This window comes from Macaca mulatta, chromosome 19 (genome assembly GCF_049350105.2).
Source record: "Macaca mulatta isolate MMU2019108-1 chromosome 19, T2T-MMU8v2.0, whole genome shotgun sequence".
Classification (NCBI taxonomy): Eukaryota; Metazoa; Chordata; class Mammalia; order Primates; family Cercopithecidae; genus Macaca; species Macaca mulatta.
This window is the reverse complement of record NC_133424.1, coordinates 25752280-25896458: the sequence shown is the minus strand read 5'-3', so window position 1 is coordinate 25896458 and position 144179 is coordinate 25752280. Positions and strand designations below refer to the sequence as shown.

At 39.6% G+C, this 144179-nt stretch overlaps 1 pseudogene; it reads left to right on the top strand.

The window, feature by feature from the left end:
- Positions 1-34799: 34799 nt before the first annotated feature.
- On the top strand, positions 34800-136252 carry LOC144337083 (uncharacterized; annotated as a pseudogene).
- Positions 136253-144179: the final 7927 nt, after the last annotated feature.

Genomic DNA, 144179 nt, shown 5'->3' with positions numbered 1-144179 from the left:
CACAAGAACTATCTTAGTGAAAGGCTTCCTGAGGAGAATGCTGTAACTCTGTGAGATGATTTCACAGAACACAAAGAAGTTTCTCAGAAAGCTTCTTTCTCTTTGTTATCGGAGGATATTTCCTTTGGCCCTACAGTCTTCAAAGGGGTCCGAAATATCTGTTCTCAGATTCCACAGAAATAAGGCTAGCAAAGAGATCCACGAAATACAGATGTAACTCTGTGAGTGGAAGTCACACATCACAGAGCAGTTTCTCAGAAACCTTCTTTCCAGATTTCATCTGAGGATATTTCCTTTTTCACCATAGCCCTATAGGGGCTTCCAAATATCACTTTGCCAATTCCACAAGGACTGTCTTAGCGAAAGGCTTCTTGAAGGGAAAGCTATAACTCTGTGAGATGATTTCAGAGAACACAAGAAGTTTCTCAGAAAGCTTCTTTCCCTTTGTTATCGGAGGATATTTCCTTTGGCCCTATAGTCTTCAAAGGGATCCGAAATATCTGTTCTCAGATTCCACAGAAATAAGGCTAGCAAAGTGATCCACGAAATACAGATGTAACTCTGTGAGTGGAAGTCACACATCACAGAGCAGTTTCTCAGAAAGCTCCTTTCCAGATTTCATCTGAGGATATTTCCTTATTCACGATAGCCCCCTATGGGCTTCCAAATATCCCTTTGCCAATTCCACAAGAACTGTCTTAGCGAAGGCTTCTTGAGGGGAAAGCTGTAACTCTGTGAGGTGTTTTCACAGAACAAAAAGGAGTTTCTCAGAAAGCTTCTTTCTCCTTGTTATCAGAGGTTATTTCCTTTGGCCCTATAGTCTTCAAAGGGATCCGAAATATCTGTTCTCAGATTCCACAGAAATAAGGCTAGCAAAGAGATCCAGGAAATACAGATGTAACTCTGTGAGTGTAAGTCACACATCACAGAGCAGTTTCTCAGAAAGCTTCTTTCACATTTCATCTCAGCATATTTCCTTTTTCACCATAGACCTCCATGGGCTGCCAAATATCACTTTGCCAATTCTACAAGAACTGTCTTAGCGAAAGGCTTATTGAGGGGAAAGCTGTAAATCTGTGAGATGATTTCACACAACACAAAGAAGTTTCCCAGAAAGCTTCTTTCTCTTTGTTATCGGAGGATATTTCCTTTGGCCCTATTGTCTTCAAAGGGATCCGAAATATCTGTTCTCAGATTCCACAGAAATAAGGCTAACAAAGAGATCCAAGAAATACAGATGTAACTCTGTGAGATGAATTAACAGAACACTAAGCAGTTTCTCAGAAAGCTTCTTTCCAGATTTTATCTGAGGATATTTCCTTTTTCACCATAGCCCTCTATGGGCTTCCAAATATCACTTGGCCAATTCCACAAGAACTGTTTTAGCGAAAGGCTTCTTGAGGGGAAAGCTTTAACTCTGTGAAATGATTTCACAGAACACAAAGAAGTTTCTCAGAAAGATTCTTTCTCTTTGGTATCGGAGGCTGTTTCCTTTGGCCCTATAATCTTCAAATGGATCCGAAATATCTGTTCTCAGATTCCACAGAAATAAGGCTAGCGAAGGGATCCACGAAATACAGATGTAACTCTGTGAGTGGAAGTCACACATCACAGAGCAGTTTCTCAGAAAGCTTCTTTCCACATTTCATCTGAGGATATTTCCTTTTTCACCATAGCCCTCTAAGGGCTCCCAAATATCACTTTGACAATTCCACAAGAACTGTCTTAGCAAAAGGCTTCTTGAGGGGAAAGGTGTAACTCTCTGAGATGATTTCACAGAACACAAAGTAGTTTCTCAGAAAGCTTCTTTCTCTTTGTTATCGGAGGATATTTCCTTTGGCCTTATAGTCTTCAAAGGGTTCCGAAATATCTGTTCTCAGATTCCACAGAAATAAGGCTAGCAAAGACATCCAGGAAATACAAATGTAACTCTGTGAGATGAATTAACAGAACACTAAGCAGTTTCTCAGAAAATTTCTTTTCAGATTTCATCTGAGAATATTTCCTTTTTCACCGTAGCCCTCTATGGGCTTCCAAATATCACATTGCCAAATCCACAAGAACTGTCTTAGCGAAAGGCTTCTTGAAGGGAAAGCTGTAACTCTGTGATATGATTTCACAGAACACAAAGAAGTTTCTCAGAAAGCTTCTTTCCCTTTGTTATCGGAGGATATTTCCTTTGGCCCTATAGTCTTCAAAGGGATCCGAAATATCTGTTCTCAGATTCCACAGAAATAAGGCTAGCAAAGAGATCCACGAAATACAGATGTAACTCTGTGAGTGGAAGTCACACATCACAGAGCAGTTATCAGAAAGCTTCTTTCCAGATTTCATCTGAGGATATTTTCTTTTTCACCATAGCCCTCTATGGGCTTCCAAATATCACTTTGCCAATTCCACAAGAACTATCTTAGCGAAAGCCTTGTTGAGGGGAAAGCTGTAACTCTGTAAGATGATTTCACAGAACACAAAGAAGTTTCTCAGAAAGCTTCTTTCTTTTTGTTATCGGAGGATATGTCCTTTGGCCCTATTGTCTACAAAGGGATCTGAAATATCTGTTCTCAGATTCCACAGAAATAAGGCTAGCAAAGAGATCCACGAAATACAGATGTAACTCTGTGAGTGGAAGTCACACATCACAGAGCAGTTTCTCAGAAAGCTTCTTTCCAGATTTCATCTGAGGATATTTCCTTTTTCACCATAGCCATATAGGGGCTTCCAAATATCACTTTGCCAATTCCACAAGGACTGTCTTAGCGAAAGGCTTCTTGAAGAGAAAGCTGTAACTCTGTGAGATGATTTCAGAGAACACAAAGAAGTTTCTCAGAAAGCTTCTTTCCCTTTGTTATCGGAGGATATTTCCTTTGGCCCTATAGTCTTCAAAGGGATCCGAAATATCTGTTCTCAGATTCCACAGAAATAAGGCTGGCAAAGAGATCCACGAAATTCAGATGTAACTCTGTGAGTGGAAGTCACACATCACAGAGCAGTTCTCAGAAAGCTTCTTTCCAGATTTCATCTGAGGATATTTTCTTTTTCACCATAGCCCTCTATGGGCTTCCAAATATCACTTTGCCAATTCCACAAGAACTGTCTCAGCAAAAGGCTTCTTGAAGGGAAAGCTGTAACTCTGTGAGATGATTTCACAAAACACAAAGAAGTTTCTCAGAAAGCTTCTTTCCCTTTGTTATCGGAGGATATTTCCTTTGGCCCTATTGTCTACAAAGGGATCCGAAATATCTGTTCTCATATTCCACAGAAATAAGGCTAGCAAAGAGATTCAAGAAATACAGATGTATCTCTCTGAGATGAATTAACAGAACACTAAGCAGTTTCTCAGAAAGCTTCTTTCCAGATTTCATCTGAGGATAATTCCTTTTTCACCATAGCCCTCTATGGGCTTCCAAATATCACTTTGCCAATTCCACAAGAACTATCTTAGCGAAAGGCTTCCTGAGGGGAAAGCTGTAACTCTGTGAGATGATTTCACAGAACACAAAGAAGTTTCTCAGAAAGCTTCTTTCTCTTTGTTTTCGGAGGATATTTCCTTTGGCCCTACAGTCTTCAAAGGGGTCCGAAATATCTGTTCTCAGATTCCACAGAAATAAGGCTAGCAAAGAGATCCACGAAATACAGATGTAACTCTGTTAGTGGAATTCACACATCACAGAGCAGTTTCTCAGAAACCTTCTTTCCAGATTTCATCTGAGGATATTTCCTTTTTCACCACAGCCCTATAGGGGCTTCCAAATATCACTTTGCCAATTCCACAAGAACTGTCTTAGCGAAAGGCTTCTTGAAGGGAAAGCTGTAACTCTGTGAGATGATTTAACAGAACACAAAGAAGTTTCTCAGAATGCTTCTTTCTCTTTGTTATCGGAGGATATTTCCTGTGGCCCTAGAGTCTTCAAAGGGATCCAAGATATCTATTCTCAGATTCCACATAAATAAGGCTAGCAAAGAGATCCACGAAATACAGATGTAACACTGTAAGATGAATAAACAGAAAACTAAGCAGTTTCTCAGAATGCTTCTTTCCAGATTTCATCTCAGGATATTTACTTATTCACCATAGCCCCCTATGGGCTTCCAAATATCACTTTGCCAATTCCACAAGAACTGTCTTAGCTAAAGGCTTCTTGAGGGGAAAGCTGTAACTCTGTGAGATGTTTTCACAGAACACAAAGAAGTTTCTCAGAAAGCTTCTTTCTCTTTGTTATCGGAGGATATTTCCTTTGGCCCTACAGTCTTCAAAGGGGTCCGAAATATCTGTTCTCAGATTCCACAGAAATAAGGCTAGCAAAGAGATCCAGGAAATACAGATGTAACTCTGTGAGTGGAAGTCACACATCACAGAGCAGTTTCTCAGAAACCTTCTTTCCAGATTTCATCTGAGGATATTTCCTTTTTCACCATAGCCCTCTATGGGCTTCAAATATCACGTTGCCAATTCCACAAGAACTGTCTTAGCGAAAGGCTTCTTGAGGGGAAAGCTGTAACTCTGTGAGATGATTTCACAGAACACAAACAAGTTTCTCAGAGAGCTTCTTTCCCTTTGTTATCGGAGGATATTTCCTTTGGCCCTATAGTCTTCAAAGGGATCCGAAATATCTGTTCTCAGATTCCAAAGAAATAAGGCTAGCAAAGAGATCCACGAAATACAGATGTAACTCTGTGAGTGGAAGTCACACATCACAGAGCAGTTTCTCAGAAAGCTTCTTTCCAGATTTCATCTGAGGATATTTCCTTTTTCACCATAGCCCTCTATGGGCTTTCAAATATCACTATGCCAATTCCACAAGAACTGTCTTAGCAAAAGGCTTCTTGAGGGGATAGCTGTAACTCTGTGAGATGATTTCACAGAACACAAAGAAGTTTCTCAGAAAGCTTCTTTCCCTTTGTTATCGGAGGATATTTCCTTTGGCCCTATAGTCTTCTAAGGGATCCGAAATATCTGTTCTCAGATTCCACAGAAATAAGGCTAGCAAAGAGATCCACGAAATACAGATGTAACTCTGTGAGTGGAAGTCACACATCTCAGAGCAGTTTCTCAGAAAGCTTCTTTCCAGATTTCATGTGAGGATATTTCCGTTTTCACCACAGCCCTATAGGGGCTTCCAAATATCACTTTGCCAATTCCACAAGAACTGTCTTAGCGAAAGGCTTCTTGAAGGGAAAGCTGTAACTCTGTGAGATGATTTAACAGAACACAAAGAAGTTTCTCAGAAAGCTTCTTTCTCTTTGTTATCGGAGGATATTTCCTGTGGCCCTAGAGTCTTCAAAGGGATCCAAGATATCTATTCTCAGATTCCACATAAATAAGGCTAGCGAAGAGATCCACGAAATACAGATGTAACACTGTAAGATGAATAAACAGAAAACTAAGCAGTTTCTCAGAATGCTTCTTTCCAGATTTCATCTCAGGATATTTACTTATTCACCATAGCCCCCTATGGGCTTCCAAATATCACTTTGCCAATTCCACAAGAACTGTCTTAGCTAAAGGCTTCTTGAGGGGAAAGCTGTAACTCTGTGAGATGTTTTCACAGAACACAAAGAAGTTTCTCAGAAAGCTTCTTTCTCTTTGTTATCGGAGGATATTTCCTTTGGCTCTACAGTCTTCAAAGGAGTCCGAAATATCTGTTCTCAGATTCCACAGAAATAAGGCTAGCAAAGAGATCCAGGAAATACAGATGTAACTCTGTGAGTGGAAGTCACACATCACAGAGCAGTTTCTCAGAAACCTTCTTTCCAGATTTCATCTGAGGATATTTCCTTTTTCACCATAGCCCTCTATGGGCTTCAAATATCACGTTGCCAATTCCACAAGAACTGTCTTAGCGAAAGGCTTCTTGAGGGGAAAGCTGTAACTCTGTGAGATGATTTCAGAGAACACAAAGAAGTTTCTCAGAAAGCTTCTTTCCCTTTGTTATCGGAGGATATTTCCTTTGGCCCTATAGTCTTCAAAGGGATCCGAAATATCTGTTCTCAGATTCCACAGAAATAAGGCTAGCAAAGAGATCCACGAAATTCAGATGTAACTCTGTGAGTGGAAGTCACACATCACAGAGCAGTTCTCAGAAAGCTTCTTTCCAGATTTCATCTGAGGATATTTTCTTTTTCACCATAGCCCTCTATGGGCTTCCAAATATCACTTTGCCAATTCCACAAGAACTGTCTTAGCAAAAGGCTTCTTGAAGGGAAAGCTGTAACTCTGTGAGATGATTTCAAAAAACACAAAGAAGTTTCTCAGAAAGCTTCTTTCCCTTTGTTATCGGAGGATATTTCCTTTGGCCCTATTGTCTACAATGGGATCCGAAATATCTGTTCTCAGATTCCACAGAAATAAGGCTAGCAAAGAGATCCACGAAATACAGATGTAACTCTGTGAGATGAATTAACAGAACACTAAGCAGTTTCTCAGAAAGCTTCTTTCCAGATTTCATCTGAGGATATTTCCTTTTTCACCGTAGCCCTCTATGGGCTTCCAAATATCACTTTGCCAATTCCAGAAGAACTGTCTTAGAGAAAGGCTTCTTGAGGGGAATGCTGTAACTCTGTGAGATGATTTCACAGAACACAAAGAAGTTTCCCAGAAAGCTTCGTTTTCTTTGTTATCGGAGGATATTTCCCTTGGCCCTATAGTTTTCAAAGGGATCCGAAATATCTGTTCTCATATTCCACAGAAATAAGGCTAGCAAAGAGATTCAAGAAATACAGATGTATCTCTCTGAGATGAATTAACAGAACACTAAGCAGTTTCTCAGAAAGCTTCTTTCCAGATTTCATCTGAGGATAATTCCTTTTTCACCATAGCCCTCTATGGGCTTCCAAATATCACTTTGCCAATTCCACAAGAACTATCTTAGCGAAAGGCTTCCTGAGGGGAAAGCTGTAACTCTGTGAGATGATTTCACAGAACACAAAGAATTTTCTCAGAAAGCTTCTTTCTCTTTGTTATCGGAGGATATTTCCTTTGGCCCTACAGTCTTCAAAGGAGTCCGAAATATCTGTTCTCAGATTCCATAGAAATAAGGCTAGCAAAGAGATCCACGAAATACAGATGTAACTCTGTTAGTAGAAGTCACACATCACAGAGCAGTTTCCCAGAAACCTTCTTTCCAGATTTCATCTGAGGATATTTCCTTTTTCACCATAGCCCTATAGGGGCTTCCAAATATCACTTTGCCAATTCCACAAGAACTGTATTAGCGAAAGGCTTCTTGAAGGGAAAGCTGTAACTCTGTGAGATGATTTAACAGAACACAAAGAAGTTTCTCAGAAAGCTTCTTTCTCTTTGTTATCGGAGGATATTTCCTTTGGCTCTAGAGTCTTCAAAGGCATCCAAAATATCTGTTCTCAGATTCCACAGAAATAAGGCTAGCAAAGAGATCCACGAAATACAGATGTAACTCTGTGAGATGAATTAACAGAACACTCAGCAGTTTCTCAGAAAGCTTCTTTCCAGATTTCATCTGAGGATATTTCCTTTTTCACCATAGCCCTCTATGGGCTTCCAAATATCACTTTGCCAATTCCACAAGAACTGTCTTAGCGAAAGGCTTCTTGATGGGAAAGCTGTAAGTCTGTGAGATGATTTCACAGAACACAAAGAAGTTTCTCAGAAAGCTTCTTTCCCTTTGTTATCGGAGGATATTTCCTTTGGCCCTATAGTCTTCTAAGGGATCCGAAATATCTGTTCTCAGATTCCACAGAAATAAGGCTAGCAAAGAGATCCACGAAATACAGATGTAACTCTGTGAGTGGAAGTCACACATCTCAGAGCAGTTTCTCAGAAAGCTTCTTTCCAGATTTCATGTGAGGATATTTCCGTTTTCACCACAGCCCTATAGGGGCTTCCAAATATCACTTTGCCAATTCCACAAGAACTGTCTTAGCGAAAGGCTTCTTGAAGGGAAAGCTGTAACTCTGTGAGATGATTTAACAGAACACAAAGAAGTTTCTCAGAAAGCTTCTTTCTCTTTGTTATCGGAGGATATTTCCTGTGGCCCTAGAGTCTTCAAAGGGATCCAAGATATCTATTCTCAGATTCCACATAAATAAGGCTAGCAAAGAGATCCACGAAATACAGATGTAACACTGTAAGATGAATAAACAGAAAACTAAGCAGTTTCTCAGAATGCTTCTTTCCAGATTTCATCTCAGGATATTTACTTATTCACCATAGCCCCCTATGGGCTTCCAAATATCACTTTGCCAATTCCACAAGAACTGTCTTAGCTAAAGGCTTCTTGAGGGGAAAGCTGTAACTCTGTGAGATGTTTTCACAGAACACAAAGAAGTTTCTCAGAAAGCTTCTTTCTCTTTGTTATCGGAGGATATTTCCTTTGGCTCTACAGTCTTCAAAGGAGTCCGAAATATCTGTTCTCAGATTCCACAGAAATAAGGCTAGCAAAGAGATCCACGAAATACAGATGTAACTCTGTGAGTGGAAGTCACACATCACAGAGCAGTTTCTCAGAAACCTTCTTTCCAGATTTCATCTGAGGATATTTCCTTTTTCACCATAGCCCTCTATGGGCTTCCAAATATCACTTTGCCAATTCCACAAGAACTGTCTTAGCGAAAGGCTTCTTGATGGGAAAGCTGTAAGTCTGTGAGATGATTTCACAGAACACAAAGAAGTTTCTCAGAAAGCTTCTTTCTCTTTGTTATCGGAGGATATTTCCTTTGGCCCTATAGTCTTCAAAGGGATCCGAAATATCTGTTCTCAGATTCCACGGAAATAAGGCTAGCAAAGAGATCCACGAAATACAGATGTAGCTCTGTGAGTGGAAGTCACACATCACAGAGCAGTTTCTCAGAAAGCTTCTTTCCAGATATTATCTGAGGATATTTCCTTTTTCACCGTAGCCCTCTTAGGGCTTCCAAATATCACTTTGCAAATTACACAAGAACTGTCTTAGCGAAAGGCTTCTTGAGGGGAAAGCTGTAACTCTCTGAGATTATTTCACAGAAAAGAAAGAAGTTTCTCAGAATGCTTCTATCTCTTTGTTATCGGAGGATATTTCCTTTGGCCCTAGAGTCTTCAAAGGGATCCAAGATATCTATTCTCAGATTCCACAGAAATAAGGCTAGCAAAGAGATCCACGAAATACAGATGTAACTCTGTGAGATGAATAAACAGAAAACTAAGCAGTTTCTCAGAAAGCTTCTTTACAGATTTCATCTGAGGATATTTCCTTATTCACCATAGCCCCCTATGGGCTTCCAAATATCACTTTGCCAATTCCACAAGAACTGTCTTGGCTAAAGGCTTCTTGAGGGGAAAGCTGTAACTCTGTGAGATGTATTCACAGAACACAAAGAAGTTTCTCAGAAAGCTTCTTTCTCTTTGTTATCGGATGTTATTTCCTTTGGCCCTATAGTCTTCAAAGGGATCCGAAATATCTGTTCTCAGATTCCACAGAAATAAGGCTAGCAAAGAGACACAGGAAATACAGATGTAACCCTGTGAGTGTAAGTCACACATCACAGAGCAGTTTCTCAGAAAGCTTCTTTCACATTTCATCTGAGCATATTTCCTTTTTCACCATAGACCTCCTTGGGCTGCCAAATATCACTTTGCCAATTCTACAAGAACTGTCTTAGCGAAAGGCTTCTTGAGGGGAAACCTGTAACTCTGTGAGATGATTTCACAGAACACAAAGAAGTTTCCCAGAAAGCTTCTTTCTCTTTGTTATCGGAGGATATTTCCTTTGGCCCTATTGTCTTCATAGGGATCCGAAATATCTGTTCTCAGATTCCACAGAAATAAGGCTAGCAAAGAGATCCACGAAATACAGATGTAACTTTGTGAGATGAATTAAGAGAACACTAAGCAGTTTCTCAGAAAGCTTCTTTCCAGATTTCATCTGAGGATATTTCCTTTTTCACCATAGCCCTCTATGGGCTTCCAAATATCACTTTGCCAATTCCAGAAGAACTGTCTTAGAGAAAGGCTTCTTGAGGGGAATGCTGTAACTCTGTGAGATGATTTCACAGAACACAAAGAAGTTTCCCAGAAAGCTTCGTTTTCTTTGTTATCGGAGGACATTTCCCTTGGCCCTATAGTTATCAAAGGGATCCGAAATATCTGTTCTCATATTCCACAGAAATAAGGCTAGCAAAGAGATTCAAGAAATACAGATGTATCTCTCTGAGATGAATTAACAGAACACTAAGCAGTTTCTCAGAAAGCTTCTTTCCAGATTTCATCTGAGGATAATTCCTTTTTCACCATAGCCCTCTATGGGCTTCCAAATATCACTTTGCCAATTCCACAAGAACTATCTTAGCGAAAGGCTTCCTGAGGGGAAAGCTGTAACTCTGTGAGATGATTTCACAGAACACAAAGAAGTTTCTCAGAAAGCTTCTTTCTCTTTGTTATCGGAGGATATTTCCTTTGGCCCTACAGTCTGCAAAGGGGTCCGAAATATCTGTTCTCAGATTCCACAGAAATAAGGCTAGCAAAGAGATCCACGAAAAACAGATACAACTCGGTGGGATGCATTAACAGAATACTAAGCAGTTTCTCAAAAACCTTCATTCCAGATTTCATCTGACGATATTTACTTTTTCACTATAGCCCTCAAGGGGCTCCAAATATCACTTTTCCAATTCCACAAGAACTGTCTTAGCGAAAGGCTCCTTGAGGGGAAAGCTGTAACTCTGTGAGATGATTTCACAGAACACAAAGAAGTTTCTCAGAAAGCTTCTTTCTCTTTGTTATCGGAGGATATTTCCTTTGGCCCTATAGTCTTCAAAGGGATCCGAAATATCTGTTCTCAGATTCCATAGAAATAAGGCTAGCAAAGAGATCCACGAAACAGAGATGTAACTCTGTGAGATGAATTAACAGAACACTAAGCAGTTTCTCGTAAAGCTTCTTTCCAGATTTCATCTGAGGATATTTCCTTTTTCACCATAGCCTTCTATGGGCTTCGAAGTATCCTTTGCCAATTCCACAAGAACTGTCTTAGCGAAAGGCTTCTTGAGGGGAAAGCTGTAACTCTTTGAGATGATTTCACAGATCATAAAGAAGTTTCTCAGAAAGCTTCATTCTCTTTGTTATCGGAGGTTATTTCCTTTGGCCCTATAGTCTTCAAAGGGATCCGTAATGTCTATTCTGAGATTCCACAGAAATAAGGCTAGCAAAGAGATCCACGAAATACAGATGTAACTCTGTGAGTGGAAGTCACACATCACAGAGAAGTTTTTCAGAAAGCTTGTTTCCAGATTTCATCTGAGGATATTTCGTTTTTCACCATAGCCCTCTATGTAATTCCAAATATCACTTTGCCAATTCCACAAGAACTGTCTTAGCGAAAGGCTTCTAGAGGGGAGAGCTGTAACTCTGTGACATGATTTCACAGAACACAAAGAAGTTTCTCAGAAAGCTTCTTTCTCTTTGTTATCGGAGGATATTTCCTTTTGCCTTAGAGTTTTCAAAGGGATCCGAAAGATCTGTTCTCAGATTCCAAAGAAATAAGGCTAGCAAAGAGATCCACGAAATACAGATGTAACTCTGTGAGAAGAATTAACAGAACACTAAGCAGTTCCTCAAAAAGATTCTTTCCGGATTTCTTCTGAGGATATTTCCCTTTTCACCCTAGCCATCTATGTTCTTCCAAATATCACTTTGCCAATAACACTAGAACTGTCTTAGCGAAAGGCTTCTTGAGGGGAAAGCTTTAACTCTGTGAGATGATTTCACAGAACACAAATAAGTTTCCCAGAAAGCTTCGTTTTCTTTGTTATCGGAGGATATTTCCTTTGGCCCTGTAGTTTCAAAGGGATCCGAAATATCTGTTCTCAGATTCCACAGAAATAAGGCTAGCAAAGAGATTCAAGAAATATAGATGTATATCTCTGAGATGAATTAACAGAACACTAAGCAGTTTCTCAGAAAGCTTCTTTCCAGATTTCATCTGAGCATATTTCCTTTTTCACCATAGCCCTCTATGGGCTTCCAAATATCACTTTGCCAATTCCACAAGAACTATCTTAGCGAAAGGCTTCCTGAGGAGAAAGCTGTAACTCTGTGAGATGATTTCACGGAACACAAAGAAGTTTCTCAGAAAGCTTCTTTCTCTTTGTTATCGGAGGATATTTCCTTTGGCCCTACAGTCTTCAAAGGGGTCCGAAATATCTGTTCTCAGATTCCACAGAAATAAGGCTAGCATAGAGATCCACGAAATACAGATGTAACTCTGTGAGTGGAAGTCACACATCACAGAGCAGTTTCTCAGAAACCTTCTTTCCAGATTTCATCTGAGGATATTTCCTCTTTCACCATAGCCCTATAGGGGCTTCCAAATATCACTTTGCCAATTCCACAAGGACTGTCTTAGCGAAAGGCTTCTTGAAGGGAAAGCTATAACTCTGTGAGATGATTTCAGAGAACACAAAGAAGTTTCTCAGAAAGCTTCTTTCCCTTTGTTATCGGAGGATATTTCCTTTGGCCCTATAGTCTTCAAAGGGATCCGAAATATCTGTTCTCAGATTCCACAGAAATAAGGCTAGCAAAGTGATCCACGAAATACAGATGTAACTCTGTGAGTGGAAGTCACACATCACAGAGCAGTTTCTCAGAAAGCTCCTTTCCAGATTTCATCTGAGGATATTTGCTTTTTCACCATGGCCCTCTAAGGGCTTCCAAATATCACTTGGCCAATTCCACAAAAACTGTCTTAGCGAAAGGCTTCTTGAGGGGAAAGCTCTAACTCTCTGAGATGATTTCACAGAACACAAAGAAGTTTCTCACAAAGCCTCTTTTTCTTTGTTATCGGAGGATATTTCCTTTGGCCCTAGAGTCTTCAAAGGGATCCAAGATATCTATTCTCAGATTCCACAGAAATAAGGCTGGCAAAGAGATCTACGAAATACAGATATAACTCTGTGAGATGAATAAACAGAAAACTAAGCAGTTTCTCAGAATGCCTCTTTCCAGATTTCATCTGAGGATATTTCCTTATTCACGATAGCCCCCTATGGGCTTCCAAATATCCCTTTGCCAATTCCACAAGAACTGTCTTAGCGAAGGCTTCTTGAGGGAAAAGCTGTAACTCTGTGAGATGTTTTCACAGAACACAAACTAGTTTCTCAGAAAGCTTCTTTCTCCTTGTTATCAGAGGTTATTTCCTTTGGCCCTATAGTCTTCAAAGGGATCCGAAATATCTGTTCTCAGATTCCACAGAAATAAGGCTAGCAAAGAGATCCAGGAAATACAGGTGTAACTCTGTGAGTGTAAGTCACACATCACAGAGCAGTTTCTCAGAAAGCTTCTTTCACATTTCATCTCAGCATATTTCCTTTTTCACCATAGACCTCCATGGGCTGCCAAATATCACTTTGCCAATTCTACAAGAACTGTCTTAGCGAAAGGCTTATTGAGGGGAAAGCTGTAAATCTGTGAGATGATTTCACACAACACAAAGAAGTTTCCCAGAAAGCTTCTTTCTCTTTGTTATCGGAGGATATTTCCTTTGGCCCTATTGTCTTCAAAGGGATCCGAAATATCTGTTCTCAGAATCCACAGACATAAGGTAGCAAAGAGATCCACGAAATACAGATGTAACTCTCTGACATGAATTAACAGAACACTAAGCAGTTTCTCAGAAAGCTTCTTTCCAGATTTCATCTGAGGATATTTCCTTTTTCACCATAGCCCTCTTTTGGCTTCCAAATATCACTTTGCCAATTCCAGAAGAACTGTCTTAGCGAAAGGCTTCTTGAGGGGAAAGCTGTAACTCTGTGAGATGATTTCACAGAACACAAAGAAGTTTCTCAGAAAGCTTCTTTCTCTTTGTTATCGGAGGATATTTCCTTTGGCCCTATAATCTTCAAAGGGATCCGAAATATCCGTTCTCAGATTCAACAGAAATAAGGCTAGCAAAGAGATCCAAGAAATACAGATGTAACTCTGTGAGTGGAAGTCACACATCACAGAGCAGTTTCTCAGAAAGCTTCTTTCCAGATTTCATCTGAGGATATTTCCTTTTTCACCATAGCCCTCTATGTGCTTCCAAATATCACTTTGCCAATTCCACAAGAACGGTCTTAGCGAAAGGCTTCTTGAGGGGAAAGCTGTAACTCTGTGAGGTGATTTCACAGAACACAAAGAGGTTTCTCAGAAAGCTTCTTTCTCTTTGTTATCGGAGGATATTTCCTTTGACCCTATAGTCTTCACAGGGATCCGAATGGCTATTCTCAGATTCCACAGAAATAAGGCTAGCTAAGAGATCCACGAAATACAGATGTAACTCTGTGAGATGAATTAACAGAACACTAAGCAGTTTCTCAGAAAGCTTCTTTCCAGATTTCATCTGAGGAGATTTCCTTTTTCACCATAGCCCTCTATGGGCTTCCAAATATCACTTTGCCAATTCCACAAGAACTGTCTTAGCGAAAGGCTTCTTGAGGGGTAAGCTGTAACTCTGTGAGATGATTTCACAGAACACAAAGAAGATTCTCAGAAAGCTTCTTTCTCTTTGTTATCGGAGGATATTTCCTTTGGCCCTATAATCTTCAGAGGGATCCGAAATATCTGTTCTCAGATTCCACAGAAATAAGGCTCGCAAAGAGATCCACGAAATACAGTTGTAACTCTGTGAGTGGAAGTCCCACATCACAGAGCAGTTTCTCAGAAAGCTTCTTTCCAGATTTCATCTGAGGAATATCCTTTTTCGCCGTAGCCCTCTAAGGGCTTCTACATATCACTTTGCCAATTCCACAAGAATTGTCTTAGCGAAAGGCTTCTTGAGGGGAAAGCTGTAACTCTGTCAGATGATTTCATAGGACGAAAAGAAGTTTCTCAGAAAGCTTCTTTCTCTTTGATATCGGAGGATATTTCCCTTGGCACTATAGTCTTCAAAGGGATCCGAAATATCTGTTCTCAGAATCCACAGAAATAAGGTAGCAAAGAGATCCACGAAATACAGATGTAACTCTCTGACATGAATTAACAGAACACTAAGCAGTTTCTCAGAAAGCTTCTTTCCAGATTTCATCTGAGGATATTTCCTTTTACACAATAGCCCTCTGTGGGCTTCCAACTATCACTTTGCCAATTCCAAAAGAAGTGTCTTAGCGAAAGGCTTCCTGAGGGGAAAGCTGTAACTCTGTGAGGTGATTTCACAGACCACAAAGAAGTTTCTCAGAAAGCTTCTTTCTCTTTGTTATCGTAGGATATTTCCTTTGGCCCTATAGTCTTCAAAGGGATCCGAAATATCTGTTCTCAGATTCCACAGAAATAAGGCTAGCAAAGAGATCCACGAAATACAGATGTAACTTTGTGAGATGAATTAAGAGAACACTAAGCAGTTTCTCAGAAAGCTTTTTTCCAGATTTCATCTGAGGATATTTCCTTTTTCACCATAGCCCTCTATAGGCTTCCAACTATCACTTTGCCAATTCCACAAGAACTGTCTTAGCGAAAGGCTTCTTGAGGGGTAAGCTGTAACTCTGTGAGATGATTTCACAGAACACAAAGAAGATTCTCAGAAAGCTTCTTTCTCTTTGTTATCGGAGGATATTTCCTTTGGCCCTTTAATCTTCAAAGGGATCCGAAATATCTGTTCTCAGATTCCACAGAAATAAGGCTAGCAAAGAGAACCACGAAATACAGATGTAACTCTGTGAGTGGAAGTCACACATCACAGAGCAGTTTCTAAGAAAGCTTCTTTCCAGATTTCATGTGAGGATATTTCCTTTTTCACCATAGCCCTCTATGGGCTTCCAAATATCACTTTGCCAATTCCACAAGAACTGTCTTAGCGAAAGGCTTCTTGAGGGGAAAGCTGTAACTCTGTGAGATGATTTCACAGAACACAAAGAAGTTTCTCAGAAAGCTTCTTTCTCTTTGTTATCGGAGGATATTTCCTTTGGCCCTGTATTCTTCAAAGGGATCCGAAATATTTGTTCTCAGATTCCACAAAAATGAGGCTAGCAAAGAGATCCACGAAATACAGATGTAACTCTGTGAGTGGAAGTCAGACATCACAGAGCAGTTTCTCAGAAAGCTTCTTTCCAGATTTCTTCTGAGGATATTTCCTTTTTCAGCATAGCCCTCTAAGGGCTTCCAAATATCACTTTGCCAATTCCACAAGAACTGTCTTAGCAAAAGGCTTCTTGAGAGGAAAGCTGTAACTCTCTGAGATGATTTCACAGAACAACAAGTAGTTTCTCAGAAAGCTTCCTTCTCTTTGTTATCAGAGGATATTTCCTTTGGCCTTATAGTCTTCAAAGGGTTCCGAAATATCTGCTCTCACATTCCACAGAAATAAGGCTAGCAAAGACATCCAGGAAATACAGATGTAACTCTGTGAGATGAATTAACAGAACCCTAAGCAGTTTCTCAGAAAACTTCTTTTCAGATTTCATCTGAGAATATTTCCTTTTTCACCATAGCCCTCTATGGGCTTCCAAATATCACTTTGCCAAATCCACAAGAACTGTCTTGGCGAAAGGCTTCTTGAAGGGAAAGCTGTAACTCTGTGAGATGATTTCACAGAACACAAAGAAGTTTCTCAGAGAGCTTCTTTCCCTTTGTTATCGGAGGATATTTCCTTTGGCCCTATAGTCTTCAAAGGGATCCGAAATATCTGTTCTCAGATTCCACAGAAACGAGGCTAGCAAAGAGATCCACGAAATACAGATGTAACTCTGTGAGTGGAAGTCAGACATCACAGAGCAGTTTCTCAGAAAGGTTTTTCCAGATTTCATCTGAGGATATTTCCTTTTTCACCATAGCCCTCTATGGGATTCCAAATATCACTTTGCCAATTCTACAACAACTGTCTTAGCGAACGGCTTCTTGAGGGGAAAGCTGTAACTCTGTGAGATGATTTCACAGAACACAAGAAGTTTCTCAGAAAGCTTCTTTCTCTTTGGTATCGGAGGATATTTCCTTTGGCCCATTTGTCTTCAAAGGGATCCGAAATATCTGTTCTCAGATTCCACAGAAATAAGGCTAGCAAAGAGATCCACGAAATACAGATGTAACTCTTTAAGTGCAAGTTACACATCACAGAGCAGTTTCTCAGAAAGCTTCTTTCCAGATTTCATCTGAGGATATTTCCTTTTTCACCATAGACCTCTATGGGCTTCCAAATATCACTTTGCCAATTCCAGAAGAACTGTCTTAGCGAAAGGCTTCTTGAGGGGAAAGCTGTAACTCTGTGAGATGATTTCACAGAACACAAAGAAGTTTCTCAGAAAGCTTCTTTCTCTTTGTTATCGGAGGATATTTCCTTTGGCCCTATAGTCTTCAAAGGGATCCGAAATATCTGTTCTCAGATTCCACAGAAATAAGGCTAGCAAAGAGATCCACGAAATACAGATGTAACTCTGTGAGATGAATTAACAGAACCCTAAGCAGTTTCTCAGAAAACTTCTTTTCAGATTTCATCTGAGAATATTTCCTTTTTCACCATAGCCCTCTATGGGCTTCCAAATATCACTTTGCCAAATCCACAAGAACTGTCTTGGCGAAAGGCTTCTTGAAGGGAAAGCTGTAACACTGTGAGATGATTTCACAGAACACAAAGAAGTTTCTCCGAGAGCTTCTTTCCCTTTGTTATCGGAGGATATTTCCTTTGGCCCTATAGTCTTCAAAGGGATCCGAAATATCTGTTCTCAGATTCCACAGAAATAAGGCTAGGAAAGAGATCCACGAAATACAGATGTAACTCTGTGAGTGGAAGTCACACATCACAGAGCAGTTTCTCAGAAAGCTTCTTTCCAGATTTCATCTGAGGATATTTCCTTTTTCACCATAGACCTCTATGGGCTTCCAAATATCACTTTGCCAATTCCAGAAGAACTGTCTTAGCGAAAGGCTTCTTGAGGGGAAAGCTGTAACTCTGTGAGATGATTTCACAGAACACAAAGAAGTTTCTCAGAAAGCTTCTTTCTCTTTGTTATCGGAGGATATTTCCTTTGGCCCTATAATCTTCAAAGGGATCCGAAATATCTGTTCTCAGATTCAACAGAAATAAGGCTAGCAAACAGATCCACGAAATACAGATGTAACTCTGTGAGTGGAAGTCACACATCACAGAGCAGTTTCTCAGAGAGCTTCTTTCCAGATTTCATCTGAGGATATTTCCTTTTTCGCCGTAGCCCTCTATGGGCTTCTAAATATCACTTTGCCAATTCCACAAGAACTGTCTTAGCGAAAGGCTTCTTGAGGGGAAAGCTGTAACTCTGTGGGATGATTTCATAGAACAAAAAGAAGTTTCTCAGAAAGCTTCTTTCTCTTTGATATCGGAGGATATTTCCCTTGGCCCTATAGTCTTCAAAGGGATCCGAAATATCTGTTCTGAGAATCCACAGAAATAAGGTAGCAAAGAGATCCACGAAATACAGATGTAACTCTCTGACATGAATTAACAGAACACTAAGCAGTTTCTCAGAAAGCTTCTTTCCAGATTTCATCTGAGGATATTTCCTTTTACACAATAGCCCTCTGTGGGCTTCCAACTATCACTTTGCCAATTCCACAAGAACTGTCTTAGCGAAAGGCTTCTTGAGGGGTAAGCTGTAACTCTGTGAGATGATTTCACAGAACACAAAGAAGATTCTCAGAAAGCTTCTTTCTCTTTGTTATCGGAGGATATTTCCTTTGGCCCTATAGTCTTCAAAGGGATCCGAAATATCTGTTCTGAGAATCCACAGAAATAAGGTAGCAAACAGATCCACGAAATACAGATGTAACTCTCTGACATGAATTAACAGAACACTAAGCAGTTTCTCAGAAAGCTTCTTTCCAGATTTCATCTGAGGATATTTCCTTTTACACAATAGCCCTCTGTGGGCTTCCAACTATCACTTTGCCAATTCCACAAGAACTGTCTTAGCGAAAGGCTTCTTGAGGGGGAAGCTGTAACTCTGTGAGGTGATTTCACAGAACACAAAGAAGATTCTCAGAAAGCTTCTTTCTCTTTGTTATCGGAGGATATTTCCTTTGGCCCTATAGTCTTCAAAGGGATCGGAAATATCTGTTCTCAGATTCCACAGAAATAAGGCTAGCAAAGAGATCCACGAAATACAGATGTAGCTCTGTGAGTGGAAGTCACACATCACAGAGCAGTTTCTCAGAAAGCCTCTTTCCAGATTTAATCTGAGGATATTTCCTTTTTCACCCTAGCCATCTATGTTCTTCCAAATATCACTTTGCCAATAACACTAGAACTGTCTTAGCGAAAGGCTACTTGAGAGGAAAGCTATAACTCTGTGACATGATTTCACAGAACACAAAGAAGTTTCTCAGAAAGCTTCTTTCTCTTTGTTATCGGAGGATATTTCCTTTGGCCCTATAATCTTCAAAGGGATCCGAAATATCCGTTCTCAGATTCAACAGAAATAAGGCTAGCAAAGAGATCCACGAAATACAGATGTAACTCTGTGAGTGGAAGTCACACATCACAGAGCAGTTTCTCAGAAAGCTTCTTTCCAGATTTCATCTGAGGATATTTCCTTTTTCACCATAGCCCTCTATGTGCTTCCAAATATCACTTTGCCAATTCCGCAAGAACGGTCTTAGCGAAAGGCTTCTTGAGGGGAAAGCTGTAACTCCGTGAGGTGATTTCACAGAACACAAAGAAGTTTCTCAGAAAGCTTCTTTCTCTTTGTTATCGGAGGATATTTCCTTTGACCCTATAGTCTTCACAGGTATCCGAATGGCTGTTCTCAGATTCCACAGAAATAAGGCTAGCAAAGAGATCCACGAAATACAGATGTAACTCTGTGAGATGAATTAACAGAACACTAAGCAGTTTCTCAGAAAGCTTCTTTCCAGATTTCATGTGAGGATATTTCCTTTTTCACCATAGCCCTCTATGGGCTTCCAAATATGACTTTGCCAATTCCACAGGAACTGTCTTAGCGAAAGGCTTCTTGAGGGGAAAGCTGTAACTCTGTGAGATGATTTCACAGAACACAAAGAAGTTTCTCAGAGAGCTTCTTTCCCTTTGTTATCGGAGGATATTTCCTTTGGCCCTATAGTCTTCAAAGGGATCCGAAATATCTGTTCTCAGATTCCACAGAAATAAGGCTAGGAAAGAGATCCACGAAATACAGATGTAACTCTGTGAGTGGAAGTCACACATCACAGAGCAGTTTCTCAGAAAGCTTCTTTCCAGATTTCATCTGAGGATATTTCCTTTTTCACCATAGCCCTCTATGGGCTTCCAAATATCACTTTGCCAATTCCACAAGAACTGTCTTAGCGAAAGGCTTCTTGAGGGGAAAGCTGTAACTCTTTGAGATGATTTCACAGAACACAAAGAAGTTTCTCAGAAAGCTTCTTTCTCTTTGTTATCGGAGGATATATCCTTTGGCCCTATAATCTTCAAAGGGATCCGAAATATCTGTTCTCAGATTCAACAGAAATAAGGCTAGCAAAGAGATCCACGAAATACAGATGTAACTCTGTGAGTGGAAGTCACACATCACAGAGCAGTTTCTCAGAGAGCTTCTTTCCAGATTTCATCTGAGGATATTTCCTTTTTCGCCGTAGCCCTCTATGGGCTTCTAAATATCACTTTGCTAATTCCACAAGAACTGTCTTAGCGAAAGGCTTCTTGAGGGGAAAGCTGTAACTCTGTGAGATGATTTCATAGAACAAAAAGAAGTTTCTCAGAAAGCTTCTTTCTCTTTGATATCGGAGGATATTTCCCTTGGCCCTATAGTCTTCAAAGGGATCCGAAATATCTGTTCTGAGAATCCACAGAAATAAGGTAGCAAAGAGATCCACGAAATACAGATGTAACTCTCTGACATGAATTAACAGAACACTAAGCAGTTTCTCAGAAAGCTTCTTTCCAGATTTCATCTGAGGATATTTCCTTTTACACAATAGCCCTCTGTGGGCTTCCAACTATCACTTTGCCAATTCCACAAGAACTGTCTTAGCGAAAGGCTTCTTGAGGGGAAAGCTGTAATCTGTGAGGTGATTTCACAGACCACAAAGAAGTTTCTCAGAAAGCTTCTTTCTCTTTGTTATCGTAGGATATTTCCTTTGGCCCTATAGTCTTCAAAGGGATCCGAAATATCTGTTCTCAGATTCCACAGAAATAAGGCTAGCAAAGAGATCCACGAAATACAGATGTAACTTTGTGAGATGAATTAAGAGAACACTAAGCAGTTTCTCAGAAAGCTTTTTTCCAGATTTCATCTGAGGATATTTCCTTTTTCACCATAGCCCTATATAGGCTTCCAAATATCACTTTGCCTATTCCACAAGAACTGTCTTAGCAAAAGGCTTCTTGAGGGGTAAGCTGTAACTCTGTGAGATGATTTCACAGAACACAAAGAAGATTCTCAGAAAGCTTCTTTCTCTTTGTTATCGGAGGATATTTCCTTTGGCCCTATAGTCTTCAAAGGGATCCGAAATATCTGTTCTCAGATTCCACAGAAATAAGGCTAGCAAAGAGATCCACGAAATACAGATGTAACTCTGTGAGTGGAAGTCCCACATCACACAGCAGTTTCTCAGAAAGCTTCTTTCCAGATTTCATCTGAGGATATTTCCTTTTTCACCCTAGCCCTCTATGGGCTTCCAAATATCACTTTGCCAATTCTACAACAACTGTCTTAGCGAACGGCTTCTTGAAGGGAAAGCTGTAACTCTGTGAGTTGATTTCACAGAACACAAGAAGTTTCTCAGAAAGCTTCTTTCTCTTTGTTATCGGAGGATATTTCCTTTGGCCCTATAGTATTCAAAGGGATCCGAAATATCTGTTCTCAGATTCCACAGAAATAAGGCTAGCAAAGAGATCCCGGAAATACAGATGTAACTCTGTGAGATGAATTAACAGAACCCTAAGCAGTTTCTCAGAAAACTTCTTTTCAGATTTCATCTGAGAATATTTCCTTTTTCACCATAGCCCTCTAAGGGCTTCCAAATATCACTTTGCCAAATCCACAAGAACTGTCTTGGCGAAAGGCTTCTTGAAGGGAAAGCTGTAACTCTGTGAGATGATTTCACAGAACACAAAGAAGTTTCTCAGAGAGCTTCTTTCCCTTTGTTATCGGAGGATATTTCCTTTGGCCCTATAGTCTTCAAAGGGATCCGAAATATCTGTTCTCAGATTCCACAGAAATAAGGCTAGGAAAGAGATCCACGAAATACAGATGTAACTCTGTGAGTGGAAGTCACACATCACAGAGCAGTTTCTCAGAAAGCTTCTTTCCAGATTTCATCTGAGGATATTTCCTTTTTCACCATAGCCCTCTATGGGCTTCCAAATATCACTTTGCCAATTCCACAAGAACTGTCTTAGCGAAAGGCTTCTTGAGGGGAAATCTGTAACTCTTTGAGATGATTTCACAGAACACAAAGAAGTTTCTCAGAAAGCTTCTTTCTCTTTGTTATCGGAGGATATATCCTTTGGCCCTATAATCTTCAAAGGGATCCGAAATATCTGTTCTCAGATTCAACAGAAATAAGGCTAGGAAACAGATCGACGAAATACAGATGTAACTCTGTGAGTGGAAGTCACACATCACAGAGCAGTTTCTCAGAGAGCTTCTTTCCAGATTTCATCTGAGGATATTTCCTTTTTCGCCGTAGCCCTCTATGGGCTTCTAAATATCACTTTGCCAATTCCACAAGAACTGTCTTAGCGAAAGGCTTCTTGAGGGGAAAGCTGTAACTCTGTGAGATGATTTCATAGAACAAAAAGAAGTTTCTCAGAAAGCTTCTTTCTCTTTGATATCGGAGGATATTTCCCTTGGCCCTATAGTCTTCAAAGGGATCCGAAATATCTGTTCTGAGAATCCACAGAAATAAGGTAGCAAAGAGATCCACGAAATACAGATGTAACTCTCTGACATGAATTAACAGAACACTAAGCAGTTTCTCAGAAAGCTTCGTTCCAGATTTCATCTGAGGATATTTCCTTTTACACAATAGCCCTCTGTGGGCTTCCAACTATCACTTTGCCAATTCCACAAGAACTGTCTTAGCGAAAGGCTTCTTGAGGGGAAAGCTGTAACTCTGTGAGGTGATTTCACAGACCACAAAGAAGTTTCTCAGAAAGCTTCTTTCTCTTTGTTATCGTAGGATATTTCCTTTGGCCCTATAGTCTTCAAAGGGATCCGAAATATCTGTTCTCAGATTCCACAGAAATAAGGCTAGCAAAGAGATCCACGAAATACAGATGTAACTTTGTGAGATGAATTAAGAGAACACTAAGCAGTTTCTCAGAAAGCTTTTTTCCAGATTTCATCTGAGGATATTTCCTTTTTCACCCTAGCCCTCTATAGGATTCCAAATATCACTTTGCCAATTCCACAAGAACTGTCTTAGCGAAAGGCTTCTTGAGGGGTAAGCTGTAACTCTGTGAGATGATTTCACAGAACACAAAGAAGATTCTCAGAAAGCTTCTTTCTCTTTGTTATCGGAGGGTATTTCCTTTGGCCCTTTAATCTTCAAAGGGATCCGAAATATCTGTTCTCAGATTCCACAGAAATAAGGCTAGCGAAGAGATCCACGAAATACAGATGTAACTCTGTGAGTGGAAGTCCCACATCACAGAGCAGTTTCTCAGAAAGCTTCTTTCCAGATTTCATCTGAGGATATTTCCTTTTTCACCCTAGCCCTCTATGGGCTTCCAAATATCACTTTGCCAATTCTACAACAACTGTCTTAGCGAACGGCTTCTTGAAGGGAAAGCTGTAACTCTGTGAGTTGATTTCACAGAACACAAGAAGTTTCTCAGAAAGCTTCTTTCTCTTTGGTATGAGAGGATATTTCCTTTGGCCCATTTGTCTTCAAAGGGATCCGAAATATCTGTTCTCAGATTCCACAGAAATAAGGCTAGCAAAGAGATCCACGAAATACAGATGTAACTCTGTGAGATGAATTAACAGAACCCTAAGCAGTTTCTCAGAAAACTTCTTTTCAGATTTCATCTGAGTATATTTCCTTTTTCACCATAGCCCTCTATGGGCTTCCAAATATCACTTTGCCAAATCCACAAGAACTGTCTTGGCGAAAGGCTTCTTGAAGGGAAAGCTGTAACTCTGTGAGATGATTTCACAGAACACAAAGAAGTTTCTCAGAGAGCTTCTTTCCCTTTGTTATCGGAGGATATTTCCTTTGGCCCTATAGTCTTCAAAGGGATCCGAAATATCTGTTCTCAGATTCCACAGAAATAAGGCTAGGAAAGAGATCCACGAAATACAGATGTAACTCTGTGAGTGGAAGTCACACATCACAGAGCAGTTTCTCAGAAAGCTTCTTTCCAGATTTCATCTGAGGATATTTCCTTTTTCACCATAGACCTCTATGGGCTTCCAAATATCACTTTGCCAATTCCAGAAGAACTGTCTTAGCGAATGGCTTCTTGAGGGGAAAGCTGTAACTCTGTGAGATGATTTCACAGAACACAAAGAAGTTTCTCAGAAAGCTTCTTTCTCTTTGTTATCGGAGGATATTTCCTTTGGCCCTATAATCTTCAAAGGGATCCGAAATATCTGTTCTCAGATTCAACAGAAATAAGGCTAGCAAAGAGATCCACGAAATACAGATGTAACTCTGTGAGTGGAAGTCACACATCACAGAGCAGTTTCTCAGAGAGCTTCTTTCCAGATGTCATCTGAGGATATTTCCTTTTTCGCCGTAGCCCTCTATGGGCTTCTAAATATCACTTTGCCAATTCCACAAGAACTGTCTTAGCGAAAGGCTTCTTGAGGGGAAAGCTGTAACTCTGTGAGATGATTTCATAGAACAAAAAGAAGTTTCTCAGAAAGCTTCTTTCTCTTTGATATCGGAGGATATTTCCCTTGGCCCTATAGTCTTCAAAGGGATCCGAAATATCTGTTCTGAGAATCCACAGAAATAAGGTAGCAAAGAGATCCACGAAATACAGATGTAACTCTCTGACATGAATTAACAGAACACTAAGCAGTTTCTCAGAAAGCTTCTTTCCAGATTTCATCTGAGGATATTTCCTTTTACACAATAGCCCTCTGTGGGCTTCCAACTATCACTTTGCCAATTCCACAAGAACTGTCTTAGCGAAAGGCTTCTTGAGGGGTAAGCTGTAACTCTGTGAGATGATTTCACAGAACACAAAGAAGATTCTCAGAAAGCTTCTTTCTCTTTGTTATCGGAGGATATTTCCTTTGGCCCTATAGTCTTCAAAGGGATCCGAAATATCTGTTCTGAGAATCCACAGAAATAAGGTAGCAAACAGATCCACGAAATACAGATGTAACTCTCTGACATGAATTAACAGAACACTAAGCAGTTTCTCAGAAAGCTTCTTTCCAGATTTCATCTGAGGATATTTCCTTTTACACAATAGCCCTCTGTGGGCTTCCAACTATCACTTTGCCAATTCCACAAGAACTGTCTTAGCGAAAGGCTTCTTGAGGGGAAAGCTGTAACTCTGTGAGGTGATTTCACAGACCACAAAGAAGTTTCTCAGAAAGCTTCTTTCTCTTTGTTATCGTAGGATATTTCCTTTGGCCCTATAGTCTTCAAAGGGATCCGAAATATCTGTTCTCAGATTCCACAGAAATAAGGCTAGCAAAGAGATCCACGAAATACAGATGTAACTTTGTGAGATGAATTAAGAGAACACTAAGCAGTTTCTCAGAAAGCTTTTTTCCAGATTTCATCTGAGGATATTTCCTTTTTCACCATAGCCCTCTATAGGCTTCCAAATATCACTTTGCCAATTCCACAAGAACTGTCTTAGCGAAAGGCTTCTTGAGGGGTTAGCTGTAACTCTGTGAGATGATTTCACAGAACACAAAGAAGATTCTCAGAAAGCTTCTTTCTCTTTGTTATCGGAGGATATTTCCTTTGGCCCTATAGTCTTCAAAGGGATCGGAAATATCTGTTCTCAGATTCCACAGAAATAAGGCTAGCAAAGAGATCCACGAAATACAGATGTAGCTCTGTGAGTGGAAGTCACACATCACAGAGCAGTTTCTCAGAAAGCCTCTTTCCAGATTTAATCTGAGGATATTTCCTTTTTCACCCTAGCCATCTATGTTCTTCCAAATATCACTTTGCCAATAACACTAGAACTGTCTTAGCGAAAGGCTACTTGAGGGGAAAGCTTTAACTCTGTGAGATGATTTCACAGAACACAAAGAAGTTTCTCAGAAAGCTTCTTTCTCTTTGTTATCGGAGGATATTTCCTTTGGCCCTATAATCTCAAAGGGATCCGAAATATCCGTTCTCAGATTCAACAGAAATAAGGCTAGCAAAGAGATCCACGAAATACAGATGTAACTCTGTGAGTGGAAGTCACACATCACAGAGCAGTTTCTCAGAAAGCTTCTTTCCAGATTTCATCTGAGGATATTTCCTTTTTCACCATAGCACTCTATGTGCTTCCAAATATCACTTTGCCAATTCCACAAGAACGGTCTTAGCGAAAGGCTTCTTGAGGGGAAAGCTGTAACTCTGTGAGGTGATTTAACAGAACACAAAGAAGTTTCTCAGAAAGCTTCTTTCTCTTTGTTATCGGAGGATATTTCCCTTGACCCTATAGTCTTCACAGGGATCCGAATGGCTGTTCTCAGATTCCACAGAAATAAGGCTAGCAAAGAGATCCACGAAATACAGATGTAACTATGTGAGATGAATTAACAGAACACTAAGCAGTTTCTCAGAAAGCTTCTTTCCAGATTTCATCTGAGGATATTTCCTTTTTCACCATAGCCCTCTATGGGCTTCCAAATATCACTTTGCCAATTCCACAGGAACTGTCTTAGCGAAAGGCTTCTTGAGGGGAAAGCTGTAACTCTGTGAGATGATTTCGCAGAACACAAAGAAGATTCTCAGAAAGCTTCTTTCTCTTTGTTATCGGAGGATATTTCCTTTGGCCCTATAATCTTCAGAGGGATCCGAAATATCTGTTCTCAGATTCCACAGAAATAAGGCTCGCAAAGAGATCCACGAAATACAGTTGTAACTCTGTGAGTGGAAGTCCCACATCACAGAGCAGTTTCTCAGAAAGCTTCTTTCCAGATTTCATCTGAGGAATATCCTTTTTCTCCGTAGCCCTCTAAGGGCTTCTACATATCACTTTGCCAATTCCACAAGAATTGTCTTAGCGAAAGGCTTCTTGAGGGGAAAGCTGTAACTCTGTGAGATGATTTCATAGAACAAAAAGAAGTTTCTCAGAAAGCTTCTTTCTCTTTGATATCGGAGGATATTTCCCTTGGCACTATAGTCTTCAAAGGGATCCGAAATATCTGTTCTCAGAATCCACAGAAATAAGGTAGCAAAGAGATCCACGAAATACAGATGTAACTCTCTGACATGAATTAACAGAACACTAAGCAGTTTCTCAGAAAGCTTCTTTCCAGATTTCATCTGAGGATATTTCCTTTTACACAATAGCCCTCTGTGGGCTTCCAACTATCACTTTGCCAATTCCAAAAGAACTGTCTTAGCGAAAGGCTTCTTGAGGGGAAAGCTGTAACTCTGTGAGGTGATTTCACAGACCACAAAGAAGTTTCTCAGAAAGCTTCTTTCTCTTTGTTATCGTAGGATATTTCCTTTGGCCCTATAGTCTTCAAAGGGATCCGAAATATCTGTTCTCAGATTCCACAGAAATAAGACTAGCAAAGAGATCCACGAAATACAGATGTAACTTTGTGAGACGAATTAAGAGAACACTAAGCAGTTTCTCAGAAAGCTTTTTTCCAGATTTCATCTGAGGATATTTCCTTTTTTACCATAGCCCTCTATAGGCTTCCAAATATCACTTTGCCAATTCCACAAGAACTGTCTTAGCGAAAGGCTTCTTGAGGGGTAAGCTGTAACTCTGTGAGATGATTTCACAGAACACAAAGAAGATTCTCAGAAAGCTTCTTTCTCTTTGTTATCGGAGGATATTTCCTTTGGCCCTTTAATCTTCAAAGGGATCCGAAATATCTGTTCTCAGATTCCACAGAAATAAGGCTAGCAAAGAGATCCACGAAATACAGATGTGACTCTGTGAGTGGAAGTCACACATCACAGAGCAGTTTCTAAGAAAGCTTCTTTCCAGATTTCATGTGTGGATATTTCCTTTTTCACCATAGCCCTCTATGGGCTTCCAAATATCACTTTGCCAATTCCACAAGAACTGTCTTAGCGAAAGGCTTCTTGAGGGGAAAGCTGTAACTCTGTGAGATGATTTCACAGAACACAAAGAAGTTTCTCAGAAAGCTTCTTTCTCTTTGTTATCGGAGGATATTTCCTTTGGCCCTATAGTCTTCAAAGGGATCCGAAATATCTGTTCTCAGATTCCACAGAAATGAGGCTAGCAAAGAGATCCACGAAATACAGATGTAACTCTGTGAGTGGAAGTCAGACATCACAGAGCAGTTTCTCAGAAAGCTTCTTTCCAGATTTCATCTGAGGATATTTCCTTTTTCACCATAGCCCTCTATGGGCTTCCAAATATCACTTTGCCAATTCTACAACAACTGTCTTAGCGAACGGCTTCTTCAGGGGAAAGCTGTAACTCTGTGAGATGATTTCACAGAACACAAAGAAGTTTCTCAGAAAGATTCTTTCTTTTTGGTATCGGAGGCTGTTTCCTTTGGCCCTATAATCTTCAAATGGATCCGAAATATCTGTTCTCAGATTCCACAGAAATAAGGCTAGCAAAGGGATCCACGAAATACAGTTGTAACTCTGTGAGTGGAAGTCACACATCACAGAGCAGTTTCTCAGAAAGCTTCTTTCCAGATTTCTTCTGAGGATATTTCCTTTTTCACCATAGCCCTCTAAGGGCTTCCAAATATCACTTTGCCAATTCCACAAGAACTGTCTTAGCAAAAGGCTTCTTGAGAGGAAAGCTGTAACTCTCTGAGATGATTTCACAGAACAACAAGTAGTTTCTCAGAAAGCTTCTTTCTCTTTGTTATCAGAGGATATTTCCTTTGGCCTTATAGTCTTCAAAGGGTTCCGAAATATCTGTTCTCAGATTCCACAGAAATAAGGCTAGCAAAGACATCCAGGAAATACAGATGAAACTCTGTGAGAAGAATTAACAGAACCCTAAGCAGTTTCTCAGAAAACTTCTTTTCAGATTTCATCTGAGAATATTTCCTTTTCCACCATAGCCCTCTATGGGCTTCCAAATATCACTTTGCCAAATCCACAAGAACTGTCTTGGCGAAAGGCTTCTTGAAGGGAAAGCTGTAACTCTGTGAGATGATTTCACAGAACACAAAGAAGTTTCTCAGAAAGCTTCTTTCCCTTTGTTTTCGGAGGATATTTCCTTTGGCCCTATAGTCTTCAAAGGGATCCGAAATATCTGTTCTCAGATTCCACAGAAATAAGGCTAGCAAAGAGATCCACGAAATACAGATGTAACTCTGTGAGTGGAAGTCACACATCACAGAGCAGTTTCTCAGAGAGCTTCTTTCCAGATTTCATCTGAGGATATTTCCTTTTTCACCATAGCCCTCTATGGGCTTCCAAATATCACTTTGCCAATTCCACAAGAACTGTCTTAGCGAAAGGCTTCTTGAGGGGAAAGCTGTAACTCTGTGAGATGATTTCATAGAACAAAATGAAGTTTCTCAGAAAGCTTCTTTCTCTTTGATATCGGAGGATATTTCCCTTGGCCCTATAGTCTTCAAAGGGATCCGAAATATCTGTTCTGAGAATCCACAGAAATAAGGTAGCAAAGAGATCCACGAAATACAGATGTAACTCTCTGACATGAATTAACAGAACACTAAGCAGTTTCTCAGAAAGCTTCTTTCCAGATTTCATTTGAGGATATTTCCTTTTACACAATAGCCCTCTGTGGGCTTCCAACTATCACTTTGCCAATTCCACAAGAACTGTCTTAGCGAAAGGCTTCTTTAGGGGAAAGCTGTAACTCTGTGAGGTGATTTCACAGACCACAAAGAAGTTTCTCAGAAAGCTTCTTTCTCTTTGTTATCATAGGATATTTCCTTTGGCCCTATACTCTTCAAAGGGATCCGAAATATCTGTTCTCAGATTCCACAGAAATAAGGCTAGCAAAGAGATCCCCGAAATACAGATGTAACTTTGTGAGATGAATTAAGAGAACACTAAGCAGTTTCTCAGAAAGCTTTTTTCCAGATTTCATCTGAGGATACTTCCTTTTTCACCATAGCCCTCTATAGGCTTCCAAATATCACTTTGCCAATTCCACAAGAACTGTCTTAGCGAAAGGCTTCTTGAGGGGTAAGCTGTAACTCTGTGAGATGATTTCACAGAACACAAAGAAGATTCTCAGAAAGCTTCTTTCTCTTTGTTATCGGAGGATATTTCCTTTGGCCCTTTAATCTTCAAAGGGATCCGAAATATCTGTTCTCAGATTCCACAGAAATAAGGCTAGCAAAGAGATCCACGAAATACAGATGTAACTCTGTGAGTGGAAGTCCCACATCACAGAGCAGTTTCTCAGAAAGCTTCTTTCCAGATTTCATCTGAGGATATTTCCTTTTTCACCCTAGCCCTCTATGGGCTTCCAAATATCACTTTGCCAATTCTACAACAACTGTCTTAGCGAACTGCTTCTTGAGGGGAAAGCTGTAACTCTGTGAGTTGATTTCACAGAACACAAGAAGTTTCTCAGAAAGCTTCTTTCTCTTTGGTATGGGAGGATATTTCCTTTGGCCCATTTGTCTTCAAAGGGATCCGAAATATCTGTTCTCAGATTCCACAGAAATAAGGCTAGCAAAGAGATCCACGAAATACAGATGTAACTCTGTGAGATGAATTAACAGAACCCTAAGCAGTTTCTCAGAAAACTTCTTTTCAGATTTCATCTGAGAATATTTCCTTTTTCACCATAGCCCTCTATGGGCTTCCAAATATCACTTTGCCAAATCCGCAAGAACTGTCTAGGCGAAAGGCTTCTTGAAGGGAAAGCTGTAACTCTGTGAGATGATTTCACAGAACACAAAGAAGTTTCTCAGAGAGCTTCTTTCCCTTTGTTATCGGAGGATATTTCCTTTGGCCCTATAGTCTTCAAAGGGATCCGAAATATCTGTTCTCAGATTCCACAGAAATAAGGCTAGGAAAGAGATCCACGAAATACAGATGTAACTCTGTGAGTGGAAGTCACACATCACAGAGCAGTTTCTCAGAAAGCTTCTTTCCAGATTTCATCTGAGGATATTTCCTTTTTCACCATAGACCTCTATGGGCTTCCAAATATCACTTTGCCAATTCCAGAAGAACTGTCATAGCGAAAGGCTTCTTGAGGGGAAAGCTGTAACTCTGTGAGATGATTTCACAGAACACAAAGAAGTTTCTCAGAAAGCTTCTTTCTCTTTGTTATCGGAGGATATTTCCTTTGGCCCTATAATCTTCAAAGGGATCCGAAATATCTGTTCTCAGATTCAACAGAAATAAGGCTAGCAAAGAGATCCACGAAATACAGATGTAACTCTGTGAGTGGAAGTCACACATCACAGAGCAGTTTCTCAGAGAGCTTCTTTCCAGATTTCATCTGAGGATATTTCCTTTTCGCCGTAGCCCTCTATGGGCTTCTAAATATCACTTTGCCAATTCCACAAGAACTGTCTTAGCGAAAGGCTTCTTGAGGGGAAAGCTTTAACTCTGTGAGATGATTTCATAGAACAAAAAGAAGTTTCTCAGAAAGTTTCTTTCTCTTTGATATCGGAGGATATTTCCCTTGGCCCTATAGTCTTCAAAGGGATCCGAAATATCTGTTCTGAGAATCCACAGAAATAAGGTAGCAAAGAGATCCACGAAATACAGATGTAACTCTCTGACATGAATTAACAGAACACTAAGCAGTTTCTCAAAAAGCTTCTTTCCAGATTTCATCTGAGGATATTTCCTTTTACACAATAGCCCTCTGTGGGCTTCCAACTATCACTTTGCCAATTCCACAAGAACTGTCCTAGCGAAAGGCTTCTTGAGGGGTAAGCTGTAACTCTGTGAGGTGATTTCACAGACCACAAAGAAGTTTCTCAGAAAGCTTCTTTCTCATTGTTATCGTAGGATATTTCCTTTGGCCCTATAGTCTTCAAAGGGATCCGAAATATCTGTTCTCAGATTCCACAGAAATAAGGCTAGCAAAGAGATCCACGAAATACAGATGTAACTTTGTGAGATGAATTAAGAGAACACTAAGCAGTTTCTCAGAAAGCTTTTTTCCAGATTTCATCTGAGAATATTTCCTTTTTCACCATAGCCCTCTATAGGCTTCCAAATATCACTTTGCCAATTCCACAAGAACTGTCTTAGCGAAAGGCTTCTTGAGGGGTAAGCTGTAACTCTGTGAGATGATTTCACAGAACACAAAGAAGATTCTCAGAAAGCTTCTTTCTCTTTGTTATCGGAGGATATTTCCTTTGTCCCTTTAATCTTCAAAGGGATCCGAAATATCTGTTCTCAGATTCCACAGAAATAAGGCTAGCAAAGAGATCCACGAAATACAGATGTAACTCTTTTAGTGCAAGTTACACATCACAGAGCAGTTTCTCAGAAAGCTTCTTTCCAGATTTCATCTGAGGATATTTCCTTTTTCACAATAGCCCTCTATGGGCTTCCAAATATCACTTTGCCACTTCCACAAGAACTGTCCTAGCGAAAGGCTTCTTGAGGGGAAAGCTGTAACTCTGTGAGATGATTTCACAGAACACAAAGAAGTTTCTAAGAAAGCTTCTTTCTCTTTTTATCGGAGGATATTTCATTTGGTCGTATAGTCTTCTAAGGGATCCGAAATATCTGTTCTCAGATTCCACAGAAATAAGGCTAGCAAAGAGATCCATGAAATACAGATGTAGCTCTGTGAGTGGAAGTCACATATCACAGAGCAGTTTCTCAGAAAGCCTCTTTCCAGATTTCATATGAGGATATTTCCTTTTTCACCCTAGCCCTCTATGGGCTTCCAAATATCGCTTTGGCAATTCCACAAGAACTGTCTTAGCGAAAGGATTCTTGAGGGGAAAGCTGTAACTCTGTGAGGTGATTTCACAGACCACAAAGAAGTTTCTCAGAAAGCTTCTTTCTCTTTGTTATCGTAGGATATTTCCTTTGGCCCTATAGTCTTCAAAGGGATCCGAAATATCTGTTCTCAGATTCCACAGAAATAAGGCTAGCAAAGAGATCCACGAAATACAGATGTAACTTTGTGAGATGAATTAAGAGAACACTAAGCAGTTTCTCAGAAAGCTTTTTTCCAGATTTCATCTGAGGATATTTCCTTTTTCACCATAGCCCTCTATAGGCTTCCAAATATCACTTTGCCAATTCCACAAGAACTGTCTTAGCGAAAGGCTTCTTGAGGGGTAAGCTGTAACTCTGTGAGATGATTTCACAAAACACAAAGAAGATTCTCAGAAAGCTTCTTTCTCTTTGTTATCGGAGGATATTTCCTTTGGCCCTTTAATCTTCAAAGGGATCCGAAATATCTGTTCTCAGATTCCACTGAAATAAGGCTAGCAAAGAGATCCACGAAATACAGATGTAACTCTGTGAGTGGAAGTCCCACATCACAGAGCAGTTTCTCAGAAAGCTTCTTTCCAGATTTCATCTGAGGATATTTCCTTTTTCACCATAGCCCTCTATGGGCTTCCAAATATCACTTTGCCACTTCCACAAGAACTGTCCTAGCGAAAGGCTTCTTGAGGGGAAAGCTGTAACTCTGTGAGATGATTTCACAGAACACAAAGAAGTTTCTAAGAAAGCTTCTTTCTCTTTGTTATCGGAGGATATTTCATTTGGCCCTATAGTCTTCTAAGGGATCCGAAATATCTGTTCTCAGATTCCACAGAAATAAGGCTAGCAAAGAGATCCATGAAATACAGATGTAGCTCTGTGAGTGGAAGTCACATATCACAGAGCAGTTTCTCAGAAAGCCTCTTTCCAGATTTCATCTGAGGATATTTCCTTTTTCACCGTTGCCCTCTATGGGCTTCCGAATATCACTTTGCCAATTCCACTAGAACTGTCATAGCGAAAGGCTTCTTGAGGGGAAAGCTTTAACTCTGTGAGATGATTTCACAGAACACAAAGAAGTTTCTCAGAAAGCTTGTTTCTCTTTGTTACCGGAGGCTATTTCCATTGGCCCATTTGTCTTCAAAGGGATCCGAAATATCTGTTCTCAGATTCCACAAAAATAAGGCTAGCAAAGAGATCCACGATATACAGTTGTAACTCTGTTAGTGGAAGTCACACATCACAGAGTTGTTTCTCAGAAGGCTTCTTTCCAGATTTCATCTGAGGATATTTCCTTTTTCACGAGAGCCCTCTATGGGCTTCCAAATACCACTTTGCCAATTCCACAAGAACTGTCTTAGCGAAAGGCTTCTTGAGGGGAAAGCTGTAACTCTGTGAGATGATTTCACAGAACACAAAGAAGTTTCTCAGAAAGCTTCTTTCTCTTTGTTATCGGAGGATATTTCCATTGGCCCTCTTGTCTTCAACGGGATCCGAAATATCTGTTCTCATATTCCACAGAAATAAGGCTTGCAAAGAGATCCAGGAAACACAGATGTAACTCTGTGAGATGAATTAACAGAACACTAAGCAGTTTCTTAGAAAGCTTCTTTCCAGATTTCAACTGAGGTTATTTCCTTTTTCACCATAGCTCTCTAGGGGTTCCAAATATCACTTTGCCAATTCCACAAAAACTGTCTTAGCGAAAGGCTTCTTGAGGGGAAAGCTGTAACTCTGTGAGATGATTTCACAGAACACAAAGAAGTCTCTCAGAAAGCTTCTTTCTCTTTGTTATCGGAGGATATTTCCTTTGGCCCTGTAGTCTTCAAAAGGATCCGAAATATCTGTTCTCAGATTCCACAGAAAGAAGGCTTGCAAAGAGATGCAGGAAATACAGATGTAACTCTGTGAGTGTAACTCACACATCACAGAGCATTTTCTCAAAAAGCTTCTTTCCAGATTTCAGCTGAAGATATTTCCTTTTTCACCATAGCCCTCTATGGGCTTCCAAATATCACTTTGCCAATTCCACAAGAAGTGTCTTAGCGAAAGGCTTCTTGAGGGGAAAGCTGTAACTCTGTGAGGTGATTTCACAGAACACAAAGAAGTTTCTTAGAAAGCTTCTTTCTCTTTGTTGTCGGAGGATATTTCCTTTGGCCCTATAGTCTTCAAAGGGATCCGAAATATCTGTTCTCAGATTCCACAGAAATAAGGCTAGCAAAGAGATCCACGAAATACAGATGTAACTCTTTGAGTTGAATTAATAGAACACTATAACTCTCACTGAGTTATGGTGAAAACGGAAATATCCTCACATGAAATCTGGAAAGAAGCTTTCTGAGAAACTGATCTGTGATGTGTGACTTCCACTCACAGAGTGACATCTGTATTTCGGGGATCTCTTTGCTAGCCTTATTTCTGTGGAATATGAGAACAGATATTTCGGATCCCTTTGAAGACTATAGGGCCAAAGGAAATAACCTCCGATGACAAAGAGAAAGAAGCTTTCTAAGAAACTTCTTTGTGTTCTGTGAAATCATCTCACAGAGTTACACCTTTCCCTCAAGAAGCCTTTCGCTAAGACAGTTCTTGTGGAATTGGCAAAGTGATATTTGGAAGCCCATAGAGGGCTACGGTGAAAAAGGAAATATCCTCAGATGAAATCTGGAAAGAAGCTTTCTGAGAAACTGCTCTGTGATGTGTGACTTCCCTAACAGAGTTACATCTGTATTTCGTGGATCTCTTTGCTAGCCTTATTTCTGTGGAATCTGAGAACAGATATTTCGGATCCCTTTGAAGGCTATAGGGCCAAAGGAAATAGCCTCCGATTCGAAAGAGAAAGAAGTTTTCTGAGAAACTTCTTTGTGTTCTGTGAAATCATCTCACAGAGTTACAGCTTTCCCCTCAGGAAGCCTTTCGCTAAGACAGTTCTTGTGGAATTTGCAAAGGGATATATAGAAGCCGATAGAGGGCTATGGTGAAAAGGAAATAGCCTCAGATGAAATCTGGAAAGAAGCTTTCTGAGAAACTGCTTAGTGTTCTGTTAATTCATCTCACAGAGTTTCAGATTTCCCCTCTAGAGGCCGCTCGCAAAGCCTGTTCCTGTGGAAGTCGCAAAGTGATATTTGGAAGCCCATAGAGGTCTACGGTGAAAGAGAAAATATCCTCAGAAGAAAACTGGAAAGAAGCTTTCTGAGAAACTGCTTTGTGATGTGTGACTTCCACTCACAGATTTACATCTGTATTTCGTGGATCTCTTTGCTAGCCTTATTTCTGTGGAATTTGAAAACAGATATTTCGGATACCTTTGCAGACTATAGGGCCAAAGGAAATATCCACCGATAACAAAGAGAAAGAAGCTTTCTGAGAAACTTCTTTGTGTTCTGTGAAATCATCTCACAAAGTTACAACTTTCCCCTCAAGAAGCCTTTCGCTGAGACTGTTCTTGTGGAATTGGCAAAGTGATATTTGGAACCCCATAGAGGGCTATGGTGAAAAAGGAAATATCCTCAGATGAAATCTGGAAAGAAGCTTTCTGAGAAACTGCTTAGTGTTTTGCTGATTCATCTCACAGAGTTACATCTGTATTTCGTGTATCTCTTTGCTAGCCTTCTTTCTGTGGAATCTGAGTACAGATATTTCGGATCCTTTTGAGGACTATACGGCCAAAGGAAATATCCTCCGATAACAAAGAGAAGGAAGCTTTCTGAGAAACTTCTTTGTGTTCTGTGAAATCATCCCACAGAGTTACAGCTTTCCCCTAAAGAAGCCATTCGCTAAGACAGTTCCTGTGGAATTGGCCAAGTGATATTTGGTAGCCCATGGAGGGATATGGTTAAAAATGAAATATCCTCAGATGAAATCTGGAAAAGGCTTTCTGAGAAACTGCTCTGTTATGTGTGACTTCCACTCAAAGAGTTACATCTGTGTTTCGTGGATCTCTTTGCTAGCCTTATTTCTGTGGAATCTGAGAACAGATATTTCGGATCCCTTTGAAGACTATAGGGCCAAAGGAAATATCCTACGATAACAAAGAGAAAGAAGCTTTCTGAGAAACTTCTTTGTGGTCTGTGAAATCACCTCACAGAGTTACAGCTTTCCCCTCAAGAAGCCTTTCGCTAAGACAGTTCTTGTGGAATTGGCAAAGTGATCGTTGGAAGCCCACAGAGGGCTATTGTGTAAAAGGAAATATCCTCAGATGAAATCTGGAAAGAAGCTTTCTTAGAAACTGCTTAGTGTTCTGTTAATTCATGTCAGAGATTTACATCTGTATTTCGTGGATCTCTTTGCTACCTTATGTCTGTGGATTCTGAGAACAGATATTTCGGATCCCTGTGAAGACTATAGGGTCAAAGGAAATATCCTCCGATAACAAAGAGAAAGAAGCTTTCTGAGAAACTTCTTTGTGTTCTGTGAAATCACCTCACAGAGTTACAGCTTTCCCCTCAAGAAGCCTTTCGCTAAGACAGTTCTTGTGGAATTGGCAAAGTGATATTTGGAAGCACATAGAGGGCTATGGTGAAAAAGGAAATATCCTCAGATGAAATCTGGAAAGAAGCTTTCTGAGAAACTGCTCTGTGATGTGTGACTTCCACTCACAGAGTTATATCTGTATTTCGTGGATCTCTTTGCTAGCCTTATTTCTGTTGAATCTGAGAACAGATATTTCGGATCCCTTTGAAGATTATAGGGCCAAAGGAAATATCCTCCAATAACAAAGAGAAAGAAGCTTTCTGAGAAACTTCTTTGTGTTCTGTGAAATCATCTCACAGAGTTACAGCTTTCCCCTCAAGAAGCCTTTCGCTAAGACAGTTCTTCTGGAATTGGCAAAGTGATATTTGGAAGCCCATAGAGGGCTATGGTGAAAAAGGAAATATCCTCAGATGAAATCTGGAAAGAAGCTTTCTGAGAAACTGCTTAGTGTTCTGTTATTTCATCTCACAGTGTTACATCTTTATTTCGTGGATATCTTAGCTGACCATATTTTTGTGGAAACTGAGAACAGATATTTCGGATCCCTTTGAAGACTACTGGGCCTAAGGAAATATCCTCCGATAAAAAAGAGAAAGAAACTTTCTGAGAAACTTCTTTGTGTTCTGTGAAATCATCTCACAGAGTTACAGCTTTCGCCCCAGAAGCCTTTCGCTAAGACAGTTTTTGTGGAATTGGCCAAGTGATATTTGGAAGCCCATAGAGGGCTATGGTGAAAAAGGAAATATCCCCAGATGAAATCTGGAAAGCAGCTTTCTGAGAAACTGCTCTGTGATGTGTGACTTCCACTCACAGAGTTACATCTGTATTTCCTGGATCTCTTTGCTAGCCTTATTTCTGTGGAATCTGAGAACAGATATTTCGGATCCCTTTGAAGACTATACGGCCAAAGGAAATATCCTCCGATAACAAAGGGAAAGAAGCTTTCTCAGAAACTTCTTTGTGTTCTCTGAAATCATCTCACAGAGTTACAGCTTTCCCTTCAAGAAGCCTTTCGCTAAGACAGTTCTTGTGGAATTGGCAAAGTGATATTTGGAAGCCCCTAGAAGGCTATGGAGAAAAAGGAAATATCCTCAGATGAAATCTGGAAAGAAGGTTTCTGAGAAACTGCTCTGTGATGTGTGACTTCCACTAACAGAGTTACATCTGTATTTCGTGGATCTCTTTGCTAGCCTTATTTCTGTGGAATCTGAGAACAGATATTTCGGACCCCTTTGAAGACTATAGGGCCAAAGGAAATATCCTCCGATAAAAAAGAGAAAGAAGCTTTCTGAGAAACTTCTTTGTGTTCTGTGAAATCATCTCACAGAGTTACATCTTTCCCCTCAGGAAGCCTTTCGCTAAGATAGTTCTTGTGGAATTGGCAAAGTGATATTTGGAAGCCCATAGAGGCCTATGGTGAAAAAGGAATTATCTTCAGATGAAATCTGGAAAGAAGCTTTCTGAGAAACTGCTTAGTGTTCTGTTAATTCATCTCAGAGAGATACATCTGTATTTCTTGTATATCTTTGCTAGCCTTATTTCTGTGTAATATGAGAACAGATATTTCGGATCCCTGTGAAAACTATAGGGCCATGGGAAATATCCTCCGATAACAAAGAGAAAGAAGCTTTCTGGGAAACTTCTTTGTGTTCTGTGAAATCATCTCATCGAGTAACAGCATTCCCCTCAAGAAGCCTTTCGCTAAGACAGTTCTTCTGTAATTGGCAAAGTGATATTTGGAAGCCCATAGAGGGCTATGGTGAAAAAGGAAATATCCTCAGATGAAATCTGGAAAGAAGCTTTCTGAGAAACTGCTTAGTGTTCTGTTAATTCATCTCACAGAGTTACATCTGTATTTCGTGGATCTCTTTGCAAGCCTTATTTCTGTGGAATCTGAGAACAGGTATTTCGGATCCCTTTGAAGACAATAGGGCCAAAGGAAATATCCTCCGATAACAAGGAGAAAGAAGCTTTCTGAGAAACTTCTTTGTGTTCTGTGAAATCATCTCACAGAGTTACAGCTTTCCCCTCAAGAAGCCTTTCGCTAAGACAGTTCTTGTGGAATTGGCAAAGTGATATTTGGAAGTCCATAGAGGGCTATGGTGAAAAAGGAAATATCCTCAGATGAAATCTGGAAAGAAGCTTTCTGAGAAACTGCTCTGTGATGTGTGACTTCCACTCACAGAGTTACATCTGTATTTCGTGGATCTCTTTGCTAGCCTTATTTCTGTGGAATCTGAGAACAGATATTTCGGATCCCTTTGAAGACTATTGGGTCAAAGGAAATATACTCTGATAATAAAGGGAAAAATCTTTCTGAGAAACTTCTTTGTGTTCCGTGAAATCATCTCACAGAGTTACAGCTTTCCCTTCAAGAAACCTTTCGCTGAGACAGTTCTTGTGGAATTGGCAAAGTGATATTTGGAAGCCCATAGAGGGCTATGGTGAAAAAGGAAATATCCTCAGATGAAATCTGGAAAGAAGTTTTCTGAGAAACTGCTTAGTGTTCTGTTAATTCATCTCACAGAGTTACATCTGTATTTCGTGGATCTCCTTGCTAGCCTTATTTCTGTGGAATATGAGAACAGATATTTCGGATCCCTTTGAAGACTATAGGGTCAAAGGAAATAACCTCCGATGACAAAGAGAAAGAAGCTTTCTAAGAAACTTCTTTGTGTTCTGTGAAATCATCTCACAGAGTTACACCTTTCCCCTCAAGAAGCCTTTCGCTAAGACAGTTCTTGTGGAATTGGCAAAGTGATATTTGGAAGCCCATAGAGGGCTACGGTGAAAAAGGAAATATCCCCAGATGAAATCTGGGAAGAAGGTTTCTGAGAAACTGCTCTGTGATGTGTGACTTCCCTAACAGAGTTACATCTGAATTTCGTGGATCTCTTTGCTAGCCTTATTTCTGTGGAATCTGAGAACAGATATTTCGGATCCCTTTGAAGGCTATAGGGCCAAAGGAAATAGCCTCCGATTCGAAAGAGAAAGAAGGTTTCTGAGAAACTTCTTTGTGTTCTGTGAAATCATCTCACAGAGTTACAGCTTTCCCCTCAAGAAGCCTTTCGCTAAGACAGTTCTTGTGTAATTCGCAAAGTGATATTTGGAAGCCCATAGAGGGCTATGGTGAAAAAGGAAATATCCTCAGATGAAATCTGGAAAGAAACTCTCTGAGAAACTGCTTAGTGTTCTGTTAATTCATCTCACAGAGTTACAGCTTTCCCCTCAAGAAGCCTTTCCCTAAGACAGTTCTTGTGGAATATGCAAAGTGATATTTGGAAGCCCGTAGAGGGCTATGGTGAAAAAGGAAGTATCCTCAGATGAAATCTGGAAAGAACCTTTCTGAGAATCTGCTTAATGTTCTGTTAATTCATCTCACAGTGTTACAGCTTTCCCCTCAGGAGGCCGCTCGCTAAGCCTGTTCTTGTGGACGTCGCAAAGTGACACTTCGAAGCCCATAGAGGGTTATGGTGAAAAAGAAAATATCCTCAGAGAAAAACTGAAAAGAAGCTTTCTGAGAAACTGCTTTGCGATGTGCGACTTCCACTAACAGAGTTACATCTGTATTTCGTGGATCTCTTTGCTAGCCTTATTTCTGTGGAATCTGAGAACAGATATTTCGGATCCCTTTGCAGACTATAGGGACAAAGGAAATATCTTCCGATAACAAAGAGAAAGAAGCTTTCTGAGAAACTTCTTTGTCTTCTCTGAAATCATCTCACAGAGTTACAGCTTTCCCCTCAAGGAGCCTTTCGCTAAGACAGTTCTTGTGGAATTTGCAAAGTGATATATGGAAGCCGATAGAGGGCTATGGTGAAAAAGGAAATAGCCGCACATGAAATCTGGAAAGAAGATTTCTGAGAAACTGCTCAGTGTTCTGTTAATTCATCTCACAGATTTTCAGCTTTCCCCTCTAGAGGCCGCTCGCTAAGCCTGTTCCTGTGGAAGTCGCAAAGTTATATTTGGAAGCCCATAGAGGGCTACGGTGAAAGAGAAAATATCGTCGGAATAAAACTGGAAAGAAGCTTTCTGAGAAACTGCTTTGTGAGGTGTGACTTCCACTCACAGATTTACACCTGTATGTCGGGGATATCTTTGCGAGCCTTATTTCTGTGGAATCTGAGAACAGATATTTCGGATCCCTTTGCAGACTATAGGGCCAAAGGAAATATCCTCCGATAACAAAGAGAAAGAAGCTTTCTGAGAAACTTTTTTGTGTTCTGTGAAATCATCTCACAAAGTTACAGCTCTCCTCTCAAGAAGCCTTTCCCTAGGACAGTTCTTGTGGAATTTGCAAAGTGATATAGGGAAGCCATTAGAGGGCTATGATGATAAAGGAAATATCCTCAGATGAAATCTGGAAAGAAGCTTTCTGAGAAACTGCTTAGTGTTCTGTTATTTCATCTCACAGAGTTACAGCTTTCCCCTCAAGAGGCCGCACGCTAAGCCTGTTCTTGTGGACGTCGCAAAGTGATATTTGGAAGCCCATAGGGGGCTATGATGAAATAGAAAATATCCTCAGATAAAAACTGGAACGAACCTTTCTGAGAAACTGCTTTGTGATGTGTGACTTCCACTGACAGATTTACATATGTATTTCGTGGATCTCTTTGCTAGCCCTATTTCTCTGGAATCTGAGAACAGATATTTCGGATCCCTTTGCAGTCTACAGGGAAAAAGGAAATATCCTTCGATAATAAAGAGAAGGAAGCTTTCTGAGAATCTTCTTTGTGTTCTGTGAAATCATCTCACAGATTTACAGCTTTCCCCTCAAGAAGACTTTCGCTAAGACAGTTCTTTTGGAATTGGCAAAGTGATATTTGGAACCCCTTAGAGGGCTATGGTGAAAAAGGAAATATCCTCAGATGAAATCTAGAAAGGAGATTTCTGAGAAACTGCTTAGTCTTCTCTTAATTCATCTCACAGAGTTACATCTGTATTTCGTGGATCTCTTTGCTAGCCTTATTTCTGTGGAATCTGAGAACAGATATTTCGGATCCCTTTGAAGACTATAGGGCCAAAGGAAATATCCTCCCATAACAAGGAGAAAGAAGCTTTCTGAGAAACTTCTTTGTGTTCTGTGAAATCATCTCACAGAGTTACAGCTTTTCCCTCAAAAAGCCTTTCGCTAAGACAGTCTTGCGGAATTGGCAAAGTGATATTTGGAAGCCCATAGAGGGCTATGGTGAAAAAGGAAATATCCTCAGATGAAATCTGGAAAGAAGCTTTCTGAGAAACTGCTTAGTGTTCTGTTAATTCATCTCACAGAGTTACATCTGTATTTTGTGGATCTCTTTGCTAGCCTTATTTCTGTGGAATCTGAGAACAGATATTTCGGATCCCTTTGAAGACTATAGGGCCAAAGGAAATATCCTCTGATAACAAAGAGAAAGAAGCTTTCTGAGAAACTTCTTTGTGTTCTGTGAAATCATCTCACAGAGTTACAGCTTTCCACTCAAGAAGCCTTTCGCTAAGACAGTTCTTGTGGAATTGGTAAAGTTATATTTGGAAGCCCATAGAGGGAATGGTGAAAAAGAAATTATCCTCAGATGAAATCTGGAAAGAAGCTTTCTAAGAAACTGCTGAGTGTTCTTTTAATTCATCTCAAAGAGTTACATCTGTATTTCGTGTATCTCTTTGCTAGCTTTATTTCTGTGGAATCTGAGAAGAGATATTTCGGATCCCGTTGAAGACTATAGAGTCAAAGGAAATATCCTCTGATAACAAAGAGAAAGAAGCTTTCTGAGAAACTTCTTTGTTTTCTGTGAAATCATCTCACAGAGGTACAGCTTTCCCCTGAAGAATCCTTTCCCTGAGACAGTTCTTGTGGAATATGCAAAGTGATATTTGGAAGCCCGTAGAGGGCTATGATGAAAAAGGAAGTATCCTCAGATGAAATCTGGAAAGAAGCCTTCTGAGAAACTGCTTAGTGTTCTGTTAATTCATCTCACAGAGGTACAGCTTTCCCCTCAAGAGGCCGCTCTCTAAGCCTGTTCTCGTGGAAGTCACAAAGTGATATTTGGAACCCCTTAGAGGGCTACGGTGAAAAAGAAAATATCCTCAGAGAAAAACTGGAAAGAAGCTTTCTGAGAAACTCCTTTGCGATGTGTGACTTCCACTCAAAGAGTTACATCTCTATTTCTTGGATCTCTTTGCTAGCCTTACTTCTGTGGAATCTGAGAACAGATATTTCGGATCCCTTTGAAGACTATAGGGCCAAAGGAAATATCCTCCGATAACAAAGAGAAAGATGCTTTCTGAGAATCTTCTTTGTGTTCTGGGAAATCATCTCACAAACGTACAGCTTTCCCTTCAAGAAGCCTCTCCCTAGGACAGTTCTTGTGGAATTTGCAAAGTGATATAGGGAAGCCCATAGAAGACTATGATGATGAAGGAAATATCCTCAGATGAAATCTGGAAAGAAGCTTTCTGAGAAACTGCTTAGTGTTCTGTTAATTCATCTCATGGAGTTACAGCTTTCCCGTCAAGAGGCCGTTCGCTAAGCCTGTTCTTGTGGACGTCGCATAGTGATATTTGGAAGCCCTTAGAGGGTTATGGTGAAAAAGAAAATATTCTCAGAGAAAAACTGGAAAGAAGCTTTCTGAGAAACTGCTTTTGTGATGTGCAACTTGCACTCACAGAGTTACATCTGTTTTTCTTGGATCTCTTTGCTAGCCTTACTTCTGTGGAATCTGAGAACAGATATTTCGGATCCCTTTGCAGACTATAGGGAAAAAGGAAATATCCTCCGATAACAAAGAAAAAGAAGCTTTGTGAGAAACATCTTTGTGTTCTGTGAAATCATCTCACAGAGTTAAAGCTTTCCCCTCAAGAAGCCTTTCGCTAAGACAGTTCTTGTGGTATTTGCAAAGTGATATATGGAAGCCGATAGAGGGCTATGGTGAAAAAGGAAATAGCCTCACATGAAATCTGGAGAGAAGCTTTCTGAGAAACTGCTTAGTGTTCTGTTAATTCATCTCACAGAGATTCAGCTTTCCCCTCTAGAGGCCGCTCGCTATGCCTGTTCCTGTGGAAGTCGCAAAGTTACATTTGGAAGCCCATAGAGGGCTATGGTGAAAGAGAAAATATCCTCAGAATAAAACTGGAAAGAAGCTTTCTGAGAAACTGCTTTGTGAGGTGTGACTTCCACTCACAGATTTACACCTGTATTTCGGGGATCCCTTGGCTAGCCTTATTTCTGTGGAATCTGAGAACAGATATTTCGGATCCCTTTGCAGACTATAGGGCCAAAGGAAATATCCTCCGATGACAAAGAGAAAGAAGCTTTCTGAGAAACTTCTTTGTGTTCTGTGAAATCATCTCACAGAGTTAGAGCTTTCCCCTCAAGAAGCCTTTCGCTAAGACAGTTCTTGTTGAATTGGTAAAGTGATATTGGGAACCACATAGAGGGCTACGGTGAAACAGGAAATATCCTCAGATGAAATCTGGAAAGAGCTTTCTGAGAAACTTCTTAGTGTTCTATTAATTCATCTCACAGAGTTACATCTGTATTTCCTGGATTTCTTTGCTAGCCTTATTTCTGTGGAATCTGATAACAGATATTTCAGATCCCTTTGAAGATTTTAGGGCCAAAGGTAATATCCTCTGATAACAAAGAGAAAGAAGCTTTCTGAGAAACTTCTTTGTGTTCTGGGAATCATCTCAAAGAGTTACAGCTTTCCCCTCAAGAAGCCTTTCGCTAAGACAGTTCCTGTGGAATTGGCAAGGTGATATTTGGAAGCCCATAGAGGGCTATGATGAAAAAGGAAATATCCCCAGATGAAAACTGGAAAGAAGCTTTCTGAGAGACTGCTCTGTGATGTGTGACTTCCACTCTCAGAGTTACATCTCTATTTCTTGGATCTCTTTGCTAGCCTTATTTCTGTGGATCTGAGAACAGATATTTCAGATGCCTTTGAAGACTATAGGGCCAAAGGAAATATCCTCCGATAACAAAGAGAAAGAAGCTTTCTGAGAAACTTCTTTGTGTTCTGTGAAATCATCTCACAGAGTTACAGCTTTCCCCTCAAGAAGCCTTTCGCTAAGACAGTTCTTGTGGAATTGGCAAAGTGATATTTGGAACCCCTTAGAGGGCTATGGTGAAAAAGGAAATATCCTCAGATGAAATCTGGAAAGAAGATTTCTGAGAAACTACTGAGTGTTCTGCTAATTCATCTCACAGAGTTACATCTGTATTTCGTGGATCTCTTTGCTAGCCTTATTTCTGTGGCATCTGAGAACAGATATTTCGGATCCCTTTGAAGACTCTAGGGCCAAAAGAAATATCCTCCGATAACAAAGAGAAAGAAGCTTTCTGAGAAACTTCTTTGTGTTCTGTGAAATCATCTCACACAGTTACAGCTTTCCAGTAAAGAAGCCTTTCGCTAAGACAGTTCTTGTGGAATTGGCAAAGTGATATTTGGAAGCCGATAGAGGGCTATGGTGAAAAAGGAAATATCCTCAGATGAAATCCGGAAAGAAGCATTCTGAGAAACTGCTCCGTGATGTGTGACTTCCACTCACAGAGTTACATCTCTATTTCCTGAAACTCTTTGCTCGACTTATTTCTGTGGAATCTGAGAACAGATGTTTCGGATCCCTTTGAAGATTATAGGGCCAAAGGAAATATCCTCCGATAACAAAGAGAAAGAAGCTTTCTGAGAAACTTCTTTGTGTTCTGTAAAATTATCTCACAGAGTTACAGCTTTCCCCTCAAGAAGCCTTTCGCTAAGACAGTTCTTGTGGAATTGGTAAAGTGATATTTGGAAGGCCATAGATGGCAATGGTGAAAAAAGAAATATCCTCAGATGGAATCTGGAAAGAAGCTTTCTGAGAAACTGCTTAGTGTTCTGCTAATTCATCTCACAGAGTTACATCTGTATTTCGTGGATCTCTTTGCTAGCCTTATTTCTGTGGAATCTGAGAACAGATATTTCGGATCCCTTTGAAGACTCTAGGGCCAAATGAAATATCCTCCGATAACAAAGAGAAAGAAGCTTTCTGAGAAACTTCTTTGTGTTCTGTGAAATCATCTCACACAGTTACAGCTTTCCAGTCAAGAAGCCTTTCGCTAAGACAGTTCTTGTGGAATTCGCAAAGTGATATTTGGAAGCCCATAGAGGGATACGGTGAAAAAGGAAATATCCTCAGATGAAATCTGGAAGGAAGCTTTCTGAGAAACTGCTTAGTGTTCTGTTAATTCATCTCACAGAGTTACATCTGTATTTCGTGGATCTCTTTGCTAGCCTTATTTCTGTGCAATATGAGAACAGATATTTCAGATCCCTTTGAAGACTATAGGGCCAATGGAAATATCCTCCGATAACAAAGAGAAAGAAGCTTTCTGAGAAATGTCTTTGTGTTCTGTGAAATCATCAAAGAGTTACAGCTTTCCCCTCCAGAAGCCTTTCGCTAAGACAGTTCTTGTGGAATTGGCAAAGTGATATTTGGAAGCCCATAGAGGGCTATGGTGATAAAGGAAGTATCCTCAGATGTAATCTGGAAAGAAGTTTTATGAGAAACCGCTTAGTGTTCTGTTAATTCATCTCACAGAGTTACATCTGTATTTCGTGGATCTCTTTTCTAGTCTTATTTCTGTGGAATCTGAGAACAGATATTTCGGTTCCCTTTGAAGACTATAGGGCCAAAGGAAATATCCTCCCATAACAAAGAGGAAGAAGCTTTCTGAGAAACTTCTTTGTGTTCTGTGAAATCATCTCACAGAGTTACAGCTTTCCCCTCAAGAAGCCTTTCGCTAAGACAGTTCTTGAGGAATTGGACAAGTGATATTTGAAGCCCATAGAGGGCTACGGTGAAAAAGGAAATATCCTCATATGAAATCTGCAAAGAAGATTTCTGACAAACTGCTGTGTGATGTGTGACCTCCACTCACAGAGTTACATCTGTATTTCGTGGATCTATTTGCTCGCCTTATTTCTGTGGAATCTGAGAACAGATATTTCGGTACCCTATGAAGACTATAGGGCCAAAGGAAATATCCTCCCATAACAAAGAGAAAGAAGCTTTCTGAGAGACTTCTTTGTGTTCTGTGAAATCATCTCACGGAGTTACAGCTTTACCCTCAAGACGCTTTTAGTAAGACAGTTCTTGTGGAATTGGCATAGTGATATTTGGAAGCCCATAGAGGGCTATGGTGAAAAAGGAAATATCCTCAGATGAAATCTGGAAAGAAGTTTTCTGAGAAACTGCTTAGTGTTCTGTTAATTCATCTCACAGAGTTACATCTGTATTTCGTGGATCTCTTTGCTAGCCTTATTTCTGTGGAATATGAGAACAGATATTTCGGATCCCTTTGAAGACTATAGGGTCAAAGGAAATAACCTCCGATGACAAGAGAAAGAAGCTTTCTAAGAAACTTCTTTGTGTTCTGTGAAATCATCTCACAGAGTTACACCTTTCCCCTCAAGAAGCCTTTCGCTAAGACAGTTCTTGTGGAATTGGCAAAGTGATATTTGGAAGCCCATAGAGGGCTACGGTGAAAAAGGAAATGTCCTCAGATGAAATCTGGAAAGAAGCTTTCTGAGAAACTGCTCTGTGATGTGTGACTTCCCTAACAGAGTTACATCTGAATTTCGTGGATCTCTTTGCTAGCCTTATTTCTGTGGAATCTGAGAACAGATATTTCGGATCCCTTTGAAGGCTATAGGGCCAAAGGAAATAGCCTCCGATTCGAAAGAGAAAGAAGGTTTCTGAGAAACTTCTTTGTGTTCTGTGAAATCATCTCACAGAGTTACAGCTTTCCCCTCAAGAAGCCTTTCGCTAAGACAGTTCTTGTGTAATTCGCAAAGTGATATTTGGAAGCCCATAGAGGGCTATGGTGAAAAAGGAAATATCCTCAGATGAAATCTGGAAAGAAACTCTCTGAGAAACTGCTTAGCGTTCTGTTAATTCATCTCACAGAGTTACAGCTTTCCCCTCAAGAAGCCTTTCCCTAAGACAGTTCTTGTGGAATATGCAAAGTGATATTTGGAAGCCCGTAGAGGGCTATGGTGAAAAAGGAAGTATCCTCAGATGAAATCCGGAGAGAACCTTTCTGAGAAACTGCTTAATGTTCTGTTAATTGATCTCACAGTGTTACAGCTTTCCCCTCACGAGGCCGCTCGCTAAGCCTGTTCTTGTGGACGTCGCAAAGTGACACTTCGAAGCCCATAGAGGGTTATGGTGAAAAAGAAAATATCCTCAGAGAAAAACTGAAAAGAAGCTTTCTGAGAAATTGCTTTGCGATGTGCGACTTCCACTAACAGAGTTACATCTGTATTTCGTGGATCTCTTTGCTAGCCTTATTTCTGTGGAATCTGAGAACAGATATTTCGGATCCCTTTGCAGACTATAGGGACAAAGGAAATATCTTCCGATAACAAAGAGAAAGAAGCTTTCTGAGAAACTTCTTTGTCTTCTCTGAAATCATCTCACAGAGTTACAGCTTTCCCCTCAAGAAGCCTTTCGCTAAGACAGTTCTTGTGGAATTTGCAAAGTGATATATGGAAGCCGATAGAGGGCTATGGTGAAAAAGGAAATAGCCGCACATGAAATCTGGAAAGAAGATTTCTGAGAAACTGCTCAGTGTTCTGTTAATTCATCTCACAGATTTTCAGCTTTCCCCTCTAGAGGCCGCTCGCTAAGCCTGTTCCTGTGGAAGTCGCAAAGTTATATTTGGAAGCCCATAGAGGGCTACGGTGAATGAGAAAATATGGTCGGAATAAAACTGGAAAGAAGCTTTCTGAGAAACTGCTTTGTGAGGTGTGACTTCCACTCACAGATTTACACCTGTATGTCGGGGATATCTTTGCTAGCCTTATTTCTGTGGAATCTGAGAACAGATATTTCGGATCCCTTTGCAGACTATAGGGCCAAAGGAAATATCCTCCGATAACAAAGAGAAAGAAGCTTTCTGAGAAACTTTTTTGTGTTCTGTGAAATCATCTCACAAAGTTACAGCTCTCCTCTCAAGAAGCCTTTCCCTAGGACAGTTCTTGTGGAATTTGCAAAGTGATATAGGGAAGCCATTAGAGGGCTATGATGATAAAGGAAATATCCTCAGATGAAATCTGGAAAGAAGCTTTCTGAGGAACTGCTTAGTGTTCTGTTATTTCATTTCACAGAGTTACAGCTTTCCCCTCAAGAGGCCGCACGCTAAGCCTGTTCTTGTGGACGTCGCAAAGTGATATTTGGAAGCCCATAGGGGGTTATGATGAAATAGAAAATATCCTCAGAGAAAAACTGGAACGAACCTTTCTGAGAAACTGCTTTGTGATGTGTGACTTCCACTGAGGGGTTTACATCTGTATTTCGTGGATCTCTTTGCTAGCTCTATTTCTCTGGAATCTGAGAACAGATATTTCGGATCCCTTTGCAGTCTACAGGGAAAAAGGAAATATCCTTCGATAATAAAGAGAAGGAAGCTTTCTGAGAATCTTCTTTGTGTTCTGTGAAATCATCTCACAGATTTACAGCTTTCCCCTCAAGAAGACTTTCGCTAAGACAGTTCTTTTGGAATTGGCAAAGTGATATTTGGAACCCCTTAGAGGGCTATGGTGAAAAAGGAAATATCCTCAGATGAAATCTGGAAACAAGCTTTCTGAGAAACTGCTTAGTGTTCTGTTAATTCATCTCACAGAGTTACATCTGTATTTCGTGGATCTCTTTGGTAGCATTATTTCTTTGGAATCTGAGAACAGATATTTCGGATCCCTTTGAAGACTATGGGGCCAAAGGAAATATCCTCCGATAACAAAGAGAAAGAAGCTTTCTGAGAAACTTCTTTGTGTTCTGTGAAATCATCTCACAGAGTTACAGCTTTCCCCTCAAGAAGCCTTTCGCTAAGACAGTTCTTGTGGAATTGGCAAAGTGATATTTGGAAGCCCATAGAGTGCTATGGTGATAAAGGAAGTATCCTCAGATGTAATCTGGAAAGAAGTTTTATGAGAAACTGCTTAGTGTTCTGTTAATTCATCTCACAGAGTTACATCTGTATTTCGTGGATCTCTTTGCTAGTCTTATTTCTGTGGAATCTGAGAACAGATATTTCGGTTCCCTTTGAAGACTATAGGGCCAAAGGAAATATCCTCCCATAACAAAGAGAAAGAAGCTTTCTGAGAAACTTCTTTGTGTTCTGTGAAATCATCTCACAGAGTTACATCTTTCCCCTCAAGAAGCCTTTCGCTAAGACAGTTCTTGTGGAATTGGCAAAGTGATATTTGGAAGCCCTTAGGGGTCTATGGTGAAAAAGGAAATATCCTCAGATGAAAATTGAAAGAAGCTTTCCTAGAAACTGCTCTGTGATGTGTGACTTCCACTCACAGGGTTACATCTGTATTTCGTGGATCTCTTTGCTAGCCTTATTTCTGTGGAATCTGAGAACAGATATTTCGGATCCCTTTGAAGACTATAGGGCCAAAGGAAATATCCTCCGATAACAAAGAGAAAGAAGCTTTCTGAGAGATTTCTTTGTGTTCTGTGAAATCATCTCACAGAGTTACAGCTTTCCCCTCAAGAAGCCTTTCGCTAAGACAGTTCTTGTGGAATTGTCAAAGTGATATTTGGAAGCCCATAGGGGGCAATGGTGAAAAAGGAAATATCCTCAGATGAAATCTTGAAAGAAGCTTTCTTAGAAACTGCTCTGTGATGTGTGACTTCCACTCACAAAGTTTCATCTGTATTTCGTGGATCTCTTTGCTAGCCTTATTTTGTGGAATCTGAAAACAGATATTTCGGATCCCTTTGAGGAATATAGGGCCAAAGGAAATATCCTCCGATAACAAAGAGAAAGAAGCTTTCTGAGAAACTTCTTTGTTTTCTGTGAAATCATCTCACAGAGTTACAGCTTTCCCCTCAAGAAGCCTTTCGCTAAGACAGTTCTTGTGGAATTGGCAAAGTGATATTTGGAAGCCCATAGAGGGCTATGGTGAAAAAGGAAATATCCTCAGATGAAATCTGGAAAGAAGCTTTCTGAGAAACTACTTAGTGTTCTGTTAATTCATCTCACAGAGTTACATCTGTATTTCGAGGATCTCTTTGCTAGCCTTATTTCTGTGGAATCTGAGAACAGATATTTTGGATCCCTTTGAAGATTATAGGGTCAAAGGAAATATCCTCCGAAAACAAAGAGAAAGAAGCTTTCTGAGAAACTTCTTTGGGTTCCGTGAAATCATCTCACAGAGTTACAGCTTTCCCCTCAAGAAGCCTTTCACTAGTACAGTTCTTGTGGAATTGGCAAAGTGATATTTGGAAGCCCATAGGGGGCTATGGTGAAAAAGGAAATATCCTCAGATGAAATATTGAAAGAAGCGTTCTCAGAAACTGCTCTGTGATGTGTGATTTCCACTCACAGAGTTACATCTGTATTTCGTGGATCTCTTTGTTAGCCTTATTTCTGTGGAATCGGAGAACAGATATTTCGGATTACTTTGAAGATTATAGGGCTAAAGGAAATATCCTCCGATAACAAAGAGAAAGAAGCTTTCTGAGAAACTTCTTTGTGTTCTGTGAAATCATCTCACAGAGTTACAGCTTTCCCCTCAAGAAGCCTTTCGCTAAGGCAGTTCTTGTGGAACTGGCAAAGTGATATTTGGTTGCGCATAGAGGACTATGGTGTAAAAGGAAATATCCAAAGATGAAATCTGGAAAGAAGCCTTCTGAGAAACTACTTAGTGTTCTGTTAATTCATCTCACAGAGTTACATCTGTATTTAGTGGATCTCTTTGGTAACCTTATTTATGTGGAATCTGAAAACAGATATTTCGGATCCCTTTGAAGAATATAGGGCCAAAGGAAATATCCTCCGATAACAATGAGAACGAAGCTTTCTGAGAAACTTCTTTGTGTTCTGTGAAATCATCTCACAGAGTTACATCTTTCCCCTCAAGAAGCCTTTCGCTAAGACAGTTCTTGTGGAATTGGCAAAGTGATATTTGGAAGCCCTTAGGGGTCTATGGTGAAAAAGGAAATATCCTCAGATGAAAATTGAAAGAAGCTTTCGTAGAAACTGCTCTGTGATGTGTGACTTCCACTCACAGAGTTACATCTGTATTTCGTGGATCTCTTTGCTAGCCTTATTTCTGTGGAATCTGAGAACAGATATTTCGGATCCCTTTGAAGACTATAGGGCCAAAGGAAATATCCTCCGATAACAAAGGGAAAGAAGTTTTCTGAGAGACTTCTTTGTGTTCTGTGAAATCATCACACAGAGTTACAGCTTTCCCCTCCAGAAGCCTTTCGCTAAGACAGTTCTTGTGGAATTGGCAAAGTGATATTTGGAAGCCCATAGGGGGCAATGGTGAAAAAGGAAATATCCTCAGATGAAATCTTGAAAGAAGCTTTCTTAGAAACTGCTCTGTGATGTGTGACTTCCACTCACAAAGTTTCATCTGTAATTCGTGGATCTCTTTGCTAGACTTATTTTGTGGAATCTGAAAACAGATATTTCGGATCCCTTTGAAGAATATAGGGCCAAAGGAAATATCCTCCGATAACAAAGAGAAAGAAGCTTTCTGAGAAACTTCTTTGTTTTCTGTGAAATCATCTCACAGAGTTACAGCTTTCCCCTCAAGAAGCCTTTCGCTAAGACAGTTCTTGTGGAATTGGCAAAGTGATATTTGGAAGCCCATAGAGGGCTATGGTGAAAAAGGAAATATCCTCAGATGAAATCTGGAAAGAAGCTTTCTGAGAAACTACTTAGTGTTCTGGGATCCCTTTGAAGACTATAGGGCCAAAGGAAATATCCTCCGAAAACAAAGAGAAAGAAGCTTTCTGAGAAACTTCTTTGGGTTCCGTGAAATCATCTCACAGAGTTACAGCTTTCCCCTCAAGAAGCCTTTCACTAGGACAGTTCTTGTGGAATTGGCAAAGTGATATTTGGAAGCCCATAGGGGGCTATGGTGAAAAAGGAAATATCCTCAGATGAAATACTGAAAGAAGCGTTCTCAGAAACTGCTCTGTGATGTGTGAGTTCCACTCACAGAGTTACATCTGTATTTCGTGGATCTCTTTGTTAGCCTTATTTCTGTGGAATCTGAGAACAGATATTTCGGATTACTTTGAAGATTATAGGGCTAAAGGAAATATCCTCCGATAACAAAGAGAAAGAAGATTTCTGAGAAACTTCTTTGTGTTCCGTGAAATCATCTCACAGAGATACAGCTTTCCCCTCAAGAAGCCTTTCGCTAAGACAGTTCTTGTGGAACTGGCAAAGTGATATTTGGTTGCGCATAGAGGACTATGGTGAAAAAGGAAATATCCCCAGATGAAATCTGGAAAGAAGCCTTCTGAGAAACTACTTAGTGTTCTGTTAATTCATCTCACAGAGTTACATCTGTATTTCGTGGATCTCTTTGCTAGCCTTATTTCTGTGGAATCTGAGAACAGATATTTCGGATCCCTTTGAAGACTATAGGGCCAAAGGAAATATCCTCCGATAACAAAGAGAAAGATGCTTTCGGAGAATCTTCTTTGTGTTCTGGGAAATCATCTCACAAAGGTACAGCTTTCCCTTCAAGAAGCCTTTCCCTAGGACAGTTCTTGTGGAATTTGCAAAGTGGTATAGGGAAGCCCATAGAGGACTATGATGATACAGGAAATATCCTCAGATGAAATCTGCAAAGAAGCTTTCTGAGAAACTGCTTAGTGTTCTGTTAATTCATCTCACGGTTACAGCTTTCCCCTCAAGAGGCCGTTCGCTAAGCCTGTTCTTGGGTACGTCGCCTAGTGATATTTGGAAACCCTTAGGGGGCTATGGTGAAAAAGGAAATATCCCCAGATGAAATCTGGGAAGAAGCTTTCTGAGAAACTGCTGAGTGTTCTGTTAATTCATCTCACAGAGTTACATCTCTATTTCGTGGATCTCTTTGCTAGCCTTATTTTTGTGGAATATGAGAACAGATATTTCGGATCCCTTTGATGACTATACGGCCAAAGGAAATATCCTCCGATAACAAAGAGAAAGAAGATTTCTGAGAAACTTCTTTGTGTTCTCTGAAATCATCTCACAGAGTTACAGCTTTCTCCTCAAGAAGCCTTTCGCTAAGACAGTTCTTGTGGAATTGTGAAAGTGATATTTGGAAGCCCTTAGAGGGCTATGGTGAAAAAGGAAATATCCTCAGTTGAAATCTGGAAAGAAGCTTTCTGAGAAACTGCTGAATGGTCTGTGAATTCATCTCAAAGAGTTACATCTGTATTTCGTGGATCTCTTTGCTAGCCTTATTTCTGTGGAATCTGAGAGCAGATATTTCGGATCCCTTTGCAGACTATAGGGCAAAAGGAAATATCCTCCGATAACAAAGAGAAGGAAGCTTTCTGAGAAACTTCTTTGTATTCTGTGAAATCATCTCACAGAGTTACAGCTTTCCCCTCAAGAAGCCTTTTGCTAAGACACTACTTGTGTAATTGGCAAAGTGATATTTGGAAGCCCATAGAGGGCAACGGTGAAAAAGGAAATATCCTCAGATGAAATCAGGAAAGAAGCTTTCTGAGAAACTGCTTAGTGTTCTACTAATTCATCTCACAGAGTTACATCTGTATTTCGTGGATCTCTTTACTAGCCTTATTTCTGTGGAATCTGAGAACAGATACTGCGGATACCATTGAAGACTTCAGGGCCAAAGGCAATATCCTCTTATAACAAAGAGAAAGAAGGTTCCTGAAAAACTTCTTTGTGTTCTGTGAAATCATCTCACAGAGTTACAGCTTTCCCCTCAAGACACCTTTGTCTAAGACAGTTCTTGTGGAATTGGCAAAGTGATATTTGCAAGCCCTTAGAGGGCTATGGTGAAAAAGAAAATATCCTCAGATGAAATCTGGAAAGAAGCTTTCTGAGAAACTGCTGAGTGTTCTGTTAATTCATCTCACAGAGTTACATCTGTATTTCGTGGATCTCTTTGCTAGCCTTATTTCTGTGGAATCTGAGAACAGATATTTCGGATCCCTCTGAAGACTATAGGGCCAAAGGAAATATCCTCCGATAACAAAGAGAAAGAAGCTTTCTGAGAAACTTCTTTGTGTTCTGTGACATCATTTCACAGAGTTACAGCTTTCCCCTCAAGAAGCCATTCGCTAAGACAGATCTTGTGGAATAGGCAAAGTGATATTTGGAACCCAATAGAGGGCTACGGTGAAAAAGGAAATATCCTCAGATGAAATGTAGAAAGAAGCTTTCTGAGAAACTGCTGCGTGTTGCGTGACTTCCACTAACAAAGTTACATCTGTATTTCGTGGATCTCTTTGCAAGCCTTATTTCTGTGGAATCTGAGAACAGATATTTCGGATCCCTTTGAAGACAATACGGCCAAAGGAAATATCCTCCGATAACAAAGAGAAAGAAGCTTTCTGAGAAACTAATTTGTGTTCTGTGAAATCATCTCACAGAGTTACAGCTTTCCCCTCAAGAAGACTTTCGCTAAGACAGTTCTTGTGGAATTGGCAAAGTGATATTTGGAAGCCCATAGACGGCTACGGTGAAAAAGGAAATATCCTCAGATGAAATCTGGAAAGAAGCTTTCTGAGAAACTGCTGAGTGTTCTGATAATTCTTCTCCCAGAGTTACATCTGTATTTCGTGGATCTCTTTGCTAGCCTTATTTCTGTGGAATCTGAGAACAGATATTTCGGATCCCTTTGCAGACTCTGGGGCCAAAGGAAATATCCTCCGATAACAAAGAGAAAGAAGCTTTCTGAGAAACTTCTTTGTATTCTGTGAAATCATCTCACAGACTTACAGCTTTCCCCTCAAGAAACCTTTCGCTAAGACAGTTCTTGAGGAATTGGCAAAGTGATATTTGGAAGCTCATAGAGGGCTATGGTGAAAAGGAAATATCCTCAGATGAAATCTGGAAAGAAGATTTCTGAGAAACTGCTGAGTGTTCTGTTAATTCATCTCACAGAGTTACTTCTGTATTTTTGGATCTCTTTGCTAAACTTATTTTTGTGGAATCTGAGAACAGATATTTCGGATCCTTTGAAGACTATAGGGCCAAAGGAAATATCCTCCGATAAAAAAGAGAAAGAAGCTTTCTGAGAAACTTCTCTGTGTTCTGTGAAATTATCTCACAGAGTTACAGCTTTCCCCTCAAGACGCCTTTGTCTAAGACAGTTCTTGTGGAATTGGCAAAGAGATATTTGGAAGCCCATAGAGGGCTATAGTGAGAAAGGAAATATCCTGAGATGATATCTGGAAACCAGCTTTCTGAGAAACTTCTCTGTGATGTGTGACTTCCACTCACAGAGTTACATCTGTATTTCGTCGATCTCTTTGCTAGCCTTAGTTCTGTGGAATCTGAGAACAGATATTTCGGATCCCTTTGAAGACTGTAGGGCCAAAGATAATATCCTCCGATAACAAAGAGAAAGAAGCTTTCTGAGAAACTTCTTTGTGTTCTTTGAAATCATCTCACAGAGTTACAGCTTTGCCCTCAAGAAACCTTTCAATAAGACAGTTCTTGTGGAATTGGCAAAGTGATATTTGGAAGCCCATAGAGGGCTATGGTGAAAAAGGAAATATCCTCAGATGAAACCTGGAAAGAAGATTTCTGAGAAACTGCTTAGTGTTCTGTTAATTCATCTCACAGAGTTACATCTGTATTTCGTGGGTCTCTTTGCTAGCCTTATTTCTGTGGAATCTGAGAACAGGTATTTCGGATCCCTTTGAAGACTATAGGGCCAAAGGAAATATCCTCCGATAACAAAGAGAAAGAAGCTTTCTGAGAAACTTCTTTGTGTTCTGTGAAATCATCTCACAGAGTTACAGCTTTCCCCTCAAGAAGCCTTTCGCTAAGACAGTTCTTGTGGAATTCGCAAAGTGATATTTGGAAGCCCCTAGAGGGTTACGGTGAAAAAGGAAATATCCTTAGATGAAATCTGGAAAGGAGCTTTCTGAGAAACTGCTGAGTGTTCTGTTAATTCATCTCACAGTGTTACATCTGTATTTCGTGGATCTCTTTGATAGCCTTATTTCTGTGGAATATGAGGACAGATATTTCGGATCCCTTTGAAGATTCTACAGCCAAAGGAAATGTCCTGTGATAACAAAGAGAAAGAAGCTTTCTGAGAAACTTCTTTGTGTTCTGTGAAATCATCTCACAGAGTTACAGCTTTCACCGCAAGAAGCCTTTCGCTAAGACAGTTCTTGTGGAATTGGGAAAGTGATATTTGGAAGCCCTTAGAGGGGTATGTTGAAAAAGGAAATATCCTCAGATGAAATCTGGAAAGAAGCTTTCTGAGAAACTGCTGAGTGTTCTGTGAATTCATATCAAAGAGTTACATCTGTATTTCGTGGATCTCTTGCTAACCTTATTTCTGTGGAATCTGAGAACAGATATTTCGGATTACTTTGAAGACTATAGGGCCAAAGGAAATATCCTCCGATAATAAAGAGAAAAAAGCTTTTGAGAAACTTCTATGTGTTCTGTGAAATCATATCACAGAGTTACAGCTTTCCCCTCAAGAAGCCTTTCGCTAAGACTGTTCTTGTGGAATTGGCAAAGTGATATTTGGAAGCCCCTAGAGTGCTTTGATTAAAAAGCAAATATCCTCAGATGAAATCCGGAAAGAAACTTTCCCAAAAACTGCTCTGTGATGTGTGACTTCCACTCACAGAGTTGCATCTGTATTTCGTGGATCTCTTTGCTAGCCTTATTTCTGTGGAATCTGAGAACAGATATTTCGGATCCCTTTGAAGACTATAGGGCCAAAGGAAATATCCTATGATAACAAAGAGAAAGAAACTTTCTGAGAAACTTCTTTGTGTTCTGTGAAATCATCTCACAGAGTTACAGCTTTCACCTCAAGAAGCCTTTCGCTAAGACAGTTCTTGTGGAATTGGCAAAGTGATATTTAGAAGCCCATAGAGGGCTATGGTGAAAAAGGAAATATCCTCATTTGAAATCTGGAAAGAAGCTTTCTGAGAAACTGCTGAGTGTTCTGTTAATTCATCTCACCGAGTTACATCTGTATTTCGTGGATATCTTTGCTAGCCTTATTTCTGTGGAATCTGAGAACAGATATTTCGGATCCCTTTTAAGACTATAGCGCCAAAGGAAATATCCTCCGATAACAAAGAGAAAGAAACTTTCTGAGAAACTTCTTTGTTTTCTATGAGATGATCTCACAGAGTTACAGCTTTCCCCTCAAGAAGCCTTTGGCTAAGACAGTTCTTGTGCAATTCGCAAAGTGATATTGGAAGCCCCTAGAGGGCTATGGTGAAAAAGGAAATATCCTCAGAAGAAATCTGGGAAGAAGCTTTCTGACAAACTGCTTAGTGTTCTGTTAATTCATCTCACAGAGTTACATCTGTATTTCGTGGATCTTTTTGCTAGCCTTATTTCTGTGGTATCTGAGAACAGATATTAAGATCCCTTTGAAGACTCTAGGTCCAAAGGAAATATCCCCCGATAACAAAGAGAAAGAAGCTTTCTGATAAACTTCTTTTGTTCTGTGAAATCATCTCACAGAGTTACAGCTTGCCCCTAAAGACGCCTTTCGCTAAGACAGTTCTTGTGGAATTGGCAAAGTATTATTTGGAAGCCCATACAGGGCTATGGTGAAAAAGGAAATATCCTCAGATGAAATCTGGAAAGAAGCTTTCTGAGAAACTGCTCTGTCATGTGTGACTTCCACTCACAGAGTTACATCTGTATTTCGTGGATCTCTTTGCTAGCCTTATTTCTGTGGAATCTGAGAACAGATATTTCGGATCCCTTTGAAGGCTACAGGGGGAATGAAATATCCTCCGATAACAAAGAGAAAGAAGCTTTCTGAGAAACTACTTTGTGTTCTGTGACATCATCTCATAGAGTTACAGCTTTCCCCTCAAGAAGCCTTTCGCTAAGACAGATATTGTGGAATTGGCAAAGTGATATTTGGAAGCCCATAGATGGCTATGGTGAAAAAGGAAGTATCCTCAGATGAAATCTGGAAAGAAGCTTTCTGAGAGACTGCTGAGAGTTCTGTTAATTAATCTCACAGAGTTACATCTGTATTTCGTGGATCTCTTTGCTAGCCTTATTTCTGTGGAATCTGAGAACAGATATTTCGGATCCCTTTGAAGACTATACGGCCAAAGGAAATATCCTGCGATAACAAAGAGAAAGAAGCTTTCTGAGAAACTTCTTTGTGTTCTGTGAAATCTTCTAAAAGAGTTACACATTTCCCCTCTTGAAGCCTTTCCCTAAAACAGTTCTTGTGGAATTGGCAAAGTGATATTTGGAAGCCCATAGAGGGCTATGGTGAAAAAAGAAATATCCTCAGATGAAATCTCGAAAGAAGCTTTCTGAGAAACTGCTGAGTGTTCTGTTAATTCATCTCACAGAGTTACATCTGTATTTCGTGGATCTCTTTGCTAGCCTCATTTCTGTGGAATCTGAGAACCGATATTTCGGATCCCATTGAAGACTATAGGGCCAAAGGAAATATGCTGCGATACAAAGAGAAAGAAGCTTTCTGAGAAACTTCTTTGTATTCTGTGAAATCATCTCACAGAGTTACAGATTGCCCCTCAAGAAGCCTTTCGCTAAGACAGTTCTTGTGGAACTGGCAAAGTGATATTTGGAAGCCCATAGTGGGCAACGGTGAAAAAGGAAATATCCTCAGATAAAATCTGGAAAGAAGCTTTCTGAGAAACTGATTAGTTTTCTACTTCTTCATCTCACAGTTACATCTGTATTTCGTGGATCTCTTTGCTAGCCTTATTTCTGTGGAATCTGAGAACAGATATTGCGGATATCATTGAAGACTATAGGGCCAAAGGCAATATCCTCTTATAAGAAAGAGAAAGAAGCTTTCTAAGAAACTTCTTTGTGTTCTGTGAAATCATCTCACAGAGTTACAGCTTTCCCCTCAAGAAGCCTTTGTCTAAGACAGTTCTTGTGGAATTGGCAAAGTGATATTTGGAAGCGCATAGAGGGCTATGGTGAAAAAGGAAATATCCTAAGATGAAATCTGGAAAGAAGGTTTCTGAGAAACTGCTCTGTGATGTGTGACTTCCACTCACAGAGTTCCATCTGTATTTCGTGGATCTATTTGCTAGCCTTATTTCTGTGGAATCTGAGAACAGATATTTCGGATCCCTTTGAAGACTACAGGGCCAAAGGAAATATCCTCCGATAAAAAAGAGAAAGAAGCTTTATGAGAAACTTCTTTGTGTTCTGTGAAATCATCTCAGAGAGTTACAGCTTTCCCCTCAAGAAACCTTTCGCTAAGACACTTCTTGAGGAATTGGCAAAGTGATATTTGGAAGCTCATAGAGGGCTATGGTGAGAAGGAAATATCCTCAGAAGAAATCTGGAAAGAAGATTTCTGAGAAACTGCTGAGTGTTCTGTTAATTCATCTCACAGAGTTACATCTGTATTTCGTGGATCTCTTTGCTAGCCTTATTTTTGTGGAATCCGAGAACAGATATTTCGGATCCCTTTGAAGACTATAGGGCCAAAGGAAATATCCTCCGATAACAAAGAGAAAGAAGCTTTCTGAGAAACTTCTTTGAGTTCTGTGAAATCATCTCACAGAGTTACAGCTTTCCCCTCAAGACGCCTTTGTCTAAGACAGTTCTTGTGGAATTGACAAAGAGATATTTGGAAGCCCATAGAGGGCTATGGTGAGAAAGGAAATATCCTCAGATGAAATCTGGAAAGCAGCTTTCTGAGAAATTTCTCTGTGATGTGTGACTTCCACTCACAGAGCTACATCTGTATTTCGTGGATCTCTTTGCTAGCCTTATTTCTGTGGAATCTGAGAACAGATAGTGCGGATACCATTGAAGACTATAGGGCCAAAGTCAATATCCTCTTATAACAAAGAGAAAGAAGCTTTCTGAGAAACTTCTTTGTGTTCTGTGAAATCATCTCACAGAGTTACAGCTTTCCCCTCAAGAAGCCTTTTGCTAAGACAGTTCTTGTGGAATTGGCAAAGTGATATTTGGAAGCCCTTAGAGGGCTATGGTGAAAAAGGAAATATCCTCAGATGAAATCTGGAAAGAAGATTTCTTAGAAACTGCTCTGTGATGTGTGACTTCCACTCACAGAGGTACATCTGTATTTCGTGGATCTCTTTGCTAGCCTTATTTCTGTGGCATCTGAGAACAGATATTTCGGATCCCTTTGAAGACTATAGGGCCAAAGGAAATATCCTCCGATAACAAAGAGAAAGAAGCTTTCTCAGAAACTTCTTTGTGTTCTGTGTAATCAACTCACAGAGTTACAGCTTTCCCCTCAACAAGCCTTTCGTTAAGACAGTTCTTGTGGAATTGGCAAAGTGATATTTTTAAGTCCATAGAGGGCTACGGTTAAAAAGGAAATATCCTCAGATGAAATCTGGAAAGAAGCTTTCTGAGAAACTGCTTAGTGTTCTGTTAATTCTTCGCACAGAGTTACATCTGTATTTCGTCAATCTCTTTGCTAGCCTTATTTCTTTGGAATCTGAGAACAGATATTTCGGATCCCTTTGAAGACTATAGGGCCAAAGGAAATATCCTCTGATAACAAAGAGAAAAAAGCTTTCTGAGAAACTTCTTTGTGTTCTGTGAAATAACCTCACAGAGTTACAGCTTTCCCCTCAAGAAGCCTTTCGCTAAGACAGTTCTTGTGGTACTCTCAAAGTGATATTTGGAAGCCCCAAGAGGGCTACGGTGAAAAAGGAAATATCCTTAGATGAAATCTGGAAAGAAGCTTTCTGAGAGACTGCTGAGTGTTCTGTTAATTCATCTCACAGAGTTACATCTGTATTTCATGGATCTCTTTGCTAGCCTTATTTCTGTGGAATCTGAGAGCAGATATTTCGGATCCCTTTGAAGACTATACGGCCAAAGGAAATATCTTCCGATAACAAAGAGAAAGAAGCTTTCTGAGAAACTTCTTTGTGTTCTGTGAAATCATCTTAAAGAGTTTCACCTTTCCCCTCAAGAAGCCTTTCCCGAAGACAGTTCTTGTGGAATTGGCAAAGCGATATTTGGAAGCCCATAGGGGGCTATGGTGAAAAAGGAAATATCCTCAGATGAAATCTGGAAAGACGCTTTCTGAGAGACTGCTGAGTGTTCTGTTAATTCATCTCACAGAGTTACATCTGTATTTCGTGGATCTCTTTGCTAGCCTTATTTTTGTGGATCTGAGAACAGATATTTCGGAACCCTTTGAAGACTATAGGGCCAAAGGAAATATCCTCCGATAACAAAGAGAAAGAAGCTTTCTGAGAAACTTCTTTGAGTTCTGTGAAATCATCTCACAGAGTTACAGCTTTCCCCTCAAGACGCCTTTGTCTAAGACACTTCTTGTGGAATTGGCAAAGAGATATTTGGAAGCCCATAGAGGGCTATGGTGAGAAAGGAAATATCCTCAGATGAAATCTGGAAAGCAGCTTTCTGAGAAATTTCTCTGTGATGTGTGACTTCCAGTCACAGAGCTACATCTGTATTTCGTGGATCTCTTTGCTAGCCTTATTTCTGTGGAATCGGAGAACAGATTGTGCGGATACCATTGAAGACTATAGGGCCAAAGTCAATATCCTCTTATAACAAAGAGAAAGAAGCTTTCTGAGAAACTTCTTTGTGTTCTGTGAAATCATCTCACAGAGTTACAGCTTTCCCCTCAAGAAGCCTTTTGCTACGACAGTTCTTGTGGAATTGGCAAAGTGATATTTGGAAGCCCGTAGAGGGCTATGGTGAAAAGGGAAATATCCTCAGATGAAATCTGGAAAGAAGCTTTCTTAGAAACTGCTCTGTGATGTGTGACTTCCACTCACAGAGTTACATCTGTATTTCGTGGATCTCTTTGCTAGCCTCATTTCTGTGGAATCTGAGAACAGATATTTCGGATCCCTTTGAAGACTATAGGGCTAAAGGAAATATCCTCCGATAACAAAGAGAAAGAAGCTTTCTCAGAAACTTCTTTGTGTTCTGTGAAATAATCTCACAGAGTTACAGCTTTCCCCTCAAGAAGCCTTTCGCTAAGACAGTTCTTGAGGAATTGGCAAAGTGATATTTGGAAGTCCATAGAGGGCTATGGTGAAAAAGGAAATATCCTCAGATGAAATCTGGAAAGAAGCTTTCTGTGAAACTGCTTAGGGTTCTGTTAATTCATCGCACAGAGTTACATCTGTATTTCGTGGATCTCTTTGCTAGCCTTATTTCTGTGGAATCTGAGAACAGATATTTTGGATCCCTATGAAGACTATAGGGCCAAAGGAAATATCCTCTGATAACAAAGAGAAAAAAGCTTTCTGAGAAACTTCTTTATGTTCTGTGAAATAATCTCACAGAGTTACAGCTTTCCCCTCGAGAAGCCTTTCGCTAAGACAGTTCTTGTGGAATTCGCAAAGTGATATTTGGAAGCCCATAGAGGGCTAGGGTGAAAAAGGAAATATCCTTAGATGAAATCTGGAAAGAAGATTTCTGAGAGACTGCTGAGTGTTCTGTTAGTTCATCTCACAGAGTTACATCTGTATTTCGTGGATCTCTTTGCTAGCCTTATTTCTGTGGAATCTGAGAACAGATATTTCGGATCCATTTGAAGACTATACGGCCAAAGGAAATATCTACGGATAACAAAGAGAAAGAAGCTTTGTGAGAAACTTCTTTGTGTTCTGTGAAATTATCTCACAGAGTTACAGCTTTGCCCTCAAGAAACCTTTCTCTCAGACAGTTCTTGTGGAATTGACAAAGTGATATTTGGAAACCCGTAGAGGGCTTTGGTGAAAAAGGAAATATCCTCAGATGAAATCTGGAAAGAAGATTACTGAGAAACTGCTTAGTGATCTGTTAATTCATCTCACAGAGTTATATCTGTATTTCGTGGATCTCTTTGCTAGCCTTATTTCTGTGGAATCTGAGAACAGATATTTCGGATCCCATTGAAGATTATAGGGCCAAAGGAAATATCCTCCGATAACAAAGAGAAAGAAGCTTTCTGAGAAACTTCTTTGTGTTCTGTGAAATCATCTCACAGAGTTACATCTTTCCCCTCAAGAAGCCTTTCGCTAAGACAGTTCTTGTGGAATTGGCAAAGTGATATTTGGAAGCCCATAGAGGGCTATGGTGAAAAAGGAAATATCCTCAGATGAAATCTGGAAAGAAGCTTTCTTAGAAACTGCTCTGTGATGTGTGACTTCCACTTACAGAGCTACATCTGTATTTCGTGGATCTCTTTGCTAGCCTTATTTCTGTGGAATCTGGGAACAGATATTTCGGATCCCTTTGAAGACTATAGGGCCAAAGGAAATATCCTCCGATAACAAAGAGAAAGAAGCTTTCTCAGAAACTTGTTTGTGTTCTGTGAAATCATCTCACAGAGTTACGGCTTTCCCCTCAAGAAGCCTTTCGTTAAGACAGTTCTTGTGGAATTGGCAAAGTGATATTTCAAAATCCATAGAGGGCTACGGTTAAAAAGGAAATATCCTCAGATGAAATCTGGAAAGAAGCTTTCTGAGAAACTGCTTAGTGTTCTGATAATTCATCGCACAGAGTTACATCTGTATTTCGTGGATCTCTTTGCTAGACTTATTTCTGTGGAATCTGAGAACAGATATTTCGGATCCCTTTGAAGACTGTAGGGCCAAAGGAAATATCCTCCGATAACAAAGAGAAAGAAGCTTTCTGATAAACTTCTTTGTATTCTGTGAAATCATCTCACAGAGTTACAGCTTTCCCCTCAAGTGGCCTTTCGCTAAGACAGTTCTTGTGGAATTGGCAAAGTGATATTTGGAAGCCCATAGAGGGCTATGGTGAAAAAGGAACTATCCTCAGATGAAATCTGAAAGGAAGCTTTCTGAAAAACTTCAGAGTGTTCTCTTAATTCATCTCACAGAGTTACATCTGTATTTCGTGGATCTCTTTGCTAGCCTTATTTCTTTGGAATCTGAGAACAGATATTTCGGATCCCTTTGAAGACTCTAGGGCCAAAGGAAATATCCACCGATAACAAAGAGAAAGAAGCTTTCTGAGAAACTTCTTTGTGTTCTGTGAAATCATCTCACAGAGTTACAGCTTTGCCCTCAAGAAACCTTTCGCTAAGACAGTTCTTGTGGAATTGGCAAAGTGATATTTGGAAGCCCATAGAGGGCTAGGGTGAAAAAGGAAATATCCTCAGATGAAATCTAGAAAGAAGCTTTCTGAGAAACTGCTGCGTGTTGTGTGACTTCCACTCACAGAGTTACATCTGTATTTCGTGGATCTCTTTGCAAGCCTTATTTCTGTGGAATCTGAGAACAGATATTTCGGATCCCTTTGAAAACTCTAGGGACAAAGGAAATATCCTCCGATAACAAAGAGAAAGAAGCTTTCTGGGAAACATCTTTGTGTTCTGTGAAATCATCTCACAGAGTTACAGATTTCCCCTCAAGAAAACTTTCGCTAACACAGTTCTTGTGGAATTGGGAAAGTGATATTTGGAAGCCCTTAGAGGGCTATAATGAAAAAGGAAATATCCTCAGATGAAATCTGGAAAGAAGCTTTCTGAGAAACTGCTGAGTGTTCTGTGAATTCATCTCAAAGAGTTACATCTGTATTTCGTGGATCTCTTGCTAACCTTATTTCTGTGGAATCTGAGAGCAGATATTTCGGATTACTTTGAAGACTCTAGGGCCAAAGGAAATATCCTCCGATAATAAAGAGAAAAAAGCTTTTGAGAAACTTCTATGTGTTCTGTGAAATCATATCACAGAGTTACAGTTTTCCCCTCAAGAAGCCTTTCGCTAAGACTGTTCTTGTGGAATTGGCAAAGTGATATTTGGAAGCCCCTAGAGTGCTTTGATGAAAAAGCAAATATCCTCAGATGAAATCCGGAAAGAAACTTTCCCAAAAACTGCTCTGTGATGTGTGACTTCCACTCACAGAGTTACATTTGTATTTCGTGGATCTCTTTGCTAGCCTTATTTCTGTGGAATTTGAGAACAGATATTTCGGATCCCTTTGAAGACTATAGGGCGAAAGGAAATATCCTCTGATAACAAAGAGAAAGAAGCTTTCTCAGAAACTTCTTTGTGTTCTGTGAAATCACCTCACAGAGTTACAGCTTTCCCCTCAAGAAGCCTTTCGTTAAGACAGTTCTTGTGGAATTGGCAAAGTGATATTTGAAAGTCCATAGAGGGCTATGGTGAAAAAGAAATATCCTCAGATGAAATCTAGAAAGAAGCTTTCTGAGAAACTGCTGCGTGTTGTGTGACTTCCACTCACAGGGTTACATCTGTATTTCGTGGATCTCTTTGCAAGCCTTATTTCTGTGGAATCTGAGAACAGATATTTCGGATCCCTTTGAAGACTCTACGGCCAAAGGAAATATCCTCCGATAACAAAGAGAAAGAATCTTTCTCGGAAACTTCTTTGTGTTCTGTGAAATCATCTCACAGAGTTACAGATTTCCCCTCATGAAAACTTTCGCTAAGACAGTTCTTGTGGAATTGGCAAAGTGATATTTGGAAGACCATAGAGGGCTATGGTGAAAAAGGAAATATCCTCAGATGAAATCTGGAAGGAAATTTTCTGAGAAACTGCTGAGTGTTCTGTTAATTCATCTCACAGAGTTACATCTGTATTTCGTTGATCTCTTTGCTAGCCTTATTTCTGTGGAATCTGAGAACAGATATTTCGGATCCCTTTGAAGACTCTACGGCCAAAGGAAATATCCTCCGATAACAAAGAGAAAGAAGCTTTCTCGGAAACTTCTTTGTGTTCTGTGAAATCATCTCACAGAATTACAGCTTTCCCCTCAAGAAGCCTTTCGCTAAGACAGTTCTTGTGGAATTGGCGAAGTAATATTTGGAAGCCCTTAGAGGGCTATGGTGAAAAAGGAAATTTCTTCAGATGAAATCTGGAAAGAAGCTTAATGAGAAACTGCTTAGTGTTCTGTTAATTCATCACACAGAGATACATCTGTATTTCGTGGATCTCCTTGCTAGCCTTATTTTTGTGGTCTCTGAGAACAGATATTTCGGATCCCTTTGAAGACTTTAGGGCCAAAGGAAATATCCTCCGATAACAAAGAGAAAGAAGCTTTCTGAGAAACTTGTTTGTGTTCTCTGAAATCATCCCATAGAGTTAAAGCTTTCCCCTCAAGAAGCCTTTCCCTAAGACAGTTCTTGTGGAATTGGCAAAGTGATATTTGGAAGCCCATGGAGGGCTATGGTGAAAAAGGAATTATCCTCAGATGAAATCTGGAAAGAAGCTTTCTTAGAAACTGAGGAGTGTTCTGTTGATTCATCTCACAGAGTTACATCTGTGTTTCGTGGATCTCTTTGCTAGCCTTATTTCTGTGGAATCTGAGAACAGATATTTCGGATCCCTTTGAAGATTATCGGGCCAAAAGAAATATCCTCCGATAACAAAGAGAAAGAAGCTTTCTGAGAAACTTCTTTGTGTTCTGTGACATCATCTCACAGAGTTACAGCTTTCCCCTCAAGAAGCCTTTCGCTAAGACAGATCTTGTGGAATTGGCAAAGTGATATTTGGAAGCCCATAGAGGGCTATGGTGAAAAAGGAAATATCCTCAGATGAAATCTAGAAAGAAGCTTTCTGAGAAACTGCTGCGTGTTGTGTGACTTCCACTCACAGAGTTACACCTGTACTTCGTGGATCTCTTTGCAAGCCTTATTTCTGTGGAATCTGAGAACAGATATTTCGGATCCCTTTGAAGACTCTAAGGCCAAAGGAAATATCCTCCGATAACAAAGAGAAAGAAGCTTTCTGAGAAACTTCTTTGTGTTCCGTGAAATCATCTCAGAGAGTTACAGCTTTCCCCTCAAGAAACCTTTCGTTAAGACAGTTATTGTGAAATTGGCAAAGGGATATTTGGAAGCCCATAGAGGGCTATGGTGAAAAAGGAAATATCCTCAGATGAAATCTGGAAAGAAGCTTTCTGAGAAACTGCTTAGTTTTCTGTTAATTCATCTCACAGAATTACATCTGTATTTCCTTGATCTCTTTGCTAGCCTTATTTCTGTGGAATCTGAGAACAGATATTTCGGATCCCTTTGAAGAATATTGGGCCAATGGAAATATCCTTCGATAACAAAGAGAAAGAAGGTTTCTGAGAAACTTCTTTGTTTTCTGTGAAATCATTTCACAGAGTTACAGCTTTCCCCTCAAGAAGCCTTTCGCTAAGACAGTCCTTGTGGAAATGGCAAAGTGATATTTGGAAGCCCAAAGAGGGCTATGTGGAAAAAGAAATATCCTCAGATGAAATCTGGAAAGAAGCTTTCTGAGAAACTGCTTAGAGTTCTGTTAATTCATTTCGCAGAATTACATCTGTATTTCGTGGATCTCTTTGCTAGCCTTATTTCTGTGGAATATGAGAACAGATATTTAGGATCCCTTTGAAGGCTATAGGGCCAAAGGAAATATCCTCTGATAACAAAGACAAAGAAGCTGTCTCAGAAACTTTTTTGTGTTCTGTGTAATCATCTCACAGAGATACAGCTTTCCCCTCCAGAAGCCTTTCGCTAAGACAATTCTTGTCGAATTGGCAAAGTGATATTTGGAAGCCCATAGAGGGCTATGGTGAAAAAGGAAATATCTTCCGATGAAATCTGGAAAGAAGCTTTCTGAGAAACTGCTTAGTGTTCTGTTAATTCATCTCACAGAGTTACATCTGTATGTCGTGGATCTCTTTGCTAGCCTTATTTCTGTGGAATCTGAGAACAGATATTTCGGATCCCTTTGAAGACTATAGGGCCAAAGGAAATATCCTCCGATAACAAAGAGAAAGAGGCTTTCTGAGAAACTTCTTTGTGCTCTGTGAAATCATCTCACAGAGTTACAGCTTTCCCCTCAGGAAGGCTTCCGCTAAGACAGTTCTTGTGGAATTGACAAAGTCATATTTGGAAGCCCATAGAGGGCTATGGTGAAAAAGGAAATATCCTCAGATGAAATCTGGAAAGAAGCTTTCTGAGAAACTGCTCTGTGATGTGTGACTTCCACTCACAGAGTTACATCTGTATTTCGTGGATCTCTCTGCTAGCCTTATTTCGTTGGAATCTGAGAACAGATATTTTGTATCCCTTTGAAGACTGTAGGGGCAAAGGAAATATACTCCGATAACAAAGAGAAAGAAGCTTTCTGAGAAACTTCTTTGTGTTCTGTGAAATCATGTCACAAATTTACAGCTTTCCCCTCAAAAGCCTTTCGCTAAGACAGTTCTTGTGGAATTTGCAAAGTGACAATTAGAAGCCCATTGAGGGCTATAGTGAAAAAGGAAATATCCTCAGATGAAATCTGGAAAGAAGCTTTCTGAAAAACTGCTCTGTGATGTGTGACTTCCACTCACAGAGTTACATCTGTATTTCGTTTATCTCTTTGCTCGCCTTATTTCTGTGGAATCTGAGAACAGATATTTCGGATCCCTTTGAAGAATATAGGGCCAAAGGAAATATCCTCCGATAACAAAGAGAAAGAAGCTTTCTGAGAAACTTCTTTGTGCTCTGTGGAATCATCTCACAGAGTTATAGCCTTCCCCTCAAGAAGCCTTTCGCTAGGACAGTTCTTGTGGAATTGGAAAAGTGATATTTGGAAGCCCATAGAGGGCTATGGTGAAAAAGGAAATTCCCTAAGATGAAATCTGGAAAGAAGCTTTCTGAGAAACTGCTTAGTGTTCTGTTAATTCATCTCACAGAGATACATCTGAATTTCGTGGATCTCCTTGCTAGCCTTATTTTTGTGGAATCTGAGAACAGATATTTCGGATCCCTTTGAAGACTATATGGCCAAAGGAAATATCCTCTGATAACACAGAGAAAGAAGCTTTCTGAGAAACTTGTTTGTGTTCTGTGAAATCATCTCATAGAGTTAAAGCTTTCCCCTCAAGAAGCCTTTCCCTAAGACAGTTCTTGTGGAATTGGAAAAGTGATATTTGGAAGCCCATGGAAGGCTATGGTGAAAAAGGAAATATCCTAAGATGAAATCTGGAAAGAAGCTTTCTGAGAAACTGCTTAGTGTTCTGTTGATTCATCTCACAGAGTTACATCTTTAGTTCGTGGATCTCTTTGCTAGCCTTATTTCTGTGGAATCAGAGAACAGATATTTCGGATCCCTTTGACGACTATAGGGCCAAAGGAAATATCCTCCGATAACAAAGAGAAAGAAGCTTTCTGAGAAACTTCTTTGTGTTCTATGAGATGATCTCACAGAATTACAGCTTTCCCCTCAAGAAGCCTTTCGCTAAGACAGATCTTGTGGAATTGGCAAAGTGATATTTGGAAGTCCCTAGAGGGCTATGGTGAAAAAGGAAATATCCTCAGAAGAAATCTGGAAAGAAGCTTTCTGAGAAACTGCTTAGTGTTCTGTTAATTCATCTCACAGTGTTACATCTGTATTTCGTGGATCTCTTTGCTAGCCTTATTTCTGTGGAATCTTAGAACAGATATTTCGGGTACCTTTGAAGACTATAGGGCCAAAGGAAATATCCTCCGATAACAAAGAGAAAGAAGCTTTCTGAGAAATTTCTTTGTGTTCTGTGAAATCATCTCACAGAGTTACAGCTTTCCCCTCAAGAAGCCTTTCGCTAAGACACTTCTTGTGGAATTGGCAAAGTGATATTTAGAAGCCCCTAGAGAGCTATGGTGAAAAAGGAAATATCCTCAGATGAAATCTGGAAGGAAATTTTCTGAGAAACTGCTGAGTGTTCTGTTAATTCATCTCACAGAATTACATCTGTATTTCGTTGATCTCTTTGCTAGCCTTATTTCTGTGGAATCTGAGAACAGATATTTCGGATCCCTTTGAAGACTCTACGACCAAAGGAAATATCCTCCGATAACAAAGAGAAAGAAGCTTTCTCGGAAACTTCTTTGTGTTCTGTGAAATCATCTCACAGAGTTACAGCTTTCCCCTCAAGAAGCCTTTCGCTAAGACAGTTCTTGTGGAATTGGCGAAGAAATATTTGGAAGCCCATAGAGGGCTATGGTGAAAAAGGAAATTTCTTCAGATGAAATCTGGAAAGAAGCTTAATGAGAAACTGCTTAGTGTTCTGTTAATTCATCACACAGAGATACATCTGTATTTCGTGGATCTCCTTGCTAGCCTTATTTTTGTGGTCTCTGAGAACAGATATTTCGGATCCCTTTGAAGACTTTAGGGCCAAAGGAAATATCCTCCGATAACAAAGAGAAAGAAGCTTTCTGAGAAACTTGTTTGTGTTCTCTGAAATCATCCCATAGAGTTAAAGCTTTCCCCTCAAGAAGCCTTTCCCTAAGACAGTTCTTGTGGAATTGGCAAAGTGATATTTGGAAGCCCATGGAGGGCTATGGTGAAAAAGGAATTATCCTCAGATGAAATCTGGAAAGAAGCTTTCTTAGAAACTGAGGAGTGTTCTGTTGATTCATCTCACAGAGTTACATCTGTGTTTCGTGGATCTCTTTGCTAGCCTTATTTCTGTGGAATCTGAGAACAGATATTTCGGATCCCTTTGAAGATTATCGGGCCAAAAGAAATATCCTCCGATAACAAAGAGAAAGAAGCTTTCTGAGAAACTTCTTTGTGTTCTGTGACATCATCTCACAGAGTTACAGCTTTCCCCTCAAGAAGCCTTTCGCTAAGACAGATCTTGTGGAATTGGCAAAGTGATATTTGGAAGCCCATAGAGGGCTATGGTGAAAAAGGAAATATCCTCAGATGAAATCTAGAAAGAAGCTTTCTGAGAAACTGCTGCGTGTTGTGTGACTTCCACTCACAGAGTTACACCTGTACTTCGTGGATCTCTTTGCAAGCCTTATTTCTGTGGAATCTGAGAACAGATATTTCGGATCCCTTTGAAGACTCTAAGGCCAAAGGAAATATCCTCCGATAACAAAGAGAAAGAAGCTTTCTGAGAAACTTCTTTGTGTTCCGTGAAATCATCTCAGAGAGTTACAGCTTTCCCCTCAAGAAACCTTTCGTTAAGACAGTTATTGTGAAATTGGCAAAGGGATATTTGGAAGCCCATAGAGGGCTATGGTGAAAAAGGAAATATCCTCAGATGAAATCTGGAAAGAAGCTTTCTGAGAAACTGCTTAGTGTTCTGTTAATTCATCTCACAGAATTACATCTGTATTTCCTTGATCTCTTTGCTAGCCTTATTTCTGTGGAATCTGAGAACAGATATTTCGGATCCCTTTGAAGACTCTAGGGCCAAAGGAAATATCCTCCGATAACAAAGAGAAAGAAGCTTTCTGAGAAACTTCTTTGTATTCTGTGAAATCACCTCACAGAGTTACAGCTTTCACCTCAAGAAGCCTTTCGCTAAGACAGTTCTTGTGGAATTGGCAAAGTGATATTTGGAAGCCCATAGAGGGCTATGTTGAAAAAGGAAATATCCTCAGATGAAATCTGGAAAGAAGCTTTCTGAGAAACTGCTTAGTGTTCTGTTAATACATCTCAGAGACCTACATCTGTATTTCGTGGATCTCTTCGCTAGCCTTATTTCTGTGTAATCTGAGTACAGATATTTCGGATCCCTTTGAAGAATATTGGGCCAATGGAAATATCCTTCGATAACAAAGAGAAAGAAGGTTTCTGAGAAACTTCTTTGTGTTCTGTGAAATCATTTCACAGAGTTACAGCTTTCCCCTCAAGAAGCCTTTCGCTAAGACAGTTCTTGTGGAATTGGCAGAGTGATATTTAGAAGCCCATAGAGGGCTATGGTGAAAAAGGCAGTATGCTCAGATGAAATCTGGAAAGAAGCTTTCTGAGAAACTGCTGAGTGTTCTGTTGATTCATCTCACAGAGTTACATGTGTATTTCGTGGATCTCTTTGCTAGCCCTATTTCTGTGGAATCTGAGAACAGATATTTCGAATCCCTTTGAAGGCTATAGGGCCAAAGGAAATAGCCTCCGATTCGAAAGAGAAAGAAGGTTTCTGAGAAACTTCTTTGTGTTCTGTGAAATCATCTCACAGAGTTACAGCTTTCCCCTCAAGAAGCCTTTCGCTAAGACAGTTCTTGTGGAATTGGTAAAGTGATATTTGGAAGCCTATAGAGGGCTACGGTGAAAAACGAAATATCCTCAGATGACATCTGGAAAGAAGCTTTCGGAGAAACTGCTCTGTGATGTGTGACTTCCACTCAGAGAGTTACATCTGTATTTCGTCGTTCTCTTTGCTAGCCTTATTTCCGTGGATTCTGAGAACAGATATTTCGGATCCCTTTGAAGACGATAGGGCCAAAGGAAATATCCTCCTATAACAAAGAGAAAGAAGCTTTCTGAGAAACTTCTTTGTGTTCTGTGAAATCATCTCACAGAGTTACAGCTTTCCCATCAAGAAGCCTTTCGCTAAGAGAGTTCTTGTGGAATTGGCAATGTGATATTTGGAAGTCCATAGAGGGCTATGGTGAAAAAGGAAATATCCTTAGATGAAATCTGGAAAGAAGCTTTCTGAGAAACTGCTTAGTGTTCCGTTAATTCATCTCACAGAGTTACATCTGTATTTCGTGGATCTCTTTGCCAGCCTTATTTCTGTGGAATCTGAGAACAGGTGTTTCGGATCCCTTTCAAGACTATAGGGCCAAAGGAAGTATCGTCCGATAACAGAGAGAAAGAAACTTTCTGAGAAACTTCTTTGTGTTCTGTGAAATCATCTCACAGAGTTACAGCTTTCCTCTGAAGAAGCCTTTCACTAAAACAGTTCTTGTGGAATTTGCAAAGTGATATTTGGAAGCCCATAGAGGGCTATCGTGAAAAAGGAAATATCCTCAGATGAAATCTGCAAAGAAGCTTTCTGAGAAAATCCTTAGTGTTCTGTTAATTCAACTCACAGAGTTACATCTGTATTTCGTGGATCTCTTTGCTAGCCTTATTTCTGTGGTATCTGAGAACAGATATTTCGGATCCCTTTGAAGACTATAGGGCCAAAGGAAATATCCTCCGATAACAAACTGAAAGAAGATTTCTGAGTAACGTCTTTGTGTTCTGTGAAATCATCTCACAGAGTTACAGCTTTCCCCTCGAGAAGCCTTTCGCTAAGACAGTTCTTGTGGAATTGGCAAAGTGATATTTTGAAGCCCTTAGAGGGCTATGGTGAAAAAGGAAATATCCTCAGATTAAATCTGGAAAGAAGGTTTCTGAGAAACTGCTCTGTGATGTGTAACTTCCTCTCACAGGGTTATATCTGTATTTCGTGGATCTCTCTGCTAGCCTTATTTCTGTGGAATCTGAGAACAGATATTTCGGATCCCTTTGAAGACTATAGGGCCAAAGGAAATATCCTCCGATAACAAAGAGAAAGAAGCTTTCTGAGAAACTTCTTTGAGTTCTGTAAAATCATCTCACAGAGTTACAGCTTTCCCCTCAAGAAGCCTTTCTTTAAGACATTTGTTGTGGAATTGGCAAAGTGATATTTGGAAGCCCATAGAGGGCTATGGTGAAAAGGGAAATATCCTCAGATGAAATCTGGAAAGAAGCTTTCCGAGAAACTGCTTAGTGTTCTGTTAATTCATCTCACAGAGTTACCTCTGTATTTCGAGGATCTCTTTGCTAGCCTTATTTCTGTGGAATCTGAGAACAGATATTTCGGATACCTTTGAAGACTATAGGGCCTAAGGAAATATCCTCCGATAACAAAGAGAAAGAAGCTTTCTGAGAAACTTCTTTGTGTTCTGTGAAATCATCTCACAGAGGTACAGCTTTCCCCTCAAGAAGCCTTTCGCGAAAACAGTTCTTGTGGAATTGGCATAGTGATATTTGGAAGGCCATAGAGGGCTATGTTGAAAAAGGAAATATCCTCAGATGAAATCTGCAAAGAAGCTTTCTGAGAAACTGCTTAGTGTTCTGTTAATTCATCTCACAGAGTTACATCTGTATTTCGTGGATGTCTTTGCTAGCCGTATTTCTGTGGACTCTGAGAACAGATATTTCGTATCCCTTCGAAGAAGATAGGGACAAAGGAGATATCCTCTGATAAGAAAGAGAAAGAAGCTTTCTGAGAAACTTCTTTGTGTTCTGTGAAATCAACTCACAGAGTTACAGCTTTCCCCTCAAGAAGCCTTTCGGTAAGACAGTTCTTTTGGAATTGGCAAAGTAATATATGGAAGCCCTTAGAGGGCTATGGTGAAAAAGGAAATATCCTCAGATGAAATCTGGAAAGAAGCTTTCAGAGAAACTGCTCTGTGATGTGTGACTTCCACTCACAGAGCTACATCTGTATTTCGTTTATCTCTTTGCTAGCCTTATTTCCGTGGAATCTGAGAACAGATATTTCGGATCCCTTTGAAGACTATAGGGCCAAAGGAAATATCCTCCGATAACAAAGAGAAAGAAGCTTTCTGAGAAACTTCTTTGTGTTCTGTGAAATCATCTCACAGAGTTACAGCTTTCCCCTCAAGAAGCCTTTCGCTAAGACAGTTCTTGTGGAATTGGCAAAGTGATATTTGGAAGCCCATAGAGGGCTCTGGTGAAACAGGAAATATCCTCAGATGAAATCTGGAAAGAAGCTTTCTGAGAAACTGCTCTGTGATGTGTGGCTTCCACTCACAGAGCTACATCTGTATTTCGTTTATCTCTTTACTAGCCTTATTTCCGTGGAATCTGAGAACAGATATTTCGGATCCCTTTGAAGACTGTAGGGCCATAGTAATATCCTCCGATAACAAAGAGAAAGAAGCTTTCTGAGAAACTTCTTTGTGTTCTTTGAAATCATCTCATAGGTTTACAGCTTTCCCCTCCAGAAGCCTTTCCCTAAGACAGTTGTTGTTGTATTGGCAAAGTGGTATTTGGAAGCCCGTAGAGGGCTATGGTGAAAAAGTAAATATCCTCAGATGAAATCTGGAAGGAAGCTTTCTGAGAAGCTGCTCTGTGATGAGTGACTTCCACTCACAGAGTTACATCTCTATTTCGTGGATCTGTTTGCTAGCCTTATTTCTGTGGAATCTGAGAACAGATATTTCGGATCCCTTTGAAGACTACAGGGCCAAAGGAAATATCCTCCGATAACAAAGAGAAAGAAGCTTTCTGAGAAACTTCTTTGTGTTCTTTGAAATCATCTCACAGAGTTACAGCTTTCCCCTCAAGAAGCCTTTCGATAAGACAGTTCTTGTGGAATTGGCCAAGTGATATTTGGAAGCCCATAGAGTGCTATGGTGAAAAAGAAAATATCCTCAGATGAAATCTGGAAAGAAGCTTTCTGAGAAACTGCTAAGTGTTCTGTTAATTCATCTTCCAGAGTTACATCTGTATTTCGTGGATCTCTTTGCGAGCCTTATTTCTGTGGAATCTGAGAACAGATATTTCGGATCCCTTTGAAGACTATAGGGCCAAAGGAAATATCCTCCGATAACAAAGAGAAAGAAGCTTTCTGAGAAACTTCTTTGTGTTCTGTGAAATCATCTCAAAGAGTTACAGCTTTCCCCTCAAGAAGCCTTTCACTAAGACAGTTCTTGTGGAATTGGCAAAGTGATATTTGGAAGCACATAGAGGGCTATGGTGAAAAAGGAAATATCCTCAGATGAAATCTGGAGAGAAGCCTTCTGAGAAACAGTTCTGTGATGTGTGACTTCCACTCACAGAGTTACATCTGTATTTCGTGGATCTCTTTGCTAGCCTTATTTCTGTGGAATCTGAGAACAGATATTTCGGATCCGATTGAAGACTATAGGGCCAAAGGAAATAACCTCCGATAACAAAGAGAAAGAAGCTCTCTGAGACACTTCTTTGTGTTCTCTGAAATCATCTCACAGAATTACAGCTTTCCTCTGAAGAAGCTTTTCTCTAAGACAGTTCTTCCGGAATTGGCAAAGTGATATTTGGAAGCCCATAGAGGGCTATGGTGAAAAAGGAAATATCCTCAGATGAAATCTGGAAAGAAGTTTTCTGAGAAACTGCTCTGTGATGTGTGACTTCCACTCACAGAGTTACATCTTTATTTCGTGGATCTCCTTACTAGCCTTATTTCTGTGGAATCTGAGAACAGATATTTCGGATCCCTTTGAAGACTATAGGGCCAAAAGAAATATTCTTCGATAGCAAAGAGAAAGAAGTTTTCTGAGAAACTTCTTTGTATTCTGTAAAAACATCTCACAGAGTTACAGCTTTCCCCTCAAGAAGCCTTTCGCTAAGACAGTTCTTGTGGAATTGGCAAAGTGTATTTGGAAGCCCATAGAGGGCTATGGTGAAAAAGGAAATATTCCCAGATGAAATCTGGACAGTAGCTTTCTGAGAAACTGCTCTTTGATGTGTGACTTCCACTCACAGAGTTTCATGTGTATTTCGTGGATCTCTTTGCTAGCCTTAGTTCCGTGGAATGTGAGAACAGATATTTCTGATCCCTTTGAAGACCCTAGGGCCAAAGGAAATATCCTACGATAACAAAGAGAAAGAAGGTTTCTGAGAAAGTTCTTTGTGTTCTGTGAAATCATCTCACAGAGTTACAGCTTTCCCCTCAGGAAGCCTTTCGCTAAGAGATTTCTTGTGGAATTGGCAAAGTGATATTTGGAAGCCCATAGAGGGCTATGGTGAAAAAGGAAATATCCTTAGATGAAATCTGGAAAGAAACTTTCTGAGAAACTGCTTAGTGTTCCGTTAATTCATCTCACAGAGTTACATCTGTATTTCGTGGATCTCTTTGCCAGCCTTATTTCTGTGGAATCTGAGAACAGGTGTTTCGGATCCCTTTCAAGACTATAGGGCCAAAGGAAATATCATCCGATAACAAAGAGAAAGAGGCTTTCTGAGAAAGTTCTTTGTGTTCTGTGTAATCATCTCACAGAGTTACAGTTTTCCCCTCAAGAAGCCTTTCGGTAAGGCAGTTATTGTGGATTTGGCAAAGTGATATTTGGAAGCCCGTAGAGGGCTATGGTGAAAAAGGAAATATCCTCAGATGAAATCTGGAAAAAAGCTTTCTGAGAAACTGCTTAGTGTTCTGTTAATTCATCTCACAGAGTTACATCTGTATTTCGTAGATCTCTTTGCTAGCCTTATTTCTGTGGAATCTGAGAACAGATATTTCGGATCCCTTTGAAGACTCTAGGGCCAAAGGAAATATCCTCCGATAACAAAGAGAAAGAAGCTTTCTGAGAAACTTCTTTGTGTTCTTTGGAATCATCTCACAGAGTTACTGCTTTCCCCTCAAGAATCCTTTCGCTGAGACAGTTCTTGTGCAATTTGCAAAGTGATGTTTGGTAGCCCATAGAGGGCTATGGTGAAAAAGGACATATCCTCATATGAAATCTGGAAAGAAGCTTTCTGAGAAAGTGCTTAGTGTTCTGTTAATTCCTCTCACAGAATTACAGTTATCCCCTCAAGAGGCCTCTCGCTAAGCCTGTTCTTGTGGAATTCCAAAGTGATATTTGGAAGCCCATAGAAGACTATGGTGAAAAAGAAAATATCCTCAGAGAAAAACTGGAAAGAAGCTTTCTGAGAAACTGCTCTGTGATGTGTGACTTCCACTCACAGAGTTACATCTGTATTTCTTGGATCTCTTTGCCAGCCTTATTTCTGTGGAATCTGAGAACAGGTGTTTCGGATCCCTTTGAAGACTATAGGGCCAAAGGAAATATCCTCCGATAACAAACAGAAAGAAGATTTCTGAGATACTTCTTTGTGTTCTGTGAAATCATCTCACAGACTTACAGCTTTCCCCTCCAGAAGCCTTTCGCTAACACAGTTCTTGTGGAATTTGCAAAGTGATATTTGGAAGCCCATAGAGTGCTATGGTGAAAAAGGAAATATCCTCAGATGAAATCTGGAAAGAAGCTTTCTGAGAAACTGCTTAGTGTTCTGTTAATTCATCTCACAGAATTATAGCTTTCCCCTCAAGAGGACGCTCGCTAAGCACGTTCTTGTGGAATTCGCAAAGTGATATTAGGAAGCCCATAGAGGGCTATGGTGAAAAAGAAAATATTCTCAGAGAAAAACTGGAAAGAAGCTTTCTGAGAAACTGCTTTGTGATGTGTGACTTCCACTCACAGAATTACATCTGTATTTCTTGGATCTCTTTGCTGGCCTTATTTCTATGGAATCTGAGAACAGATATTTCGGATCCCTTTTTACTATAGGGCGAAGGGAAATATCCTCCAATAACAAAGAGAAAGAAGCTTTCTGAGAAACTTCTCTGTGTTCTGTGACATCATCTCACAGAGTTACAGCTTTCCCTTCAAGAATCCTTTCGCTAAGACAGTTCTTGTGGAATTTCCAAAGTGATATTTGGAAGCCCATTGAGGGCTATGTTGAAAAAGGAAATATCCTCAGATGAAATCTGGAAAGAAGGTTTCTGAGAATCGGCGTAGTGTTCTGTTAATTCATCTCACAGAGTTAGAGCTTTCCCTTCAAGAAGCTGCTCGCTTAGCATGTTCTTGTGGAATTCGCAAAGGGATATTTGGAATCCCATAGAGGACTATGGTGTAAAACAAAATATCCTCAGAGAAAAACTGAAAAGAAGCTTTCTGAGAAACTGCTTTGTGATGTGTGACTACCACTCACAGACTTACATCTGTATTTCCTGAATCTCTTGGCTTGCCTAATTTCTGTGGAGTCTGAGAACAGATATTTCGGATCCCTTTGAAAAATTATAGGGCCAAAGGAAATATCCTCCGATAACAAAGAGAAAGAAGCTTTCTGAGAAACTTCTTTGTGTTCTGTGAAATTATCTCACAGAGTTACAGCTTTCCCCTCAAGAAGACTTTCGCTAAGACACTTCTTGTGGAATTTGCAAAGTGATATTTGGAAGCCCATAGAGGGCTCCGGTGAAAAAAGAAATATCCTCAGATGAAATCTGGAAAGAAGCTTTCTGAGAAACTGCTTAGTGTTCTGTGAAATCTTCTCACAGAGTTACAGCTTTCCCCTCAAGAGGACGCTCCCTAAGTCTCTTCTTGCATAATTCGCAAAGTGGTATTTGGCAGCCCATAGAGGGCTATGGTGAAAAAGAAAATATCCTCAGAGAAAAACTGGAAAGAAGCTTTCTGAGAAACTGCTTTGTGATGAGTGACTTCCACTCACAGAGTTACATCTGTATTATGGGGATTTCTTTGCTAGCCTTATTTCTCTGGAATCTGAGAACAGATATTTCGGATCCCTTTGAAGAATACAGGGCCAAAGGAAATATAATCTGATAACAAAGAGAAAGAAGCTTTCTGAGAAACTTTTTTGTGTTCTGTGAAATCATCTCACAGAGTTACAGCTTTCCCCTCAAGAATCCTTTCGCTAAGACAGTTCTTGTGGAATTTGCTAAGTGATATTTGGAATCTCTTAGAGGGCTATGGTGAAAAAGGAAATATCCTCAGATGAAATCTGGAAAGAAGCTTTCTGAGAAACTGCTTAGAGTTCTGTTAATACATCTCACAGTTACAGCTTTCCCCTGAAGAAGGCGCTCGCTAAGCATGTTCTTGTGGAATTCGCAAAGTGATATTTGGAAGCCCATAGAGAGCTATGGTGAAAAAGAAAATATCCTCAGAGAAAAACGGGAAAGAAGCTTTCTGAGAAACTACTTTGTGATGTGTGACTTCCACTCACCTAGTTACATCTGTATTTCCTGAATCTCTTTGCTAGCCTAATTTCTGTGGAATCTGAGAACAGACATTTCCGATCCCTTTGAAGACTATAGGGCCAAAAGAAATAACCTCCGATAACAAGGAGAAACAACTTTCTGAGAAACTTCTTTGTGTTCTGTGTAATCATCTCACAGAGTTACAGCTTTCCTCTCAAGAAGACTTTCCCTATGCCTGTTTTTGTGGAATTTCCAAAGAGATGTTTCGATGCCCTTAGAGGGATAGGGTGAAAAACGAAATATCCTCTGATGAAATCTGGAAAGAAGCTTTCTGAGAAACTTTTTAGTGTTCTGTTAATTCACCTCAAAGAGTTACAGCTTTCCCCTCAAGAAGCCGATCGCTAAGACTGTTCTTCTGTAATTTGCAAATAGATATATTGAAGCCCATAGATGGCTATGGTGAAAAAGAAAATATCTTCAGAGTAAAACCGGAAATAAGCTTTCTTAGAAACTGCTTTGTGATGTGTGACTTCCACTCACAGAGTTACATCTGTATTTCGTGGATCTGTTTGCTAGCCTTATTTCTGTGTTATCTGACAACTGATATTTCGGATCCCTTTGAAGACTATAGGCCCAAAGGAAATATCCTCCGATAACAAAGGGAAAGAAGCTTTCAGAGAAACTTCTTTGGTTTCTGTGAAATCATCTCACAGGGTTACAGCTTTCCCCTCAAGAAGCCTTTCACTAATCCTGTTCTTGTGGAATTTGGAAAGTGATATTTCGATGCCCTTATTGGGCTACGGTGAAAAAGGAAATATCCTCAGATGAAATGTGTAAGGAAGCTTTCTGATAAACTGCTTAGTGTTCTGTTAATTCATCTCACAGTGTTACAGCTTTTCCCTCAAGAAGCCGTTCGCTAAGCCTGTTCTTTTGGAATTTGCAAAGTGATATTTGGAAGCCCATAGAGGGCTACGGTCAAAAAGAAAACATCCTCACAGAAAAAATTGGAAAGAAGCTTTCTGAGAAACTGCTTTGTGTTGTGTGACTTCCACTCACAGAGTTACATCTGTATTTTGTGGATCTGTTTGCTAGCCTTCTTTCTCTGGAATCTGAGAACTGATATTTCGGATCCCTTTGAAGACTCTAGGGCCAAAGGAAATATCCTCCGATAACAAAGAGTAAGAAGCTTTCTGAGAAACTTCTTTGTGTTCTGTGAAATCATGTCACAGAGTTACAGCTTTCCCACAAGAAGCCTTTCGCTAAGCCTGTTCTTCTGGATTTTGAAAAGTGATATTTCGGTGCCCATAGAGGGCAACGGTGAAAAAGGAAATATCCTCAGATGAAATCTGTAAAGAAGCTTTCTGAGAAACTACTTAGTATTCTGTTAATTCATCTCACAGAGTTACAGCTTTCCCTTCAAGAAGCCGTTCGCTAAGCGTCTTCTTGTGGAATTTGCAAAGTGATATTTGGAAGCCCATAGAGGGCTACAGTGAAAATGAAAATATCCTCAGTAAGAAACTGGAAAGAAGCTTTCAGAGAAACTGCTCAGTGTTGTGTTAATTCATCTCACAGAGTTACAGCTTTCCCCTCAAGAAGCTGTTCGCTAAGCCTGTTTTGTGGAATTTGCAAAGTGATATTTGGAAGCCCATAAAGGGCTACGGTGAAAAAGAAAATATCCTCAGAATAAAACAGGAAAAAATCTTTCTGAGAAACTGCTAAGTGTTCTGTTAATTCATCTCACAGAGTTACTGCATTTCCGACAAGAAGCCGTTAGTTAACCCTGTTCTTGTGGAATTTGCAAAGTGATATTTGGAACCACTTAGAGGGATACGGTGAAAAAGAAGATATCCTCAGAGAAAAACTGGAAAGAAGCTTTCTGAGAAACTGCTTTTTGATGTGTGACTTCCACTCACTGAGTTTCATCTGTATTTCGTGGATCTCTTTGCTAGCTTTATTTTTGTGGAATCTGAGAACTGATATTTGGGATCCCTTTGAAGAATATAGGGACAAAGCAAATATCCTCCGATAACGAAGAGAAAGAAACTTTCTGAGAAACTTCTTTGTGTTCTGTGAAATCATCTCTCAGAGTTACACCTTTCCCCTCAAGGAGCGGTTCGCTAATCCTGTTCTTGTGGAATTTGCAAAGTGATATTTCGATGCCCTTAGAGGGATAGGGTGAAAAACGAAATATCCTCAGATGAAATCTTTAAAGAAGCTTTTTGAGAAACTGCTTATTGTTCTGTTAATTCTACTCACATAGTTCGTGCTTTCCCCTCAAGAAGCCGATCGCTAAGACTGTTCTTCTGTAATTTGCAAAGAGATATATTGAAGCCCATAGATAGCTATGGTGAAAAAGAAAATATCCTCAGAGAAAAACTGGAAAGAAGCTTTCTGAGAAAATGCTTTGTGATGTGTGACTTTCACTCACAGAGTTCCTCTGTATTTCGTGGATCTGTTTGCTAGCCTTATTTCTGTTGAATCTGAGAACTGATAATTCGGATCACTCTGAAGAATATAGGGCCAAAGGAAATATCCTCCCATAACAAAGAGAAAGAAGCTTTCTGAGAAACCTCTTTGTGTTCTGTGAAGTCATCTCACAGAGTTACAGCTTTCCCCTCAAGAAGCCTTTTGCTAAGCCTGTTCTTTTGGAATTTGCAAAGAGATATTTCGATGCCCATATAGGGTTGCTGTGAAAAAGAAAATTTTTTCAGATGAAATCTGGAAAGAAGCTTTCTGAGAAACGGCTTAGTGTTCTGTTAATTCATCTCACAGAGTTACAGCTTTCCCCTCAAGAAGCCGTTCACTAAGCCTGTTCTTGTGGAATTCGCAAAGCGATATTTGGAAGCCCATAGTGGGATATGGTGAAAAAGATAATATTCTCAGAGAAAAACTGGAAAGAAGCTTTCTGAGAAACTGCTTTGTGATGTGTGACTTCCACTCACAGAGCTACATCTTTTTTTCGTGGATCTGTTTCCTAGCCTTATCTCTGTGGAATCTGAGAACAGATATTTTGGATCCGTTTGAAGACTATAGGGCCAAAGGAAATATCCTCCGATAACAAAGAGAAAGAAGCTTTCTGAGAAACTTCTTTGGTTTCTGTGAAATCATCTCATAGAGTTACAGCTTTCCCTCAAGAAGCATTTCACTAAGCCTGTTCTTGTGGAATTTGGAAAGTGATATTTCGATGCCCTTATTGGGCTACGGTGAAAAAGGAAATATCCTCAGATGAAATCTGAAAAGAAGCTTTCTGAGAAACTGCTCAGTGTTCTGTTAATTCATCTCACCGAGTTACAGCATTCCCCTTAAGAAGCCGTTCGCTAAGCCTGATCTTGTGGAATTTGCAAAGTGATATTTGGAAGCCCATAGAGGGCTATGGAGAAAAAGAAGCTTTCTGAGAAACTGCTTTGTGATGTGTGACTTCCATTCACAGAGTTATATCTGTATTTCGTGGATCTGTTTACTAGGCTTGTTTCTGTTGGATCTGAGAACTGACATTTCGCATCCCTTTGAATACAATAGAGCCAAAGGAAATATCCGCCGATAACAAAGACAAAGAAACTTTCTGAGAAACTTCTTTGTGTTCTGTGAAATCATCTCACAGAGTTACAGCTTTTGCCTCAAGGAGCCTTTCGCTAAGCCTGTTCTTGTTCAATTTGCAAAGTGATATTTCGATGCCTCTAGAGGGCTACAGTGAAAAAGGAAATATCCTCAGATTAAATCTGTAAAGAAGCTTTCTGAAAACTGCACAGTGTTCTGTTCATTCATCTCACAGCGTTACAGCTTTCCCCTCAAGAAGCTGTTCGCTAAGCCTGTTTTTGTGGAATTTGCAAAGTGATATTTGGAAGCCCATAGAGGGCTACGGTGAAAAAGAAAATATCCTCAGAATTAAACAGGAAAGAATCTTTCTGAGAAACTGCTTAGTGTTCTGTTAATTCATCTCACAGAGTTACAGCATTTCTGACAAGAAGCCGTTAGCTAACTCTGTTCTTGTTTAATTTGCAAAGTGATATTTGGAACCACTTAGAGGGCTATGGTGAAAAAGAAGATATCCTCAGAGAAAAACTGGAAAGAAGCTTTCTGAGAAACTGCTTTGTGATGTGTGACTTCCACTCACAGAGTTACATCTGTATTTCTTGGATCTGTTTCCTAGCCTTATTTCTGTGGAATCTGAGAACTGACATTTCGCATCCCTTTGAACACAATAGGGCCAAAGGAAATATCCTCCGATAACAAAGAGAAAGAAACTTTCTGAGAAACTTCTTCGTGTTCTGTGAAATCATCTCACAGAGTTACAGCTTTCCCCTCAAGGAGCGTTTCGCTAAACCTGTTCTTGTGGAATTTGCAAAGTGGTATTTCCATGCCCTTAGAGGGATAGGGTGAAAAACGAAATATCCTCAGATGAAATCTGGAAAGCAGCTTTCTGAGAAACTGCTTAGTGTTCTGTTAATTCAACTCACAGAGTAACTGCTTTCCCCTCAAGATGCCGATCGCTAAGAATCTTCTTCTGTAATTTGCAAAGAGATATATTGAAGCCCATAGATGGCTACGGTGAAAAAGAAAATATCCTCAGAGAAAAACTGGAAAGAACCTTTCTGAGAAACTGCTTTGTTATGTGTGACTTCCACTCACAGAGTTACCTCTGTATTTCGTGGATCTGTTTGCTAGCCTTATTTCTGTGGAATCTGAGAACTGATATTTTGGATCCCTTTGAAGACTATAGAGCCAAAGGAAATATCCTCTGATAATAGAGAGAAAGAAGCTTTCTGAGAAACTTCTTTGTGTTCTGCGAAATCATCTCACAGATTTACAGCTTTCCCCTCAAGAAGCCTTTCGCTAAGCTTCTTCTTGTGTAATTTGCAACTTGATATTTGGAAGCCTTTAGAAGGCTATGGTGAAAAAGAAAATATCCTCAGAGAAAAACTGAAAAGAAGCATTCTGATAAACTGCTTTGTGATGTGTGACTTCCACTCACAGAGTTACATCTGCATTTCGTGGGTCTGTTTGCTAGCCCTTTTTCTGTGGAATCTGAGAACTGATATTTCGGATCCCTATGAAGAATATAGGGCCAAAGGAAATATCCTCTGATAACAAAGAGAAAAAAGCTTTCTGAGAAACTACTTTGTGTTCTCTGAAATCATCTCAAAGAGTTACAGATTTCCCCTCAAGAAGCCTTTCGCTAATCCTGTTCTTGTGTAATTTGGAAAGTGATATTTCGATACCCATAGAGGTCTACGGTGAAAAAGAAAATATCCTCAGATGATATCTGGAAAGAAGCTTTCTGAGAAACTACTTAGTGTTCTGTTAATTCATCTCACAGAGGTTCAGCTTTCCCCGCAAGAAGCCGTTCGCTAAGCCTCTTCTTGTGGAATTTGCAAAGTGATGTTTGGAAGCCCTTAGAGGGCTATGTTAAAAAAGAAAATATCCTCACAGAAAAACTGGAAAGAAGCTTTCTGAGAAACTGCTTTGTGATGTGTGACTTCCACGCACAGAGTTACATCTGTATTTCATAGATCTGTCTGCTAGCCTTATTTCTGTGGAGTCTGAGAACTGATATTTCGGATCGCTTTGAAGTCTATAGGGCCACAGGAAATATCCTCCGATAACAAAGAGAAAGAAGCTTTCTGAGAAACTTCTTTGTGTTCTATGAAATCATCTCACAGAGTTACAGCTTTCCCCTCAAGAAGCCTTTCGCTAACCCTGTTCCTGTGGAATTGGCAAAGTGACATTTGTATGCCTATAGAGGGCTATGGTGAAAAAGGAAATATCCTCAGATGAAATCTGTAAAGAAGCTTTCTGAAAAACTGCTTAGTGTTCTGTTAATTCATCTCACACAGATACCGCTTGCCCCTCAAGAAGCCATTCGCTAAGCCTGTTCTTGTGTAATTTGCAAAGTGCTATTTGGAAGCTCTTAGAGGGCTACGGTAAAAAGAAATTATCCTCAGAGAACAACTGGAAAGAAGCTTTCTGAGAAACTTCTTTGTGATGTGTGACTTCCACTCTCAGAGTTCCTCTGTATTTCGTGGATCTGTTTGCTAGCCTTATTTCTGTGGAAACTGAGAACTGATATTTCGGATCCCGCTGAAGACTATAGGGCCAAAGGAAATATCCTCCAATAACAAAGAGAAAGAAGCTTTCTGAGAAACCTCTTAGTGTTCTGTGAAGTCATCTCACAGAGTTACAGCTTTACCCTCAAGAAGAAGTTCGCTAAGCCTTTTCTTCTGGAATTTGCAAATTGATATTTGGATGCCCAAAGACGGCTATGGTGAAAAAGAAAATGTCCTTAGAGAAAAACTGGAAAGATGCTTTCTGAGAAACTGCTTTGTGATGTGTGACTTCCAGTCACTGAGTTACATCTGTGTTTCGTGGATCTCTTTGCTAGCCTTATTTCTGTGGAATCTGAGAAGTGATATTTCGTATCCCTTTGAAGAATATAGGGCCAAATCAAATATCCTCCGATAAGAAAGAGAAAGAAGCTTTCTGAGAAACTTCTTTGTGTTCTGTGAAATCATCTCACAGAGGTACAGCTTTCCCCTCAAGAAGCCCTTCGCTATTCCTGTTCTTGTGTAATTTGCAAAGTGATATTTCAATGCCCATAGAGGGCTACGGTGAAAAGGGAAATATCCTCAGATGAAATCTGGAAAGAAGCTTTCTCAGAAACTGCTTAGTGGTTTGCTAATTCATCTCACAGAGTTACAGCTTTCCTCTCAGAAGCCATTCGGCAATCCTGTTCTTGTGGAATTTGCAAAGTGATATTTGGAAGCCCACAGAGGGCTACGGTGAAAAAGAAAATATCCTCAGAGAAAAACTGGAAAGAAGCTTTCTGAGAAACTGCTTAGTGTTCTATTAATTCATCTCACAGAGTTACAGCTTTCCCCTCAAGAAGCTGTTCGCTAAGCCTGTTCTTCTGGAATTTGCAAAGTGATATTTGGAAGCCCATAGAGGGCTACGGTGAAAAAGAAAATATCTTCAGAGAAAAACTGGAAAGAAGCTTTCAGAGAAACTGCCCTGTGATGTGTGACTTCCACTCACAGAGTTACATCTGTATTTCATGAACCTGTTTGCTAGACTTATTTTTGTGTAATCTCAGAACTGATATTTCGGATCCCTTTGAAGACTATAGGGCCAAAGGAAATATCCTCCGGTAACAAAGAGAAAGAAGCTTTCTGAGAAACTTCTTTGTGTTCTGTGAAATCATCTCACAGAGTTACAGGTTTCCCCTCAAAAAGACAATCGCTAAGACTGTTATTGTGGAATTTGAAAAGTGATATTTGTTTTTTTTTTTTTTAATTTATTTATTATTATTATACTTTAAGTTGTAGGGTACATGTGCATAACGTGCAGGTTTGTTACATATGTATACTTGTGCCATGTTGCTGTGCTGCACCCATCAACTCATCATTTACATCAGGTATAACTCCCAATGCAATCCCTCCCCCCTCCCCCCTCCCCATGATAGGCCCCAGTGTGTGATGTTCCCCTTCCTGAGTCCGAGTGATCTCATTGTTCAGTTCCCACCTATGAGTGAGAACATGCGGTGTTTGGTTTTCTGTTCTTGTGATAGTTTGCTAAGAATGATGGATTCCAGCTGCATCCAAGTCCCTACAAAGGACTCAAACTCACCGTTTTTTATGGCTGCATAGTATTCCATGGTGTATATGTGCCACATTTTCTTAATCCAATCTGTCACTGATGGACATTTGGGTTGATTCCAAGTCTTTGCTATTGTGAATAGTGCTGCAATAAACATACGTGTGCATGTGTCTTTATAGCAGCATAATTTATATTCCTTTGGGTATATACCCAGTAATGGGATGGCTGGGTCATATGGTACATCTAGTTCTAGATCCTTGAGGAATCGCCATACTGTTTTCCATAATGGTTGAACTAGTTTACAATCCCACCAACAGTGTAAAAGTGTTCCTATTTCTCCACATCCTCTCCAGCACCTGTTGTTTCCTGACTTTTTAATGATTGCCATTCTAACTGGTGTGAGATGGTATCTCATTGTGGTTTTGATTTGCATTTCTCTGATGCCAGTGATGATGAGGATTTTTTCATGTGTCTGTTGGCTGTATGAATGTCTTCTTTTGAGAAATGTCTGTTCATGTCCTTTGCCCACTTTTTGATGGGGTTGTTTGTTTTTTTCTTGTAAATTTGTTGGAGTTCTTTGTAGGTTCTGGATATTAGCCCTTTGTCAGATGAGTAGATTGCAAAAATTTTCTCCCATTCTGTAGGTTGGCTGTTCACTCTGATGGTAGTGTCTTTTGCTGTGCAGAAGCTCTTTAGTTTAATGAGATCCCATTTGTCAATTTTGGCTTTTGCTGCCGTTGCTTTTGGTGTTTTAGACATGAAATCTTTGCCCATGCCTATGTCCTGAGTTGTACTACCTAGGTTTTCCTCTAGGATTTTTATGGTATTAGGTCTAACATTTAAGTCTCTAATCCATCTTGAATTAATTTTGGTATAAGGAGTAAGGAAAGGATCCAGTTTCAGCTTTCTACTTATGGCTAGCCAATTTTCCCAGCACCATTTATTAAATAGGGAATCCTTTCCCCATTTCTTGTTTCTCTCAGGTTTGTCAAAGATCAAATGGCTGTAGATGTGTGGTATTATTTCTGAGGACTCTGTTCTGTTAAATTGGTCTATATCCCTGTTTTGGTACCAGTACCATGCTGTTTTGGTTACTGTAGCCTTGTAGTATAGTTTGAAGTCAGGTAGCGTGATGCCTCCAGCTTTGTTCTTTTGACTTAGGATTGTCTTGGAGATGCGGGCTCTTTTTTGGTTCCATATGAACTTTAAAGCAGTTTTTTCCAATTCTGTGAAGAAACTCATTGGTAGCTTGATGGGGATGGCATTGAATCTATAAATTACCTTGGGCAGTATGGCCATTTTCACAATATTGATTCTTCCTATCCATGAGCATGGTATGTTCTTCCATTTGTTTGTGTCCTCTTTGATTTCACTGAGCAGTGGTTTGTAGTTCTCCTTGAAGAGGTCCTTTACATCCCTTGTAAGTTGGATTCCTAGGTATTTGATTCTCTTTGAAGCAATTGTGAATGGAAGTTCATTCCTGATTTGGCTCTCTGTTTGTCTGTTACTGGTGTATAAGAATGCTTGTGATTTTTGCACATTAATTTTGTATCCTGAGACTTTGCTGAAGTTGCTTATCAGCTTAAGGAGATTTTGGGCTGAGACAATGGGGTTTTCTAAATATACAATCATGTCATCTGCAAACAGGGACAATTTGACTTCTTCTTTTCCTAACTGAATACCCTTGATTTCTTTCTCTTGCCTGATTGCCCTAGCCAGAACTTCCAACACTATGTTGAATAGGAGTGGTGAGAGAGGGCATCCCTGTCTTGTGCCAGTTTTCAAAGGGAATTTTTCCAGTTTTTGCCCATTCAGTATGATATTGGCTGTGGGTTTGTCAGAAATAGCTCTTATTATTTTGAGGTACGTTCCATCAATACCGAATTTATTGAGCGTTTTTAGCATGAAGGGCTGTTGAATTTTGTCAAAAGCCTTTTCTGCATCAATTGAGATAATCATGTGGTTCTTGTCTTTGGTTCTGTTTATATGCTGGATTATGTTTATTGATTTGCGAATGTTGAACCAGCCTTGCATCCCAGGGATGAAGCCCACTTGATCATGGTGGATAAGCTTTCTCATGTGTTGCTGAATCCGGTTTGCCAGTATTTTATTGAGGATTTTTGCATCGATGTTCATCAGGGATATTGGTCTAAAATTCTCTTTTTTTGTTGTGTCTCTGCCAGGCTTTGGTATCAGGATGATATTGGCCTCATAAAATGAGTTAGGGAGGATTCCCTCTTTTTCTATTGATTGGAATAGTTTCAGAAGGAATGGTACCAAGTCCTCTTTGTACCTCTGGTAGAATTCAGCTGTGAATCCATCTGGTCCTGGACTTTTTTTGGTTGTTAGGCTATTAATTATTGCCTCAATTTCAGAGCCTGCTATTGGTCTATTCAGGGATTCAACTTCTTCCTGGTTTAGTCTTGGAAGAGTGTAAGTGTCCAGGAAATTATCCATTTCTTCTAGATTTTCCAGTTTATTTGCGTAGAGGTGTTTATAGTATTCTCTGATGGTAGTTTGTATTTCTGTGGGGTCGGTGGTGATATCCCCTTTATCATTTTTAATTGCGTTGATTTGATTCTTCTCTCTTTTCTTCTTTATTAGTCTGGCTAGTGGTCTGTCAATTTTGTTGATCTTTTCAAAAAACCAACTCCTGGATTCATTGATTTTTTGGAGGGTTTTTTGTGTTTCCATCTCCTTCAGTTCTGCTCTGATCTTAGTTATTTCTTGCCTTCTGCTAGCTTTCGAATGTGTTTGCTCTTGCTTCTCTAGTTCTTTTACTTGCGATGTTAGAGTGTCAATTTTACATCTTTCCTGCTTTCTCTTGTGGGCATTTAGTGCTATAAATTTCCCTCTACACACTGCTTTAAATGTGTCCCAGAGATTCTGGTATGTTGTATCTTTGTTCTCATTGGTTTCAAAGAACATCTTTATTTCTGCCTTCATTTCGTTATGTACCCAGTAGTCATTCAGGAGCAGGTTGTTCAGTTTCCATGTAGTTGAGAGGTTTTGATTGAGTTTCTTAGTCCTGAGTTCTAGTTTGATTGCACTGTGGTCTGAGAGACAGTTTATTATAATTTCTGTTCTTGTACATTTGCTGAGGAGTGCTTTACTTCCAATTACGTGGTCAATTTTGGAGTAAGTATGATGTGGTGCTGAGAAGAATGTATATTCTGTTGATTTGGGGTGGAGAGTTCTATAGATGTCTATTAGGTCTGCTTGCTGCAGAGATGAGTTCAATTCCTGGATATCCTTGTTAACTTTCTGTCTCGTTGATCTGTCTAATGTTGACAGTGGAGTGTTGAAGTCTCCCATTATTATTGTATGGGAGTCTAAGTCTCTTTGTAAGTCTCTAAGGACTTGCTTTATGAATCTGGGTGCTCCTGTATTGGGTGCATATATATTTAGGATAGTTAGCTCTTCCTGTTGAATTGATCCCTTTACCATTATGTAATGGCCTTCTTTGTCTCTTTTGATCTTTGATGGTTTAAAGTCTGTTTTATCAGAGACTAGTATTGCAACCCCTGCTTTTTTTTGTTCTCCATTTGCTTGGTAAATCTTCCTCCATCCCTTTATTTTGAGCCTATGTATGTCTCTGCATGTGAGATGGGTCTCCTGAATACAGCAGACTGATGGGTCTTGACTCTTTATCCAGTTTGCCAGTCTGTGTCTTTTAATTGGAGCATTTAGTCCATTTACATTTAAGGTTAATATTGTTATGTGTGAACTTGATCCTGCCATTATGATATTAACTGGTTATTTTGCTCATTAGTTGATGCAGTTTCTTCCTAGCCTCAATGGTCTTTACATTTTGGCATGTTTTTGCAATGGCTGGTACCGGTTGTTCCTTTCCATGTTTAGTGCTTCCTTCAGGATCTCTTGTAAGGCAGGCCTAGTGGTGACAAAATCTCTAAGCATTTGCTTATCTGTAAAGGATTTTATTTCTCCTTCACTTATGAAACTTAGTTTGGCTGGATATGAAATTCTGGGTTTAAAATTCTCTTCTTTAAGAATGTTGAATATTGGCCCCCACTCTCTTCTGGCTTGTAGAGTTTCTGCTGAGAGATCTGCTGTTAGTCTGATGGGCTTCCCTTTGTGGGTAACCCGACCTTTCTCTCTGGCTGCCCTTAAGATTTTTTCCTTCATTTCAACTTTGGTGAATCTGGCAATTATGTGTCTTGGAGTTGTTCTTCTCGAGGAGTATCTTTGTGGCGTTCTCTGTATTTCCTGGATTTGAATGTTGGCCTGCCCTACTAGGTTGGGGAAGTTCTCCTGGATGATATCCTGAAGAGTGTTTTCCAACTTGGTTCCATTTTCCCCCTCACTTTCAGGCACCCCAATCAGACGTAGATTTGGTCTTTTTACATAATCCCATACTTCTTGCAGGCTTTGTTCATTTCTTTTTCTTCTTTTTTCTTTTCGTTTCTCTTCTCGCTTCATTTCATTCATTTGATCCTCAAACGCTGATACTCTTTCTTCCAGTTGATCGAGTCGGTTACTGAAGCTTGTGCATTTGTCACGTATTTCTCGTGTCATGGTTTTCATCTCTTTCATTTCGTTTAGGACCTTCTCTGCATTAATTACTCTAGCCATCAATTCTTCCACTTTTTTTTCAAGATTTTTAGTTTCTTTGCGCTGGGTACGTAATTCCTCCTTTAGCTCTGAGAAATTTGATGGACTGAAGCCTTCTTCTCTCATCTTATCAAAGTCATTCTCCGTCCAGCTTTGATCCGTTGCTGGCGATGAGCTGCGCTCCTTTGCCGGGGAGATGCGCTCTTATTTTTTGAATTTCCAGCTTTTCTGCCCTGCTTTTTCCCCATCTTTGTGGTTTTATCTGCCTCTGGTCTTTGATGATGGTGATGTACTGATGGGGTTTTGGTGTAGGTGTCCTTCCTGTTTGATAGTTTTCCTTCTAACAGTCAGGACCCTCAGCTGTAGGTCTGTTGGAGATTGAGGTCCACTCCAGACCCTGTTTGCCTGGGTATCAGCAGCAGAGGCTGCAGAAGATAGAATATTTCTGAACAGCGAGTGTACCTGTCTGATTCTTGCTTTGGAAGCTTCCTCTCAGGGGTGTACTCCTCCCTGTGAGGTGTGGGGTGTCAGACTGCCCCTAGTGGGGGATGTCTCCCAGTTAGGCTACTCAGGGGTCAGGGACCCGCTTGAGCAGGGAGTCTGTCCCTTCTCAGATCTCAACCTCCGTGTTGGGAGATCCACTGCTCTCTTCAAAGCTGTCAGACAGAGTCGTTTGCGTCTGTGCAGAGGTGTCTGTGTGTCTTAGTTTACTGTGCCCTGTCCCCAGAGGTGGAGTCTACAGAGACAGGCAGGTTTCCTTGAGCTGCTGTGAGCTCCACCCAGTTCGAGCTTCCCAGAAGCTTTGTTTACCTACTTAAGCCTCAGCAATGGCGGGCGCCCCTCCCCCAGCCTCGCTGCTGCCTTGCCGGTAGATCACAGACTGCTGTGATAGCAATGAGGGAGGCTCCGTGGGTGTGGGACCCTCCCAGCCAGGTGTGGGATATGATCTCCTGGTGTGCCTGTTTCCTAAAGCGCAGTATTGGGGTGGGAGTTACCCGATTTTCCAGGTGTTGTGTGTCTCAGTTCCCCTGGCTAGGAAAAGGGACTCCCTTCCCCCTTGCGCTTCCCAGGTGAGCCACGCCTCGCCCTGCTTCAGCTCTCGCTGGTCGGGCTGCAGCAGCTGACCAGCTCCGATCGTCCGGCACTCCCCAGTGAGATGAACCCAGTACCTCAGTTGAAAATGCAGAAATCACCGGTCTTCTGTGTCGCTGGTGCTGGGAGTTGGAGACTGGAGCTGCTCCTATTCGGCCATCTTGCTCCGCCCCCCCGAAAAGTGATATTTGGAAGCCCATGGCGGACTACGGTAATAAAGGAAATATCCTCAGATGAAATCTGGAAAGAAGCTTTCTGAGAAACTGCTTAGTGTTGTTTAAATTCATGTCACAGAGTTACCGCTTTCCCCTCAAGAAGCCGTTCGCTAAGCCTGTTCTTGTGGAATTTGCAAAGTGATATTTGGAAGCCCATAGAGGGCTATGGTGAAAAAGAAATTATCCTCAGAGAAAAACTGGAAAGAAGCTTTCTGAGAAACGGCTTTGTGATGTGTGACTTCCACTCACAGAGTTACATCTGTATTTCGTGGATATGTTTCCTAGCCTTATTTCTGTGGAAACTGAGAACTGATATTTCGGATCCCTTTCAAGACTATAGGGCCAAAGAAAATATCCTACGAAAACAAAGAGAAAGAAGCTTTCTGAGAAACTTCTTTGTGTTCTGTGAATTTATCTCACAGAGTTACAGCTTTCCCCTCAAGAAGCCTTTCGCTAAGACAGTTCTTGTGGAGTTGGCAAAGTGATATTTGGAAGCCCATAGAGGGCTACAGTGAAAAAGGAAATAGCCTAAGATGAACACTAGAAGGCAGCTTTCGGAGAAACTGCTTAGTGTTCTGTTAATACATCTCACAGAGTTACAGTTTTCCCCTCAAGAATCCGTTCGCTAAGCCTGTTAGTGTGGAATTTGCAAAGTGATGTTTGGAAGCCCCTAGAGGGCTATGTTAAAAAAGAAAATATCCTCACAGAAAAACTGGAAAGAGCTTTCTGAGAAACTGCTTTGTGATGTTTGACTTCCACGCACAGAGTTACATCTGTATTTCATGGATCTGTCTGCTAGCCTTATTTCTGTGGAGTCTGAGAACTGATATTTCGGATCGCTTTGAAGACTCTAGGGCCACAGGAAATATCCTCCGATAACAAAGAGAAAGAAGCTTTCTGAGAAACTTCTTTGTGTTCTATGAAATCATCTCACAGAGTTACAGATTTCCCCTCAAGAAGCCTTTCGCTAACCCTGTTCTTGTGGAATTTGCAAACTGATATTTGTATGCCCATAGAGGGCTATGGTGATAAAGGAAATATCCTCAGATGAAATCTGTAAAGAAGCTTTCTGAAAAACTGCTTAGTGTTCTGTTAATTCATCTCACAGAGATACCCCTTGCCCCTCAAGAAGCCATTCGCTAAGCCTGTTCTTGTGGAATTTGCAAAGTGCTATTTGGAAGCCCTTAGAGGGCTACGGTAAAAAGAAATTATCCTCAGAGAACAACTGGAAGGAAGCTTTCTGAGAAACTACTTTTTGATGTGTGACTTCCATTCAGAGAGTTACATCTGTATTTCGTGGATATGTTTGCTAGCCTTATTTCTGTGGAATCTGAGAACAGATATTTCGGATCCCTTTGAAGACTGTAGGGCCAAAGGAAATATCCTCCGAAAACAAAGAGAAAGAAGCTTTATGAGAAAATTCTTTGTGTTCTGTTAAATCATCTCACAGACTTACAGCTTTCCCCTCAAATAGCCTTTTGCTAAGCCTGTTATGTGGAATTTGCAAAGTGATATTTTGATGCCCATAGAGGGCTACGGTGAAAAAGGAAATATCCTCAGATGAAAACTGGAGAGAAGCTTTCTGAGAAACTGCTTAGTGTTCTGTTAATTCATCTCACAGAGTTACAGCTTTCCCCTCAGGAAGCCGTTCGCTAAACCTGTTCTTCTGGAATATGCAAAGTGATATTTTGAAGAACATAGAGGGCTATGGTGAAAAAGAGAATATCCTCAGAGAATAACTGAAAGAAGCTTTCTGAGAAAGTGCTTTGTGATGTGTGACTTCCACTCACAGAGTTACATCTGCATTTCATGGATCTGTTTGGTAGCCTTATTTCTGTGGAATCTGAGAACTGATATTTCGGATCCCTTTCAAGGCTATAGGGCCAAAGGAAATATCCTCCAAAAACAAAGAGAAAGAAGCTTTCTGAGAAAGTTCTTTGTGTTCTGTTAAATCATCTCACAGACTTACAGCTTTCCCCTCAAGTAGCCTTTCGCTAAGCCTGTTCTTGTGGAATTTGCAAAGTGATATTTCGATGTCCTTAGAGGGCTATGGTGAATAAGGAAATATCCTCAAGGAGAAAACTGGAGAGAAGCTTTCTGAGAAACTGCTTAGTGTTCCGTTAATTCATCTCACTGAGTTACAGCTTTCGCCTCAGGAAGCCGTTCGCTAAGCCTGTTCTTCTGGAATATGCAAAGTGATATTTGGAAGCCCATAGAAGGATATGGTGAAAAAGAAAATATCCTCAGAGAAAAACTGGATCGAAGCTTTCTGATAAACTGCTTTGTCATGTGTGACTTCCACTCACAGAGTTACACCTGTATTTCATGGATCTGTTTGCTAGCCTTATTTTTGTGGAATCTGAGAACTGACATTTCGCATCCCTTTGAACACTATAGGGCCAAAGGAAATATCCTCCGATAACAAAGAGAAAGAAGCTATCTCAGAAACTTCTTTGTGTTCTGTGAAATCATCTAACAGAGTTACAGCTTTCCCCTCAAGAAGCCTTTTGCTAACCTGTTCTTGTGGAATTTGGAAAGTGATATTTCTATGCCTATAGAGGGCTACAGTGATAAAGGATATATCCTCAGATGTAATCTGGAAAGAATCTTTCTGAGAGACTGCTTAGTGTTCTGTTAATGCATCTCAGGGAGTTACAGCTTTCCCCTCTAGAAGCCGTTCGCTAAGCCTGTTTTTGTGGAATTTGCAAAGTGTTATTTGGAAGCCCATAGAGGGCTATGGCGAAAAAGAAAATATCCTCAGTGAAAACCTGGAAAGATTTTTCTGAGAAGCTGCTTTGTGATGTGTTACTTCCACTCACAGATTTACAGCTGTATTTCACGGATCTATTTGCTAGCCTTATTTCTGTGGAATCTGAGAACTGATAATTCGGATCCCTTTGAAGTCTATAGTACCAAAGGAAATATCCTGTGATAACAAAGAGAAAGAAGCTTTCTGAGAAACTTCCTTGTGTTCTGTGAAACCATCTCACAGAGTTACAGCTTTCCCCTCAAGAAGACTTTCACTAAGCCTGTTCTTGTGGAATTTTCAAAGTGCTATTTGGAAGCCCATTGAGGGCTAAGGTGAAAAAGAAAATATCCTCAGAATAAAACTGGAGGGGGCGGAGCAAGATGGCCAAATTGGAACAGCTCCAGTCTCCAACTCCCAGCGCGAGCGACACAGAAGACCAGTGATTTCTGCATTTTCAACTGAGGTACTGAGTTCATCTCACTGGGGAGTGCCGGGCGATCGGTGCTGGTCAGCTGCTGCAGCCTGACCAGCAAGAGCTGAAGCAGGACGAGGCATTGCCTCACGTGGGAAGCGCAAGGGGGAAGGGAATCCCTTTTCCTAGCCAGGGGAACTGAGACACACAACACCTGGAAAATCGGGTAACTCCCACCCCAATACTGCGCTTTAAGCAAACAGGCACACCAGGAGATCATATCCCACACCTGGCCGGGAGGGTCCCACACCCACGGAGCCTCCCTCATTGCTATCACAGCAGTCTGTGATCTACCGGCAAGGCAGCAGCGAGGCTGGGGGAGGGGCGCCCGCCATTGCTGAGGCTTAAGTAGGTAAACAAAGCTGCTGGGAAGCTCGAACTGGGTGGAGCTCACAGCAGCTCAAGGAAACCTGCCTGTCTCTGTAGACTCCACCTCTGGGGTCAGGGCAATAGAAAACACAGCCGAAACCTCTGCAGACGCAAACGACTCTGTCTGACAGCTTTGAAGAGAGCTGTGGATCTCCCAACACGGAGGTTGAGATTTGAGAATTGACAGACTCCCTGCTCAAGTCGGTCCCTGACCCCTGAGTAGCCTAACTGGGAGACATCACCCACTAGGGGCAGTCTGACACCCCACAGCTCACAGGGTGGAGTACACCCCTGAGAGGAAGCTTCCAAAGCAAGAATCAGACAGGTACACTCGCTGTTCAGAAATATTCTATCTTCTGCAGCCTCTGCTGCTGATACCTAGGCAAACAGCGTCCGGAGTGGACCTCAAGCAATCTCCAACAGACCTACAGCTGAGGGTCCTGACTGTTAGAAGGAAAACTATCAAACAGGAAGGACACCTACACCAAAACCCCATCAGTACCTGAGCATCATCAAAGACTAGAGGTAAATAAAACCACAAAGATGGGGAAAAAGCAGGGCAGAAAAGCTGGAAATTCAAAAAATAAGAATGCATCTCCCCCAGCAAAGGAGCGCAGCTCATCGCCAGCAACGGATCAAAGCTGGACGGAGAATGACTTTGATGAGATGAGAGAAGAAGGCTTCAGTCCATCAAATTTTTCAGAGCTAAAGGAGGAATTACGTATCCAGTGCAAAGAAACTAAAAATCTTGAAAAAAAAGTGGAAGAATTGATGCCTAGAGTAATTAATGCAGAGAAGGTCCTAAACGAAATGAAAGAGATGAAAACCATGACACGAGAAATACGTGACAAATGCACAAGCTTCAGTAACCGACTCGATCAACTGGAAGAAAGAGTATCTGCGATTGAGGTTCAAATGAATGAAATGAAGCGAGAAGAGAAACCAAAAGAAAAAAGAAGAAAAAGAAATGAACAAAGCCTGCAAGAAGTATGGGATTATGTAAAAAGACCAAATCTACGTCTGATTGGGGTGCCTGAAAGTGAGGGGGAAAATGGAACCAAGTTGGAAAACACTCTTCAGGATATCATCCAGGAGAACTTCCCCAACCTAGTAGGGCAGGCCAACATTCAAATCCAGGAAATACAGAGAACGCCACAAAGATACTCCTCGAGAAGAGCAACTCCAAGACACATAATTGCCAGATTCACCAAAGTTGAAATGAAGGAAAAAATCTTAAGGGCAGCCAGAGAGAAAGGTCGGGTTACCCACAAAGGGAAGCCCATCAGACTAACAGCAGATCTCTCGGCAGAAACTCTCCAAGCCAGAAGAGAGTAGGGGCCAATATTCAACATTCTTAAAGAAAAGAATTTTAAACCCAGAATTTCATATCCAGCCAAACTAAGTTTCATAAGTGAAGGAGAAATAAAATCCTTTACAGATAAGCAAATGCTTAGAGATTTTGTCACCACCAGGCCTGCCTTACAAGAGACGCTGAAGGAAGCACTAAACATGGAAAGGAACAACCGGTACCAGCCATTGCAAAAACATGCCAAATTGTAAAGACCATCGAGGCTAGGAAGAAACTGCATCAACTAACGAGCAAAATAACCAGTTAATATCATAATGGCAGGATCAAGTTCACACATAACAAACTTAACCTTAAATGTAAATGGACTAAATGCTCCAGTTAAGAGACACAGACTGGCAAACTGGATAAAGAGTCAAGACCCATCAGTCTGCTGTATTCAGGAGACCCATCTCACAGGCAGAGACATACATAGGCTCAAAATATAGGGATGGAGGAAGATTTACCAAGCAAATGGAGAACGAAAAAAGCGGGGGTTGCAATACTAGTCTCTGATAAAACAGACTTTAAACCATCAAAGATCAAAAGAGACAAAGAAGGCCATTACATAATGATAAAGGGTTCAATTCAACAGGAAGAGCTAACTATCCTAAATATATATGCACCCAATACAGGAGCACCCAGATTCATAAAGCAAGTCCTTAGAGACTTACAAAGAGACTTAGACTCCCATACAATAATAATGGGAGACTTCAACACTCCACTGTCAACATTAGACAGATCAACGAGACAGAAAGTTAACAAGGAAATCCAGGAATTGAACTCATCTCTGCCGCAAGGAGACCTAATAGACATCTATAGAACTCTCCACCCCAAATCAACAGAATATACATTCTTCTCAGCACCACATCGTACTTACTCCAAAATCGACCACATAATTGGAAGTAAAGCACTCCTCAGCAAATGTACAAGAACAGAAATTATAACAAACTGTCTCTCAGACCACAGTGCAATCAAACTAGAACTCAGGACTAAGAAACTCAATCAAAACCGCTCAACTACATGGAAACTGAACAACCTGCTCCTGAATGACTACTGGGTACATAACGAAATGAAGGCAGAAATAGAGATGTTCTTTGAAACCAATGAGAACAAAGATACAACATACCAGAATCTCTGGGACACATTTAAAGCAGTGTGTAGAGAGAAATTTATAGCACTAAATGCCCACAAGAGGAAGCAGGAAAGATCTAAAATTGACACTCTAACATCACAATTAAAAGAACTAGAGAAGCAAGAGCAAACACATTCGAAAGCTAGCAGAAGGCAAGAAATAACTAAGATCAGAGCAGAACTGAAGGAGATAGAGACACAAAAAACTCTCCAAAAAATCAATGAATCCAGGAGTTGGTTTTTTGAAAAGATCAACAAAATTGACAGACCACTAGCAAGACTAATAAAGAAGATAAGAGAGAAGAATCAAATCGACGCAATTAGAAATGATAAAGGGGATATCACCACCGACCCCACAGAAATACAAAGTACCATCAGAGAATACTATAAACACCTCTATGCAAATAAACTGGAAAATCTAGAAGAAATGGATAATTTCCTGGACACTTACACTCTTCCAAGACTAAACCAGGAAGAAGTTGAATCCCTGAATAGACCAATAGCAGGCTCTGAAATTGAGGCAATAGTTAATAGCCTACCAACCAAAAAAAGTCCAGGACCAGATGGATTCACAGCTGAATTCTACCAGAGGTATAAGGAGGAGTTGGTACCATTCCTTCTGAAACCATTCCAATCAATAGAAAAAGAGGGAATCCTCCCTAACTCATTTTATGAGGCCAACATCATCCTGATACCAAAGCCTGGCAGAGACACAACAAAAAAAGAGAATGTTAGACCAATATCCCTGATGAACATCGATGCAAAAATCCTCAATAAAATACTGGCAAACCGGATTCAGCAACACATGAGAAAGCTTATCCACCATGATCAAGTGGGCTTCATCCCTGGGATGCAAGGCTGGTTCAACATTCGCAAATCAATAAACATAATCCAGCATATAAACAGAACCAAAGACACGAACCACATGATTATCTCAATAGATGCAGAAAAGTCTTTTGACAAAATTCAACAGCCCTTCATGCTAAAAACGCTCAATAAATTCGGTATTGATGGAACATACCTCAAAATAATAAGAGCTATTTCTGACAAACCCACAGCCAATATCATACTGAATGGGCAAAAACTGGAAAAATTCCCTTTGAAAACTGGCACAAGACAGGGATGCCCTCTCTCACCACTCCTATTCAACATAGTGTTGGAAGTTCTGGCTAGGGCAATCAGGCAAGAGAAAGAAATCAAGGGTATTCAGTTAGGAAAAGAAGAAGTCAAATTGTCCCTGTTTGCAGATGACATGATTGTATATTTAGAAAACCCCATTGTCTCAGCCCAAAATCTCCTTAAGCTGATAAGCAACTTCAGCAAAGTCTCAGGATACAAAATTAATGTGCAAAAATCACAAGCATTCTTATACACCAGTAACAGACAAACAGAGAGCCAAATCAGGAATGAACTTCCATTCACAATTGCTTCAAAGAGAATAAAATACCTAGGAATCCAACTTACAAGGGATGTAAAGGACATCTTTAAGGAGAACTACAAACCACTGCTCAGTGAAATAAAAGAGGACACAAACAAATGGAAGAACATACCATGCTCATGGATAGGAAGAATCAATATAGTGAAAATGGCCATACTGCCCAAGGTAATTTATAGATTCAATGCCATCCCCATCAAGCTACCAATGAGCTTCTTCGCAGAATTGGAAAAAACTGCTTTAAAGTTCATATGGAACCAAAAAAGAGCCCGCATCTCCAAGACAATCCTAAGTCAAAAGGACAAAGCTGGAGGCATCACGCTACCTGACTTCAAACTATAGACCAATGGAACACAACAGAGTCCTCAGAAATAATACCGCACATCTACAGCCATCTGATCTTTGACAAACCTGAGAGAAACAAGAAATGGGGAAAATTCCCTATTTAATAATTGGTGCTGGGAAAATTGGCTAGCCATAAGTAGAAAGCTGAAACTGGATCCTTTCCTTACTCCTTATACCAAAATTAATTCAAGATGGATTAGAGACTTAAATGTTAGACCTAATACCATAAAAATCCTAGAGGAAAACCTAGGTAGTACCATTCAGGACATAGGCATGGGCAAAGACTTCATGTCTAAAACACCAAAAGCAACAGCAGCAAAAGCCAAAATTGACAAATGGGATCTCATTAAACTAAAGAGCTTCTGCACAGCAAAAGAAACTACCATCAGAGTGAACAGGCAACCTACAGAATGGGAGAAAATTTTTGCAATCTACTCATCTGACAAAGGGCTAATATCCAGAACCTACAAAGAACTCAAACAAATTTACAAGAAAAAAACAAACAACCCCATCAAAAAGTGGGCAAAGGATATGAACAGACATTTCTCAAAAGAAGACATTCATACAGCCAACAGACACATGAAAAAATGCTCATCATCACTGGCCATCAGAGAAATGCAAATCAAAACCACAATGAGATACCATCTCACACCAGTTAGAATGGCGATCATCAAAAAGTCAGGAAACAACAGGTGCTGGAGAGGATGTGGAGAAATAGGAACACTTTTACAATGTTGGTGGGATTGTAAACTAGTTCAACCATTATGGAAAACACTGTGGCGATTCCTCAAAGATCTAGAACTAGATGTACCATATGACCCAGCCATCCCATTACTGGGTATATACCCAAGGGATTATAAATTATGCTGCTATAAAGACACATGCACACGTATGTTTATTGCAGCACTATTCACAATAGCAAAGACTTGGAATCAACCCAAATGTCCATCAGTGACAGATTGGATTAAGAAAATGTGGCACATATACACCATGGAATACTATGCAGCCATAAAAAAGGATGAGTTTGTGTCCTTTGTAGGGACATGGATGGAGCTGGAAACCATCATTCTTAGCAAACTATCACAAGAACAGAAAACCAAACACCGCATGTTCTCACTCATAGGTGGGAACTGAACAATGAGATCACTTGGACTCAGGAAGGGGAACATCACACACCAGGGCCTATCATGGAGAGGGGGGAGGTGGGAGGGATTGCATTGGGATTTATACCTGATGTAAATGATGAGTTGATGGGTGCAGCACACCAACATGGCACAAGTATACATATGTAACAAACCTGCACGTTATGCACATGTACCCTACAACTTAAAGTATATTTATAATAAATAAATTTTTAAAAAAAGCTAGAAAGAATCTTTCCGAGAAATTTCTTTGCAATGTGAGAATTGACATCAAAGAGTTACACGATCCTTTTCATGGAGCAGTTTGGTAGCACTGTTTCTTGGGAATCTGAGTAGGGATATTTTGGATCACATTGAAGCCGATGATGACAAAGGAAATATCCTCAGATATAAACTAGAAAGAAGCTTTTATAGGAACTTCTTTGTGATGAGTGAATTCATCTCACAGAGCTGCAGCTTTCCTTTCATGGAGCAGTTTTCTAACACTCTTTTGTGGAATCTACAAAGGGATATGTGGGAGTGCATTGATGTCAATGGTGACAAAAAAAATCCTCAGAAAAAATCTAGAAAGAAGCTTTCTGAGAAACTGCCTGTGATGTGTGAATTCATCTACAGTGTTACACCATTGTTTTCATCGAGTAGTTGCTAACACTGTTTTAGTTGAATGTGCAATAGGATATTGGGGAGCACTTTGAAGTCAATGGTGAAAAAGGAAATATCCTCAGACAAAATCCAAAAAGAAACTTTCTGAGAAACTGCTTTGTGATATGTGAATTCATTTCACAGAGTTACAGCTTTTTATCATTTAGCAGTTAGCTAACACTGTTTTTGTGTAATCTACAATGGCATATTCACGAGAACCTTGAGGCCTATGGTAAAAAAGGAAATATGCTCAGACAAAAACTATAAAGAAGCTTTCTGAGAAACTGCTTTGTTATGTGTGAATTCATCTGACAGAGTTACACTGTACTTTTCATTGAGAAGTTTGCTAACACTTTTTTCGTGGAATCTGCAATGGGATATTCGGGAACACATTGAGGCCTATGGTGAAAAAGGAAATTACGTCCGATAAAACCTAGAAACAAGCTTTCGCTGAAACCGCTTTCTGGTGCCTGAATTCATCTCACAGAGTTACACAATTCTTTTCATGGAACAATTTGTTAGCATTGTTTTTGGGGAATCTGAGAAGAAATATTTTGGATTGCATCGAAGCCTATGGTGACAAAGGAAATATCCACAGATACAAACTTGAAAGAAGCTTTATGAGAAACTTCTTTGTGATCTGTGAATTCATCTCATGGAGTTACACGACCCTTTTCATGGAGCTGTTTGGTCACACCGTTTTTGGGGAATCTGAGAATTCATATTTTGGATCACATTGAAGCTTATGATGACAAAGGAAATATCTTCAGATAAAAACTAGAAAGACGTTTTCTGAGAAACTGCTTTGTGATGTATGAATTCATCTCACAGATTTACACCTTTCTTTTTATGGAGCAGTTTGCTAACACTATTTTTTTGGAATCTGCAATGGGATATTTGGGAGTGAAATGAAGACAATGGTGACAAAGGAAATATCCTCAGATAAAAACTAGAAAGTTTTCTGAGAAACTGCTTTCTGATGTGTGAATTTATCTCACAGAGGTACACCTTTCTTCTCATCGAGAAATTTGCTGACACTTTTTCGTGGAATCTGCAATGGGATATTCGGGAGTGCATTGAGGCCTCTGGTGAAAAAGGACATCTTTTCAGATAAAAATTAGGTAGAGGCATTCTGAGAAACTTTTTTGTCATGTGTGAATTCATCTTACAAAGTGACACCTTTCTTTTCATGGAGCAGTTTGCTAAAATTGTTTTCATTGGATCTGCAAAGGGATATTTGGGAACACATTGAAGCCTATTGTGAAAAATGAAATATCCTCGGATAAAAACTACAAAGAAACTTTCTGAGAAACTGCTTTGTGATGTGTGAATTCATCTCACAGAGTTACAACGTTCTTTTCATTGAGAATTTTGCTAACACTTTTTTCTTGTAACCTGCAGTGAGATATTCGGCAGTGCATTGAGGTCTATGGTGAAAAAGGAAATATCCTCAGATAATAGATAGAAACAATCTTTCTGAGAAACTTATGTGTGATGTGTAAATTCATCTCACGAGTTACATAATCCTTTTCACAGAGTAGTTTAGTGGCACTGTTTTGGGGGATCTGTGAAGGGGTATTTTGGATAGCATTGAAGCCTATGGTGACAACGGAAATATCCTCAGATAAAAACCAGAAAAAAGCTTTCTGAGAAACTGCTTTGTGATGTGTGAATTCATCTCACAGAGTTACACCGTTCCTTCCATTGAGAATTTTGCTAACACTTTTTTCATGTAATATGCAATGGGATATTCGGGAGTGCATTGAGGCCTATGGTGACAAAGGAAATATCCTCAGATAAAATCCAAAAAGAAACTCTCTGAGATACTTCCTTGTGACATGTGATTTCATTTCTCAGAATTGCCCTTTCCGTTCATGGAGCAGTTTGCTATCACTGTCTTCATGGAATCTGCAGTGTGTTATTCATGAGTGCATTGTGGCATATGGTGACAAAGGAAATATCCTCAGACAAAAACTAGAAAGAAGCTTTCTGAGAAACCGCTTTGTTATGTGTGAATTCATCTCATGGAGTTACACTGTTGTTTTCATTGAACAGTTTTCTAACACTGTTTTCATGGAATCTGCAATAGGATATGTGGGAGTGGATTTAAGTCTATGTTGACAAAGGAAATATCCTCACAAAATCCAAAAAGAAGCTTTCGGAGAAACTGCTTTGTGATGTGTGAATTCATCTCACGAAGTTACAAAATTCTTTTCATTGAGAAGTTTGCTAACACTTTTTTCCTGGAAACTGCAAATGGAATATTCAGGAGCGCATTGAGGCCTAAGGTGAAAAAGGAAATATCCACAGCTGAAAACTAGAAAGAAGATTTCTGAGATACCTCTTTGTGATGTGTGAATTCATCTCACATAGTTACACGAGTCTTTTCATGGATCAGTTTAGTAACACTGGTTTTGGGGATCTGAGATGTGGTATTTCATATCACATTGAAGTCTATTGTGACAAAGGGAATATCCTCAGACAAAAACTAGAAAGAAGCTTTCTGAGAAACTTCAAGGTGATGTGTGAATTAATCTGACAGAGTTACACCTTTCTTTTCATCGAGCAGTTTGTTACCACTGTTTACGTGGAATCTGCAAAGGGATATTTGGGAGCACATTGAGGCCTATGGTGAAAATGACATATCCTCAGATAAAAACTAGAGAGAAGCTTTCTGAGAAACTGTTTTGTGATGTGTGAATTCACCTTACAGAGTTACACCATTGTTTTCATTGAGCAATTCGCTAGCACTGTTTTTGTGGAATCTGCAAAGGGATATTTGGGAGTGCCTTGAGGCCTATGGTGAGAAACGAAATATCCTCAGATAAAAACTACAGAGAAGCTTTCTGAGAGACATCTTTGTGATATGTGAATTCATCTCACAGAGTTACACTGTTCTTTTCATTGAGCAGTTTCCTAACACTGTTTTCTTGGAATCTGCAATGGGATATTTGGGAGTGCAATGAAGCCAACAGTGGCAAAGGAAATATCCTCAGATAAAAACTAGCAAGAAGGTTTCTGAGAAAATCCTTTGTGGTGTGTGAATTCATCTCACAGAGTTACACTGTTCTTTTCATTGAGCAGTTTGCTAACACTGTTTTCATGGACTCTAAAATGGGATATTTCGGTGTGCATTGAGGCCTAGGGTGAAAAAGGAAATATCTTCAGATAAAAATTAGAAAGAAGCTTTCTGAGAAACTTCTTTGTGATGTGTAAATTCATCTCACAGTGTTACACTACTCCCTTCATTGAGAAGTTTGCTGACACATTTTTCGTGGAATCTGCAATGGGACATTTGGGAGCATATTGAAACCTAAGGTGACAATAAATATCCTTAGATTAAAAAGTAGAAAGAAGCTTTCTGAGAAACTGCTTTGTGGTATGTGAATTCATCTCACCAGGTTACACGGGTTTTTTCATTGAGCCCTTTACTAACACTGTTTTCATGGAATCTGCAATAGGATATTTGGGAGTGAATTGATGTCTTTGGTGACAAAGGAAATATCCTCAGGAGAAATCCAAAAAGAAGCTTTCTGAGAAACTGCTTTGTGATGTTTGAATCCATATCACAGAGTTATACCTTTCTTTTCATTGAGCAGTTTGTTAATACTGTTTATGTGGAATCTGCAGTGGAATATTCATGAGTGCATTGAGGATTATGGTTTCAAAGGAAATATCCTCAGAAAAAAACTAGAAATAATATTTCTGAGAAACTGCTTGTTTATATGTGAATTCTTCTCACAGACTTACACTTTTCTTTTTATTGAGCAGTTGCTAACTCGGTTTTCATGTAATCTGCAATGGCATATTCAAGAGCACCTTGAGGCCTATGATAAAAAAGGAAATGTCCTCTGGCAAAAACTAGACAGAAGTTTTCTGAGAAACAGTATTTTGTTTGCAAATTCATCTGACAGAGTTACAGCATTCTTTACAAGGCGTAGTTTGCTAACACTGTTTTCATGGAATATGCAAATGGGATATGCGGGAGTGCATTGAGGCCTATGGTGAAAAAGGAAATATCCTCTGATAAAAACCATACCAAAGCTTTCTGAGAAACTGCTTTGTGATGTGTGAATTCATCTCACAGAGTTACACAGTTTTTTTCAAAGAGCAGTTTACTAACACTGTTTTTGTGGAATCTGCAAAGAGATATTTGGGAGCACATTGAGGCCTATGGTAAAAATGAAATATTCTCAGAAAAATACCATGAAGAAGCTTTCTGAAAAACTGCTTTGTGATGTATAAATTCATCTCACAGAGTTACACCATTATTTTCATTGAAAATTTTGCTGACAATATTTTGTGTAATGTGCAACAGGATATTTGAGAGGGCATCGAGACCTTTGCTGAAACAGGAAATGTGCTCAGATAAAAACTAGACAGAATCATTCGGAGAAATTTCTTTGTGATGTGTGAATTCATCTCACTGAGTTACATGATCCTTTTCAAGGAGAAGTTTGGTATCACTGTTATTGGGGAATCTGAGAAGGGATATTTTGGATTGTATTGAAGCCTATGATGACAAAGAAATATCCTCAGATAAAAACAAGAAAGAAGCTTTCTGAGAAACTGTTTTGTGATGTGTGAATTCATCTCACAGAATTACACCTTTTTTTTCAATGAGCAGTTGGCTAACAATCATTTCGTGGAATCTACAAAGAGATATTTGGGAGCGCATTGAGATCTATAGTGAAAAAGGAAATATCCTCAGATAAAAACCAGAAAGAAGTTTGCTGAGAAACTGCTTTGTGATGTGTGAATTCATCTCACAGCATTACACCGTTCTTTTCTTTGAGTAGTTTCCTAACACTGTTTTCGTGGAATGTGAAATGGGATATTCGTGAGCACCTTGAGACCTATGATGAAAAAGGAAATATCCTCAGACAAAAACTAGAAAGAAGCTTTCTGAGAAACTGCTTTGTTATGTGCGAATTCATCTGACAGAGTTACACCATTCTTTTCATTGAGAAGTATGTTAACATTAGTTTCATGAAATCTGCAATGGGATATTCAAAAGCATATTGATGTCGATTCTGAAAAAGGAAATAAACTCAGAGAAAAAGTAGAAACAAGTTTCTGAGAAACAGCTTTGTGATGGGTGAATTCACCTCACAGTGTTTCACGATTCATTTCATGGAGCAATTTGGTACCACCGTTTTTGGGGAATCTGAGAAGGGATATTTTGGATCACATTGAAGCCTATGGTAACACAGGAAATATACACAGATAAAAACTAGAAAGAAGCTTTCTGAGAAACTGCTTTGTGATCTGTGAATTCTTCTCATGGAGTTACACATTTCTTTTCATAGAGCACTTTGCTAACACTGTTTTTGTGGAATCTACCAAGTGATATATGGGAGCACGTTGAGGCCATGATGAAAAAGGGAATATCCTCAAATAAAAACTAGAAAGAAGCTTTCTGAGAAACTGCTGTGTAATATGTGAATTCATATCACAGCATTACACCATTCCTTTCATTGAGAAGATTGCTAACACTCCTTTCATGGAATCTGCAATGGGATATTTGGGAGAGTATTGAAGACTATGGTGACAAAAAAATATCCTCAGATAAAAACTAGAAAGGAACTTTCTGAGAAACTGCTTTGTGATGTGTGAATTCATCTCACAGAGTTACAAGAATCACATCATTTATCAGTTTGGTAGGACTGTTTTTGGGGAATCTGAGAAGGAATATTTTGGATCACATTGAAGCCTATGCTGACAAAGAAAATGTCCTCAGATAAAAACTAGAAAGAAGCTTTCTGAGAAACTGCTTCATAAAATGTGAATTCATTTCACAGAGTTACTCTATTCTTTTCATTGAGCAGTTTCCTAACAGTGTTTTCTTGGAATTTGAAATTGGATATTTGGGAGCACAACGAAGCCAATGGTGACAAAGGAAATATCCTCAGATAAAAACTAGAAAGAAGCTTTTGAGAAACTCCTTTGTGATGTGTGAATTCATATCACATAGTTACACCTTTATTTTCATTGTGCAGTTTGTTTTCACTGTTTTTGTGGAATCTGCGAAGGGATATTTGACTGTACATTAAGGCCTGTGGTGAAAAAAGAAATATCCTCAGATAGAAACTAGAAAGATGCTTCCTGAGAAACTGTTTTGTGATGTGTGAATTCATCTCACAAAGTTACACTGTTGTTTTCATTGAACAGTTTCCTAACACTGTATTCTTGGAATCTGCAATGGGATATTTGAGTATGCAATGAAGCCAATGGTGACAAAGAAAATATCCTCAGATAAAAACTAGAAAGAAGCTTTCTGAGAAACTCCTTTGTGATGTGTGAATTCATCTCACAGAGCCATACCTTTCTTTTCATTGAGCAGTTTGCTAACACTGTTTTCATGGGATCTACAATGGGATATTTGGGAGCAAATTGACTTCTAAGGTGAAAAAGGAAACATTCTTCAGATAATAACTAGAAAGAAGCTTTCTGAGAAATTTCATTGTGATGTGTGAATTCATCTCACAGTGTTATATCATTCCGTTGACTGAAAAATTTGCTAACAGGTTTTTTTTGGAATCTGCATTGGGATATTTGGGAGCATATTTGAACCTATATTGACAAAGAAATATCCTCAGATAAAAACTAGAAAGAAGCTTTCTGAGAAACTGCTTTGTGATATGTAAATTCATCTCACAGTGTTACACTGTTGTTTTCATTGAGCACTTTCCTAACACTGCTTTTGTGGAATCTGCAACAGTATATTTGGGAGCAAACTGAAGTATTTGGTGACAAAGGAAATATCCTCAGAAAAAATCCAAAAAGAAGCTTTCTGAGAAACTGCTTTGTGATGTTTGAATCCATCTCACAGAGCTACACCTTTTTTTTTTCATTGAGCAGCTTGTTATCACTGTTCTGGTGGAATCTGCAGTGGGATATTTGAGAGTGCCTTGAGGCCTATGGTGAAAAAGGAAACATCCTCAGATTAAAAGTAGACCGAAGCTTTCTGAGAAACTGCTTTGTGTTGTGTGAATTCATCTCACAGAGTTACACTGTTTTTCTTCAATGAGCAGTTTGCTAACACTGTTTTCATGGAATCTGTAAATGAATATTTGGGAGTGCATTGAGGCCTATTGTAAAAATGAAACATCTTCGGATAAAAACCACAAAGAAGCTCTGATAAATTGCTTTGTGATGTATGAATTAATGTCACAGATTTACATTGTTATTTTCATTGAGAATTTTGCTAACACTTTTTTTGTGTAATCTGCAATGGAATACTTGGTAGTGCATTGAGGCTATGCTGAGACAGGAAATACCCTCAGATAAAAGCTAAAAACAGGGGGTGCACCAAGATGGCCAAATAGGAACAACTCCAGCCTCCAGTTCTCAGGGTGAGAAACACAGAAGACGGGTGATATCTGCATTTTCAACTGAGGTACTGGGTTCATCTCACAGGGGAATGTCAGACAATCGATGTTGGTCAGTTGGTGCAGCCCAACCAGTGAGAGCTGAAGCAGGACGGGGCATCACCTCACCTGGGAAGGGCAAAAGGGAAGGGAATCTCTTTTCCTAGCCAAGGGAAACTGAGACACACCTCACCTGGAAAATCAGGTAACTCCCAATCTAATACTCTGCTTTTCCAAGGGTCTTGGCAAATGGCACTCCAGGAGATTATATCCCACCACTTGTCCAGAGGGTCCCACACCCATGGAGCCTCCCTCATTGCTAGCACAGCAGTCTGAGATCTAACTGCAAGGTGGCAGTGAGGCTGGGGGAGGGGTGACCTCCATTGCTGAGGCTTAATTGGGTAAACAAAGCCACCAGGAAGCTCAAATTGGTTGGAGCCCACCACAGCTCTAGGAGGCCCACCTGCCTCTGTAGACTCCTCTGGAGACAGAGCATAGCTAAATAAAAAGCACCACAAACCTCGGCAATGTAAATGCCCCTGTCTGATAGCTTTGAAGAGAGCAGTGGATCTCCCAGCACAGAAGTTGAGATCTGAGAATGGATAGACTGCCTGCTCAAGTGGGTCCCTGACTCCTGAGTAGCCTGAGAGAAATCCCCCACTAGGTGCGGACTGACCCCCCACACCTCACAAGGTGGGGTACACCCCCAAGATGAAGTTTCCAAAGCAAGAATCTGACAGGTACACTCCTGTTCAGCAATATTCTATCTTCTGCAGGCTCTGCTGCTGATACCCAGGCAAACAGGGTCTGGAGTGGACCTCAGGCAATCTCCAACAGACCTACAGCTGAGGGTCCTGACTATTAGAAGGAAAACTAACAAGCAGAAAGGACACACACACCAAAATCCCATCAGTACGTCACCATCATCAAAGACCAAAGGCAGATAAAACCACAAAGGTGGGGAAAAAGCAGTGCAGAAAAGCTAGAAATTCAAAAAATCAGAGTGCATCTCCCCCTCCAAAGGAACGCAGCTCATCGCCAGCAATGGAACAAAGCTGGATGGAGAAAGACTTTGACAAGTTGAGAGAAGAAGGCTTCAATCAATCAGACTTCTCAGAGCTAAAGGAGGAGCTATGTAACCAGAGCAAAGAAACTAAAAACCTTGAAAATAGAATGGATGAATGGATAACTAGAATAATCAATGCAGAGAAGACCTTAAAAGAACTGATAGAAATAAAAACCATAACACGAGAAATACATGATAAATGCACAACCTTCAGTAACAGACTCATTCAGCTGGAAGAAAGAGTATCAGCGATTGAAGATCAAATGAATGAAATGAAGCGAGAAGAGAAGTGTGGAGATAAAAGTAAAAAGAAATGAACAAAGCCTCCAAGAAGTTTGGAATTATGTGAAAAGACCAAATCTACGTCTGATTGGGGTGCCTGACAGTGACGGGGAAAATGGAACCAAGTTGGAAAATACTCTGCAAGATATCATCCAGGAGAACTTCCCCAACCTAGTAAGGCAGGTCAACATTCAAATTCAGGAAATATAGACTATACCACGAAGATAATCCTCAAGAAGAGCAACTCCACGACACATAATTCACCAAAGTTGAAATGAAGGAGAAAATGTTTAGGACAGCCAGAGAGAAAGGTCGGGTTACCCACAAAGGGAAGCCCATCAGACTAACAGCAGATCTCTTGGCAGAAACTCTACAAGCCAGAAGAGAGTGGGGGCCGATATTCAACATTCTTAAAGAAAAGAATTTTAAACCCAGAATTTCATATCCAGCCAAACTAAGTTTCATAAGTGAAGGAGAAATAAAGTGCTTTACAGACAAGCAAATGTTTAGAGATTTTGTCACCACTAGGCCTGCCCTACAAGAGATCCCAAAGGAAGCACTAAACATGGAAAGGAACAACCCGTACCAGCCATTGCAAAAATATGTCAAAATGTAAAGTCCATCGATGCTAAGAAGAAACTGCATCAACTAGTGAGCAAAATAACCAGCTAATACCATAACGACAGGATCAAGTTCACACATAACAATATTAACATTAAATGTAAAGTGACTAAATGGTCCAATTAAAAGACACAGACTGGCAAATTGGATAAAGTCAAGACCCTTCAGTTTGCTGTATTCAGGAGACCCATCTCACATGCAGAGACACATATAGACTCAAAATAAAGGGATGGAGGAAGATCTACCAAGTAAATGGAAAAAAAGTAGGGGTTGCAATCCTAGTCTGATAAAACAGACGTTAAACCATCAAAGATCAAAAGAGACAAAGAAGGCCATTACATAATGGTAAAGGGATCAATTAAACAGGAAGAGTTAACTCTCCTAAATATATATGCACCCAATACAGGAGCATCCAGATTCATAAAGCAATGAATCTTAGACCCCCAAACAATAATAATGGGAGACTTTAACACCCCACTGTCAACATTAGACAAATCAATGAGACAGAAAGTTAACAAGGATATACAGGAATTGAACTCGACTCTGCATCAAGCGGACCTAATAGACATCTACAGAACTCTCCACCCCAAATCAACAGAATATACATTCTTCTCAGCACCACATTGCACTTATTCCAAAATTGACCACATAATTGGAAGTAAAGCACTCCTCAGCAAATGTACAAGAACAAAAATTATAACAAACTGTCTCTCAGACCACAGTGCAGTTAAACTGGAACTCAGGACTAAGAAACTCAATCAAAACCGCTCAACTACATGGAAACTGAACAATCTGCTCCTGAATGACAACTGGGTACATAACGAAATGAAGGCAGTAATAAGGATGTTCTGTGAAACCAATGAGAACAAAGATACAACATATCAGAATCTTTGGGACACATTTAAAGCAGTGTGTAGAGGGAAATTTATAGCACTAAATGCCCACAAGAGGAAGCAGGAAAGATCTAAAATTGACACCCTAACATCATAATTAAAAGAACCAGAGAAGCAAGAGCAAACACATTCAAAAGCTAGCAGAAGGCAAGAAATAACTAAGATTCCATGAAAACGGTGTTAGGAAATTTCTCAATGAAAAGAAAGGTGTAGCACTATGAGATGGATTTACACATCACAAAGGAGTTTCTGAGAAATCTTCTTTTGGAATTTTGTCTGACGATAATTCCTTAGTCACCATAGGTTTCAATGCGCTCCCAAATATCCTATTGCAGATTCCATGAAAACAGGGTTAGCAAACTGCTCAATGAAAACAAAGGTATAACTCTGTGAGATGAATTTACACATAACAAAGGAATTTCTCAGAAAGCTTATTTCTAGTTTTTGTCTGAGGATATTTGTTTGTCACCATAGACTTCAATACGATCCCAAATATCACATTGCAGATTCTCTGAAAACTGTTAGCAAATTTCTCAATGAAAGGAATGTTGAAACGCTGTGAGATGAATTCACACATCATAAAGCAATTTCTCAGGAAGATTCTTTCTAGTTTTTATCTGAGGATATTTCCTTTTTCACCACAGACCTCAATGCCTTCCCAAACACCCCTTTGCAGATTCCATGAGAAGAGTGTTAGTAAACAGCTCCATGAAAAGAAAGGTGTAACTCTGCAAGATGAATTCACACATCACCAGGACATTTCTCAGAAAGCTTCTTTCTAGTTTTTATCTGAGGATATTTCCTTTGTCACCATAGGCTTCAATGCGATCCAAATTATCTCTTCTCAGATCCCGCAAAAACAGTTCTACCAAACTTTTCCATGAAATGGATAGTGTAACTCTGTGAGATGAATTCACACATCACAAGGAAATTTCTCAGAAGATTCTTTCGAGCTTTTATCTGAGGATATTTCCTTTATCACCATACACGCCATGAGCTCCCAAATATCACTTTGCAGATTCCACGAAAAGAGTGTAAGCAAACTGCTCCATGAAAAGAGAGGTGTAATTCTGTAAGATGAATTCTCACATCACAAACCAGTTTCTCAAAAAGCTTCTCTGTAGTTTATATCCCAAGATAATTCATTTTTCACCATAGGCTTTAATGAGCTCCCAAATATTCCCTTGCACATTCAACAAAAACAGTGTTAGCAAACTTCTCCATAAAAAGAAAGGTGAAATTCTGGGAGGTGAATTCACACAGCACAAACAAGTTTCCCAGAAAGCTTGTTTCTTGTTTTTATCTGAGAATGTTTCCTTCGTCACCATAGACTTCAATACACTCCCAAATATCCTATTGCAGATTCCACAAAAACAACGTTAGCAAAGTCCTCAATATAAACAACAGTGTAACTCTGTCAGATGAATTCACAAATCGCAAAGCACTTTCTCAGAAATCTACTTTCCAGTTTTTATCTGAGGATATTTTCTTTTTCACTATAGGCCTCAATGCGCTCCAGAATGTCCCATTTGCATATTGCACGAAAACAGTGTTAGCAAACTGTTCCATGAAAAGAAAGGTGCATCTCTGTCAGATGAAATCACACATAGCAAAGCAGTGTCACAGAAAGGTTCTTTCTACTTTTAGTATGAGGATATTTACTTTTTCACCATAGGCGTCAAGGCTCTCGTGAATATCCCATTGCAGATTCCATGAAAACAGTGTTAGCAAACTGCTCAATGTGTAAAAAGGTGTAACTCTCTGAGATAGATTCAAACATCACAAAGCAGTTTCTCAGAAAGCTTCCTTTTGCCCTTTGCCTGAGGATATTTCCTTTGTCACCGTAGACTTCAATGCTCCCAAATATTGTACTGCAGACTGCATGAAAACAGTGTCAGCACAAAGCTCAATGAAAAGAAAGGTGCAACTCTCTGAGACTAATTCACATGTCATGAAGCAGTTTCTCAGAAAGCTGCTTTCTAGTTTTTATCTGAGGATTTTTCTTTGTCACCATAGACTTTGGTACATTCCCCAATATCCCATTGCAGATTCTACAGAAACAGTGTTAACAAACTTCTCAATGAAAAGAGTGGTGTAACACTGTGAGATGAATTCACACATCATAAAGCAGTTTATCAGAAAGTTTATTTCTAGTTTTTTCCTGAGAATATTTCCTTTTTCAATATAGGCCTCAATGCACTTCCAACTATCCCTTTGCAGATTCCTGGAAAAGAGTGTTAGCAAACTGCTCCATGAAAAGAATGGTGTAACTCTGTGAGATGAATTCATACATCATGAAGAAGTTTCTCAGAAAGCTTACTTCCAGTTTTTTCTGTGGATTTTCCTTTGTCACCATAGGTTACAATGTGATTCCATCTATCCCTTCTGAGATTCCCCAAAAACAGTGATACCAAACTGCTCCATGAAAAGGATCGTGTAACTCTGTGAGATGAATTCACACATTGCAAAGAAGTTTCTCAGAAAGTCTCTTTCTAGTTTTTTTAAGAGGATATTTCCTTTTCCACAACATTCCTCAATGCACTCCCGAATATTCCATTGTAGATTCCACGAATATAGTGTTAGTAAATTTCTCAATGAAAATAATGGTGTAACTCGGTCAGATGAATTCACAAATAACAAAGTAGTTTCTCAGAAAGTTTCTTTCTAGTTTTTATCTCAGGATATTTCCTTTTTCACCAAATGCCTCAATGCACTCCCAAATATCCCTTTGCAGATTCCACAAAAACAGTGTTAGTAAATGTCCCAATGAAGGGAAAGGTGTAACTCTGTGAAATGAATTCACATATCACAGAGAAGTTTCTCAGAAAGTTTCTTTCTAGTTTTTATCTGAGGATATTTCCTTTGTCAGTAAATGCTTCAATGTGATCCAAATTACCCCTTCTCAGATTCCCCAAAAACAGTTCTAACAAACTGCTCCCTGAAAAGAATCATGTAACACTGTGAGACGAATTCAGAAATCACAAAGCAGTTTCTCAGAAACCTTCTTTACAATTTTTCTATGAGTTTATTTACTTTATTCCCATAAGCTTCAATGTGCTCCGAAATAGCCTGTTGCAGATTCCAAGGAAACAGTGTTAGCAAACTGTTCAATGAAAAGAATAGTGTATCTCTGTGAGATGAATTAACACAACATAAAGCAGTTTCCCAGAAAGTTTCTTTCTAGTTTTTATCTGAGGATATTTCACTTTTCACCATAGACCTCAATGTGCTCCCAAATATCCCTTTGCAGATTCCATGAAAACAGTGTTAGCAAACTGCTCCATGAAGAGAAAGATGTAACACTGTGAGATGAACTCTTACATCACAAAGAAGTTTCTCAGAAAGCTTCTTTCTTGTTTTCATCTGAGGATATTTCCTTTGTCAGCATTGGCTTCAATGTGATCCAAAATATCCCTTCTCACATATGCCAAAAACAGTGCTAACACACTACTCCATGAAAGGAAATTAAAACTCTGTGAGATGAATTCACAAATCAGAACGCAGTTTCTAAGAAAGCTTCTTTCTACTTTTTTTCTGAGGATATTTACTTTGTCACCATAAGCTTCAATTGCTCCGAAGTGTTCCATTGCAGATTCTAAGAAAACAGTGTTAGCAAACTGCTCAATGAAAAGAACAGTGTAAGTCTGTGAGATAAATCGAGACTTCACAAAGCAGTTTCTCCAAAAGCTTCTTTTTGGTTTTTATCTGAGGCTATTTCTTTGGTCTGCACAATGAAAAGAATGGTGTAACTCTGTGAGATTAATTTACACTTCACAAAGCAGTTTCTCAGAAAGTTTATTTCTAGTTTTTATTTGAGTATATTTCCTTTTTCACTGTAGGCCTCAAAGTTTCCCAAATATTCCTTTGCATACTCCACGAAAACAGTGTCAGCAAACTGCTCCATAAAAAGAAATGTGTAACTTCATGAGATGAATTCACACATTATAAAGCAGTTGCTCAGAAAGCTTCCTTCTAGTTTTTAACTTAGGATATTTCCTTTGTCACCATGGGCTCCAATGCTATGTAAAATATCCCTTCTCAGATTCCCCAAAAACAGTGCTACCAAACTGCTCCATGAAAATAATCATGTAACTCTGTGAGATCAACAAATAAATCACAAAGCAGTTTCTCCAAAAGCTTCTTATTAGTTTTTGTCTGAGGATATTGTCTTTGTCACCATAAGCTTCAATGTGTTCCGATATATCCCATTGCAGATTCAAACAAAACAGTGTTAGCAAACTGCTCAATGAAAAGAATGGATTAACTCTGTGAGCTGAATTCACTCATTAGAAAGCAGTTTCATAGTAAACTTCTTTCTATTTTTTCTCTGAGCATATTTCGTTTGTCTGTATAGGCTTCAATGCGATTGAAAATATCCCTTCTCTTCTCCCCCAAAACAGTGCAAACAAACTGCTCCATGAAAAGAATTGTGCAACTCTGTGAGATGAATTCACACATCACAGTGCAGTTTCTCAGATGGCTTCTTTTTGGTTTTTATCTGAGGATATTTCCTTTGTTACCATAGGCTGCAATGTGCTCCCAAATATCCTATTGAAGTTTTCACGAAAACAGTATTAGCAAACTGCCCAATGAAAAGAATGGGGGGTGGAGTAAGATGGCCAAATAGGAACAGCTCCAGTCTCCAGCTCCCAGTGCAAGTGACACAGAAGATGGGTGATTTCTGCATTTTCAACTGAGGTGCCAGGTTCATCTCACTAGGAAGTGCCGGACAATCAGTGCTGGTCAGCTGCTACAGCCCAACCAGCGAGAGCTGAAGCAGGGCGAGGCAAGCCTCACCTGGGAAGTGCTAGGGAGAAGGTAATCCCTTTTCCTAGCCAGTGGAACTGAGACACAACACCTGGAAAATCGGGTAACTCTCACCCCAATACTGAACTCTACCAAGGGTCTTAGCATATGGCACACCAGGAGATTATATCCCACACCTGGCTGGGAGGGTCTTACGCCTACAGAGCCTCCCTCATTGCTAGCACAACAGTCTGTGATCTAACTTCAAGGCAGCAGCGAGGTTGGGGGAAGGGCACCCGTCATTGCTGAGGCTTAAGTAGGTAAACATAGTTGCTGGGAAGCTCAAACTTGGGGGAGCCCACAGCAGCCCAAGGAGGCCTGCCTGTCTCCGTAGACTCCACCTCTGGGGACAGGGCTCAGCTAAACGGAAACAGCAGAAACCTCTGCAGACACAAACGACTCTGTCTGACACCTTTGAAGAGTGCAGTAGGTCTCCAAACACGGAGGTTGAGATCTGAGAATGGACAGACTGCCTACTCAAGTGCGTCCCTGACTCCTGAGTAGCCTAACTGAGAGAAATCCCCCACTAGTTGCTGACTGACACCCCACACCTCACAAGGTGGGGTACACCCACAAGACGAAGCTTCCAAAGCAAGAATCAGACAGGTACACTCCTGTTCAGCAATATTCTATCTTCTGCAGCCTCTGCTGCTGATACACAAGCAAACAGGGTCTGGAGTGGACCTCAGGCAATCTCCAACAGACCTACAGCTGAGGGTCCTGAATATTAGAAGGAAAACTAACAAACAGGAAGGACACCCACATCAGAACCCCATCAGTACGTCACCATCACCAAAGACAGGAGGCAGATAAAACCACAAAGATGGGGAAACAGCTGGTCAGAAAAGCTGGAAATTCAAAAAATCAGAGTGCATCTCCCCCTCCAAAGGAAGGCAGCTCATTGCCAGCAATGGATCAAAGCTGGAAAGAGAATGACTTTGACGAATTGAGAGAAGAAGGCTTCAGTCCATCAAACTTCTCAGAGCTAAAGGAGGAATTACGTAACAGAAAAAAAAACTAAAAATCTTGAAAAAAGAATGGAAGAATGGATAGCAAGAATAATCAATGCAGAGAAGGCCGTAAACAAACTGACAGAGATAAAAACCATGACACGAGAAATACGTGACAAATGCTCAAGTATCAGTAACTGAATTGATCAACTGGAAGAAAGAGTATCAGCGATTGAGGATCAAATGAATGAAATGAAGCCACAAGAGAAGTCTAAAGAAAAAAGAGGAAAACAAAATGAACAAAGCCCTCAAGAAGTATGGGATTATGTGAAACGACCAAACATACATCTGATTGGGGTGTCTGAAAGTGAGGGGGAAAATGGAACCAAGTTGGAAAACACTCTTCAGGATATCATCCAGGAGAACTTCCCCACCCTAGTAAGGGAGGCCAACATTCAAATTCAGGAAATACAGAGAATGCCACAAAAATACTCCTTGAGAAGAGCAACTCCAACACACATAATTGTCAGATTCACCAAAGTTGAAATGAAGGAAAGAATGTTAAGGGCAGCCAGAGACAAAGGTTGAGTTACCCACAACGGGAAGCCCATCAGACTAACAGCAGATCTCTTGGCAGAAACTCTACAAACCAGAAGAGAGTGGGAGCCAATATTCAACATTCTTAAAGAAAAGAATTTTCAACGCAGAATTTCATATCCAGCCAAACTAAGTTTCATAAGTGAAGGAGAAATAAAATCCTTTACAGACAAGCAAATGCTTAGAGATTTTGTCAACATGAGGCCTGCCCTACAAGAGACCCTGAAGGAAGTACTAAAAATGGAAAGGAACAAACAGTACCAGCCATTGCAAAGCCATGCCAAAATGTAAAGACCATCGATGTTAGGAAGAAACCGCATCAAATAACGAGCAAAATAACCAGCTAATATCATAATGACAGGATCAAGTTCAAATATAACAATATTAACATTAAATGTGAAGTGACTAAAGGGCCCATTTAAAAGACACAGACTGGCAAATTGGATTAAGAGTCAAGACCCATCAGTGTGCTGTATTCAGGAAACCCTTCTCACATGCAGAGACACATATAGGCTCAAAATAAAAGGATGGAGGAAGATCTACCAAGTAAATGGAGAACAAACAAAGAAGCAGGGGTTGCAATCCTAGTCTCTGATAAAGTAGACTTTAAACCATCAAAGATCAAAAGAGACAAAGAAGGCCATTACATAATGGTAAAGGAATAGATTCAACAGGAAGAGTTAACTATCCCAAATATATATGCACCCAATACAGGAGCACCCAGATTCATAAAGCAAGTCCTTAGAGACTTACAAAGAGACTTAGACTCCCATACAATAATAATGGGAGACTTCAACACCCGACTGTCACCATTAGATAGATCAATGAGATAGAAAGTTAACAAGGATATACATGAAATGAATTCAACTCTGCACCAAGTAAAGCACTCCTCAGCAAACGTACAAGAACAGAAATTATAACAAACTGTCTCTCAGACCACAGTGCAATCAAACTGGGACACAGGACTATGAAACTCAATAAAAACCGCTCAACTACATGGAAACTGAAAAACCTGCTCCTGAATGACTACTGGGTACATAACGAAATGAAGGCAGAAATAAAGATGTTCTTTGAAACCAGTGAGAACAAAGATATAACATACCAGAATCTCTGGGACACATTTAAAGCAGAGTGTAGAGGGAAATTTATAACATTAAATGCCTACAAGAGAAAGCTGGAAAGATCTAAAATTGACACCCTAACATCACAATTAAAAGAATTAGAGAAGCAAGAGCAAACACATTCAAAAGTTAGCAGAAGGCAAGAAACAACTAAGATCAGAGCAGAACTGAAGGAGATAGAGACACAAAAAACCCTCCAAGAAATCAATGAATCCAAGACTTGGTTTCTTGGAAAGATCAACAAAATTGATAGACCGCTAGCAAGACTAATAAAGAAGAAAAGAGAGAAAAATCAAATAGACGCCATATTAAATGAAAAAGGGGATATCACCACAGACCTCACAGAAATACAAACTACCATCAGAGAATACTATAAACACCTCTATGCAAATAAACTAGAAAATCTAAAAGAAATGGATAATTTCCTGGACACTTACACTATCCCAAGACTAAACCAGGAAGAAGTTGAATCCCTGAATAGACTAATAGCAGGCTCTGAAATTGAGGCAATGATTAATAGCCTACCAACCAAAAAAAGTCCAGGACCAGATGGATTCACAGCAGAATACTACCAGAGGTACAAGGAGGAGTTGGTACCATCCTCCCTAACCCATTTTATGAGGCCAACATCATCCTGTAGCAAAGCCTGGCAGAGACACAACAAACAAAGAGAATTTTAGACCAATATCCCTGATGAACATCGATGCAAAAATCCTCAATAAAATACTGGAAAACCGAATCCAGCAGCACATCAAAAAGCTTATCCACCATGATCAAGTGGGCTTCATCCCTGGGATGCAAGACTGGTTAAAGATAGACAAATCAGTAAACATAATTCAGCACATAAACAGAATCAAACACAAAACCACATGATTATCTCAATAGATGCAGAAAAGGCCTTTGACAAAATTCAACAGCTCTTCTTACTAAAAACTCTCAATAAACTAGGTATTGAGAAATGTATCTCAAAATAATAAGAGCTATTTATGACAAACCCACACCCAATATCATACTGAATGGGCAAAAACTGGAAAAATTCCCTTTGAAAACTGGCACAAGACAGGGATGCCCTCTCTCACCACTCCTACTCAACATAGTGTTGGAAGTTCTGGCTAGAGCAATCAGGCAAGAGAAAGAAATCAATGGTATTCAGTTAGGAAAAAAAGAAGTCAAATTGTCCTTGTTTGCAGATGACATGATTGTACATTTAGAAAACCCCATCATCTCAGCCCCAAATCTCCTTAAGCTGATAAGCAACTTCAGCAACTCTTAGGATACAAAATCAATGTGCAAAAATCACATTCTTATACACCAGTAACAGACAAACAGAGAGCCACACCATGAATTAACTTACATTCACAATAGCTTCAAAGATAATAAAATACCTAGGAATCCAATTTACAAGGGAAGTAATGGACCTGTTCAAGGAGAACTACAAACCATTGCTCAGTGAAATAAAAGAGGACACAAACAAATGGAAGAACATACCATGCTCATGTATGAGAAGAATAAATATCGTGAAAATGGCCATACTGTCCAAGGTAATCTATAGATTCATTGTCATCCCCATTAAGCTACCAATATGTTTCTTCACAGAATTGGAAAAAACTGCTTCAAAGTTCATATAGAACCAAAAAAGACCCCGCATTGCCAAGACAATCCTAAGTCAAAAGAACAAAGCTGGAGGCATCACACTACCTGACTTCAAACTATACTACAAGTCTATAGTAACCAAAAGAGCATGGTACTGGTACCAAAGCAGAGATATAGACCAATGGAACAGAGCAGAGTCCTCAGAAATAATACTACACATTGATAGCCATCTGAACTTTGACAAACTTGACAAAAACAAGAAATGGGGAAAGGATTCCCTATTTAATAAATGGTGCTGGGAAAATTGGCTAGCCATAAGTCGAAAGCTGAAACTGGATCCTTTCCTTACTCCTTATACCAAAATTAATTCAAGATGGATTAGAGACTTAAATGTTAGGCCTAATACCATAAAAACCGTAGAAGAAAACCTAGGTAATACCATTCAGGCCATAGGCATGAGCAAGGACTTCATGTCTAAAACACCAAAAGCAATGGCAACAAAAGCCAAAACTGACAAATGGGATCTAATTAAACTAAAGAACTTCTGCACAGCAAAAGAAATGACCATCAGAGTGAACAGGCAACCTATGGAATGGGAGAAAATTTTTGCAATCTACTCATCTGAGAAAGGGCTAATATCCAGAACCTACAAAGAACTCAAACAAATTTACAAGAAAGAAACAAACAACCCCATCAAAAAGTGGGCAAAGGATAAGAGCAGATTTTCTCAAAAGAAGACGTGCATACAGCCAACAGACACATGAAAAAATGCTCATCGTCACTGGCCATCAGAGAAATGCAAATCAAAACCACAATGAGATACTATATCACACCAGTTAGAATGGCAATCATTAAAAAGTCAGGAAACAACAGGTGCTGGAGAGGATGTGGAGCAATAGGAAAACTTTTACACTGTTGGTGGGATTGTTAACTAGTTCAACTGTTTTGGAAAACAGTGTGGCGATTTATCAAGAATCTAGAACTAGAAATACCATTCGACCCAGCCATCCCATTACTGGGTATATACCCAAAGGATTATAAATCATGCTGCTATAAAGACACATGCACACATATGTTCATTTCAGCACTATTCACAATAGCAAAAACTTGGAATCAACCCAAATGCCCATCAGTTACCGATTGGTTTAAGAAAATGTGGCACGTATACATCATGGAATACTATGCAGCCATAAAAAAAGGATGAGTTTGTGTCCTTTGTAGGGACATGGATGCAGCTGGAAACCATCATTCTCAGCAAACTATCACAAGAATAGAAAACCAAACAAACACTTCATGTTCTCATTCATGGGTTGGAACTGAGCAATGAGATCACTTAGACCTTGGTAGGGGAACATCACACACCAGGGCCTATTATGGGGAAGTGTGAGGGGGAGGGATTGTATTGGGAGTTATACCTGATGTAAATCACGAGTTGATGAGTGCTGATGAGTTGATGGGTGCAGCACACCAACATGGCACATGTATACATATGTAACATACCCGCACGTTGTGCACATGTATCCTAGAACTTAAAGTATTATAATAATAATATATATGTATATATAAGATATATAAGTATCTTATATAAGTGAGATAAGTGAATAAGAAAATTTACTTACCAGAATTTCTTGGGAACAATTTGAAGGAACTGATTACTTTATGAAAGAGATCTTTTTTAAATCCCAAGACTTTTGATGCACACTATCACATTCTCCTTCCAAAACAATGTACCAATTTATACCAAAAGTTTCTTTATAAAAAGTTATTAACCATAAAAAAGGAGAAGAATGGTGTAACTCTGTGAGATGAAATAACACAACCCAAAGCAGTTTCTCAGAAAGCTTCTTTCTAGTTTTTATTTGAGTATATTTCCTTTTTCACGATAGGCCTCAAAGTGCTCCCAAATGTCCCTTTGAAGATTCCAAGAAAACAATGTTAGCAAATTGCTCCATGAGAAGAAAGGTGTGACTTTGTGAGATGAATTCACACATCACTAAGAACTTCTCAGAAAGCTTCTTTCTAGTTTTTATCTGAGGATATTTCCTTTGTCACTGTAGGCTTCAATGCGATCCAAAATATCCCTTCTCACATTCCCCAAAAACAGTCCTACCAAACTGATCCTTGAAAACAATTGTGTAACTGTGTGAGATGAATCAACACATCACAAAGTTGTTTCTCAGAAAGATTCTTTCTAGTTTTTATATGAGTTAATTTCCTTTGTCACCGTAAGCTTCCATGCACTCCAAAATATCCCAGTGTGGATTCCAAGAGAACAGTGTTAGCAAACTGATAAAGGAAAAGAACAGTGCAACTGTGAGATAATTTGACACTTCACAAAGCAGCTTCTCAGAAAGCTTCTTTTACTTTTTTATCTGAGGCTATTTCCTTTGTCACCATAGGCTTCAATGTGCTCCCAAATATCCTATTGCAGATTCCACGATAACAGTGTTAACAGACTGCTCAATGAAAAGAACAGTGTACTTCTATGAGATGAATTCTCATCACATAACAGTTTCTCAGAAAGCTTATTTCCAGTTTTTATCTGAGGTTATTTCCTTTTCACTATAGTCCTCAAAGTGCTCCCAAATATCCCTTTGCAGATTCCAAGCAAGCAGTATTTGCAAACTGCTCCATGAAAAGAAAGGTGTAACTTGGTGAGGTGAATTAACACATCACAAAGCAGTTTCTCGGAAAGCTTCTTTCTGGTTTTTGTCTGAGGATATTTCCATTGTCATCATAAGCGTCAATGTGCTCCTAAATATACCATTACAGATTCCAAGATAACACTGTTAGCAAACTGCTCAATGAGAAGAATAGTGTAACTTTTTCAGATAAATTGACACATCAAAAAGCAGTTTCTGAGAAAGTTCTTTTTGGTTTTTATCTGAGGATACTTCGTCACCATAGGCTTCACTGCGTTCCCAAATATCCTATTGCAGATTCCCCGAAAACTGTGCTAGCAGATAGGCCAATGAAAAGAGGGGTGTAACTCTGTGACGTGAATTCACATCACATAGCAGTTTCTCAGAAAGCATCTTTTCAGTATTTTTCTGAGAACATTTCTTTTTTCACTATAATCCTCAATGTGCTCCCAAATATCCCATTGTAGATTCCACGAAAACATGGTTTGCAAACTGCTCCATGAAAAGAAACGTGTAACTATGTGAAATGAATTCACACATCAAAAAGCAGTTTCCCAGATAGCGTCTTTCTAGGTTTTATCTGAGGATATTTCCTTTGTCAGCATAGGCTTCAATGCAATCCAAATTTTCCTTCTCCGATTCCCAAACGACTGTGTTAAGAAACTGCCACATGAAAGGAAATTGTAACTCTGTGAGATGAATTCACAAATCAGAAAGCAGTTTCCCAAAAAGCTTCTTTCTAGTTTTTTCTGAGGATATTTCTTTTGTCACCATAAGCTTCAATGTGTTCTGAAATGTCCCATTGCAGATTCCAAAAAAGCAGTGTTAGCAAACTTCTCAATGAAAAAACAGTATGACACTGTGATATAAATTGACACATCACAAAGCAGTTTCTTGGAGAGCATTTTTTCGGTTTTGGTCTGAGGATATTTCCTTTGTCACCATAGACTTCAATATGCTCCCAAATATCCTATTCCAAATTCCATGAAAACAATGTTAGGAGACTGCTCAATGAAAAGAATGGTGTAACTCTGTGAGATGAAATGATACATCACAACGTAGTTTCTAAGAAAGGTTCTTTCTAGTTTTTATCTAAGGATATTTCCTTTGTCACCATAAACTTCACTGCACTCCAAAATATCCCATTGCAGATTCCAAGAAAACAGTTAGCAAAATGTTTTCCATGATAAGAACAGTGAAACTCTGTGAGTTGAATTCACATATCACAAAGCAGTTACTCAGAAAACTTCTTTGTAGTTTTGATCTGAGGATATTTCCTTTTTCATCATAGGTCTCAATGTGCTCCAAAATATCCCTTTGCAGATTCCACAAAAACAGTATTAGCAAACTGCTCCATGAAGACAAAGGTATAACTCTGTGAGATGAATTCACACATCACAAAGAGGATTCTCAGAAAGCATCTCTCTAGCTTTTATCTGAGGATATTTCCTCTGTCAGCATAGGGTTCAATGTGATCCAAAATATCCTTTCTCAGATTCCCCAAAAACAGTACTAACAAACTGCTCTTTGAAAAGAAATTTGCAGTGGCCAGGTGCGGTGGCTCATGCCTGTAATCCTAGCACTTTGGAAGGCTGAGGCGGGCGGATCACAAGGTCAGGAGATCAAGACCATCCTGGCGAACATGGTGAAACCCCGTCTCTACTAAAAATACCAAAAAATTAGCCAGATGTGGTGGTGGGCGCCTGTAGTCTCGGCTTCTAGGGAGGCTGAGGCAGGAGAATGGCATGAACCTGGGAGGCGGCGGAGCTTGCAGTGAGCCAAGATCACGCCACTGCACTCCAGCCTGGGAGACAGAGCGAGACTCCATCTCAAAAAAAAAAAAAAAAAAGAAAAGAAAAGAAATATGTAGCTCTGTGAGATGAATTCACAAATCGGAAAGCAGATTCTGAGAAACCTTCATTCTAGTTTTTCTCGGAGGATATTTCCTTTGTCACCATAAGCTTTAATGTGCTCCAAAATATCCCACTGCAGATTCCAAGAAAACAGTGTAAGGAAACTACTCAATGAAAAGAACAGTGTAACTCTGCAAGAAGAATTCACACATCACAAAGCAGTTTCTCAGAAGGCTTGTTTTTGGTTTTTATCTGAGGATATTTCCTTTGTCACCATAGGCTTCAATGCACTCCCAAATATCCTATATCAGATTCCATGAAAACAGTGTTAACAGACTGCTGAAAGAAAAGACCAGTGTAACTCTGTCAGATGAATCCACATTGTATAGAAATTTCTCAGAATGCTTCTTTCCAGTTTTTATCTGAGGATATTTCCTTTTTCACTATAGTCCTCAATGCACTCCCAAATATCCCTTTGCAGATCCACAAAAACAGTGTTTGTAAACTGCTCCATGAAAAGGAAGGTGTAACTCTGTGAGATGAATTAACACATCACAAAGCTGTTACTCAGAAAGCTTCTTTCCAATGTTTATATAAGGATATTTCCTTTGTGACAATAGGCTTAAATGCCATCCAAAATATCCCTTCTCAGATTCCCCAAAAACAGTGCTACCAAACTGCTCCATGAAAAGAATGGTATAACTCTATGAGATGAATTAACAAATCAGAAATAGTTTCTCAGAAAGCTTTCCAGTTTTTGCCTGAGGATATTTCCTTTCTCCCCGTAAGTCTAAATGCACTCAAGAATATCCCTTTGCAGATTCCATGAAAAGAGTGTTAGTAAATTGCTCCATGAAAATAAAGGTGTAAATTTGTGAAGTGAATTCAGACATCAAAAAGCAGTTTCTCAGAAAGCTTCTTTTTGGTTTCTGTCTGAATATATTTACTTTGTCACCCTAGGCTTCAATGCGCTCCCAAATATCCTATTGCAGATTCCCCAAAAATGGTGCCACCATACTGCTCCATGAGAAGAATGGTGTAACTCTGAGATATGAATTCACACATCACAAAGCTGTTTCTGAGTAAGCTTCTTACTAGTTTTAATCTGAGGATATTTAATTTTTCACTAGATTTCTCTATGCATTCCAGAATATCCCATTGAAGATTCCACAAAAAAAGTGTTATTAAATTTCTCAATGAAAAGAACAGTGTAACCTTGTGAGATGAATTCACACATCACAAAGCACTTTCACAGAAAGCTTCTGATTGGTTTTTATCTGAGGATATTTCCTTTGTCACCAGAGGCTTCAATGCGCTCCAAAATATCCTATTGCAGATTCCATGAAAACAGTGTTATCAAACTGCTCAATGAAAAGGACAGTGTAACTCTCTAAGATGAATTCACACATCACAAAGCAGTCTCTGAGAAATCTTCTTTCTAATTTTCATCTGAGGATATTTCCATTTTTACTATAGGTCTCAATGTGCTTCCAAATATCCCTTTGCAGATTACACAAAAACAGTGTTAGCAAACTGCTCAATGAAAAGAACAGTGTAACACTGTGAGTTGGATTCACACATCACAAAGCTCTTTCTCAGAAAGCTTCTTTCTAGTTTTTATCTGAGTATATTTAGTTTTTCACCATAGGCCTCAATGCACTCCCAAATATCCCCTTGCATTTTACACGAAAACAGTGTTAGCAAACCCATCCATCAAAAGAAAAGTTTAACTCAATGAGGTGAATTAACACATCACAAAGAACTTTCTCAGAAAACTTGTTTCTAATTTTTATCTGAGGATATTTCCCTTTTCACCATAGACCTCAATGGGCTCCAAAATATCCCTTTGCAAATTCCACAAAAACAGTGTTAGCAAACTATTCCATATAAAGGGATGTGAAACTCTGTGAGATGAATTCACACATCACATTGAAATTTCTCAGGTAGCTCCTTTCTAGTTTTTATCTGAGGATATTACCTTTGTCACCAAAGGCTTCAATGTGATCCAAAATGTCCCTTCTCAGATTCCACAAAAACAGTGTTAAAAAACTGCTCCATGAAAAGATTCGTATAAATCTGTGACAAGAATTAGCAAATCAGAAAGTGTTTCCTCAGAAAACTTCTTTCTAGTTTTTATATGGGGTTATTTCCTTTGTAACCTTAAACTTCAATGCGCTCTGAAATATCCCTTTGTCGATTCCACAAAAAGAGTGTTAGCAAACTCTTCAATGAAAAGAACAGTGTAACTCTGAGAGATGAGTTCATTCGTTACAAAGAACTTTCTCAGAAAGCTTCTTTCTAGTTGTTATCTGAGGATATTTCCTTTGTCACCATAGGTTTCAATGCACTCCCAAATATCCTACTGTGGATTCCACAAAACAGTGTTTTCATACTGCTCAATGAAAAGAGTAGTGCAACTCTGTGAGATGAGTTCACACATTACAAAGCACTTTGTCAGAAAGCTTCTTTCTAGTTGTTATCTGGGGATATTTCCTATTCACCATAGGCTTCAATACGATCCCAAATATCTCTTCTCAGATTCCAGAAAAACAGTGTTAACAAACTGATCTATTTAAAAAATCATGTAACTCTCTGAGATGAATTCACAAATCACAAAGAAGTTTCTCAGAAAGCTGCTTTCTAGTTTTTGTCTGAGGCTATTTCCTTTGTTACCATAAGCTTAAATGCGCTCCAAAATATAACATTGCGGATCCCACAAAAACGCTGTTAGCATACTGCTCAAGGAAAAGAACAGTGTAACTCTGGAAATGAATTCACACGTTGCAAAACAGTTTATGAGAAAGCTTCTCTCTACCTTTTATCTGAAGATATTTTCTTTGTCACCATGAGTTTCAATGCAATTCAAAATATCCTTTCTCCGATTCCCCAAAAACAGTGCTACCAATCTGCACATTGAAAACAGTGGTGTAAATCTGTGAGATAAACTCACACATCACAAAGGAATTTCACAGAAAGCTTCTATTTGAATGTTATCTGAGGATATTACCTTTGCCACCCTAGGCTTCAATGTGCTCCCAAATATCCTATTGCAGATTCCATGAAAACAGTGTCATCAAACTGCTCAATGAAAAGAATAGTACAACTCTGTAAGATGAATTCACACATCACAAAGCAATTTCTCAGAAAGATTCTTTCTAGGTTTTATCTAAGGATATTTCCTTTTTCACCTTAGGCCTCAAAGTGGTATGGAATATCCCATTGCAAATTTCATGAAAAGAGTGTTAGCGACGTCCTACACAAAAAGAAACGTGTAAATCTGTGAGATGTTTTAACAAATAACAAAGAACTTTCTCAGAATACTTCTTTCTATTTTTTATCTGAGGATGTTTGCTTTCTCACCATAGCCTTCAATGCAATCCCAAATATCCCTTTTCAGATTCCCCAAAAACAGAGCTATCAAACTGTTGCATGAAAAGAATCATGTAGCTCTGTGAGATGAATTAACACAACAGAAAGCGTTTCTTAGAAAGCTTCCTTCTAGTTTTTATGTGAGGGTAATTTCTTTCTCACGTTAAGCTTCAATGTGTTCCAAAATATCCCTTTGCAGATTCCACGGAAATGTGCTAGCAAAATGCTCAATGAAAAGAAAGGTGTAACTGTGTGAGTTGAATTTACACATCACAAAGAAATTTCTCACAAAGCTTCTTTCTAGTTTTTATTTTAGGATATTTCCTTTGTCATCATAGTCTTCAAAGTGATCCCAAATATGCCTTCTTAGATTCCCCAAAAACAGTGCTAACAAACTGGTCCATGAAAAGTATCGTGTGACTCTATGAGATGAATTAACACATCACAAAGCGATTTCTCAGAAAGCTTCTTTCAAGTTATTGTTTGAGGGTATTTCCTTTGTTCCCTTAAGCTTCAATGTACTCCAAAATATCCCATTGCAGATTGTAGAAGACAGTGTTAGCTAACTGCTCAATGAAAAGAACAATGTAACTCTGAGAAATGAATTCACACATCACAAAGCAGTTTCTCAGAAAGCTTCTTTCTTGTTTTTGTCTGAGGATATTTCCTTCATCACCATAATCTTCAATGCGTTCCAAAATATCCCATTGCAGATTCCAAGAAAACAGTGTTAGCAAACGGTTCAATGAATAGAATGGTGTAAGTCTGTGAGATGAATTCACACATAACAAAGCAGTTTCTCAGAATGCTGCTTTTTGGGTTTTATCAGAGGATATTTCCTTTCTCACCCTAGGTTTTAATGTGCTAAGAAATATCCTATTGCAGTGCCCACAAAAACAGTGTTATCAAACTGCTCAATGAAAAGAATGGTGTAACTCTGTGAGATGAGTTCACACATGACAAAGAACTTTCTCAGAAAGCTTCTTTCTAGTTTTTATCTGAGGATATTTCCTTTTCATGAAAGGATTCAATGTGATCCCAAATATCCCTTCTCAGATTCACCAAAAACAGTGCTACGTAAATGAACCATGAAAAGATTCATGTAACTCTGTTAAATGAATTAACACATCAGAAAGAAATTCCTCAAAAAGCTTCTTTCCAGTTTATATATGAGGATATTTCCTTTGTCACCATAAGATTCTAGGTGCTCCAATATATCCCATTGCAGATTCCAAGATAACAGTGTTAGCACACTGTTCAAAGAAAAGAACATTGTATCTCTGTGATATGAATTCACACACCATAAAGCAGTTACTCTAAAAGCTTTTTTCTAGTTTTTATAAGAGGATATTTCCTTTGTTACGGCAGGGTTCAATGCTATCCAAAATTTCCCTTATTACATACTCCAAAGACAGTGCTAACAAACTAGTCCATGAAAAGACTTATGTAACTCTGTGAGAAGAATTCTCAAACCAAAAATAGTTTCTCAGAAAGCTTCTTTCTAGTTTTTGTCTGAGGATATTTACTTTGTCACCATAAGCTCCAAGTTGATCCAAAATATCACTTTGCAGATTCCAAGAAATCAGTGTTAGCAAACTGCTCAGTAAAAAGAACAGTGTAACTCTGTGAGATGATTTCACACATCACAAAGCAGTTTCTCAGAAAGCATCTATCTAGTTTTTATCTGAGGATATTTCCTTTTTCACTATAGGCCTCAATGAGCTCCCAAATAACTCTTTGCAAATTCCATGAAAACAGTGTTATCAAACAGCTCAGTGAAAAGAAAGGTGCAACTCTGTGAGGTGAATTCACACATCACAAGCATTTCTCAGAAAGCTTTTTTCTAGTTTTTACCTGAGGCTATTTCGGTTGTCACCATAAGCTTCAATATCATTCAAAATATCCCTTCTCAGGTTCCCCCCAAACAGTGCTACCAAACTGCTCCATGAAAACAGCAGTGTAACTCTGTGAGATAAATTCACACATCACAAAGCTGTTTCTCAGAAAGTTTCTTTCTTTTTTTATCTGAGGATATTTCCTTTTTCACCATATTCTTCAATGTGCTCCCAAATATTCCAATGAAATTTAGACGAAAAAAGTGTTAGTAAACTTCTCAATGAAATGAATGATGTAACTCTGTGAGATGAATTCACACCTCACAAAGCAGTTTCTCAGAAAGCTTCTTTTTGGTTTTTGTCTGAGGATACTTCTGTTGTCACCATAGGCTTCAAAGCACTCCCAACTATTCCATTGTAGATTAAATGAAACCAGTGTTATCAGACTGCTCAATTAAAAGAACGGTGTAACTCCTTGAGATGAATTCACACATCACAAAACAGTTTCTCAGAAAGCTTCTTTCTAGTTTTTATCTAAGAATATTTTCTTTTTCACTATAGGCCTCAATGCACTCCCAAATATCCTTTTGCAGATTCCGCGACAACAATGTTAGCAAACTGCTCCATGAAAAGAAAGGTGTAACTCTGTGAGATGAAATCACACATCACAAAGAAGTTTCTCAGAAAGCTTCTTTCTGGTTTTTATCTGAGGATATTTCCTTTGTCACTGTAGGCTTCAATGGGATCCAAAATATCCCTTCTCAGATTTCCCCAAGACAGTGCTACCAAACTGTTCCATGAAAACCATCATGTAACTCTCTGAGATGACTTAACACATCACAGAGCTGTTACTCAGAGAGCTTCTTTCTAGTTTTTATGAGGATATTTACTTTGTCACCATACGCTTCAAAGTGCTCAGAAATATCCCATTGCAAATTCCAAGAAAACAATGTTAGCAAACTGCTCAATGGAAAGAACAGTCTAAATCCGTGAGATGAATTCACACATCACAAAGCAGTTTCTCAGAAAGCTTCTTTCTGGTTTTTATCTGAGAATATGTACTTTTCACCAGAGGCTTCAATGCACTCCCAAACATCCCTTTGCAGATTCCATGAAAAGAATGTTAAGAATCTGCTCCATGAACAGAATCATGTAACTCTATGAGATGAATTCAGAAATCACAAAGCAGTTTCTCAGAAAGCTTCTTTCTAGTTTTTATGAGGATATTTACTTTGTCACCATAAGCTTCAAAGTGCTCAGAAATATCAAATTACAGATTCCAAGAAAACAATTTTAGCAAACTGCTCAATGAAAAGAACAGTGTAAATCTGTGAGATGAATTCACACATCACAAAGCAGCTTCTCAGAAAGCTTCTTTCTAGTTTTTATCTGAGAATATGTAATTTTTCACCAGTTGCCTCAATGCGCTCCCAAACATCCCTTTGCAGATTCCACGAAAAGGGTGTTAAGAAACTGCTCCATGAAAAGAAAAGTGTAACTCTGTGAGATGAATTCACACACCAAAAAGAAGTTTTACGGAAGCTGTTTTCTAGTTTTTATCTGAAGATACTTCCTCTGTCAACTTAGGCTTCAATGAGATCCAAAATATCCCTACTCAGATTCCCCAAAAACAGTATTACCACACAGCTCCATGAACAGAATCATGTAACTATGAGATGAATTCAGAAATCACAAAGCAGTTTCTCAGAAAGTTTCTTTCTAGTTTTTGTCTGAGGATATTTCCTTTGTCACCATAAACTTCAAAAGGCTCTGAAATATCCCATAGAAGTTCCAAAGAAAACAGTGTTAGCAAACTGCTCAATGAAAAGAACTGTGTAACTCTGAGAGATGAATTCACACATGACAAAGTAGTTTCTCAGAAAGCATCTTTTTGGTTTTTATCTGAGAATATTTCCTTTGTCACCATAAGCTTCAATGTGCTCCCAAATATCCTATTGCAGATTCCATGAAAACAGTGTTATCAAACTGCTTAAAGAAAAGAACGATGTGACACTGTGAGATGAATTCACACATCTCAAATGAGTTTCTCAGAAAGCTTTTCCTAGTTTTTATCTGAGGATGTTTGCTTTTTCACCATAGGACTCAAGGTGCTCCCAACTATCCCTTTGCAGATTCCACAAAAAGTGTGTTAGTAAAATGCTCCATGAACAGAAAGGTGTGCCCCTGTGAGATGAATTCACACATCACAAAGAAGTTTCTCAGATAGCTTCTTTCTAGTTTTTATCTGAGGATATCTCCTTTGTCACCATAGGCTTCAATGCGATCCAAAATATCCTTTCTCAGATTCCCCTAAAACAGTGCTACCAAACTGCTCCAGGAAAAGAATTGTGTAACTCTGTGATATGAATTCACGCATTACAAATCAGTTTCTCAGAAGGTTTCCTTTTGGTTTTTATCTGAGGATATATTCATTGTCACCTTAAGCTTCACTGTGCTCCAAAGTATCCGATTGCAGATTCCAAGAAAACAGTTTTTGCAAACTGCTCAGTGAAAAGTACAGTGTAACTCTGTGAGATGATTTCACACATCACAACGCAGTTTCTCAGAAAACATCTTTTTGTCTTTATCTGGAAATATTTCCTTTGTCACCATAAGCTTCAATGCACTTCCAATTATCCTATTGCAGATTCCATGAAAGCTGTCTTATCAAACTACTCAATGATAACCATGGTGTAATTCTGTGAGATGAATTCACACATCGCAAACCATTTTCTCAGAAAGCTTCTTTTAATTTTTATCTAGGGATATTTCTTTTGTCACCATAGGCTTCAAAGTGATCCAAAATATCCTTTCACAGATTCCTGGAATACAGTGCTACCAAATTGATCAATGAGATGATTGGTATAACACTGAGAGATGAATTAACACATCACAAAGCAGTTTCTCAGAAAACTTCTTTTCCTTTCTTATGTGTGGATATTTCCTTTTTCACTATAGTTCTTAATGTACTCCCAAATATCACTTTGCAGATGCCATGAAAACAGTGTTAGCAAACTGCTCCAAGGAAAGAAAGGTGTAACTTTGTGAGATGAATTCTCACAACGCAAAGCAGTTTCTTAGAAAGCTTCTTTCTAGTTTTTATCTAAAGATATTTCCTCTTTCAGTATAGGACTCAATGCACTCTGGAATATAACATTACAGAGTCCATGAAAACAGTGTTAGGGAACTACTCCATGAAAAGAAAGGTGTAACTCTGTGAGATGAATTCACACATCACAACGAACTTTCTCATTAAGATTCTTTCTAGTTTTTAACTGACGATATTTCCTTTGTCACCATAGGCTTCAAAGCGATTCAAAACATGCATTTTCGGATTCCCCAAAAACAGTGCTACCAAACTGCTCCATGAAAACAGTGGTGTAAATCTCTGAGGTGAATCCACACATCACAAGGGTGTTTCTCAGAAACCTTCTTTATAGTTTTGATCTGAAGATATTTTCTTTATCACCATATTCCTCAATGCGCTCCCAAATATCCCACTGCAGAATAAACAAAAAAATTGTTCGTAAACTTCTCAACGAAAAGAACAGTGTAACTCTGTGAGATGAATTCACACATTACAAAGCAGTTTCCCAGAAAGCTTCTTATTGGTTTTATTCTGAGGATATTTCCTTTGTCTCCATAGGCTTCAAGGTGCTCCCAACTATCCTATTGCAGATTAAATGAAAACAGTGCTATCAGACTGCTCAATGAAAAGAAAGGTGTAACTCTCTGAGATGAATTCACACATTACAAAGCAGTTTCTCAGAAAGCTTCTTTCTAGTTTTTATCTGAGGAGATTTCCTTTTTCACCATAGGCCTCAATACACTCACAAATATCCCTTTGCAGATTCCACGAAAACTGTGTTAGCAAACTGCTCCATGAACAGAAAGGTGTCACTCTGTGAGGTGAAATCACACATCACAAAGAACTTTCTCAGAAAGCTTCTTTCTGGATTTTATCTGAGGATATTTCCATTGTCACCATAGGCTTCAAAATGATCCAAAATATCCCTTCTCAGATTCCCCAAAAACAGTGCTACTAAACCACTCCATGAAATGAATGGTGTAACTCTGTGAGATGAATTCACAAATCTCAAGGCAGTTTCTGAGAAAGCATATTTCTAGTTGTTATCTGAGGATATTTCCTTTTTCACCCTAGGCCTCAATGCACTCTCAAATATACACATGCATATTAGACGAAAACAGTGTTAGCAAACTCCTCAATGAAAAGAAAGGTGTGTGAGGGGCAGAGCAACATGGCCGAATAGGAACAGCTCCAGTCTCCAATTCCCAGTGTGAGCGACACAGAAGACCAGTGATTTCTTCATTTTCAACTGAGATACTGAGTTCATCTCACTAAGGAGTGCCGGACAATCGGTGCTGGTCAGCTGCTGCAGCCCGACCAGTGAGAGCTGAAGCAGGGTGAGGCAGCGCCTCACCTGGGAAGCGCAAGAGGGAAGGGAATCCCTTTTCCTAGCCAAGGAAACTGAGAAAAACAACACCTTGAAAATCAGGTAACTCCCACCCCAATACTGCACTTTAAGCAAACAGGCATACCAGGAGGTTATATCACACACCTGGCCGGGAGGGTCCCACGCCCACGGAGCCTCCCTCATTGCTAGCACAGCAGTCTGCAATCTAACCGCAGGGCAGCAGTGAGGCTGGGGGAGGGACGCCCGCCATTGCTGAGGCTTAAGCAGGTAAACAAAGCCGCTGGGAAGCTCGAACAGGGTGGAGCACACAGCAGCTCAAGGATACCTGCCTGTCCCTGTAGACTCCACCTCTGGGGACAGGGCACAGATAAACAACAACAAAGGCAGCAGAAACCACTGCAGACGCAAAAGACTCTGTTTGACAGCTTTGAAGAGAGCAGTGGATCTCCCAACACGAGGGTTGAGATCTAAGAAGGGACAGACTGCCTGTTCAAGTGGGTCCCTGACCCCTGAGTAGCCTAACTGGGAGACATCCCCCACTAGGGGCAGTCTGACAACTCACAGGGTGGAGTACACCCCTGAGAGGAAGCCTCCAAAGCAACAATCAGACAGGTACACTCGCTGTTCAGCAGTATTCTACTGCAGCCTCTGCTGCTGACACCCAGGCAAACAGGGTCTGGAGTGGACCTGAAACAATCTCCAACAGACCTACAGCTGAGGGTCCTGACTATTAGAAGGAAAACTATCAAACAGGAAGGACACCTACACCAAAACCCCATCAGTACGTCACCATCATCATCAAAGACCAGAGGCAGATAAAACCACAAAGATGGGAAAAAAGCAGGGCAGAAAAGCTGGAAATTCAAAAAATAAGAGTGCATCTCCCCCGGCAAAGGAGCGCAGCTCATCACCAGCAACGGATCAAAGCTTCACAGAGAATGACTTTCACGAGATGAGAGAAGGCTTCAGTCCATCAAATTTCTCAGAGCTAAAGGAGGGATTATGTACCCAGCGCAAAGAAACTAAAAATCTTGAAAAAAAAGTGGAAGCATTGATGGCTAGAGTAATTAATGCAGAGAAGGCAATAATGAAATGAAAGAGATGAAAACCATGACACGAGAAATATGTGACAAATGCACAAGCTTCAGTAACCGACTCGATCAACTGGAAGGAAGAGTATCAGCGATTGAGGATCAAATGAACGAAATGAAGGGAGAAGAGAAACCAAAAGAAAAAAGAAGAAAAAGAAATGAACAAAGCCTGCAAGAAGTATGGGATTATGTAAAAAGACCAAATCTACGTCTGATTGGGGTGCCTGAAAGTGAGGGGGAAAATGGAACCAAGTTGGAAAACACTCTTCAGGATATCATCCAGGAGAACTTCCCCAACCTAGTAGGGCAGGCCAAAATTCAAATCCAGGAAATACAGAGAATGCCACAAAGATACTCCTCGAGAAGAGCAACTCCAAGACACATAATTGCCAGATTCGCCAAAGTTGAAATGAAGGAAAAACTGTTAAGGGCAGCCAGAGAGATAGGTCGGGTTACCCACAACGGGAAGCCCATCAGACTAACAGCAGATGTCTCGGCAGAAACTCTAAAAAGCCAGAAGAGAGTGGGGGCAGAAAGTTAACAAGGATATCCAGGAATTGAACACAACTCTGCAGCAAGCAGACCTAATAGACATCTACAGAACTCTCCATGCCAAATCAACAGAATATACATTCTACTCAGCGTCAAATCACACTTATTACAAAATTGACCACATAATTGGAAGCAAAGCACTCCTCAGCAAATGTACAAGAACAGAAATTATAACAAACTGTGTCTCAGACCACATTGCAATCAAACTAGAACTCAGGACTAAGAAACTCAATCAAAACCGCTCAACTACATGGAAACTGAACAACCTGCTCCTGAATGACTACTGGGTACATAACGAAATGAAGGCAGAAATAGAGATGTTCTTTGAAACCAATGAGAACAAAGATACAACATACCAGAATCTCTGGGACACATTTAAAGCAGTGTGTAGAGGGAAATTTATAGCACTAAATGCCCACAAGAGGAAGCAGGAAAGATCTAAAATTGACACTCTAACATCACAATTAAAAGAACTAGAGAAGCAAGAGCAAACACATTCAAAAGCTAGCAGAAGGCAAGAAATAACTAAGATCAGAGCAGAACTGAAGGAGATAGAGACACAAAAAACCCTTCAAAAAATCAATGAATCCAGGAGTTGGTTTTTTGAAAAGATCAACAAAATTGACAGACCGCTAGCAAGACTAATAAAGAGGAAAAGAGAGAAGAATCAAATAGACGCAATAAAAAATGATAAAGGGGATATCACCACCGACCCCACAGAAATACAACCTACCATCAGAGAATACTATAAACACCTCTATGCAAATAAACTAGAAAATCTAGAAGAAATGGATAATTTCCTGGACACTTACACTCTTCCAAGACTAAACCAGGAAGAAGTTGAATCCCTGAATAGACCAATAGCAGGCTCTGAAATTGAGGCAATAATTAATAGCCTACCAACCAAAAAAGAGTCCAGGACCAGATGGATTCACAGCTGAATTCTACCAGACGTAAAAAGAGGAGCTGGTACCATTCCTTCTGAAACTATTCCAATCAATAGAAAAAGAGTGAATCCTCCCTAACTCATTTTATGAGGCCAATATCATCCTGATACCAAAGCCTGGAAGAGACACAACAAAAAAAGAGAATGTTAGACCAATATCCCTGATGAACATCGATGCAAAAATCCTCAATAAAATACTAGCAAACCGGATTCAGCAGCACATCAAAAAGCTTATCCACCATGATCAAGTGGGCTTCATCCCTGGGATGCAAGGCTGCTTCAACATTCGCAAATCAATAAACATAATCCAGCATATAAACAGAACCAAAGACAAGAACCACATGATTATCTCAATAGATGCAGAAAAGTCTTTTGACAAAATTCAACAGCCCTTCATGCTAAAAACGCTCAATAAATTCGGTATTGATGGAACACACCTCAAAATAATAAGAGCTATTTCTGACAAACCCACAGCCAATATCATACTGAATGGGCAAAAACTGGAAAAATTCCCTTTGAAAACTGGCACAAGACAGGGATGCCCTCTCTCACCACTCCTATTCAACATAGTGTTGGAAGTTCTGGCTAGGGCAATCAGGCAAGAGAAAGAAATCCAGGGTATTCAGTCAGGAAAAGAAGAAGTCAAATTGTCCCTGTTTGCAGATGACATGATTATATATTTAGAAAACCCCATCATCTCAGCCCAAAATCTCCTTAAGCTGATAAGCAACTTCAGCAAAGTCTCAGGATACAAAATTAATGTGCAAAAATCACAAGCATTCTTATACACCAGTAACAGACAAACAGAGAGCCAAATCAGGAATGAACTTCCATTCACAATAGCTTCAAAGAGAATAAAAAACCTAGGAATCCAACTTACAAGGGATGTAAAGGACATCTTCAAGGAGAACTACAAACCACTGCTCAGTGAAATAAAAGAGGACACAAACAAATGGAAGAACATACCATGCTCATGTATGAGAAGAATCAATATCGTGAAAATGGCCATACTGCCTGAGGTAGATTATAGATTTAATGCCATCCCCATCAAGCTACCAATGAGTTTCCTCACAGAATTGGAAAAAACTGCTTTAAAGTTCATATGGAACCAAAAAAGAGCCCGCATCTCCAAGATAATCCTAAGTCAAAAGAACAAAGCTGGAGGCATCACGCTACCTGACTTCAAACTATACTACAAGGCTACAGTAACCAAAACAGCATGGTACTGGTACCCAAACAGAGATGTAGACCAATGGAACAGAACAGAGTCCTCAGAAATAATACCACACATCTACAGCCATCTGATCTTTGTCAAACCTGAGAGAAACAAGAAATGAGGAAAGGATTCCCTATTTAATAAATGGTGCTGGGAAAATTGGCTAGCCATAAGTAGAAAGCTGAAACTGGATCCTTTCCTTACTCCTTATACGAAAATTAATTCAAGATGGATTAGAGACTTAAATGTTAGACCTAATACCATAAAAACCCTAGAGGAAACCCTAGGTAGTACCATTCAGGATATAGGCATGGGCAAAGACTTCTTGTCTAAAACACCAAAAGCAACGGCAGTAAAAGCCAAAATTGACAAATGGGATCTAATTAAACTGAAAAGCTTCTGCACAGCAAAAGAAACTACCATCAGAGTGAACAGGCAGCCTACAGAATGGGAGAAAATTTTTGCAATCTACTCATCTGACAAAGGGCTAATATCCAGAACCTACAAAGAACTCAAACAAATTTACAAGAAAGAAACCAAGAACCCCATCAAAAAGTGGGCAAAGGATATGAACAGACATTTCTCAAAAGAAGACATTCATACAGCCAACAGACACATGAAAAAATGCTCATCATCACTGGCCATCAGAGAAATGCAAATCAAAACCACAATGAGATACCATCTCACACCAGTTAGAATGGCAATCATTAAAAAGTCAGGAAACAACAGGTGCTGGAGAGGATGTGGAGAAATAGGAACACTTTTACACTGTTGGTGGGATTTTAAGCTAGTTCAACCATTATGGAAAACAGTGTGGCGATTCCTCAAGGATCTAGAACTAGATGTACCACATGACCCAGCCATCCCATTACTGGGTATATAGCCAAAGGATTATAAATCATGCTGTTATAAAGACACATGCACACGTATGTTTATTGCAGCACTATTCACAATAGCAAAGACTTGGAATCAACCCTAATGTCCATCAGTGACAGACTGGATTAAGAAAATGTGACACATATACACCATGGAATACTATGCAGCCATAAAAAAGGATCAGTTTGTGTCCTTTGTAGGGACATGGATGCAGCTGGAAACCATCATTCTTAGCAAACTATCACAGGAACAGAAAACCGAACACTGCATGTTTTCACTCATAGGTGGGAATTGAACAATGAGATCACTTGGACTTGGGAAGGGGAACATCACACACCAGGGCCTGTTGTGGGGTGGGAGGCGTGGGGAGGGATTGCATTGGGAGTTATACCTGATGTAAATGACGAGTTGATGGGTGTTGACGAGTTGATGGGTGCAGCACAGCAACATGGCACAGGTATACATATGTAACAAACCTTCACGTTATGCACATGTACCCTAGAACTTAAAATATAATAATAATAATAAATAAAAAGAAATAAAACCAAAAAAGAAAAGAAAAGAAAAGAAAAGAAAGGTGTATCTCTGTGAGATGAATTCACACATCATAAAGCAGTTTCTCAGGAAGTTTCTATCTAGTTTTTATCTGATGATATGTCCTTTTTCACTATAGGCCTCAATGCACTCCCAAACTTACCTTTGCAGATTCCAAGAAAACAGTGTTAACAAACTGCCAAAAGAAAAGAACAGTGTAATTCTGTAAAATGAATTCACACATCACAAAGCTGTTTCTCAACAAGTTTCTTTCTAGTTTTTATCTGAGGATAGTTCCTTTTTCACCATATTCCTCAATGCATTCCCAAATATCCCAATGCACACTCCACGAAAAAAGTGTTAGCAAACTTTTCAATGAAAGGAATGTTGTAACTCTGTGAGATGAAATCACACATCAAAATGTAGTTTTTCCAAAAGCTTGTTTAGTTTTTGTCTGAGGATATTTCCTTTGTCACCATAGGCTTCAATGAGCACCGAAATATCCTATTGTAGATTCCACACAAACTGTGTTTAAAAACTGCTGCAAGAAAGAATCATGTAACTCTGTGAGATGAATTCACAGCTCACAAAGCAGTTTCTCAGAAATATTATTCCTTACTTTTATCTGAGGATATTTCCTTTGTCACTACAAGCCTCAAAGTGCTCCAATATATCCCATTGCAGATTCGAAGATAACAGTGTTTGCACACTGCTCAATGAAAAGAATAGTGTAACTATGTAATATGAATTCACACATCACAAAGCAGTTTCTCAGAAAGCTTCTTTCTGGTTTTTTTTCTGGAGATATATCCTTTTTCACTATAAGCCTCAATGCACTCCCAAATATCCCTTTGCAGATTCCACAAAAACACTGTCAGTAAACATGAAAAGAAAGATGTAAATCTGGGAGATGAATTCACTCATTACAAAGCAGTTTCACAGAAAGCTTGTTTTGGATTTTTGCCTGAGGATATTTTGTTTGTCACCATAGGCTTCAATGTGTTCTGAAATATCCTATTGAAGATTCCAAGAAAACAGTGTTAGCAAACTGCTCCATGAAACCAGTACTGTATCTCTGTGAGATGAATTCACACATCACAAAGCAGTTTCTCAGAAAGCTTCTTTCTAGTTTTTATCTGAGGATATTTCCTTTGTCACCATAGGTCTCAACTCGCTCCCAAATATCACTTTCTAGATTCCATGAAAACATTGTTAGCAAGCTGTTCCATGAAAAGAAAGGTGCTACTCTGGGAGATAAATTTACACGTCACAAAGAAGTTTCTCAGAAAACTTCTTTATAGCTCTTATTTGCAGATATTTCCTTCACCACCACAAGCGTCAATGCAATCCAAAATATCCCTGCTCAGATTACCCAAAAACAGTGTAACCAAACTACTCCAATTAATGAATCGTGTAACTCTGTGAGATGAATTCACAAATAATAAAACAGTTTCCATGAAAACATCTTTCTAGTTTTTGTCTGAGGATATTTCCTTTTTCACCATAGGATTCAATGTGCTCATGAATATCCCTTTCCAGATTCCATGAAAATAATGTTAACAAACTGCTCCATGAAAAGAAAAGTGTAAATTTGTGAAATGAATTCACACATCACAAAGCAGTTTCTCAGAAAGTTTATGTTTGGTTTTTGCCTGAGGATATTTAATT